General features: G+C 33.4%; 13 protein-coding genes across 17 annotated transcripts in view; 8 read left to right on the top strand and 5 right to left on the bottom strand.

Annotated features, from left to right (window-relative positions):
• The first annotated feature begins 3242 nt into the window (after positions 1–3242).
• LOC130654491 (TBC1 domain family member 19-like) lies at positions 3243–17076 on the top strand. The gene is made up of 23 exons (XM_057457083.1): positions 3243–4396; positions 6405–6477; positions 7140–7188; positions 7301–7367; positions 7888–7962; positions 8034–8109; positions 8380–8426; positions 9197–9243; positions 9404–9464; positions 9566–9629; positions 9774–9812; positions 9915–10027; positions 10386–10460; positions 10608–10670; positions 10908–10992; positions 11081–11125; positions 12438–12470; positions 12581–12650; positions 15504–15543; positions 15799–15890; positions 15971–16086; positions 16466–16536; positions 16837–17076. Exons 1-23 carry the CDS (start codon positions 4313–4315, stop codon positions 16909–16911), a joined length of 1560 nt encoding a protein of 519 aa, XP_057313066.1. The 5' UTR covers positions 3243–4312; the 3' UTR covers positions 16912–17076.
• Positions 17077–18185: 1109 nt separating this feature from the next.
• On the top strand, positions 18186–25484 carry LOC130654493 (guanine nucleotide-binding protein G(i) subunit alpha-like). The gene is made up of 8 exons (XM_057457085.1): positions 18186–18590; positions 21836–21878; positions 22033–22174; positions 23053–23210; positions 23355–23483; positions 23711–23840; positions 24362–24515; positions 24678–25484. The coding sequence occupies exons 1-8, from the start codon at positions 18473–18475 to the stop codon at positions 24866–24868; spliced, it is 1065 nt and encodes a 354-aa protein (XP_057313068.1). The 5' UTR covers positions 18186–18472; the 3' UTR covers positions 24869–25484.
• A 1371-nt stretch (positions 25485–26855) lies between these two features.
• Positions 26856–30521, bottom strand: LOC130654494 (transmembrane protein 185B-like). The gene is made up of 7 exons (XM_057457086.1): positions 30484–30521; positions 30233–30409; positions 29412–29613; positions 28982–29065; positions 28731–28907; positions 28520–28643; positions 26856–27962 (listed from the first exon to the last, which is right to left on the bottom strand). Exons 1-7 carry the CDS (start codon positions 30519–30521, stop codon positions 27736–27738), a joined length of 1029 nt encoding a protein of 342 aa, XP_057313069.1. The 3' UTR covers positions 26856–27735.
• Positions 30522–30607: 86 nt separating this feature from the next.
• Positions 30608–43214, bottom strand: LOC130654487 (zinc finger protein 729-like). Of its 2 annotated transcripts, none has more exons than XM_057457079.1 (5): positions 42866–43214; positions 39881–40015; positions 37479–37533; positions 37335–37394; positions 30608–34912 (listed from the first exon to the last, which is right to left on the bottom strand). In XM_057457079.1, exons 1-5 carry the CDS (start codon positions 42950–42952, stop codon positions 31227–31229), a joined length of 4023 nt encoding a protein of 1340 aa, XP_057313062.1. In that variant the 5' UTR covers positions 42953–43214; the 3' UTR covers positions 30608–31226. The 2 variants fall into 2 exon arrangements, with proteins under 2 accessions (XP_057313062.1, XP_057313061.1); XM_057457078.1 differs by having other exon boundaries at positions 36870–37394.
• A 1249-nt stretch (positions 43215–44463) lies between these two features.
• LOC130653842 (uncharacterized) lies at positions 44464–44976 on the bottom strand. The gene is made up of 2 exons (XM_057456344.1): positions 44861–44976; positions 44464–44779 (listed from the first exon to the last, which is right to left on the bottom strand). Exons 1-2 carry the CDS (start codon positions 44974–44976, stop codon positions 44464–44466), a joined length of 432 nt encoding a protein of 143 aa, XP_057312327.1.
• Positions 44977–50847: 5871 nt separating this feature from the next.
• LOC130654492 (formylglycine-generating enzyme-like) lies at positions 50848–54857 on the top strand. The gene is made up of 8 exons (XM_057457084.1): positions 50848–51010; positions 51238–51597; positions 51715–51789; positions 52550–52632; positions 52935–53057; positions 53734–53962; positions 54075–54134; positions 54585–54857. The coding sequence occupies exons 1-8, from the start codon at positions 50987–50989 to the stop codon at positions 54717–54719; spliced, it is 1089 nt and encodes a 362-aa protein (XP_057313067.1). The 5' UTR covers positions 50848–50986; the 3' UTR covers positions 54720–54857.
• Positions 54858–57173: 2316 nt separating this feature from the next.
• LOC130654488 (uncharacterized) lies at positions 57174–68391 on the bottom strand. 2 transcript variants are annotated; one of them, XM_057457080.1, is made up of 20 exons: positions 68204–68391; positions 67874–68095; positions 66222–66273; positions 65343–66053; positions 61994–62565; positions 61238–61335; positions 61109–61145; positions 60802–60957; positions 60593–60720; positions 60297–60502; positions 59997–60089; positions 59795–59910; positions 59646–59713; positions 59215–59323; positions 58964–59104; positions 58805–58873; positions 58596–58727; positions 58356–58492; positions 58165–58240; positions 57174–57886 (listed from the first exon to the last, which is right to left on the bottom strand). In XM_057457080.1, exons 1-20 carry the CDS (start codon positions 68219–68221, stop codon positions 57842–57844), a joined length of 3186 nt encoding a protein of 1061 aa, XP_057313063.1. In that variant the 5' UTR covers positions 68222–68391; the 3' UTR covers positions 57174–57841. The 2 variants fall into 2 exon arrangements, with proteins under 2 accessions (XP_057313063.1, XP_057313064.1); XM_057457081.1 differs by lacking the exons at positions 67874–68095; positions 68204–68391 and adding an exon at positions 67101–67205.
• Positions 68392–90338: 21947 nt separating this feature from the next.
• On the top strand, positions 90339–96298 carry LOC130654489 (progesterone-induced-blocking factor 1-like). Its single transcript, XM_057457082.1, has 15 exons — positions 90339–91043; positions 91157–91276; positions 91362–91495; positions 91596–91704; positions 91928–92109; positions 92278–92403; positions 92487–92585; positions 92899–93064; positions 93213–93363; positions 93443–93533; positions 93839–93941; positions 94044–94174; positions 94251–94335; positions 94899–95063; positions 95982–96298. The coding sequence occupies exons 1-15, from the start codon at positions 90378–90380 to the stop codon at positions 96057–96059; spliced, it is 2406 nt and encodes an 801-aa protein (XP_057313065.1). The 5' UTR covers positions 90339–90377; the 3' UTR covers positions 96060–96298.
• A 3099-nt stretch (positions 96299–99397) lies between these two features.
• LOC130654869 (uncharacterized protein CG13380-like) lies at positions 99398–101648 on the top strand. Its single transcript, XM_057457513.1, has 3 exons — positions 99398–99516; positions 99593–99783; positions 101223–101648. Exons 1-3 carry the CDS (start codon positions 99474–99476, stop codon positions 101370–101372), a joined length of 384 nt encoding a protein of 127 aa, XP_057313496.1. The 5' UTR covers positions 99398–99473; the 3' UTR covers positions 101373–101648.
• A 4336-nt stretch (positions 101649–105984) lies between these two features.
• Positions 105985–108021, top strand: LOC130655443 (uncharacterized). Its single transcript, XM_057458200.1, has 2 exons — positions 105985–106537; positions 107000–108021. Exons 1-2 carry the CDS (start codon positions 106320–106322, stop codon positions 107829–107831), a joined length of 1050 nt encoding a protein of 349 aa, XP_057314183.1. The 5' UTR covers positions 105985–106319; the 3' UTR covers positions 107832–108021.
• A 1997-nt stretch (positions 108022–110018) lies between these two features.
• LOC130655415 (cytochrome c oxidase assembly factor 5-like) lies at positions 110019–114345 on the bottom strand. 2 transcript variants are annotated; one of them, XR_008984650.1, is made up of 4 exons: positions 114188–114345; positions 112043–112141; positions 111715–111826; positions 110019–111075 (listed from the first exon to the last, which is right to left on the bottom strand). XR_008984650.1 is itself a non-coding variant. In XM_057458169.1 (3 exons), the coding sequence occupies exons 1-3, from the start codon at positions 114284–114286 to the stop codon at positions 111785–111787; spliced, it is 240 nt and encodes a 79-aa protein (XP_057314152.1). In that variant the 5' UTR covers positions 114287–114344; the 3' UTR covers positions 111343–111784. The 2 variants fall into 2 exon arrangements, 1 of the variants encoding a protein (XP_057314152.1); XM_057458169.1 differs by lacking the exon at positions 110019–111075 and having other exon boundaries at positions 111343–111826; positions 114188–114344.
• A 2228-nt stretch (positions 114346–116573) lies between these two features.
• LOC130654724 (calcium uptake protein 3, mitochondrial-like) lies at positions 116574–128900 on the top strand. 2 transcript variants are annotated; one of them, XM_057457340.1, is made up of 15 exons: positions 116574–116806; positions 121302–121564; positions 122128–122163; positions 123770–123804; positions 123881–123959; positions 124052–124099; positions 125021–125103; positions 125198–125236; positions 125565–125662; positions 126560–126599; positions 126700–126837; positions 127275–127383; positions 127548–127637; positions 127815–127882; positions 127971–128900. In XM_057457340.1, the coding sequence occupies exons 1-15, from the start codon at positions 116676–116678 to the stop codon at positions 128043–128045; spliced, it is 1332 nt and encodes a 443-aa protein (XP_057313323.1). In that variant the 5' UTR covers positions 116574–116675; the 3' UTR covers positions 128046–128900. The 2 variants fall into 2 exon arrangements, with proteins under 2 accessions (XP_057313323.1, XP_057313324.1); XM_057457341.1 differs by lacking the exon at positions 122128–122163 and having other exon boundaries at positions 116577–116806.
• Positions 128901–132333: 3433 nt separating this feature from the next.
• Positions 132334–141325, top strand: part of LOC130654317 (isoleucine--tRNA ligase, cytoplasmic-like) — a 16877-nt gene continuing 7885 nt past the window's right edge. The window contains exons 1-11 of the mRNA XM_057456873.1: positions 132334–132607; positions 136480–136555; positions 138439–138519; positions 138593–138625; positions 138946–139032; positions 139235–139317; positions 139396–139532; positions 140017–140145; positions 140236–140323; positions 140866–140926; positions 141195–141293. Coding sequence (XP_057312856.1) covers positions 132393–132607; positions 136480–136555; positions 138439–138519; positions 138593–138625; positions 138946–139032; positions 139235–139317; positions 139396–139532; positions 140017–140145; positions 140236–140323; positions 140866–140926; positions 141195–141293 — 1089 coding nt within the window. The 5' untranslated portion in view covers positions 132334–132392. The remainder of the gene's footprint in view (positions 132608–136479; positions 136556–138438; positions 138520–138592; positions 138626–138945; positions 139033–139234; positions 139318–139395; positions 139533–140016; positions 140146–140235; positions 140324–140865; positions 140927–141194; positions 141294–141325) is intronic.

The following is a 141325-nucleotide window of genomic DNA, read 5'->3' on the forward strand; positions in this document are numbered from 1 at the left end:
TGCAATCTATAACTCTTTTCAACATGTTATCGTTCTTACAGAGACCATGCGCTAAGGTCCAGATCAGTTGGATCTTTTACAACGACTTCTTAGAATACGTAATGGTTCGAACACTTAATAAGATTGGCAGGATATAAATAGTCGTTACGAAAATGCTTTGCCCCATACTGAAAAATGTAAATTTCTTCATGGTCGCGTCCTGACATTAATGGAGACATGGAATGAAGTTAATGAAGAAAACCACGATAAATTAGGCGGCCTTGGTGTACCAGTTGCTGTTATTCATCAAGAGGCCGTGGTAAACATCACTCTTTGACCGATAAGCATATGGGTCAAATACCTCTGAGTTCTTTAATGACAATTGGTACAACTGTAATACTCACCAAAAACCAAAAAGGTCTTACAGGCCCCGGTCTTAATAATGGTGCCATGGCAAAAGTAATTGCAATCCTTTATTCGCCAAATACGTCACCACCTGAATTTCCAATAGCTGTTGTTGTCAATTTTCCAAATTATAACGGCCAACTATGGATTCCAGAACGTCAAACATGAATACCAATTACTGCTGTTGAAGGTCGATGTGAGTGTAATTGTTGTAGCAGAAATGGCCTGCCATTGATCCCGGGATATGCAATAAAAATTGTCAAAAGTCAGGGTATGTCGATTGGAGATGGTAAAACTGCCACCCACATGCGTATCAAGTTACAACAATCAATTCAGATGGAAAAAAATAACACTGCATTCTCCAGATGCGAAAAAGAAAGAAATTGGCCACTTGTTGAACCAATTACTCAAGGACGACTCTTGTACATTAATACACATCCCCGCATGAAAGCCTGACAAGAGGACGAGAAACGCCTGAAGGCATTATCGAATGAAACCGTCCAAAAATTCAATATCACTATGGAAAAGTATATTAACTTGTTGAAAGAACTTGACGAGCTTTGTGATGATAGTATTAAAGATGCAGTCTGTCCTTCACCATCTCTAAATTGCACATGTATAATATGCATATCTCACTCCTAATTTTAATTACTACCTAAATTAATCTATTTTGCAGACAATCACAATCTTGACCTGTTACAATAACCATAGCTACACTGGATATCCAGTCGCATATCTATTTTATCCTTACCCCATCGATCATCATTCCCCAATTACTGTACAGTTTTGACTTATAACAATCAACATATCCTCTGTACTCTACCGAATCTCATACCCCAATTATCATACCATTTCGACTTATCGCAGTCAACATCTTATCTGTACCCTACCGATCATCGTACCACGATTACCATGCCGTTCCGACTTATCGCAATTAACATATTGTATGTACCCTACCGATCATCATACCACAATTACCATATCGTTTCGACTTATCACAATTAACATATCGTCTCTACCCTACCGATCATCATACCACAATTACCATACCATTTCGACTTATCACGACCAACAAGGAGTTGCGAAGCACATGACCGAATGCAACCTGAACAAGGTGCATTAACATTATAGCTTTGTACTGATTATTAATGGCGTTGTAAGCCATTTGCAGCCAGAACAAGGTGCATTAACATTACGGCTTTGTGCTGATTATTAATGGCGTTGTAAGCCAATTGCAACTTGAACAAGGTGCATTAACATTACGGCTTTGTGCTGATTATTAATGGCGTTGTAAGCCAATTGCAGCCAGAACAAGGTGCATTAACATTACGGCTTTGTGCTGATTATTAATGGCGTTGTAAGCCAATTGCAACCTGAACAAGGTGCATTACAGCATTGAGCTGATTGCACAATTTTTTTTTATAAGCAATTTGGATTTTGGCCAGATCTCATGTTATTTTTTAGTCAATATCTAAGTCTAATTTTTGTTAAACATATATATAATAAACGGGAAAAAGAAACTAAGTCATATTTTTGGTAAAAAAGATATTTCTTAAAAATAAACTGAAGTGTGCAAAAAAAATTATTCTTGTTTGTGCTTGTATTTGTCCAGAACTAAAATTGCTTAAAACATTTCAAATCCAGTTAATTGCTTAAAAATTGAGTTGTTTATTGAAAAAAATTGTGTATTAACATAATCCAATTTCAAAACCTGAACAAGGTGCATTACTATTACAACATTATGCTGCTTATTAACATATCGCACCATACGCAACCTAAACAAGGTGCTTTAACATTACAGCATTATTCAGTCTCATCCGTACCCTACCGATCATCACAGCCCAATCACCCTACCATATCGACTTACAACAATAAACCTACCAGCCATCACACCTCAGTTACTGTAAGTTTATGCAACATCAAGTAAACAATTACATCACCAAAATGGGGTAACTCCTTTTTACTTAAAATGTTAATTGCAACATAAATCTGTCCTTTATTTTAGGTATGACCTGCTAAGTCCCATTGGCCACCTTCTCGTGGTGCAGGTTGTTAAGAAGAGCTTGTAGACATATGAAATTTTTACTTGGGATATTAAAGTTTAATAAATACATTTTGTTTTGAAGTAGAGTAGAAATGTGTCTACACGCTCTTCAACCAACAGCCAGGGCAATAAAACTCTCTTTGCATGAAATGTTTGCAAACAATATTTTTCTTTCAGTGCTTTTAACTCCCATTAAAAGATGTTGTATTAGAAATTTACCTATTCGCTTAATATTAGTTTTAAATTTATATTTGGTGACATAATAATAATTATGGAGAACGAAATTGTTGATGTAAGTATTTTCATAGTTTGCTTTTTACCTTTTCAATACTGAAATTGCATTTCTTTGATGCAAAATTTTGCATTCATATAAAGTTTTTTGTATTAAAATTTAATACTGAGGAAGGTTTGAGACACATTTGTGTCCTATGTTTCTGTGTTACATCTTCACAGCAATTGCTAAAAATTTTGCCACATAACGGTGATGTTACTTAGACTAGCTGTTTCTATTTGGTTGGTCTCCTGATTGCCATAGATTGTATTCATGTATATGAACTCATTGTCATCTCATTATACGTAATAGATAAAATTGTAATTGAAACAGCAAATTAATACTACCACTACTACTTTTAGCGGCCAAATGAGATAACATAATACTTAGTTAGATTATCATACGAGAATAAGCATATAAAAGTACAGTATTAAATTAATTTGAGAGGAATATTTATGGAGGAGTTAAAACAGTGAGTTGAAAGGCTTGAGGAGACAGTGGGAAGATTGGAAGAGAAGGTGAAAGTAAGTTATACACTAGAAATAATTGCTTTGAAGTGTAGAATGTGTTAGAACAGTAAATATAACTTAATGAATGATTAGAAAAGTTGATCAACTTTGCATGTTTTTGGAAGTTTAGAATGTAGCACGATTGGATCGTGTTTTTAGGAATTATCAGCTGAGAAAAAAGATTTATCTTGGGACGCCTTCCGGGACTTTTTTTCCCTAAATAAAACTTTGGGAGCTTATATAAGCTCCCAAAATTATAAGTCCTGGAAGGCGTCTGGTGGCTTCCGCACCTTCGCAGAGAAGGACGATGCGCGGAAGCGGATGAAGCTGAAGAGGAGCAGTGGCAGTAGAAGTGGGAGAGGAAGAGGAAGAGGAGGGTATCAGTGGTAAAAAAAATTTAAAAAATGCTAAAACTTGCTGTTATTAATTCATTCCTCTCAACCCATTCCCAAAAATTTTCTTCCTATAAGTGGTGAGAGTTTCTATTAAGGTGCCTCCCCTGCCTTGGCGTCCCCTTGCCATTGCCTACCCTTCCTATGCCTTTTCTGTTGCCTGCCTTTTATGGTCTTGCCTTTGCCTACCATGCCTTGCCTACCCCTGCCTTGCTGATTCCTCTTCCTGTTTCCTTGTTCCTCCTCCTGTTTTCTTGCCTACTTTGCCGTTCCTTACCGTGCCCTTTTCTTGCCGTGCTTAATGCCTTTGGTTTGTCAACCTCTTCGCAACGCTTTCTATATTGATTACACACAGCGAAATCATTTAGGTAGGCAACAATTTTTATATTGTCAAACCACAGAAATCCGAAGAACATTTTTCTCCAATTTCTGATAAATTTTGATTCCCTGAGGTATATTTAGGATGTGTTGATTTTTAATGGCTTTTCAATTTAAAGAGATTTGCGTTGTCCGTCCTCCTATTTTGAGTTAATTTTTTTGCCACGCCGAATAAACAATCGTCGTTGGAAGTCAGGTTCGTCCACATATTGACCGAGGGGCGTAAACTAGTTCGTGTACACAGTACGCGAATACATTGTAATCTTCATTTTGTAAACAAAACAAAGCATGGTAGTTGTTGCAGTTCCTGGTTTCTTCCAATTTAAGTATAATTATGATCAATAATGTTGATATAGATGATATAATTAATGATCTCAAATGCTCCTATTTCCTACTTGACTTACAGAAAGCACTTCAAGTAACGTAGCTATAATATTTTTTTTTGTGTTCTGTGTTTAATTCAACCATTTGTTAAATTTTGTGCAGTGGCTATTTATACGTGACCATGCTTTAATATTTTTCGTATTTATGCTTGACTCTCTCGTATGACAAATACTTTTTTATTTCTAAGTAAGCATTTCCAATGTTGTTTAAAGAGGAATTTTTTATCTATTTCTTTCTTCAAGTAACGTAGCTATAATATTTTTCTTTGTGTTCTGTGTTTAATTCAACCATTTGTTAAATTTTGCGCAGTGGCTATTTATACGTGACCATACTTTAATATTTTTCGTATTTATGCTTGACTCTCTCGTATGACAAATACTTTTTTTATTCCTAAGTAAGCATTTCCAATGTTGCCTAAAGAGGAATTTTTTATCTATTTCTTTATTACTTTATTCTATATCAATAAGTTTTAGGTTGAGTTTGGATGGGACATAGGTTACTTTTGAAGAGCAACAAACTATTGAAACGACCAAGTAGGCTGGAAAAAAAAGTTCTAAGCGCTGTCAAAGGATATCTAAAAGCCAGAACATATATATACAGTGGTCAGCCTAAAAAGAAACATAAACAAAGTTAATCAATGGATGGCAGAGTTTTTTGAAGGTCAAAAGAAATCAATATTGCATCTTCCATTAATAATGATGCAATTACCATAGCCATAGACTATGTGGCAAGAAGTTGTGCTAAAAGCATAGAACATGCCTTGTGTATTAGTCACATGACTCACCTAAAATTATATTAAAACATGTGTACAAACCATAAGAAGCTTTTTGACACTTAAGACCACACACAGCTATTAATGCATTGTAAATAACTTGTACGTACATGTACTTTAAGAACTTGTATCTTATTCTTAGTTTATGTTGAGCAAATATAATATGAAAGACATTAGGTAGTATTCTCTGTGTGCAGCTCCATAACAGTTAGGTTGTTTTTTTTAATTTCTCCGTTATTTTATGGAGTTTTATGTAATAATCAGTAAAAAACTCTTTGAATAGATCCAAGATCATGTATATATTTTTACTGTTTTTGACATTTAATGATAAATTTGCACATTATTACAAAGTCTTCCTTTAACAAAAAAATGATAACACCAACCTCATCTGCCATCTCTTTTTCTCCTTCTAGCATTCTCGAATGGCAAAAAGAAATAGTTTTTTCTTTTAAGGTAAATCATCAAGACCTTTTTTGCAACTGCATAAAAGTTGTGCTTTAGTTCTTTGAATTAGTTATTTGTTTCCCACACTTGTTCTTAAGTGCATCTTTCCTAACATCAGACCAGTAATATCTTCACCTTAAAGTGTAAGGCCCTAGAACAAGCTTTTATGCACTGTTATTTCATAAATACGGAGAAAAAAACAGAAAAATTTGAAAAAAATCAATAAGCAGTGACTCACTTCGTGTATGAATTCTCAGAACATTTGATTTTTGCTCTTGCTAAAAAATAAACATGTTTTTATTTAATTCGTCATTGTTCTTTAATACAAATAAAAATGTTTCAGATGTCTGTTGATAAACATACACCACATATTTCCATATCTGTTCAGAGGTAAATAAAACAGCTTGTCAATATAGTTGAATGGTTGAAATAGTTAAAAACTTAATCAGTATGTAATAAATCTGGTTCTACCAAAAACAAAAGATCTCATGTACGAATAAAAAAAAAATATTTGTTGTTTGTGAGAGTCGCGTAGAAATAGAAAAAAATGTTAAGGTATGGTCACGCATAAACAGCCAGTGCATAAATTTTGAGAGACCAAGCATGCATTTTCTAGTGACAGAAGTGTTTTGGTTTGGTGCCGAAATGCATAAAGGCATATTTGCCAAACAACGATAACCATGGCAATCCATTGGTAAAATATATGACTTGATTATACAATACCCTCATCAAATAGCTTGAAAAATCTTGAGTAAGATGGTTTCAGGACAAGTAACTTTAATATAATGTGTAGTTGATATAACATGTCCTTTTTTGTTTTGTTTAGACAGAAGTGAAGAAGCCTTCGTTGTACAGTGGTGATGTAAAGAAACATATAAAAAAGTTCCTAAAAGAGTCAGGCATGATACCTTATTCTTGTTGCTGTTTTTCAATGATTTTTCATTACCCATTAACAATAAAGAAAGTAAGATCTCCCTTTTTAACGTAGGACTGACCGAAACAAGTCAATTTTTCCTTATTTTGCTCCTTAAGCTGAATATATATATATAAAGCTGATGATCCCAATAAACATATGATTTTAAAAAATGGAACATTTTTAGATGTCCTAGTGCAATGTTTGATGTTAGGTAATATTTCTTACAGACTTGTACATATTTGAATAACATTGGAACAAAACGAAACCTTTTATCATAGCATGCTACATGATGATTTTGTGCAAAAAAAGTCTATATTTGTATTATCTGACTTCATAGCATGTTTTTTTAAGTTACATCTAAGTAAGTCAAGAATATTGAAAACCAAACTATATAAATTCTCCAAATGTTTTAAGTGAAGAAATTTAGTTTGCACACCTGAAAAACAAATATAAAATTAAATACATTGTTACAATGTCATAAATGAACGTGTATTATACTGAAAAGTATATTCTGGCTAATTTTAGTAACATTTTTAAGGCCTTCCGGTTAAAAGCTGGCAGTGCTTCAGAAGAAATAAAAGAATGGAGATAGAAAGACATTGTGTCTAACACTAAACAGTAACATGTGAATAATTATTGCTTTAGGATATTCAATCGAAATTCAGAATGTTATTTATAAAGTGTTTGTTGACAGGTTTGTAAAATTTTCCTTTTGACATTAAAGATGATTTTTTGGTACCCTAATTTTAGAAATTTCTGCTTTTGACCTTTTTAAATTTATTTCTTTTTTCATATGCTGTGTTTAGATATTTGGGTATCACTCCTTGTAAAAATGGGGAGATAGAAACACTGGACTATATAAGGAAGGCACAGGTATAGATAAAAAATATTTTGCCATGTTAAAGTTAGCATGATTTTCAAATTTTAAATTTTAAGAGAGTTTACTAAAATGTATATATACAGATATCTTTGCTTCACCATAACAAGATATTTACATATTATTTTTATCCTTTTAAGGGAGATATTACAAAGTGAATTGGACGGTGAATTTATGGCAAAATGTATCTAAGCATGCGCAGTTTTATTTCTTTTTATTTTGCTTCAAAAATTTGCCTCGTTTAAACAGTACCTATTTTTTATTGCTGACATATTTCGCTGTAAACTTTTAACCAATCAGACTGTAATATCCAATGTTTATTCTTAGAAAAACTTGTTACTGGAAAGAATTCAAAATAACTGTCTTGTTTTTAATACCCGAAAGAGTGCTTACATTCAGTATTTTAAATGCGCCATATGTTTCTTGTTTGAAAATCAAAAAGTTTTTACAGCTAATTCGCCACTAAATTCGCTTTATAAAAATCCCTTTTCAGAGTAGTGTTGTGTTGACATTTAGAAATCATGGGAGAAGTGTATTGTAAAAAGTATCAACAGCATGTGCACTGAACTGTCTCTTCCTCTCTCAAGAAAGGTAGAATTTTTAACAATCTCTGAAGAAACTGAAGATAATTTGTTGGTGTAGTTTCACCGAATTATTTTTAGAGACCAGAGGCTGATCAGAAAGATTTGCGTAAAAAATTTGAGTCAATGACCCTTGGTGCTGAATATAATGATCAAAGTAGGTAACGATTCTATCTCCCAATATTCTGCTTTTCTCATTGCGTCAAGATTAAGTAACTAGGGATATATTTTTGACCATTTTTGATAAAACAAAATTAACCTGTATAGATTGCTCAAAAAGGTAATAAAGAAATTAATACTTTTGTATTTTCGCATTGCTAAAAACTTCTAATTAATTCTTTTAAAAGTGTACATTCTGAATTAGTATTAATTTTAGTGGTTTTGAACTTCTAAAAATTTTAATAATCATTTGTTTAAATCTCTTTAGTGTACACTAAACTTCGTCCTGTGTATTCTTCAGCTGACTTCTTCGAGGTATGTTTGTAATAAGAAAGCAGTTTGTTTTTAGTTGAGTTATAAGCATGCATAATGGACATGTTCAAATAAAACAGCTGTCTATGTTGCACATTGATAGAAATTGTTTTGGGAAAAACTTTTCAACAAGTAAACTTTTGTTACCAGAAGATTTTCTGGGTGGTGTATTACTTTGCCACACACAACTTGGTTAAACCATAATATAATTATTCTCCTTCCTGTAAGGGAAATAGTAAAAATCAATGTTTGGTTTTAATTCTCTATATATTTTGATCTTTTGTCATGCAGAGTTCGGATTTGGTTTGTAAATGTTCCATACATGTCGGTTTTGGTGAAAGGGATGTAATTAACATGCCATCCAGAAAACTTCTAGATAAATTTATGACCCTCTAATTTCTTGTCCCTCTAATCTGATGGTAAAATTTTAAATTTGTTGATATAAGGATAAAAACCATGGATATCCCTTCCATATACACATATGCATACCCCACACAAAGACGTTAATATACTGCAAGCTATAGGACATTTTTCATTTCTAAGCAAAAACCTCTTCTTTAATTTTTATATAAAATGTTCCTACTTGTTTTTTGTTTATCTTGTTTTTTCGCAATGTTAAAAGTTTGTCATTCTTTTGAACATGAATACAAATTCAACACCTTATCCATACCTAACACCTAATATATTAAAAATTTAACAAATGTGTAATTTGAAATATTTCCTTAAACATATGCCGGTTTCTATTGAGCATGTCCTTGTCTTTTTCTTTGTAGGTGTTAGTTGGAGTCAAAAATCCGAATTACGCTACTGGTAAAAATATGTGAGTTTCATTACAATATTTTTTTTAAGCCATATTTATTTTAATTCTTTTCATATTTTTTTTTTAAAAAAAAATAATCTCCATTTATTAAATTCCTTTCTTTAAACGCCACTCTCCACTATGCCTTCATCCTAAGAGAAAGTAATCATTTAACATCTAGAACTTCTCATACATGGAACATGATCCAAGCACAACTTTACACTCCAGATATGACTGATATTGTAAGTCAAGTTTTAAAGTTTGTTACAGTTAAGAGGAGATGAAGGGCCAAGGAACAAGAACATATTTATTTCTCAAGCTTGTTGTTCAATTTTTCTTGTAGAGAAAGCAGTATCATGGTTTAGCAGGTTCGTGCTTTCAACTGGGTGTTGATGATCATGAAGACAGTAAGAACTTATTTTGTCTCGCATGTCGCACATGTTTTTAGAAACCGAGAAATTAAATGTTTCATGCCTAAAAATACAAATTAACACTACTCAAGTCTCAAGCGGGTTAATTGAACGTCTTGTTAAAATAATTTGTTATCCTAGGTCCGTTCCAAAATGATTGGTTGAAAGTCGGTCAGAGAGGTATTATATGCTATTATAATTTTTATTTATTATAATTTTTATTTATTATAATTTTTATGTGTATATAAAATGTTAAAACTAAAAATACGAAATAATTTCTAGTGATATCAAAAAATCACATGGCTGCAGCAAGGCAATACATCAAGCAGGGTTGTTCGCCTGGGTTAAGAAAACAACTATGGTCAGCCCTGTTGGGTGTACACATATCTGAATCGGTAAGCATTTATTATTCTATTTTAGTGAGTTTAATGTGCAGCAATAATTTTAAATACATTTTTAGCAATGACAAAAATGGTAAAAATTAATGATTCGAAATTCCTAAAAAACAGTCTGCGATGATATGTAAGGATGAAAGTTGACAATGTTATTTTGTTTATATGGACGTGATTCCAGTTGCTGCTAGTATAGGCGACACACATTGTAGAAAACAGTTCTAGCTACTGACATAAGGAAAAATAGAATCTGAATTTGATGTTTTTTTATTATTTCTAAGATCTTATGAATATTTTCTTAAACTGAACAAAACAGAATTTTGGTAGTTTGTTATGCTAATAAATTACTTCACTTTTGCAGGACGTGTTATATTATGAGCAACTGAAGACATACGTGTTTGAATATGATATGTTAGTGGACTATCTCATTATGAAGGTTAGCTATATATCGGTTGTTTCTAATAAATCAGGTTTAAGACGACGTAATGCTGCAAATATTTTTTTATCTAAGAGGATCTCTTTCTCTCCTTCTAGGTTTTGTATTAGTTATAAAATATGGATTTTTAAAAACTATTTTTTATAGGATGTGCGCCTTACTGCAACAAACGATGATTCTTTCTTTGTTTTCGAAGACGTTCTTTACCAGGTGTGTTCACGTGATACTTTGAGAAATTTGCTCAAATTTATTTGTTTATTTGTTTGTTTTTTCTTTGGGCTGTAATAAACGCCCAAAGAAAAAGAGATGCACTTCTAGCTGCCAACGCAAACCATAATAACTTGTGAAAATATCTGAAATAATCTCTGTCTAAATTTTGCAAAACAGTGTTTAATGACCAATTGCATTTTTTTAAGTAATTTTCTTACCCTTTTTAATACTTTGCAGGTTTTGCTAATATTCAGTCGTGATACATGGTTATTGGAACATTTTAATTACTCAACAGCTACACCTCCAAAATCGTATATCCGAGGTTAGTTATGCAAGTGTGTGGAATACTATGATATTTTTGATGCTCTGTATATATTTCTACAACCTTTCATGAATTATTTCTCTTTCAGGTAAGCTTGGCGTGGAGGAATTCTGTGTTTATTATCCGCCCTGTGGTAAGAAATTTTTATGTGTGAATTTGATATCTTATATAGAGTACTTTAGGAGCACAAACCTTCGCTGAAATAGCCTAAATAACTTACATTAAAAAAAATTACGGAAATTTGCCTGTCGGTACTTGCAGCTACCATTTTGATTTACATAAAGGTAGACTGACCCACAACAAGCATTATCATAGACGTCATGAGCTTTTGGAATTTGCTTTTTGCAACAAAATCGATAGAAATACGTGTTTACTATTTTGTGTGTTCTTGAAGCAGAACTTTTTTCAGGAGCACAAAATACAGGTATTGATATAAGAGACTAGCTTGTTGGCCCGGCGTTGAATTCCAGGTTGAGCAGTTAAGTAATGGTAAACCGTACTGCATACTGGAGTAGTTAGTGCAGATATGCTCTTTGTCACACAAAAGCAGTTAAAATAAAAATAAATACATAATATCATAACCTCGTCCTAGCAAAAACAGTCACCTTTCAACAGTCAAATTCTAAAACTTAGGGTTTGTCGCAAATCCAGTAGAGCGAGCGCAGCATAATTACTGCTATAGTTACTGGCAAGCTGACTACGTCAAAATGTACATTTGTAGCCATCTTGAAATTGGTGTGTTTTAGATCTATACATGCCTAAAAAATGTGATAAATATCTTCACATGTAAAACATAAAAATTGTGTATTCCAAAATGATAAAATATGAAAAAGACTTAAAAACGAGTGAAAGAGAACTTCCAAAATTGCCACCGCTGTACTACATTGGTTTCCAAACATGCTGCCACCACTGAAACTTCATGTTGTAATCATCAAAGGAACCGGTAACAAGGCGCTCGTTCATTGATATTTGTAATGGGTCAGTCAAATATTGCACTGCGAACCTTTGGGAAAAAATAGGATATGCACCCCAGACCTCAGGGACTAAGAGGGCTAACTTTCAAAGTGACCTCGCTACTGCTATCGGCCAAAGGTGCTAAGATCTTGCCCCTTGGGAATAACAACGACGCCCGAGAACCGTTTAAACCTGTTGATTGGATAAAATATATAGCGCAGCGTTTTTATTGTTTAAGATTTTTTAATGAAATTTTTAAATACGGAGCGCATTTTTTAAAGTACCTAAGTTAAAGCAATAATGTTTTTTTATTTTTGTTTGTTTATTTGTTTATTTCAAAGTAAATTCTATCTTAAAAAAATAATAAAGCTTAGCTTTATCTGAAGCATAAATTTTTAAAAAGAACTGGAATTCTGAAAGTTGTCTAGCGAAAATTTGTTCTTCTAAAGTAGCAACTTAACAGTTCTAAGTTATAAAAAATTTTTTTTTAGGTATCTTTCCTTTTCATGGATTTTCAATGATGGGTGTGTATTTTGTTAATCAAAAATTCACGTGTTTTGTCACGTGTTTATTAACGTGTTTTGTCACGTCATATTTTTTTTGTTTTCAATATTTTGCTTTTTTATTCTTTCAGCTGCGCCTTTGTGCTACATATTCGACAAACCGGTGGAACTTTATTATATCTTTCGCTATTTATATACAAGGTTAGATTAGTGTCAGATTGATATTAATTTAATAAGTTATGAAGTATAACAAGTTCTAGGTGTGATATACCAAGCATGCCGCTTTGTTATTATTTTAACTCGAAAGCAACGGCGTCCTATTTATGCAGGTCAATGCATGAATTGTACAATATGATATTTTGTTAATGTGGCTTTAAATTTGTGTTAACAAAACACGAAAATTCGAGTAAAAGTTTTTTTCAGCTGCAGGTGCCTCTACAACCATCTTGTAGCTAAGCTTATCACTGTTTCGTTAAATTGTTAGGAGCTTATAAGATAAGTGGAAGAAGTAAAAAATACGTCGGTAAAAACTAAGTGTTTTGAAAGTTGACTTCGCAATAACGAAAACAAAGAGAGCCACCTTTTTACATGAGCTCCATCAAACAAAAAATCCAACAAAAAAAATCCATCCAACAAAAATTTTTGGGAGCATTGTGGGGCACAAACTAAACAAAAAAGGTTTTTTTTAAATGGACTTGCTTGCAAAGCTTAATTATCAGGGATAATTAAATTTATAATAAAATTAACCCAGGCCGGCACGCTAAATTAACTCACATGAACTTTCAAGTTAAGTTGGAACCATAAAAGTTTAATTTTAAGATCACGTTAATCCATGAGTTAAAAACAGGTGGAAAGATGCTGACAATTTGCAGTAATGAGTCATAGACAGAAGAGTTAAAGAAGTTCCCGACCTCTACGTTAAAGCTAAGAAAGGGTTTAAGGAAAAGAATGTCATTTCTGATGCTAGGAAAAATTGTAGCTAGCTATACTTTTTTATTGAAACATACTTGGGTAATTGTATCCAGGTAAAACAGAATTCTGTGTAGTAGCGAAACACCTGCACCAACATTAAATGAGGAAGTAATCCAATTTGGGCTTATATAGTAAACAAATCAAAGAACAAAACTGGTAAACATACATCAGTTGTTGTACACAAAATAAAGTCGTTTGAAATCCACAGGTAGAAAAGCGCTTTTTCAGAGCAGGCACTATTTGTGCCATGATTTTTTTATAATAAAAGTGTAATTTTCTTTCTCTATGCGTCACAGTTCTGCTGTATGAAAATATGTGGACCGGAATATGTACGAAGGACGAAAGTATGAGGGGGCGGAATATTTTCGACGGACGACGATCCAAGGTCCGAAATATGTAGTTGTGGATAAATAATCTGTATGGGTAATATATGGGGAGACAATCAATGGGGCGTTGACATGAGAAAAAGAAGGAAAAAATGGAGAAAGGAAGTTTGTCTGCTTTGCAGAGGTGAGACTAGCTTGGGAGATTGGACTATAAAATAATGCAAAACTAAAAAATGCACATACACACACACACAGGTAAACGAAATCAAACAGAGAAAAATTATATTGTTTCCGAAATAAAAACCTAAGCAACAATGTTTGAAGTTAAGTGTTGCTGTACTTAGAACAGAGAAAAGTTTGAATCGTTTTCTTAAAAGTTCTTTTAGAACACTTATCCAAACATATGGTGATTTTAAGGATTATGATATTTCAGTTACAGTATTTTAGTCCTTTACAATTTCTGTGATCACTGGATAGGTTGCAAATGAAAAATTTCTGATTAAGGACGTGATGTTTTACAGGAGATTTAAGAAATAAATAATACGGAGATCTTTGTTTCGTAGAGTTAAAATCTTATTTCCTGAGTTAGCAACCCCCATATTTGTGAGTTGTAACTCATATGGCTGTTAAAAGAGTATAATAGAACAAAATCGAAACTTAGTTTGTTTGTTTTCAGCTATTCACAATTTGAGGTTCACATTTACCTATGGGTAATTTTTTTAGAGAATGGTTACAGTTAAAATGACTAGTGTCAACAGCTAAATAACGACTTTAGATGGTTTAATATCCTTGTGTAGATCGTTGATATATACCGCAAATAGAAAGGGACGCGGTACAGAACCTTTGGAAGCTGGCGTTTTCTTGAAGATTTTGCTTAAATTGTTGCACTTTCATATCTTCCTTTTGAGGTATACGTAACATGTCGGACAAAAAGGTTTATCAGTTAGCCACACTTTTTATTTGGTCACACACGATAGCGAAGTGAGCTATGAATTAGGGTCCGTCCATACGTACGTACGTTGCAGTTTTACTCTGTATCCGCTGTCAGTTTTTTCTGATTTTTCGCACAAAGTTACTTATTATTAAATACTAGAATGTAACATATTTGGTTTAAAATGTTAGTACAGACTATTATGGTCTGTACTCCTTTTTTCTTCGGAACAGTTGTATATCAATTTGCGCACACTCTTCAGCGAAATGTCACTCGAGTTGCTGAGTACGTACTTCATATTATTCAAATTATACAAAATCTTAGTGAGGTGACAGCGTCATTTTCGCTGGAGGTTTGAGTTCTAAAAAATGCGAATTAAAGTCTCTCTGGCGTTGGGCGGTCGCACTTGTGACGTATAACACTGCCCTAATTTATAAACAGGTTGTACTTGATCTTTCAGGTGGTCTATTTATTACACATCAACTTGTACACACCATCTATCAGAATGTGCGAGGACGGGAGTAACGACGTCCATGACTGGAAGCTTACTTAAACCGTTTTGTAGCCCCTTTCAGTTTTGTCTCTGTCCGTGGGAAGCTAAAATCTAAAGGTGGCCTAAACGAGACACATTTTTACTCTTTGTTACTTTTAGTTTGTGTTGCAGATCCTTAATGTGGACAAAAAGTCGTAAAATATCAATTCTGCTAAAATGGTAACAGCGCCCCAATCTGTAGAATATATTTGACAGAACTGTTGCAATTTTTGTTATTATTTTAGGTGAACCAACTTTTGTCTTTAATGAATTTGAATTATCTTTTGCTTTAGGTATTTTTTTCGACTTCATACAATTTCATCTCATCGCGAGGTATTTATTATTTTTGGTACAACCATTTCTACCCCAATGGTGCAACTTTATTTACACCCTTCCGATAGATCTTGATCGCGTTTAATCGTAGTGTCTTTCAGTAAGTTGTAAGTGGACACTACAGGATGCGTTGTTCTCGACAAAGACATTATTATAATTGTTGTATAACGTTTGGACCCTTCAAAAAAACGTATTTATATTCGTGTCATGTTTTTTTGCAACTTATTCCCTAACAGAATGTTTTATTCACTTCAGGGTATTTTATCTTTGTGTACATTATTTGAAAAGCTGCTGCACTCTGAAGAGTCGATTCTTTACCAACACCTAGATGGTATCGGAGCCAAACCGTATGTTCAGATTGTATTTGTTTTGGTTTCTTTTTAATATTACATATTTTATGTTGACATTTGATTTTTTACTTTTTCAGTTTAAAACTTGTTTTTAATTGGTTTTTGTTTGCATACTCTGGTTACTTAGCAGCAGAGGAAATATTGCAGGTGTGGGATCGAATTCTTGGTTATGATTCATTACACCTGTTGCCAGGTACATCATCACGATTTTATTTCCTCTTTAAAAAATTGTTTCAGCGTTTATTTAAGCAATGTTTATAAAAGAGTAGCTTGTTTATTGAATTCAGGGCGTATATTGGTGGGCGGTGGGCGGGCTGGCGGCATTTTAGCATGGGTATTTCAGCTTTTTCCGTAAATTAGCGTTGGGAGTTGAACTTGGCTGATCCACCTAACTGTACGAAAGTTCTATGAAAAAAAAGTTCTAACTACACAAAAGAACGAAAATAAAAGTAATGACAACTTTCGCGAATGACATTTTATCTAAATTTTTGCAGAAATTAAATGCTTCCATAATTTTCGTGAAAAATTTCTTCCCCAGAAAAAATAAGATCAAAAAACCCTTTATTCTTTAGTATTGGCTGTGGCAATCATATCATATCGAAAAGAAAATTTGTTATCCATTGATACACCATTAGCAGCAGAAGTAAGTAATTTCTATCGTATTTTTCTTCATTTGGGAATAAAAACTACCGAACGATAAATTCGATAATTTTTCTGAAATTGTGATTGTTTTAAAACATCTCATGCGATGATTACGCAGCTAACGTATGTTTTTGTTGTTTTCTCATTGATAATATATTGCACAGTTTCGTTTCTGTCGATAGCATGATTTATGAATCTAAATTATGTAATCTAGAGGTCAGGATATATTATTAAAATTGACATATTTCCGGAAAGTTAGAATGAGTTTTTTCGTCATTTTCTTCTTTCTAACCTTTTTCAGGCAGTTCTCGCAGATATCAGTACGTTAAAAGTGATACCAGTATTGATGCGTTTTTTGTCAAACAGAAGATTTTAACAATGCATCGTTCGAATGAACCACAACGATTATAAATTTAACAACAAACTTGTTTTTATTTATATATTTATTTATTGTAAAAAATTGTATGAAATTATATCAGGCATGTCAAATTTAGTAAACATTTTTCACAAAAAATGTAGAATTGGAAAAAACTCTGATGTATTTTCTTTCTTGTTGAGCCAAACCTAAACTTTCTTACCCATCTCGTGTGTGCAGTTAACCTCGTTTGAAACCCTGGGTCAGTGATTTATATAGATAAAAGATGAGGTTCTTATCTAAAATTGATAAGAAATGGAAATTAAAACCACATAAAGAAGGAAATAATTATACATTAAATTATATCTGAAAATAGGAGAAATTATTATAAAATCTGTAGGATAACCTATTTAGGCTGAGATTGTTTTTGAAAGGCGAGAAGAAATAAAAACGAGTGTTTTCAGAAAACATAAAATCTTCCGAAGTAAAGGCTTTGTACAAAACAGACGTTAGATGAAAAACGTATAAAATATCAAGGATATCCCCACTTTAATCGGAAAAACCATCGCGAGAGAAATTTTCGCAGATTTTGACCTTTTTTGCGAAAGTGTGTCTTTTTAACACTAAATGGGTTCGAAAGTGTTTTCTTTGGTGTCCTTTTAAAACCATATGTAAGTCACATGTGAAAAAAAAGATTAAATGGATAAATAAGAATAAAATTGAAGATAAAATCATCGATGAGAATAGGTTGAGCTTAAAAAATACACAAATGCTTTAAAAAGATGTATTTTGTTTCTTAATTAAAAGATGGAGAGGTGTATTCTCAGTTTGTCAAACTGCTACACGGAACTTAAACTTTAACATTTGTATTTGCTTGATTCGTTATATTACAGCACTATATCTACCTCAACAAAAGGTTAAAAAGAAGAGATATAAAACGTACATTATTGCTTGGTAAATTGAACGCTAAAGGTCAACAAAGCAAAGTTCAAGTTTTTACTACATAAGTGCAAACTTATTGCTTAAGTAAAGAAATCGGTTTATAGTTTTTAGCAGTGTAAGTAGAATAGTAGTGTGTTGCCCAATTCTTTTTTACGACGCATTTTCTGCAGTATTTCTTTCCTTATTTCCAACCATTTTCAATATGGTAGTCGTCTATTGCGCAATATTTTACTTAGCGCCTCTTCCGAAATATGGCGCATGTGGCGTCACAGCGTTACCTCACTAGTCATGTGATTGGTTTTTCCGTGCTACTTCAGGACTGCAAAGAGAATTTCAAAGGCGGAGCTGTTTGGAGGCCATTTTGATTGTTGTGGTGAATGCCCGACATTAAAATCTGTAAGACAAGAGATAGGAAAAAAAGATTATTCCAGTCAAAAGTACATTGGAGTTGTCTTTTTTAATTAAACTGTGTATACTTGATTTAATGGTTTGGTGTGAAATGTCGTAAGCATTGGTTGATTGCTACTGTTGAAATTTTTTAGATTAATACCCGGCGTAGAACATTAAGCTAGCGTTAGCTAGCACAAAAAAACACAAGAAATAAGTTATTAAAAACTAAGAACTTAATAGGTAATAGAAAATGGGTTGTACGATAAGTCAGGTTGATAAAGAGGCTGTCGAGAGGAGTAGAATGATTGATAAAAACTTAAAAGCTGATGGGGAACGATCTGCTAGAGAAGTAAAGTTATTGTTGTTAGGTAAGTGCTTTTTTAAATTATAAATACTTCATCTGAAAAGACAAATAGTTGCTTTTGTGTCATTGGTAGTATAACTTAGTAGTATAACGTAGTAGTATAACTTAAAAGCATTTTGAATTTATTTTCAAGAACTCTTTTGAACAGTAAAGAAAAACAAGGCCATTATTGAAAATATTTTATGTTCACGTCCTAATGTACCTGCTAAAACTAGTCGCTTGATTGTTCGGTTGTTTTTTTCTCAAAAATTTCAGATCAGTGAAAGTAAAAAAAGTGCATTTTTTACACCATAAAATGACCTAGCTAGTCTTGTCTTTACAGCGTTTTAGTTAGTCAACATGTTATAGAGTGGTGGGGAAGTGCCCGAGGACGAGATAGGGTGCCACTGAAAACTACATATAAAACAACAAAACAAAGGCAATCTTTTAACTGTGATTGGGCAAGGTTTCCCTATTGTAAAGTTCTGGATTGCACTTTGATATTTGAGGACCAGTACATTTTATTTCATTTTCTCCTCAACTTGCAGCCATTATTTCTATAAGGTCGGTCAGAAGACATGAATTTAAAATATGGAAACATGGCAGCCTAATTAAACAGTAGTCAATTGATTGAACAATACAATATTTAGTAGGTACCGTTGGTTGCATAACTAAAATTAACCTGTATGAAAGAAAACATCTTATCTGTTCAAATGACGTCCCATTACAGCTTTGCTCACTTTACAGGATTGAAATTTATTTCGAGATTGGAAAGAAATTTTGTTTTTCGTTTACTTTTGATTAAGCAACCATGTAACTGCCTATTAGAAGGTAATATTTTACAGGTAATATTTTTTTAACATTGTTGGCTTTGTTGGGAAAGATTTAAAAACATCTGGTTTAATAAAGTTCCTACTCTTGTATGTTTAAGTATATATACTAATTTCTTTGGTTTGGTTACTAGTAATGACGGTTTTCCTTCACTGCTACATTATATAAAGGGATTATAAAATAACAGCATTGATGCTTGTGTATAGATTGATTAGATTTTTACCCTATGCATGAAAAATATATTTTTGTTAGTAAAAGTAAGAACATCCAATAGTTAGTTATTTAAGTTATCACTATATCATTTCGAGAATGTATATGTTTCAGTTAAATATACGTCAATACTATACATCAAGCATAATATTATGAACCATTTTTTCCATTGATAATAATTGTGTTGAACTCATTTTTTGCTAAAACCATAGAGAAAGATAGAACATGATTTGCTGCAATTCATTGTGAAACTGTATAAAAAGTGAAAGTGTATAAAAATTATTGTCATAAAAAGTTTATATTTAAGATGAATTCATGAATATAATGGATTTAAACATGACCTTATTTTGTTACAAAATATGCAAAAGGTATGCTAAGATATAAAACAAAAGGTTCTCCATTTATATATTTTCTGTTGACAGAAAATACAACAGGGACTTATTGGTAAGAAACAAGGAGCTGCTTACCACTTTTGATGATTTTTAAACAGAATCTGGCATGATGTTAGATTGTCATGGAGTTAGACATCTATAATGAACAATCAATCTTTTGTTTTAAAAACTTTGAAATGTTGAAATTATTTTTACAAAATTACATTACAAAAATACATTTTACAAAATGTAAAACACTGCCAATAGCCAAATGCTGACACAAATTTAATTTCACCTTCAAAGTTTTATTGCCAGTGCACATGCAATTTCTAGGTTATACTGTTATCAGTGAGATTTTAGAAGACTAGGCACGTTTGAACAAGTCAACTACATATCTTGATGTATTTCTTTCATTAAGTGGTGCATATCTATAATATCTATACATTTATAAAGCTTGGGTTCATTCCAGAATTTCCTATATTTCAGAATTCAAGGAATAAGGTTTTACTAAAACCTCTAACTATTCTATTAAAAACAAGCATTTAAAATCTGAGCATGTTGGTTATTGTTTTTGCTTTATTTTAATTGAAATTTTATTTTTAAATGTGGAGCATAGTGAGAGTCCTTAAGGCATGAACTCTTGTTTTGTGGAATAAATTTATGCAAATCGCTGATGGACAAAATGCAGATATATTATTCCTTTTTAATTGTTATATTTTTAAGAAAGTTTTGCAGAATTAATTTGTGATTGATCATGTTGAAACATTTTTACGATTTTGAGCCTCTTGGCAAAAATTTATGGTGCAAAACAAGTTATCAGTGGTATTGGATTTGACATATTAACTGATCGCATTAAATTGTATTTGTAGCAATAAAGGGTGTCAGAACACTTGGAGAGAATAGAGGAGAAATAATTGGGTAAAAGTGCAGAGACTTGGATACTTTCTGGGACAAAGCCTAGAGGCAGACAAAGAAATACTTGGCAGTAGGTAATAAGGAGAGGCTTGCTGCAGAGGAACTTGAGTTTAGATAAAACAAGTCTGGGCCAAATTTGAAGTTCAGTAATTACCTTGTTTAGTCCATGTCATCATGGAAAACAGACAGGCTGAGAATGATGATGAAAATGAAGATGTAGCATAGAGCTTAGGAGTTGAAATGATTCAAGGCATCTGAGTGCTCTATCATAAATCCTCTGAGAGTTACTTACTAATAAAATTTTCAGTGGGGATCGCAATGAACCACTTCAAATTTCTAGATTGCACCCTTTTTTAACAGGCCCAGAGTAAACTAAATATTTGTTACTTGAATATAAGATTGAAATCTTTGAGGCTTAATTAAATCTAATAAAAATTAAATGCAGATATATTCAAAACAATAAAAATTAGTTTTTTTTTGGAGGGGGGGGGGGGGGAGGGTGGTGGGGGTGGGCAGTTAATTTCAAAATATTTTAAGAATGTATAATTATTCAATAACAAACAAACAAGCAAACAAACATTGTAATTTTTTAGACATGTTTATGAATCTATGCTAGTTAAACGGCCCCTGGGTTTGCTGCTTTGTAGTTGTACTTAGGTTTAGTTTAATCTAAGGCTGGGGAAGTCGATTAATGCGAGAAATAAATTTTTCAATTTTTATACATTTTGTTTCTCTACATTTTTCCCAATTTTGTGTAAAGCAGATGTTTTGTTACTAAATAATAAACAATCTTGTAAGTGGCTATTAAATTAACAATGAGATGTTACTAATAGTAAATTGTTGTCATCTTTGCTTGCATACAACATATGTTTTGTACAGACAGTCATCTCAACTTCTTGTGACATGAATACAATTTGACAGTCTGAGGTTTATCTTTATTTAGGAGCTGGAGAATCTGGGAAGAGTACAATTGTAAAACAAATGAAGTATGTTTATTTTAATGTTATTTTTATTCATAAAAAAAAGTCTGGTCTAGTGTTTTACTTATATTTAAAATATGCTATTTACATAGCTGTAACTATACATAGAGATAAAAAAGTTTGATTGTTTTTAAATAACACATTTGATTTCAAACTTTAGAATTATTCATGAGAGTGGTTACTCTGAAGATGAATGTGTGCAGTATAAACCGGTTGTTTATAGCAACACAATCCAGTCTATGTTAGCAATAATTCGGGCATTGGGTACATTGAATATTGAATTTGGAAATCCCGAAAGGCAGGTATGTGAGAATCTTTAAGTATTTTATGTTGTTATATTTTTTTTCTCTTACTTAACTGAGAGTTCATGTTATTTATTTTTATTGAATTTGTCACATACAAGTTAGACTTTCTTTTGAAATAGTTCCTACATTGTGTTTGATTTTTATATATCTTTGTTATGTTAGTTCTGCAGGTGTTTACTTCCATCCCAATGTTCATACAATGTATAACACTCCCACAATACATTCTTTGTTTCTTTAACCAATACAATTGGATTCTAGTAGACTAATTCACCCCTTTGTTTGTTTTAAGCTGAAGTTGTTAATATCGAAGTTGGCTTTTCTGCTATCAGCGGAAAATTATTTTTAATAGTGATAATAATAGTGAAAATGAAAGATCTTTATAATAAGTTGAAAGATTGCTTTTGTTGAAGTTTTAGTGAATAAGGTTATACATCATCAATATATCAATTGGGGCAATCAATAGGGTTTTGTTTATATTATGATTGTGTGGAAACTTAAGCAAGGTGTTTTTATGGCCAACAATTTACAAGCAATGAGTTTTTATTTCGCTTTAAATGTAGTGATAAAATGTTCGTCGTTTCCGAGTCCTTTTACAAAATTCAAAAAAACAAAACCAAAAACATGTGCCTTTTTTTTTAAAAAAAAAAAAAGTGTTTTAGATTTTATTTTTTATTAAATAAAAAGGTTCATTTCTTATACATGATATCATAAACATGACAATGATAAACCTTCAACAATAATATGAATACTGAACAGACAAATCAAATAATATCTTTAATAAAAACGAGTAGAATGCCCCCATTTTTTGCTTAAGAAGTTCTCCTCGAAAAATTAGGTTAACAGCCCTAACATTTCAAGATATCTTCTTTTTAAAGGACGATGCAAGACAACTGTTCTCTCTTGCGGGGAGTGTTGAAGATGGTAGCTTTACGCCTGAATTGATTTCAATAATGAAGCGGCTGTGGCAGGATGAAGGAGTCCATCAATGTTTTCAGCGTGCACGAGAATTCCAACTAAATGACTCCGCAGGATAGTAAGTTGTTACTTAATTATTGTTGCTGTGGTAGACTTTGATATGCATAAGAATTGTGTGTTTACAAGGACCATGTATAAAGATTACGTAATTACTGAGGACCAAGTATGAGGATTTCGTGTTTACGAGATAATTTTTTTCTAGTTACCTAGCTGCGTTGGACAGGATTGGTGCACCAGCGTATGTTCCCACACAGCAGGATGTTTTAAGGACGAGAGTGAAAACTACTGGCATTGTAGAAACTCATTTTGTCTTCAAAGATTTACATTTCAAGTACAGTTATTTTTCTTATCATGTTTGATATTTTAAACGATTTCAGTCTTCTAGAGTTGTGCGAAATGGAATGTTATGAATTAGGTTTTTGCCTTTTCTTGAAATTGGTAATGTTAAGGAAATAGTTGAAATTTAGTATATTGCCCGCACTGTTGCTTGCAAGATCTATTTCCTGTTATTAAGTTGATTTTTCTTTGATATGACAACCTCCTATATATTTTTCATAGAATGTTTGATGTCGGCGGTCAACGTTCTGAACGAAAGAAGTGGATCCATTGTTTTGAAGGTGTCACTGCTATCATCTTCTGCGTTGCTTTAAGTGCGTATGATTTAGTTCTCGCAGAAGACGAGGAAACGGTAGGAATTTTTACGAGAAGTTTTAATCACGGTTAATTGTGGAACTGAAATCGTGTAGTACGTACCAACTATGGCCTACATCCATAACATCAACATCCATAAATTAATTTCTTTAAAATGACTTCCTTCATATTCAATATTAAACTGTGGAGTACACACGCAATGAATCTGAAAGATCAAGTTTAGATATTGAACTTTAAATGTGGAATCACGCGATTAAGTTTTTTAAATTTTAATACACCTAACCTTCATTAGCGTAAAGCTATCATCATGATTATCATGGCGCCTTGAATTCAATGCGATAAAATAATTATACGTACTAGTCGTTAGCCCGTAAAAGAATCCACGGTTCACCCGTCCTTTTTATACCGCATTGCGTGCGTATTGCTACTTGCACAGCTAAGCTACCATTTTGCGTGACAGACAGACAGACGTACACGGGCATTATAATATAGATTTACAATAAATCGTCGTCCTGTAATCAGATTTTTGAGGTAATCGAATGTTTATATTTTCTTTAGAATCGTATGCACGAAAGTATGAAACTGTTCGATTCTATCTGTAATAACAAATGGTTTATGGATACATCTATTATACTGTTTTTAAACAAAAAAGATTTGTTTGCAGACAAAATTAAAAAATCACCTCTAACGACATGTTTTCCTGAGTACATGGGTAAGCAAGGCATATTTTCTCGTTTAATCTAAATTAATGTCTTTCTTATGTTGCTTTGCAAGCATCAAATAGATACCATATCTTTTTTGCAAGAAAGGGAGGCCAACATTCAACTTTTTTATCGTAGCAGCTAGTGTGTATATAGAAACATTTATTTTTCAGGCGCGAACACGTATGATGAAGCCGGTACTTACATCCAGTTACAATTCGAAAATCTGAACAGTCGAAAAGGAGAGAAAGAAATTTATACTCATTTTACATGTGCCACCGACACCAATAACATTCAGTTCGTATTCGATGCAGTCACTGACGTCATCATCAAAAACAACCTCAAAGACTGCGGTTTATTTTAAAAAAAAAATCAAATTGGAAATATATTATAGAAATGATGGAGTTATTTCTTTTAATGTGACTTTTAAAAAATTTGCATCGTAACCCTGGTTTGGAAGCGAGAAGAAATCATAATTCTAATTTAAACAATGAACAGACAAACCTAATGTTTTTGACTTGTGATACGTGGATGATTCCAAGTTGAACACACTTAGATTCGAACATGCTCACATTCGAACATGTTTAAATTCGAGATTACAGATCGTGGATTGAATGAGTGGAGATAATTTCTTTTAACAAATACGAGGAGAGAGAACAGAGGACTTTCCAAAGCAGTTCTTTTTTTTAGTTTCAAATATATTAGGAGCAATACATATTTATGATAACTACGTTTTAAATGTCAGATATTCAGACTTTTTGACTGTCCTTGCGAACGATTTCTTTTTCTAGTTGTGAACGATGTCTTGTGTTCTTCCTATGTCTTATGAGTTAATAAGAAGTCTGTGTGGCAATCTAATAAAACAAATTTAAAAAGGAATTCTTTAGTTAAAAACGCGCGTGTGGAAAGATTTATGTCAATATTGTACAGCAAGTAAATTTATCTAGATAATTTGAAGATACAGTTTCGCTCTAATAAAAGTTATTGTTTTTAATTCGCGCTTGCAAATTTTATCCTTGGGATATATACTTTTCACATAAATTATATCATTGTTTAAAAAGGTGATCACTACTCCTTGAAACTTTAAAAATGCAATGTACTCCTGGAAAGTTGCAAAAATGTAAAAACTCCTTGAAATATAGTTTTTCTAAATCTATCTTTTCTTCGTGTGAGAGGAACTGTTTACAGTTTTTTCTTATTTAATGGAACGATCTTACTCCTGGAAGAAGGGAAAAGTAAAACATAGAATACTCCTGGAAATGTCCTGGATTTTAATTCTGGAAAGTGATTAACCACACTGGTGGAGCGATTGTAGTAATCTGGTAAAGTATCGAATGGTTCTTTATGCAAGGATGTTTTAAAAACTGTTTACATGCGTGCTTGATTTCGTTTGTAAACAAATAAAAAACATTTGAAAGCGTGCTTAAAAGGAAGCTGTTTGAACTTTCTTTTAACTTTATTCATATAACACACAGGCTGTACAAGCTGAAAATACGCTATTGTTAAGGAAAATGTTTTTTTATTGGTTCTTCACTTTATCAGTCCTCGTCAATTTTTTTCATTGTTGTCTAAAGATGGACTTTTCTCCTCTTTGTTTGATTTCTTTAAAAAAAAATTGGCTACCACGAACATTTTGTTTCTAAAGAAACGCGTCTACATTAAGCCAGTCAAGGAACCATCCTGTTTTTTACACACACGTCTTAAAATTTCTCTTAGAATGAGTAACTATTTAAACATTCTTCGTTATTTTTAACCAGTTTTAACTATAGAAGTTCTTTACTTTCAATTTTTCTTCTTAAAGAAACGGAAAGCGACAAATAAACCGGTAACGACGAGTTCGTTTGTGAAACGTGTTACCACGCTAAGATATGACACGTACACTGATTAACATGCGTGGGTGCAACCTTCCGATAAGTGTGTTAAATATGACGGGTACCGGCTAGAAAGTGGTTTAAAAGAGATTTTCTGAATCGTTTAACTAAGGTTTTTCTACATTCTTTATTTCAGCAGTATTCACAACCTCGTCCACAGCAAAAAAATTTAAAGACTACAGAAGATCACAAAAAATCAATCAAAAGGGCGGGAGTTATGGCGTTTTAAGTTCGGATTCTGTTGGGTCGCCAGTTACACAAGCCTCGACTCAGCAGAAATTCGTTTAGGCACGTTTATTATATGATTGTATTTTTGAAATGTTACATCATTTATTACATAATACAAGAAATCAGTGTGTGTAAGACGACCCCGGTTTCAGCTAATAAAGGCGAATATAGCTAGATGAACTAAGAATTTTCGTTTTCAACTTTTAAGTCAATATTCTAAACGAGGTTGCTAGCAGAAATTAAATAAAACAATTTCTGTGATTACCCTTACCGGGCGAATGTATTCTTCAGACAAAATTTTTAACAATCTACACGAAACACCCTAAAGATTAAATCTTTGGTAAGATTTTTCATAAAAATTGGTGGGTTAAAAAGTAAAAACAAACAAGTTAAAATAAAGCAAAAGCTTTTCGATATAAAACCATCGTCAGTGCAAATAAAATATTACTATGTTACAACTATTCAGTCAGTTTAGAGATGGCGTGACGTGATCAGTTAATCACTTTTCTCTTTTTGTTTGACCTCATAGGGCCATTATGCTTTTATTTTGTACATACTGACTGAATAATCTGCAATTGATAACTGTCGCGTACTTTTGGGGTACAAATTTTGCGATTTGCTCTGGACATTTCGCCCATCATTGAGCTATTTTGGGCCGGAATTTTTCTTTTAAAATGTGAGCTTTATCACAAACCTATTGATCGAATTTGTCGAAACAGTCAACGCACATGATAGTAGATGTAAAATTTAATCCTTGTCAATATTTTAAAAAATAGAAATTACTCGATTGAGTATTTAAACCTGAAATTGTCCACTCAAAAATGGACTCTTTATTTTTATTTTTGGACTAAAATTCTTGAAATTTTTTTCACACTCCCAAGAATTTTAGACGGGACTTTCATACTATTGGAAGTTCCAAAATTTAATCCTTGCCAATATTTTGGAAAATTAACATTTCCTGACATTTTCGAGAGTTTCGAATACACTTTTTCCATCTCTCTACGCAATACCGTTACAACAGCAGGGAGAGCTTGTTTTATGCGATGTTCTTTCATCTTTATATTTGTTTGGTAAAACCTTCTACAGTTGCACCGGCTGCTATGATATCCAGACGACTCAGAAAAAGAGAAATTCAATCTGGCGCGTCAATGAAAAGGACAGTACCAACTAACTTTTGCGTTTCTTTTCTTTTTTTATTTCGCGCAGGCGTCATTTCTAAAGACGAGTTGCTATCTTCTTCCCCGTTTGCATTGGAGACAATCGTATCGGCAAACTTATAGGATGTGTTTCCATATTCTCTTAGCAACGGTAGTGCTTCCAGTAAAAACTCACAAAAGTCTTTACGCATACCAAACCACCCTGCGAAAAAAATAAATGGAAACGTAACGAAAGACATTTATAACAGAGCTTGTAGAGTTTTACTTGTAAACAATCGTCTTTTTTTGGAGTTTTTTTGCTTCGCACAATTTAATTTCATTAAACGCAGCAATAATAAAAATTCAAATTCTTTAACAGAATACGTACAAGGATCACAATAGATAACAAAATGAAATCAAAAGAGAGGATAACTTAACTTCATTTACTAAACGATAAATAAATCGTATATTAAAGATACAAATTAGTTTTGCTTTGATCACTCAAGCGGCAAATTTTCTCTCTCTCTCGGGTTCACCCTCATTATTTCCCAACAAAATATATTACGGGAAGGTAACACAAGTATGTATAACAGTATAATGAGTCCGAAAATATTTTCATGACTTAGTTTTATACGTCTGTATAGCAAAAACTTAGTTCCATACGTCTGTATAGCAAAAAAAGTTAAAAGTTTTAAGAAAAATCTAAACAGTTCATATAAATTTGATACTAACAAAACCAAGCAGTAGAAAGTCACTTGCAATAAAAAGAAGCGTACTCACATTGGTTGCCGCCCTTTTGATAAAATGACGTAATCACTAAACTAAGTAACGACAATTCGAGTGGAATAAACACAGTGCTAAAGTAGTCGTTCGAAAATCCATCCAACTTACGCGTAAACATTACCTAAAATGTATAGAGTGGAGATTTAATCTAACTGTTTTTTGGTCAACATTTCTTCTTCAGATCCAATAACGCATACCTAATACTTACCATGAACGCGAGAAGTGGAATGACAATCAAACATGACATAACGGCGTTAATGATATGCGCCTTTCTTTGCAGGGTTGTGATTTCCGGAGAACGCATAAATAACAACGCCCAAATGATATAATACAGAACACAAACTGAAAGCAAGGTTAAGATGATCCATATTGGCACAAACACAACCTAAAAAGAGTTTTTCAGGTTTACAAAAAAGTGGACAGGTAAGTTTATTCAAAGGATGATGTATTTATACTCACCACCCAACTCCACTCGATTACACGATCCCATTTCAAAGAGATACAAATGAATTGAAGCGTGTTAACTGAGAAAAACGTTTCCAACTGAAATAGATAATCAATACTCGTTTGAGATATTCTTGCAACCAATCTCCTTTTCTATATTTTCAGTTAGTTTTGAGGGGATTTTGGCATACCTGCCATATTTGAAGGTTCTTAAGCACACAAACAGACAGTACAATAAAAGCGAATCCAAATACTTAAAGATAGCACTGTCAAACGAGTTTTTAAGGGACAACGTATCAGAACTAGTCAAAAGCGTTTTTGGAAACATTCACATCTGAAGGTTTTTCTCTTGAAAATAATGAATATTAAAGATTATAGCCACTTTAATTTTCGAAGGTTTCCAAAGTACACCAGACACCTACGGTTATGAAGTGAAAAATAATACCTCAAGCTGTCTCTCATGTCTATAACCCCACACGCAAGCAATGAAGGATGACACAGACATGCAGTACAACGGGATGAACACCACTCTGTAAGACACTACGTTCAGCTGGAGGTTGATACTCAACAATAACTCAAACATGAGGAGCAGAATATGAAAGCCTGATGAAATAAACATCGCTTGCAAGTCCACACTGTTTTCACGTCTAAAAGAACATGCAACATAAGCTGATTATAAGTTTGACAAAATGACACATCAACTCTCAACCCCACCAAACAGACCATGCAATTCCGCCCTGACATCCTCTAGCAAAACAATGTTATTCTTTGTTGAGCCTCAATAATTATAAAAAAAATCAATTGCCACCATAAATGTATTTTTAAATTATTTTTAACCTACACTGCAGTTAATAACCTGATAAACTCCATAACGTTGCCATACAGTAAACAGATCCATTAAAAAGTCACAATTATTCATTATTCTACCAATGAAAAGATTACACACAAAAGCTTTTAGTGTATGCTTCACAAAAACCTGTTCACCAAAATTAAAAGACATGTAAATGTTAATTTTCTAAGGTAGATATGAAACGCATAGTGAGTGCAGGCACTCTGTATACGAATTCAAAAAATTGCACGATATTAAAAATACACTTCCACCAAAGGGAATTGTCTTGGCTGTCTCGAGTAAACGATTGTAATACAAACTATTACTTTCGTAAAGGCAACTGAACGGAAAATGCACAGTTCATTTCCTAAACTCTTTAACGACAGTAACCAATGAAGTATTTTTATCCTAAAAAAATAATCTAAAAATGTTCTTGCCTGTATTCAGGATGTTTCACCCATATAATAGTTCCAATCGTTCCACCAATCAACACAAATGCTTTCCATATCCACAATGGAATAAAAACGATAAAATAGCTCCACACCAAAAAATTGTCTAGCCTCAGTCCCAGGAGAATAACAAAAAGCAAACACGATAGATAAACCAGAAATTTGCTAGAAATAAGAAAATAAATCAATAAAATAACTGATTAACGATTGAAATGGAATACCTGAGATGAAGAACATACCTTGGGTTGAATTCATGAAACAATCCTTTTAAATTCATCGACAAGATGCAGCACATATTTGTCCAGTGTTGTTTTTTTCTCTACATATTTCTTTATTATTTCTATCTAAAAAATAAGAGCTGCTTTTTGTAATAATTTTTGGCTTGCTTTGACCATACAAAAGTTAGGCTGACTCTACAAAAATATTAACATCACAATTTTAAAGATTTCTCAACAAATTGATTATTTACAACCATTTCCAGGAATAAACAAACTCGTTTTTAAATCAATACAGTAACTAATGTCGTATTTTTGACATGATTGAGCAAGGCATAAACTGGTTTTTTATTGGTTATCATGGACTTCGATAGTGAAACAGAATATTACGTCAATCCTATCCATTTGAGTGGAAAGAAAGTCTGCTGAATAAACCTGCTTGCAGCCTCTTATTCAAAATAAACAAAAATTATATATACAATATCCCTACGAAAAACTAAGAAAGAACGATTGGCGCAATTTTATCGAGTCAAATGAGAAACCATTCCTTTCACAAGTTACCAGAAAAAAAAAACAGAAAAAAAGTTGTGATAGAGAAAACTGTATAATATTGCACAGAAAGCAAGCAGGACTTTTCGGAGATAATTTTTAAATAATCCTTTAGGACTTTCTGGAGATAATTTTTAAATAATCCTTTAGGACTTTCTGGAGATAACTTTTAAATAATATAAACATTAAAACTGATATATTTTAATAAAATCTATCAATTAAACGGATTCATCATTTTCCGTCTTGGTTTTAAAATGTATTGGCACGTGTTTTCGCACGTGTTCAAGTGTTGGAAAGAACGTGTTACAAATCTTACACTTGAATTTATTTCTCGGTTCGACGGTTTCAGCTGGACTCGCCTTCTTCTTTCTACCCGCCATTTCACTTTCTTCAGTCGTTTTCAGATTTTTTCTTTTCTTGCACATAGACATTTTCGTTATCGCCACCTCTTTGGTTTTCGAGTGAGTAAGAACGTGTTCCTCTAATTCTTTCGTGTCAGCAAACACAAGTTCACAGGTGGCACAGACTTGTTTCTTCTTTTCTTGTTCTTTTTTGTCCTGTTCCTTTTTGTCGTGTTTCTTCTTCTTTGTCGTCTTCTTCCCCTCCAGAGTAACGTCACCGTCATCCTGCGCTTTTTGCGTATTATTTTGCGACTCCAGCAACGCCGGCTTTTTTAACACGTCGTCGTCAAATTTAACCGTCTTATTTAAAACTTCCTCGATTGTTTCATACAGCTTAGTTTCCGCGGACACCATTTTGAAAGACTTTCGCTCGATTTGATTGGCTGAAATATCGTGTTTGATGCGGAAATGAGATTTAAGATCATCTTTATTAACAAAAACAAATGTTTCGGGACACTGCAAACAGGTATATATCCATTTAGGACTACGATTAAAATGTTTAATATGTAGATGAACTTTCAAATCCTCTGTTCTTGCATAGTTTACGTCACAGTGCGTACAGGTGTGGTAATCTTTCAAATGTTTTAAAAGTTTTGCATGCGATTTAACTTGATCTGAGCAGTACGGACACTTAAAATGGCCGTGTCTTTCTAGCTCACGTTTCGTCTGCAGCAAAATGCCACATGTGGAACATTTGTAGAAATTATCAGTCCGGCCATGCTGAGAAGCCATGTGCCATTCCATATAGCTTTCCGTGCATTTCTTTCCACATATATTGCATGCAGTTTTCTCTACGTTTTCTACTTTTTGCTCATTAATGTTTGTGATGGACCATTTGAAAGATGTATGTCCACTTTCCAGATGTTTTACCAAACCTGCTGGGAATTTAAAGTTGACGGAACAGTCGAAGCAGTCGGTAATTCCTTGCGGGTAAGTTTTATGACTCTTTTCATGTTGAAATAATTCTGAACATTCTTTAAATCCGAAATTGCAATAACTGCATTTATATTTTAGCTGGCTTGCATTGTCGACGATTTCGATGTTTTCTTCTTCCTTCTCTTCTTCGTTCTTCTCTCCGTCCGTCTTAGAATGTGTTTCATAATGTTTGGCAAGGCTCACTAAGTTCGTTGCATGCCGATCACACAGCACACATTGATGCTGAGATTTGTCATTCTCTTTGTTGATTGCGGGTAGTTCTTTGATGCCAGGGGATGTGTTGCGAGGGGATGTGTTGCCAGAGGTTGTCGTAGATTTCATGCCTGCGACATCGATTTCATCGATCGATTTCGGAAGGTCTTTTTTATTTTCATCACTGTGGTACTTGAACTCGTGTCGTCTTTTGTCAGCCCATGTTTGGCAGGGTAGTTTACAAACACGACAGTAGACGCGTTTCTTCAGTTCGACGAGATGTTTCTTTCTTTCGTGTCGATCTAGGTATTGTTTGTTGTCAAAAACAGAAAAACAAAGAGAACAGAAGTGGTCATACACACTTTTTAACAATTCCACATCATCGTGTTTGAATTTTAAGTGCTGATTCAACTGCTTTCTAACTTGGAAATAATCTTCACAGATCTTACATTGATATAAGGACTTGCCAGTGTGAACAAACATATGATGCGTAAGATGTTCTTTCCTCCTGTACGCTTTATCGCACTGTGAACACTTGTATGGCTTCTCTCCTGTATGTATTCTCTCGTGAGTTTTATAGTCTTGTAGAAATGTGAAAGTCCTTGCACAATATTCGCAAGCGAATTGCTTTTTGAGATCATGAATGAGCTGGTGACCCGCTAAAGCACTTTTTCGTCCAAACCGCTCCCCACACACATCACATTGAAATCTACGCTCGTAGTAATGCTCCTTGTAATGCTTCCTGAGTTCTTCAGTGTTAAGAAACATTGTACCACAGGTACTGCAAGGATACTGCTTGATACCAAGATGTGCGTCCATGTGTTTATAAATCTCTCGTCGATCAAGATAACCCTGCTTGCAAAGCGGACAACGATATGGATACCAACCGTAATGAATATAACGAATGTGGAAAATTACACCTTTTTCTTGCTTAAATGTTCGAGTACATTTGCCACATTTAAACAGCATTCGTGAATTACTTTCAATCGTAGTGAAACACGTTAAACTGTCATCTACTTCATTAGCAACTTTCCACGGCTCATACTCAAATTCGATGATATCTGGTATTTCTTTCAAATTAATACTCTGCGTTCCATCCAAGGCTCGTTTATTAGTATTTCTCATCGGAGGCATGGCTTTCACTAACTCTGTCTCGTCAACGTCGTCTTCGAGATTAACAATACTATCCATTTCAAAATCAATATCATCATTACCTATACCGGATTCTTCGATTTCTGAGAAGTCTGTTGCTGTAGATTCAGTGGATGCTTTAGAATCTAAAGGTGTAATGGTTGACGAAGCCAATTCCGAAGGTAAATTATCTGCTGAGGTTGCTACTTCGATATCTAGTTCGTTCTGACCAGGGGCAATTTCTTTACTATTAAAAGTTGAAATAATTTCAGGGCTTTGTTTATTTAAAGCAATTGTACCTTCTTCTTCCACTGTTTTCTTGTCTATTTCACCAAGTACACCCATAGTTAAGTTGGATTCATCTTTTTTTGTAGCGACAAAAGGCACAGCTAAAGCATTCATAAATTTGCCTGTGTCATCAGAGCTAGGTATAATTGTATGACTTTTGTCATTATCTGTTCTTGGCATGCTACGTACAATGTCCTGCTTTACTTCTGTTGAACCCAACTGAGGCTGCACCAAGGAAGTGGTTACGATAGATGTCTCCTTATTCAAGCACGGGATGCTTTCAGCAATAAAAGGAGTGACATTTCGGGAACTATCAGAGCTTTTTGGAATTTTTGTACTTATGTTTTCTTCTTCAGAAGATGTCATTGTTTTTTGTCCCGAAGTAACATCAGCATTTTTGTTGTTACATGTACTTACTTTAATATCCTCTGGATCAGGAATAATATCCAATATTCTCCTGTGCAATTCCAATTGGGAAGCTCTGGAAGCTTCTTTGCTATTAATTTTTCTTACTTTGGTATCTTTAGACGGCTCAAAATGAATGACTTGCACAACCGGTGGAATCAGACTAGCATCACTTTGTGCAGCGTTTGCAGAAGAAAAAGCTTTCGTACCAACGCTTTTTGTTATTTGTACTTCACGAAGTGAATTGGAATTTGGCTGGTTAACTGCTTGCATTGAGTTTTTTTCTTCTATTTTAGGTGAAGAAGACGTTTGACATGATATATTATTTTGAACTGATACTGATAACTGGTGCACAGGAACGGCGTAACGTGGTGCCACAAAGTTAGCGGGTGGATTAATTGTATAACTTTTTGGCTCAAACACAGGTATTACATTAGAAGTTGGTTTTGTACTTTCTGTAGTTGGTGTAGACATCTCGCCAAGCTTTGGAAGGATGTTTGGTAACAATCTTACTGAAGGGAGACTGCATAACATTGGTGTCTCGGTTCTTACTGAAAGAAAAAACAGTTCAAAATCAACTAGAAATGTATTAAATTGCCCTTGCAGGTACATAATCAATTTCGAAATGGAACAGACAAAGGGTTCAGAACGTTGTTGGTTAAATATGGAGTAACTTTCAAACTTTGAACACACAAAAACCAGATGCATATAAAACCAAAACCCTCCAATTATTTCCATTATAGAATTTTTTTGACTAAAAACAATGTTTGAAGCAAAAGTCACTATCATGTCTACCTTGTTTATTTATTAAAATTTCCTCAAAACACAGAAGTTTTTGCTTAAAAACGAAGTTAGGGTTGTCCTGTTTTTATGTTTTGTTTGTTCGTTGTGCAATTCATGTCATGTTTTTTTTCAAGTTTCTAGGAAATGATATTTGAAAGACAAATGTATCGTATTACTTGCAAGTTAATCAATAACGCATTGAATTATGATTAATATTTCGATTTAAAAAACTTTTGTCCAAATTCTTTTCATGAATCAAGGTGACATGGCACTAAAAATCCAAATATAATTTGTTCAAAATTTCTGGAGCACAGTTTCATATATCCCTTATTAACTGGAGTAAGCGCCCATGTTTTTCAATTTTGTGACCTTGAACGAAGGGCTCAAACTGAGGGTGGTGGTCATTGCAGGGTGCTCATTTAAGGTTACTGTAAAGAAAAAAACTCACAAAAAACTGAGAGTAGTCTCAGAAAAACCCTTATAATTTATCAATACTTTTATATTCTTATTTCTTTTTGTTTCTGAATAATTGATGAAAGACTTTTTTGATGGTGTTATTTTCGTGAGATGATAATTTTCCAAAAAGAAAACATAATGAATTAAACACACACCATATTTTTTTTCGCCGTATGTTTTAAAATGGCTTCTTTTTCCGAACGAGTGGTCGCAGACTTCTCGTTTTTGCACTATAATATTCAGCATAAATTAAATTCAAAAAGGTTCGCGGTTTTTTTCGTAACAACGTCGTTATGAAATTATTTGTAATTATATATAATCATTCAAAAAAATGCATATTTTTTTCTTTCTGTCGTCATAATTCGCTAATCAGTAATTTATACAAAAAAATCTGGGAACCTTTTGTGCATAATTTATTCAGCTTTCCATTACCGAAAATTTCAATGAGCCAATAGGAAGCTTTCGGAAAAAGAGACCACAAACATAAAGGCATGTATGCAAAAATTTACTAAGGAGATATTTGTTTTTGAAGATTTTCGTAGGTGTTATAAAAATGTGTGAACTGAGTATGCAGAAAGATGATAGAAGTGCGAACTTTTTCTTTATGCTGAATATGTGTGCACGCGTTCAGAATTATTAATAGACAGAAGTCAGGTTTACAAGAGACAGCTCATATGCATATTCCTTAACTTTGATTTTTTTTTAATTCGATAGTGAAAGTAAACTATCTAAAAAATATTATTATGCATATATTTATAGGGTAGTTTCATATCATGCATAATGTTTACAAAAAATATGCTCAACTCATTTTGCACATATTTTCTCGAAGGTATGAAGGATATAACACCTCTGAAAAGGCTTTTTCCAGAAAAAAGGGATGTTCCAAATATTTTCATGGAATATAAAAATGTCATTCGAAAGAGAATTTTTTTTCTATATGTTATGAATTTTTTGCAAAAAACCTAAAAAAAATTGTTTCCTTTACAGTAACCTTAAATATATTAAAAAGATAACATTTTTATACAAATTGAAGAACAAAAATAAAGTCTTTAATTCCAAAACTTTAGTTTTATCTGAATTTTAGGGTTGTTGTTACACACTACTATTTACATATTAAAAAATAATTGATTTGACTTTATTAAACCCCTCCAAGCATTATTCACTTATGTTTCTTTCTTTTTTAGCAAAAAATTGTGTATTCACAGTTGAGAGGCATTCCAACAGAGATCAAGTACTATATAGCTTTGCATATAAAAATGAAAGTTTTACCTGCTGTTACTGAGTTTTGATTCTCAGCCTTTATAAATACCAGTTGTTGATCTTTCGGTACTTTGATGAAATTGGCTGGCGAAGTGTTTGTCATAGTTTTGTCACCGCAATGTTCATTTGTGTTTGAAGGCACGGACATTTCCGTCACTATACCTCTACTTATTTTATTGTTCAGCTGTACTACGCCACTAATATTAGAATGGGGAGGATCCTGTCGTAGCAGAATGCTCATGTTTCGCATTTTCTTAGGAAAAAAAGAATATGGTGTTTGAACCCACTTTTCTCTGGTTAATACACTTTTAGGAAAAGTTTCTTGATAATCTATACTTCTTATTACCACGCCTGGCTTCACCCACACAATATTATCAGCCCTTTTCTTTTTTATATTAGGTTCAGGTGGCAATCCTTTAGTAATGGTTACTTCCTCCTTTCCTTGTAAAGTCATCACTTTTTCAATATACTCACTTTCACCAGTAACAGGATTTTTACTGAAAATCAGGTCTTTGTGTAGTTTGCCATTTTGCACTGAGAAAGAAATTAAACTAACTGTAAAGTACATATATATAACAAGCTTACAGGTAAACTTTTTTATTCAGATAAGTCATATACCTTTTATGGTTGGCTGCGATGACATTCCACCATAGTAGCGTTTAGCATACTTATTCTAAAAGCAAACAGTCTGACTTTGAGGTTGTATTGGAAACAAAAATTCTCAACTATATATGAAAATAAGATAAACAGTGACATCTGCAAGAAAAGTGAGTTATTCTCCCAAATTTTTAAATTAATTAAACCAGTCTGCGGTTACCAGGCCTATCAATAAGAATATACACTGGAGCAATAAATCGCTTCCCCAAGGTTACTGGGCAAGCAATCTGAATAAATAAAATAAGTTTATAAACGCAAATTTTATCAAAAATATCTATTTTATTTTTTATATATTTTGGTTCTTTTTTACTTTAAATTATAAGAAAGAGAACATTAATTCCCATGTGAGATGAATTGGGAATTGGGGGAGAAATTAATGGCTCAGCTAGTTTCTCATTTCTTAGAATTGGGTGAGCCTTTGCGTGAGCAAGAGCACTATCCCTATTGATAGACCTGGGTTACACAGGTTCTATAAAAAAATGTTATGACTTTATCAAAGTACTTGATAAAGTCATAACAAGTTTCACCGTCATTGCATTTACGTACAATAAAGCAACTGTTTCTCAATATCTTGTTATAGATTGTACTAAGATCTTGGTTATTTGTGATGCACCTTACTCGGTTATCAAGTAAAGCGAGTTTTTCAACTGAGTGTCGTTTAAATTCAAAGTGACAATGCTGTTAAAGGTTATAAGAGGTAAATTGTGGTTGATGGTGTTGTAAATTGTGGTTGATGTATCTGTATCCAACTGCGGTTTTTAGGGAGGAAACAGCCAAAGTCTATCCAACACTTTTTTATACACACTACTAAAATTTTCATTTAATGATGTTTAAAATCAACACACGAAGTTATAAACTAATTTGAAAGCATTTGGTACGCACTTCAACTCTCTAATTGTTCCGATTAACATTGATTCAGTTTTTCCTTTCTTTAAAATAATTACTAAATTGTTTTCATGTAGATACTTTGCAACGTTTGTTAGTTCTTTGTTTAAAACATTTTAAATTGTGTGAAAGTTATCACTGGAAATATAAATCACTGTGTCGTCTGCGAATTGGATGATACAAGCTCTTAAAAAGACTTCTGGAATAATGTTAAAGGAAACTAGGAATAGCAAGGGGCTCAAAATAGACCCTTGTGAATCACAACAATAAACATATTCGACTTTACATTATCTAAAACAAATTGATGTGAATGATTGAATAAACATGATTTAAACCATTCAGGGTTGTTGTTGTTAATACCATAAGTAGTTAGTTTTTCAAGTGAAATACCATGTGTAATAGTGTTGAATGCCTTTGATAAATCCATAAAAACTACACCCACCAAGTTGCCCTTATCGACTTCTTTTCTGACGTCATCTGAGGTTGCAGTTAAGTCAGTAGATCATCTCATACGACAGTAGCCGTACTGATAACGTGAAAGTAGATTATTGTCCTCTAAGTAATCCATTTTATTGATGAACCAATTTCTCAATGATTTTTGACAGAGGCATAGTGGTTGTGCAATTTCTAATGCACAATCTGTAATGCTCTCATGATCTCAAGGTGGCATATCAAGGTTTACTCCATATAAAATCTTTTAAATATAACGAATTTTCTTTTAGTTTAAAAGCAACATTAAAAAAGAAGTTACAGAAAGAATTCACTTTATCAGCTGTGTTTGACAATGTATATTACGTTGATTTTTATTTGATTTTTATTTGATTTTGTTGGCATAATAAATTTTTGATAGTTTTCAAAAAGTAGGCCTTTATGTATGGTAAAAGTTGTTGCACACTAAAACACATTTTAGGGGAGCAAATTATTATTAAACTTTTCAAATAAGTTAAAATTTGCTTTTTAAATTAGAGTTATTAATATTGGATCTTTTTCTCAGGTTCTTTTTCTTCCTTAAATTTCAATTGCCGTAAATTTATTTTGACATTGCCTGTTGCGCTAAGGACAAGTTACTTTCATTAGCCATTTTTATGTTTACACCTAAATAAACGAGCTCTGTTAACAGATTTACACAGAAATTGTGTTAAACACGTTCTTTTTATGACAAAATCTGTTACAATACATTTATTAAATTTATCTTTTTTATTTTATTTATTAATGTTTTCCCAATGTGTACACAAAAATGTCATACATCAATATTAGCGAATGGTAGATTGACTAGATTTTGTTCTCTTGGCTGATAATCTTTGTTGTTCATCTTTTTTTTTTTTTGCATTCAAATGCTGTATTTTGTTAGTGCAAGATACAGAGGTAAAGTAAATCAAGTAAATATATTAATAAAATAAAATTATGCTATCACTTCGATTAAACGCCTATAGAAATTTTCTTATAAAACAAAACATATATACTGTATATATATTTACCAAGTGCACTTTATAAATAGCACAATCCTTTCTTTTTTCTTCCCAGTATTGTTTAATAAGCTCCTCAAAAGGTAATAAAGTTTTAGCAGTTTCCCAGGATGACTTCCATTGAACAAGGTACACCGCCTCTCCATTCTAGGATAAGAAATTTTAGTGAAGTATGACACAAAAAACAATCAAGAATCAGCTTTAAATTTTTGTCTCAAAAAAAAAAGGTTTAAATTATAACAAACCAATTATCATTGAGACATGGCTATGTTGTGTAGCATTTACACCTGAAGCAATTGTCATTCTGAAAATGATAACAGACTTCTTAGTTAGATCAATTATATATGTCTGATATTTTTCTTCTTTTCCTTTTTTCACACATGTTTTTACCATGCCCTTCTTCATAATTCTAAGATTATATTATACGTAAAATTGAATAAGAATGTGATTTCAAGCTTTATACGTTCAGACTTCATTTCAGGACATTCTTACTGGTAAACAGTAGAAAAAACTGATCTTGACTCCTATTTTTTTTGTTAATTCAACCAGACCAAATGTTGGAAGTTCATTTTAACCAATATAGCCAATTTTCTCTGGCACATCAGTCATCAGTGGATCCTCATACATTACCTTATTTCATGAAATTAACGAGGCACAATTAACGTAAAGTTCGTGTTAATTAAAGTGTAACAAAAAAGTTACCAGTCAATTTAAAATCTGAATTAAAAATATTTTTTTTAGCAATCTCAATACAAAGCTCACACATGTATGCTTCATTCTTTTTCTTATCGATTCATGCAAAAAAAAATTTAATATCGTTCTGATACAGTTCACCTAATGTCACAAGGCTACAGGCCAACTGATATTGTAAAAGTTTTGAAGAAAACAAGAGAAACTGGTTGTCAACATATTTCCTGTTTTGCGTTATTTTTATTTTTTTTGCAAGTTAATAAACCTAAATTGCTTTAAGTAAAATATTTTTTCTAAGTTGTTATAGATATGCTTATTTCCTTTATGTTATGTTAACTTTGTGATCATTATTCTTGTGCCTCATTAATTTTTTGGAATAAGGTAATAAATTATATGTATGCTAAACTCCATTGTTTTATGATCAGTTTCTACTCTATAAGATGACTACCTGCCTAACACTATCAGCAACCACTATTTTTCATCTCCCAAACAATGAAATAAATGTGTGAAAAATACCAGAAAAACATAGGATCCCAACTTTTCTACTTCAAAATGGATGCAATGACGCATTTGCATTACTGTTTGCAAAATTTTACAGCACTTGCATAATTTTAAATAGTTTCTTGCATTAAAAAAGTTGTGGTGAAGACTAAAAGGAGGCAGCCATCTTAACAACACGTTGTCTTCCAGAGAGGTGTTGGTATTTTAAAAAGACAAGCATATAGGACAACAACTTTTTAAGTTCCCAGACTATAGCATTAAAATGCTCCTGTGGGAATGTCTCATAGAAGTATTTTTAAAATAACCTTTTCTGCAAAGTGCTAGTTGGAAAACCACACAAGATTATGTCAGGTTCAGAGCATGTTTGGAAAAGCTATCCATTAATCCAAGGTCTCTCGGCAAAACGTAATTTCGATGGTCATAATTTATGTGCATTTCAAGTTTTGTTAAAGTCATCTATTAAATATCAAATATGCTATACTTTTGGTTATTTGCTAAAGATGCAAAACATTATTAAAGGGAAATAGGAAATGGATATTCGAATTCTCTGGAATATTTTTACTTGATAAGTTAAAATATAAACATTATGCAAGTATATGAACATTGTTAAGCTGTAAATATTTTTCTACTTTTTCATTTATATTACTGTGTTGCAAAAATTATTGTTAGTTATTGCAAGTTTTCTACCTTTCCTCCAAGAGAGTATCCACAATAGGGTCATTCCATGTGAAGTGGTCTAGGGCTCCCACATGCACCATCTCAGATTTTAATAAAATTTAGTGAGTGGTCCTACATGTAAGCTGAGTTAATCCTGAAAATTTCAGCTCTGTATCTTTTCTCGTTTTGAAAATATGCCTTTTCAAAGTTTACCAGTTTCTCGTAAAATTGCAATTCTGGGGTGCAGAACAAATTTCTGGCAGACTTTGAGCACCAGTAATTCTTGATCAAATTGCATTAAGATTCTCAAAATTAACAATCTCAAAGATATCCATGAGTACTATGGAAAAAATCAAACAAAAAAGTTGGTCGGGCAATATTCAAGCCATAATGGCAGCCTAAAAGTGCTGAAAATATTCATTTGCACACGAAAAAAATGGAATTTTAAGGTGCCCATGACCAAAATTGGGCATTTTGAATATGGCAAATGTGATTGATTATACATCTACACATAGAGGACTATTAAGTTAAAGAAAAAATAATATAAAGTCAGATCAACAGCCATTGGGTCCTGAAAATACACCCACAGGGAATTTGAAAAAAATTAGGTCATTGTTTAAAGCCGCAGAAACCAATGGTCACAGTTACTTTATAGGCTGAATATTTTTTCACTGTTCACTCCAACCATAAACTTGTAGTATCAACAAAAAAATTAGTGGGGACCCATGGGGAAGGTGTATATTGGTTTGGTTTGGTTTCTGCGGCTTTAAACAATGACCTAATTTTTTAGGTCATTGTTCAAAGTGCAGAAATGGAGGTAACTTTTCTGCTTAGTTTGTTTACATTTTTACCTCTATTTCTGTGCGCGCATCGGACATTATGTAATCACTTAGATACGTGCCGAAAAATATCGGGACTGTGATTCCATGTATTGTGTTTACTCCACCACAAGGTTCCAATTAAAGCTAGCTAAAATCAATTTATCTCATTGTATCACAAAAAATCATTAACATTTTGTTTTACTTATTGTACAGCTATCCTATGTGTGCTTGCAACAGTAAACAAAGGCCTGATTTACTGGCCTGGTGCCATACACAATTTTGGTTATAGTCCTGGCAATACACAACAAATAAAAATATTGAATAATACTTTTTCTTTGGAATCCAAGATTTTATCCGCCACCAATGAGACAGAGTCTGCCCAACCTTTTGGCAATATTCTTTTCGTGTTTTCCATTTTTATTGCGAAGAAAAGACAGCCACAACACCGGACTCGTGCAAAGCTATAAAATTTCACCGTATTTACAGAACAGCACTCGTCCTCGTAGAAATCTAGTATTTTTCACCATAAGGAAATTGTAGTCAGCGGGACCATGGAGAGGCGCGCGTTGGTCGAGTAACAAGGCTAGTGTAGAGAGGCAGCCTACACAAGAACTCGCTAGCAATGTCTCTAGCTATCATTTGGTTGACTGATTTCATTTTTAATTTGTTCTTGTTTTTTAAATTAATCCCTTTCTGTTATCTTTCATAAAAGTGAAAAACAAACAGAATCCCATCACGCAAATTAACAGGCAAAAAGATGTAGCCAGTGAGCTGTAGACCAGTCCATTTCTCTAGAGGATGATCCTTTCTGGCTGAGTGGCTTACTTCCCCTCTTAATAAAAACACTTCTCTTCTTAGTCAAAACACTTCTCTTCTTTCCTCTGAAGTCTTCCTTCTGTTTAACACACATCTCTTCCAAAATGTGAAACACTTCTCTTACATGAACTTAAAAAATTCCCAAAATTATGGTCTGGAATATTGATTGAGCTGGATTTTGATAAACTCGCATTCTTGAATATTTGACATACCAGCTCCCAGCAATAAAAAAATCAAGTTTTTCTTAGTAATTAATAACTAGCTTTTTATCCGAAAAAAATGTACACGAACCAGATATTGAAATTTATGTTTTGGCACTGTAGTTTACTGGTTCACTCTCGAACTTTGTGCATGAGACTGGGGTTCGACTCCCTTTGGCGGGGGTTCATTATGGGCAATTGATTATTACCATAACCCCGGAGTAACCCAAGCCATGTGAGAGAAATTGGGGAGATGGCGCACTGTGTGGGCCGTTGGATGTTGCAGCAGGGAGTTGTCTGCCAGATCGCTGACTAATAATAATAATAATAATATATAATAATGTGTATTTATAATGTTTGCCAACTGCAACCTTGAATTGTAGGATACTATTTAATTTTCTGATATTATCTGGCAAACTATTCCAAAGCTTTGGAGATGAGTATAAAAATGTTCTATTAAAACACCTTGCACCACTTCGATGGGAAACTAACATATTACTTGTAGATGATCCGGTGGTGTGACAATGGTTGCTTTTAATTAATGTTAGCTTATTGCTCAAATATGCAGGTGCAATCTCATGGACAGCTTTAAAAATGGAAATACTTGAATAAATAGAGAGTTCAGATCTGAAGCATCTCTACCCAAGAAAGTGTTTATGTTAGAAAATAATTTATTCACCTTTTTTAAAGATGAGTTATTAGCATTATACCATGTTGGTGAACAATAACATAAATGGCATGACAAGAGCATTCATGAGTAATTGTTTTGTTTCATCGTTCAAGTATTAACTGATGTATCTTATTTTATTGAATTTATAATATGATTTACTAACAACGCTTTTGATATAACTTTTCCAACTCAGGTTACTATCAAAGATAACCCCCAGGTACTTCACCTTCTTTCTTGAAGTTAATTCAATGTCATTGTATGATATAATGATGTCTGTGCATGCTGGACTCCATAGGACTCCTCTGGTATCACATATGACATAGTGTTGTTCACCAAGGTGACTTGGTGTCTATTAGAAAGGTAAGACTTCAACCAATCAAAAGAACCATCTTGAAAACCATAACAGTATAACTTTTTTAAAAGAATTTTATGGTCCACTGTATCAAAAGCCTTTTTAAAATCTATCAAAACTGCACCAACATATTTGCCTTTATCCATTTCATTTAAAATATAATCTGACACATCAATTGCAGCAGTAGAAGTGGAATGGAGCTTTCTAAAACGAGATTATTTGCAATTTAATAAATTATTCTCCAATAGAAACTCAACCATTTGCTCATGGACAATTTTTTCAAACACTTTCATGACAACCAGAAGGATAGAAATCGGTCTGCAGTTGTTTACATCACTAGGATCTCCAGATTTGAAAAGAGGAGATATATACTCTTTTATTTTTCCAACATGATGAAACATAACCAGTAGTTATTGATTTGTTAAACAATTTGGTGAGAACAGGTGAAAAACTTGGAGGCCAGCTTTCGACACTCTCACTCCTATCTTATCTGTGGCCTTATTGTTTTTCAGACCAGTTATTATTTTGGTAACGGTATTTTCATCAACTTCTTTAAATATAAATTTTTATCATTACATTTTATGTTGACATCAGACGTGTCAGAAGTAAATTTTTGAGCAAGGGTACTACCGATGGTGGCAAAGAAGGAGTTGAAAGAGTTCGAAATACCTTTATGGTCATTTATTTCCATGTCGTTCTTAGAGATGGAAGATGGAACATTCTTGTTCTCTTTATCAGGAACAAGTTCCTTAAGATTTTTCCATAGGCGTTTAGGATCTGATGCGTCCTTATTTATTTTATTGCCATAATGATGACCTTTCAACCTTTTTTTCATTTTATTGACTTGATTTCATTTGAATTTTAATTTGTCCCAGTCAGCAATTAATTTAGTTTTTGAGGATTTTTCTTTAAGAAATCCCTCTCTTTTATACCATGAATAAGGTCATCATATAGCCATTAAGGGCGATTTCCTTTGACACGGCTAGATTTAATAGGAGCATGTTGATCAATGATATTAGTAACAAATTCATTAAAGATACTACAAGCTGTGTCAAGATTGCCTTTCTTTAAAATTGCATTCCAGTTTACAGAATGCAAGTCTGCAAGTCATACAAAAAGTTTTCTTTGTTAAAGTTCTTAAAAGATCTTGATTTAATAACTTTTGCAGGAATTTTAACCCTTTTCCATTTACGAATGGCATATATAAAAGAGCGGTCACTCATACCCATATCAATGACAGATGAGTGACATATATGCTCACTGTTGGAAATAAAGAGATCAATTAAAGTAGATGATAACATTGGGATATATATTTGTTTTTGTGTGGCATTTCCCTGATGCTGTTGTAGTTATATTTAGACGTTATGGGTGTCATTGTTATGATAATGTACCTGTAAGGAAGTTGTACATACATTTAGGACAGGGTTCTATTTGTGCCCTGGTTGATGTTTGTGAAAACTGTTATCTTAACTCCCATATATGAATTTTTATTTTTTATTTCACTATACATAAGCAATGTCATGTTGTAGGACTTAAGAATTTGGGGAAATTTGGGGATGCTGGGCTGCCTTCGTCAGCCTTCGTTTTGTGGTGTCTACGTACTCAGGAGATAAGGGCAATTTTAAACGAGTAGTTTTAAAAAAGAGAGAAAGGAAACAAGTACAAGTTGTAAAAAAGAGAGAAATGAAACAAGGAGAATTTGTAAAAAAGAGAGATAAAGGAAACAACAAAAGTTGTAATAAAAAAGAGAGGAAACAAAAGAGAGAAAAGAAAACAACGAAGGACTGTTGTAAAAATTGTGAGACGGAAACAACAGGTAGTTGTTGAAACAAATACGCTTTATGAGATTAGGATAGGTGTCACAGAGAGTGTTATTAATTTGGGTACACGCGCAGGAGAGTTTCATGTAATTTTTCTTGCCCAGCATCCTCACCCCTTTGGGCCAAATATCGCTTTATGTTAGCATCACAAAGTCGTTAAATGAAATACAATTGTTTTTCTAATACTGTGTTTAAGTTTTATTTAAGTCACGTAGATAAAGATTTTTAATTTGAAAACAAAGCATAATTTTGCCTATTTGCTTGTGGTAACCTGAAAAATAAACAATATAAAAATGACAGTATGGCCATGCATACTATTTGGGACATGTAGCAAAGGAAGTTAAGATTGAGAGAGTCGTTACGTAGACCCTCGATTCAAAACGTCCCCCACTTTTCTACTGCAAAATAAAAGCACATCAAAAATTAACCTTGGAGCCCGTATCGCACGCGTAACAGCCTTTGCATGTGCGTTTTACAATGCATGTATTACTTGATTTACACGTGCGAATCCTCGCACACCTACTCAAATATTCCTGAAAAAGCCTGAAAGGCAGAGAAGAAGTGTCAAAATACAGAAGAAAAGTGTGAGAATACAGAACAGAACTTTTTTGGCTTTCCATGACTTATTAGACGCTGGAGGCGTTGAATTGACTTAAAGGGAACCCAAGGTATAAAATGATGTTGGACGTAAATTATACAGTTTAAAAAGTTGGTTAACAAGCCTTTTTAAATGTTTTTGCCAAAATGTCACTTATTTTCCCGTCCCAGGTCTCTACATTTTTTGCTGACAACCTCATGACTTGGGATCTGCATGTCGGTTTCATCATCATTCTCGGCTTAACGTCCGCTTTCCATGCTAGCATGGGTTGGGCGGGGATATTAATGACCCTCTACCAATCTGATCTAGACTGTGTTAGATCTAAACTCAACTTCCCCTGTATCAAGTCTGTCCTTATAACCTCCTGCCAAGTCTTTCTCGGTCTGCCTTGGGGCTTTGCCCCAGAAACTATCAAGTCTCTACACTTTCTTATCCAATAATCCTCCTCCATTCTTTCCAAATGCCTAGCCATTTCAATCTTCTTATCTGGATAACATCTTTAATTTTTACGGATAGTTAGCCTGCTTCTTTGCTCATTTGAACTCATTCTGTCTTTCAGACTGGCGTTACACATCAACCTAACCATTCTCATATCATTCCTTTCTAAACGGTCAAGATCTTCCTGCTTTACTGCCCATGTTTCACTACCGTACAACATAACACTTCTTACACAGGCCTCATACTACCCACCTTTTACCTCAATTGACAAGACTCTGCTAGTCAACAAAGAAAGTAACTCTCTGAACTTTTTCCAAGCAGAACCTATCCTGCAAGTAACACTTCTTCCAACACTCCCTCACTGCCCAACATATCACCCTAAAGCTCTCAACTATCTCTAACAAGGCACTGTTGTAAAAGCTGGAAATACTTCATTCTCTATAATCTCACCGTTGCAACATAAACATATAACATACAAAATGAATTTCAGCTCTTAACCTTCCAGCAATACTACTTATGTACCCAATGCTTGCAAGTCTGCAAAAAATTGAGTTACTACCAACCTCTTTCCTGCAAACTCCACAAGGCCACTTTCCAACTACAAGGTCACACTTGGCTGCAATCCTACTAATCATGACTTTAGACCGCTGTGTTCACCCTTAGCCCTTCCTCTTTTAGTCCTTTCTTTCACTCCTCAAACTTTTCAACTAATTCTTCCATCTTCCTCTGCTATGAGAACCAAATCATCTGCATACAATAACTCCCATGGACAACCTGTTCTGAACTCCATCGACAGCGCTTCAAGACTAGAACAAACAACAAAGGACGAAGTACAGAACCCTGATGTACACCAACATTTCATCACTAAATGAATCGTTAATCGTGACACGCCTTCTAGCATTGCTGTACATAGACTGTACCATTGCAACGAGCCACTCATCCACACTTAATTTTCTCATACCCTACCAAATAACTTTACGTAGCACTCTATCAAAAGCTTTCTTTAAATCTACAAAGGCAAAATAGAGATTCTTTCTCTTTCCTAAATACTTTTCCTGAAGCTGTCTGAGTAAAAATATGGCATCTGTAGTTTGCAATCAGATTGCGTGAGTTATATAGGGCCTATACAAGCTTACACAAAAAATTCTATTGCAAACCAAGTTGTAAATCCCTGAGTTATGTTGATAAAGATTTAATCTGTCTACAAAATATCAACAATTTCTGTGGGCACAAACCTAATATATGTATCAGGCCATTTCTTAAATAAAACTCTGCCAGAGCTACAAAAAGCACCCGCTAAAAAAATTACGAGTGCCATAGTGTGCGAAAAATCGCACTCATAAGCAAAATTTACAAGTGCGATGTGAATATTTGCAAGTGTGTTTTACATTTAACTCTTTTTTGTTTTCTATAACATTATATGTTATTTAAGCTGTATAGAAATGATGTTTGAATACTAAGGAATCATCTCCACGTTTGCTTCAATTCGTATAATATTTTATTTGAATTGATCTCTATGCGATTTTAGAAAGTGAAAATACTGATGTTGATCATTTAAAAATCATAAAAATGACATCGTAGAAAGCGAAAATATCCCCGTAAATTGTTTGAAAATCAGGAAAACTGAATCGCAGAAAGCGAAGAGATCGATGTGGATTATTTAAAAATCATTAAAATGACATGGTAGAAAGCGAAAATATCCCCGTAAATCGTTTAAAAATCAGGAAAACTGAATCGCAGAAAGCGAAGAGATCGATGTAGATCATTTAAAAATCATAAAAACGGGATCGTAGACAGCGAAAAGATTGCCATAGATCGTGTAAAAATCATAAAACAGCTTCGTAGAAAGCGAAAACATCGCTGAGATCGTGGAAATATCACGAAAACTTTTTTCATCATTCTATAGCTAATATTATAGAAAAAGAAAAAAATCACGAGTGTGATAAAAAGCACTCGTAAATTTTTTTACGAGTGTGCGGGCAAGTGCGCGTGCGATCGCACTCGTCTCAAGAAATGGCCTGATATATAGTATATATCAATCTCAAAATCTACGTGATTATCAAGAGTGAAAAGAGCTTTTCAAAAGTTTAAAAAATAAAACTTTTTGAGCTTAGTACTGAAGTCAAGTTACCAACTTTACTACAACAGTAATCAGTTTTTAATTGAAATTTAAATTGTTTTTACTTAAATTTGTTTAGAAAGTAATCAAAATGTGAAAAGAAAAGAACACAAAACAATTTCAAAGATCACTTCATCATTATTTTAAAGCATGCTATATATATATATTTATTATGAGTAAATAAAAAAGACCATACAAATCCTTATTTGCTTGCCTATCTTACTTGTGGTGCCGCAGCTTAGTGGTTAACTCTCCTACTTTGTTTGGGATACTTGCGTTTGATTTCCCTTGGCGGTGATTTAAAAGGGGGACGAGTGAATGTTACCGTAGCCCTGGGTTGACCTAAGCCCTGCAAGAGAAATTTTGGATGTGGCGCACTGTGTGCTGGTGGATGTTGCAGGGAGTTTTCTAGCAGGGCGCGGACCCTAATTGAGTCTACGTAGCTAAAAATGAGCATTTTGAGCTACGCAGACTCCCTGCTGAAGCCATGACTATACCCGTTGAAGCAATGGCCCCTCCTTGAAATAATATACAGGGTATATCCCTCAAAAGGCTAGCCATGGGAAATATGCACATCTATATCTAAGTATCACAAATATCATCAGATATTGAGATGGAGATTGACAAAAATGTAAATAAAAGTTTTCCTAATAACAGAATTTTGAGATCCTATTCACATTTTAGTTTTTGACATGGCCAATTCAGGGAGATACAAGCTTTTTTTATTTTTGTGTCTTTTTTATCCAAAATAATATTGTGCCCCTGCTCAGGAAGTCATGCACGTATTTGTAGGTTTGATGTAGGTTTGCGAATTTTTAAAATGATTTTTTTCTTTTTGTTTTCCTCTCTCTCTGTTTTTTTCAGTCACTACTGGCATACTTACTCCCTTTTTCTAGCAACTATTCACATTCACTGCTGGATTTCTTGTCTTTCTAGGAAAATTGATTCTCACCTGCTTTATCTCCTGATTATTACTGCTGTTCATAGAAGATAATGTATTTTTACATCCAATAAGGATCACTTGGATTGTCCCAAAATTTTGATACATAGTGACAATTGTGTCAAATGACTGAGACCTGCTGTTTGTCATTTTTTCGGTTGATATGTTTTTATGTGTTCACATACTCTGACATATAAAAGTTGTTAAAAATGTGTCTCTTTTAAATCAGTATTCTGTCCAATTTTAGCATTAGGAGAATTTTATAAATTTTTATATTTTACTAGCATTTTGTTAAATGTCTTGGTGTGCATTATGATTATACCCATCCGTTGCTTCACTTGTGGAAAAGTTGTTGGAAATAAGTGGGAATCATATCTTGGATTGTTACAGGCTGAATATTCAGAAGGCGACGCCTTGGATTCGTTGGGATTAAAGAGATATTGTTGTAGACGTATGTTACTTGCACATGTGGATTTGATTGAAAAGTTGTTGAATTATGCACCCTTGGAAAAATAAACAGGTAAACATTTTCTAAAGTGTACTAATTTTCATTGTAATTTTAAAGAGGTTATGAAACATTTTTCAATGCTATATGTATATATTTTGCAAATGGAAAAAATGCCCTTTTCCCCTACAATAATTTCTGTTAAATTGAATTATATATATTGTTTATTTTTACCATAAACTGAGAATTTCTTATTGTTTTACTTCCATATTTATACACATCTACACTACTTCAATGTTTAGAAAATTTTCCTTTTGGTGATTGTGTCATTTTCGTTATTTTGTAACATTGAAGCAACAACTGAAACAGAGCAGGACAAGAAATCTTCTGAGATCAACAAAGATAACGAAACGGTGTACAAGGAAACGTTTTTTCTTAAAGACAGATTTAATATTGATGAACTAAATGTAACATTTCCTCAAAATGAGCTGATATACTTGGATGGTGGTTCGTTTATTATGGGTTGTGAAAATCCTCCGTTTCCTGCAGATGGAGAGACACCACCGCGAACAGTTATACTTTCGCCCTTCGCTATTGATAAATATGAAGTTAGTAATGGGGAGTTTGCTGAATTTGTGAAAGCCACAGACTATGTAACGGAGGTATATATGTGGAATTAAAAACTTCTAAAAAGATTGATTGTTAAATTGGACCACTTATAATTGCTCTTTTATTTTTTTATAAAACAATGTTTTAATATTTTACTAATTTATTCTTAGGCTGAACAATTTGGTAATTCTTTTGTAATGGAATATTTTGTTTCAAAAGAAGTAAACCAAGAAATAACAGAAGCGGTATGGAATTTTAAGCTTGTCGCTAGCAAAAATAAAAGAAATTGAGCTTATAACGAAAGAGCTTGGAAAAATAGGAATCCTAAGTTTATTGGCCTTGAAAATTATGCGAATTATGCTGGTATAAACACTGATATAAATGATAATCAGGATAAATTAATACTTTTCTTTTATTAGAATTTTCCTTTTAAGAATGTCAGGCTGGAATTTCAAATAATAGCTTTATTGTTTCATAATAATAACCAGCCTGGTCAAAAAATCATATAGGTAATGTGTAATATGTTGAAAGTATCAAATTGAATGACTGAAATTTTTTTTGCAGCACTACATGTCTTTATAAACCTTAAACTAATATTTATCAAATATATGATGTCTTACATAATGACCATATTTAGCAAAACTTAAGTCAAAAATCTTGAGAACCCTTTAATGTTTTTCAAGCCCTTTAATATAAAACCAACTTGCTCCCTCTCAGAAGGTATGCACTTTATGCTCATAGTGTTTTAATGTTGGTAGTAATAACAGTAAATCAATGTCCTGTGTTGTTTGAAATTGAAGTTTTAGTAGTGTGGTTTTGTTCAGACCTAATATTGCCAAAAAGCAGTCGAAAAAAGAAATTATACATTACAAACCTTCAGATGCTGTAGCTAATCATAAAAGTTACATATATTTAATAAGTTAAAGTAGTTCGTATGAAGAAATGCAAGTGATTTTCTGTAAATGATAAGAAAGCAGATTCGCTATGAATACACATTTCCATTAGGTTGCTAATGCTAAGTGGTGGCTTCCAGTGGGTAATGCGAATTGGAAACATCCAGAAGGAAGAGATTCTAATATTACAGATAGGTAATTAATTTTTTGCGTAGGGAAAACTTGTTAAATTTTTTTAAACTTGCTAATCTTTGAAAATTGATATTTGAGCCACGCTCTTCACAACGCTATTTGTAAAAAGTACTTACGATTTGCCTTTCATTTGTTATTTGTCAAAAAAAGTTCTATTTGAGACCTCCAAAATTGCCATAAAAATAAATTACTCGCAAAATATAAGTGTTTTGAGCCTAAAAATGAAATAAATGTAAAATTTGTTATGCTGAAAATAGAGAAAAAAACCACGTGAAAGATATGTAAAGCTGACTTATTTTATTTAGAATGAACCACCCAGTAGTACATGTGACATGGAACGATGCTGTTGCATATTGTCTATGGAAAGGTAAAAGACTACCAACTGAAGCTGAGTGGGAGTTTGCTTGCAGAGGTGGAAAACAAAATAGGTTTGTTGTTACATGACTAATTTAGCTACGTATCAACTGTTGTTGTAGCTATAAGCATATATCAATTCCTTTTTATACCAAATGATACATTATATTTGTTGTATTATTGACATGGTAGCAGGGTTTTTGATTTTACTCACTCTTTGTAGCCTAATTTCTGCATGATGAGTGATTTATGTTTTTGCTTTTTAAGCAAGGATATAGTTTTTGTAACATTAGCAAATCAAGATTGATATCCGTCGCCAATGCTCCATTTTTAAATGTATTTTTCACAGTGAACAGCAAAATCGCCTTCAATGTGATCGTTACCAACGTAAATAATGCTGAGGTCACGAAATTAAAATTGTTTTAAGTCTAATTTCTCGTTTTAACAAGGCTTGATGTTGTGGTGAAGAAAATATAATGGGTGTTATTATAAGGTTTTTTCGCACTTTTCAAACAGTTGAAATTGCACTCAAAATCAAAAATGCCTTGTTTTCAGCTAAAAGTGACGCAGTAAACACAACACATTGTCAAAATTGGTCCTAAAATGAAAACTGATCCGTATTGAGCAAATATTGCACAGTGAGCATGGTTTTGTATTTGACAAAAATTGGCACAGTTGACAACATGATAAATATACAATGCCTCCAGTGGACTAAATGCATTCTTCAAAAAAGTTGTTATGTATTTTTAGACTATATCCATGGGGTAATGAATTCAAACCAAGAAATGAATACCGTGCTAACATCTGGCAAGGAGAGTTTCCCATCAGTAACAGTGCAGAGGATGGATGTGCTGCAACTTGTCCGGTAGATACCTTTCAACAGAATATGTATGGACTACACAACATGGTTGGGAATGTGTGGGAATGGGTCGTTGATTGGTGGACTGTCAATCATGACTATAAACCATCATCAAATCCTGTAAGTAAATTATTTCTCAATGTACTTTTTTGTATTTATTTGTTTGCTTGCTCCTCACCATGATTCACTCACAGAAAATGTTATCAGTAATTGTGAAGATCATTCTTTTTAGCACGGACCGTCGTCTGGAGAGGACAAAGTGAAGAAAGGTGGTTCATTTATGTGTTCAAAGGTACGATGAATGTGTGTTTACACCCCAACATTCTTCAATTTAGCTTATGCTATAAATGTTTTGAAAACCACTTTCAATATCTAATGGTAAAAAATTTCGCAAATCAAAGGTTTAAGAATTACAAATTTCGCGAAAGTTGAAACTGAAAGGCTTATTTCGCGAATCGAGGCGCTAAGAAAATGTTCCGAACAGCAAATCTGAAAATTGGAGGACCTTTTTAAATATATTTTAGTATTTTCGTTTTCAAAAGTAAATCAGGAAGCTAGTTTATTGCGATCAAAGAATTTCTGTGTGAAAATGTCGATTATTGTAGAATAATTGTTTGTGAATGGGCATTTTATTTTGCGGAAGAAATTTTCGCGAATTGGGAACTATTGCTAAGTTTTGCGATATTCATTTTTTGCAAAAATCTTTTCCCTTAAAAAGTATTTCGATTTGTATATTATTTAGGAATTCTGTTATCGCTATCGTTGCTCCGCGAGAAGTAGTAACTCCGCTGATAGCAGTGCTTCAAACTTGGGATTTCGATGTGCGAAAAGTGGCGAAAACGAAGAGAAGAAGAAAGAACCGAAAAAAGAGTTATAAAATTTCCGGCTTTTATACGGTTTTTTTTTTTTTATTATTTTGATAACTATGAACTGTTGTTGTATGGACGGTTGTTGTATTTTTAGTCTTGTTTTTTAGACGTTTACTCTCCTAAACAAAATTTTTTGTTGCTTAAAAGGGTTTTTTATGAGTAAGTGCTTTTATCCTAAAATTTGATATACCTATATATACAACCTCACAAGTCCTTTAAATATTCTGAAGGGCGACGTTGTATTTATGGTACTATCTGACCATGGAAGTCCATGTAAATACTCATGGAAGACCTATCTTGAATCAGAATAAAAACAATGGTAGTTTTAGGTTTCAACATACATAGCATTTTTTAGCTCGCAACGTTTCCATGTTGTATTATTGAAAGTAACTTCATGTACTTCTCATCTGTACAAGTACAATTTTAAGTCACTAAAAACCCAAACAAAACTTGATACAACTCGAACAAAAGGTAAAAAGTGGTATATCTCAAATTTACTTTCTGAATTGATGTTATGACCTGTTAAGAAAATGCCTAAATTTAAAAATTGTTTTCAAAAAATGATATTTTACGACTGGTCGTTGAAGAGATATGTCCTGTTAAAACATCATCGATGCTTGTTCCAAAAATCTGCTGGCTCAGCAAAATATTGACGCGATATTGGGTCTGCCTGCCACTGTATCAAGTATCAATTATTCTTCGTTTATCTGGAGCTTTAACGTCAGGCTTTTTCTTTTTTCATAATCGATTGCGCTTTTGTTGATATTACAATTGTTCCTAACATCTGCATAGAAGTTAGTATTGTTCGATTCATCAATTAGAAATCCTTTAACAACAACAAACAAAAAGTACCGGGTACTAGTTTTCTACTCTTAACAATAGGTTCAAGGGTTCCATTTTTACATCAAAGTGAACATGTATAACCTCAGATGTTCTTTTTTCTTAATTATGCATGGCGTATCCCATAGATTTGTATAATTTAAACCAGATATATTCAACCGACACTCGTTCTCAACCTTCTTCACCTGTGCTATTTATAAATATTGAATTACTACTGTGATTGCTACGTAACAAATAATATTTTTGAACTGAAGCTACGAAAAATAACATCGTAAAGGGAAGAAGGAGAGATGAACGAAACTTCAGGTCATCAACACAATGTTGATAAAAACATTTTATATGTTTACATGGGTGTAAATATTTTTGGTTTTGTTGTGACTCTGATTAATTTTGTTTGCTTGCTAACCATAAAAACTTTGAATACCAATCTACGTGGTACGCTGCTTAGCTTTTCATTTGCAAACTTCTTTGGAGTATTATTTTTTCTTTGGGACAGCTTAGATAATTTGTACGAACTTGGTATAGATCACGAGTTTAGTTTACTTATTGGTTTATGTTACTCCGTTCTACTAACTTTTGCTCATTTACTTTGCCTAGTGTTGGCCGAGTATACTATAATAAGCGCCAAGTACAGACATTTAGGTAGAACTTTTAATGGTTTGATGGTAATGCTTTGGATCATATGCGTCTCGCTTTGTAGCTTGTTAATGTTTACTAAAGCCAGAACATTACAGATCGTCACTGTTTGCTTAATACTTCTTCCGTGGTTTGGATTTACACTGTTCTACTTGATTGTTATGAAAAAACAACGGAACAGAAAAGTACAGATTGAATGTTATATCGAGAAAAATCATCGGATTAACAAAAGAAGAAAAAGTGACATCATGTTTCCACGTTTCATCTTGGTCACTTACTATCTCTGCTCACTGCCGCTAGCATGTAAAGAAGCGTATTACATTTCTGAAAACCAGCCAATCCATCAAACGGAAACTTTTATCATGTTGATCATCTATTCTGTAAACTTTATTTTTATTTCTTCAGCAGCAATATATTTACGTACGCGAAGCAAATGGAAGATTAACTACAGCTAGTAATGAAATATTCACTGTTTGTTACTTGTGACACTGGGAAATAAATAAGTAAAAAACAAACCAATGATTATTTATGATTCCAATCAAACCCCTTTTACCCAATGTCTTTACTATCCGTTGCGATCTACTTTTATTTTCGCGCCAAATTTTAGTTAAATTAGATTTTTAATAAAGCCATCTATAACAATCAATCTCGTCCCCAGACTTTCTTTCATTTTCTGATATGTGGCTGACGCAAAAGAAGCCTTTTTCGGTCCAGCACGCATATGAAAAAGCGAAAAAGAAGTCCTGGTGGCGAGATTAAACAATAATCAACATTTTTCCAAAATTTACAAAACATGGCGTAGAGCCTGCTCAGCAGACGCCAGGAGAAGAGCCTACACAGCAGAAGCCTGGATAAAAAGCAGCGAATAAGATGTCCGGCTATAATGTCCCTGTTTCAATAAAAAATACTGACTCAGTAAAGCCAGTACAATTAATCCGCTGCTTCAGCGAAAGCAAGCAGTTTGGTCAAATAACTTTCACTTGGCGAATCAGAATTGTTCGACTAGCGAACACTTTTTTTCTAAAAATAATTTACATTCTTTACCATAAAAAATAAAAAAAAATAAAAAGAGAAAACTACAACAACAACAAATAATACAAGTTCCTCAGGACTTGCAGTATATAAACAAAGATTTAGTACTAAATTTACACGAAACTCCAAAATCAATATATTATCTTTCTTAATGGAATGAATAGTTTTTCTTAAAAAATATATTTTAATTCTCTCTATATATATTGAGGAAAAAACTAGCTACAAAAATTAAGTTGGAAGAATGCGCCACGACTATATCATTTTTTGTGATCAGAATTAAAACTCTTGGTATAAGGCTCGTGATTCTTAATAGTCAAATCTATACGAGCTTCAAATAATCTTCTTTTAAAAATTTATTTCGAAAGAGAGACATGTGAAACTTTCATCTCACTAAAAGAATTTTTTTTTATCAGAGTCCCTTCTTCGATGAAGATGCCTTCAAAGAAGATGCAGAATAAATAATGAAAAGAAAAAAGAAATATTGTGAAAAAAAGAAACACGAACAAGAATGCATTTTGTAAAATATTCAAAAAAAATAAATTTTAGTAACAACTCAACATTAACTATTTATAAAAAAAGCTTTTATAAAACTAAAAGTTGTGGATAACTCATTTTAAATAAATTACAAAACTTCGTGTATAGCGTTGACAATATTACCAAGGTTCGGCTGAAACGAAAATAAGTAAAACAATGAAATCACGATGAATAATACTCTCATACACCACTAATATTAACCGTTGGTATAAACAGTTTTGATTGGTCAAATCTAGGTCAAATAATAAGAACATCCTGGGCTTGAAATGATTTTTTTTAATCCTTTCTGATTTTTAAATAATCCTTTCTTGAATTAGCGTGAGATTGCTGAAAAAACCACTATTTATAAATAAACTTGCGCAAAGACTCCTCTTAATAAGTCGGTCTTTACAAACGAAGTTAAATACACACCTTGTACTCTTGAAACACGTGGCAGGTATATTTCCCCTTCCCGCGTGACACGATCATTCCAAAGTGTTTTCTGTCACTAAAATATGCGGAAAAAACGATGATCAATAGGGATCTTAATACCTCAATTGACAAAACCTTTTTAGAACAAAAATATTTTAGGATGACAGCCAACTGTGTGTGGGATCGCTCACCTCGTCATTCCACAGTAACTTATCGTATTTAGATCAAATATGCGTTTCGATAGCGCAGTACGCTGCGAATCTGATAACGTAATACAATCTGATTGGATCTCCAGGTATCCAATCATCATATCACCTCCAGCCAATTCCTACAATAAACAAAAATAACACATATATATACATAAATTATAAATATTTAAGGCAGATTTTTGTTTTAACTGACAGATACGAAAAAATAGTAAAACTTCTCACTTTTACAGCATTCTGTACAGTTTCAACACCAGTGCCAATGTCCACGGCAACCGATCCAAAATACTTAACAAGATGTTCATTCGGACCAGGAATTAGACTGACAGGTCCAGAACCTTGCAGACTCTCATCATCCTGAACGAAATAGATAACAGACAATATATTTCATCTACTGAGGTGCGTATTGATGATTCAAGAAGAAAAATACCGACCTTTTTTTTGTTGTCTTTTTTATTTAATTTATTGAAAACTCCAGCAATACTAGATGTCAGAAATTTCGTCTAAAAATAAACATGACGCCATATTAAAAGCAATGTTGTTGACACTACGGAGGAGCATCGCAAAATTCCTGAGTCAAAGCGACGACTGACCTTCTCTTTCACGCTTCCCCGCGGTGAAGACGAAATGTTCGACGGTTGTTGAATTGATGGCGCTACTGGTTTTTGTATCGGCGTTTCTGCTTGTTGAGAACCTCTATGTAATTTACCGTCTAGCATTTTTTCAAAACGAAGCTAAATAAATAAAGAAATGTTAAACAGATGCAGTAATAACAAAAAGTCTGATCATGTCAAGCATTATTAACAACACCAGGCTCGTCACTCACACGCGAAACCTGTCATACCTTGCACGCTTCTTCGATTGCTTTCGTCAACGTACCAGCATGGGGAGCGCAAAAGAAAACGTGACAAACGAAACTTTCCTTTGATACAGCAACTATGTAGGCTCCAAATCTACAAAAAATGTTTTTTTGATTACCACCAAAAGCTAATCAAAATTGAGAAACTGTTTCTTACATAGATAAAAACTTTCGCGATGTTGGTAGAATTAGTCTTTATCGTGAAAGCATGACGAAACGTTTTAAAATGTGAATTCACGAAAGTTTTGGCCGTTACAGTGATATTTCCTGCTCATGAAATCATAGTGTGTTGTTTCCCTTTTATTTACACATAATAAAATTACTAACGCCTAAATATTTCGTCTTTCACGAAATTTATATCTGCCGATTCGCAAATGCTTACTCCACGATTTTAATAATCGAGGCAATTTTCTCACCTTTCATCATGTGCAACACCCAGAAAGGATATAAAACGAACTCTATGTTCCATCGATGTCTGTTGTTTCTATAAAAAATAAGAAATACACTGTAGTTACTCTAACATCTTTCGACAATTTAACTTTTGTATACAACACTACGAACTTACAACGCAATCAATCGTTTTGATTTCCGATGTGGTCACCTCAACAAGGACAGAAGACCAGTCGGCTGAGGTCTCTTTTTCTGAAAACCTCTCCACAACCTTGTTTATTACATCAATACCTATAACAGGATATTTTAATTGGGTTTATTGCTCAATTATAATAAAATACATTTTTTTCACTGCCAATATGTTTATCGTTTCGTACCTGACGATTTGGAAACTTCAGTACTTCCAACATATTTTGCTGTGAAACATTTCTTCTGTTCCATGTATGGTTTTTCATTAAAATTTGTTGTTGCTGAAAGAAAAGCAAACAAACATGGAACTTACTCTTCAATCTTGCTCTAAACGAAATCGGTGTGACACAGACTTAGGAGTTTAGACATTTACTGGGTAGAAGGTGAGTATAAAAAAACGCAGAAGAGCGCGTCTAGTAGTCTAAGAGTTAAGAATATTTGCACAGATTACTTATTTTTAGAAACACATTTTTAGAAAGTTGACATACTTTTAGGAGGAGGCTTCAATAGATCTGATACTCGAACTGACGGACTTTCACTTCTAGATTTCGCTCGTCTTTTTTCATCCAAAACACGATTACAGATAGCTTGCAACGCATTAGTTATTGAACGTCCTGACACGTTGCCATGGCACCGGAACATATGGCAACGATGTTTGCCTGTACTTTGGTCTCGCGCGATGTAGGCAAAATCTCTGAAAAAAATATCAGTACGACCATGTAAAAAAATTTTGAATAACGATACTACACAGCAGAATTTGTTAAATTGGGTTGGTATATTTTACCTTGATTCGACTCTTCCAACACCCCATACTCTCATTTTGGCGATAGGCTGCACATGTAGAACACTTTGGCTAGTGGGCTCAACAAGTTTTAATGTCTGTCCTTCTAAAATCAACTTGATATCAGCACCCTATAATAGTTATTATAAATATGAACCATTACAAGTGATCTTCATAATATTATGTACCGTATACAATCAGAACCAACCAACCTCGGCCCACGTTTCAGCGGTGTTCCACAGATCATGACGTTTTTCTGCTAGCGTTATGATGCAGTTATTGACGGTGTCACCAATAATTTTTGGTCCCATATATTCTTCATCGACATCCATCCAACCCATCGAATGTACAGGGAAGCTGATGATTTGCTACAAATAAGTATACATGGTTGCATCAACGAATTTTTAAAAATGTGGTAATATTTTTTTGTTCAGTATTTATCTTACGCAATGAAATTATTGTTGCCAATTAATCTTGGTCAGATGGTCATAAATCTTCGCGCAGATTTATTAAGCTTACCTTAGCTTTATCTGGTGTGTCTGGCCGTGGTGATGGACTAAATAAGTAAATAAAAAAAGAATAAAACGTCATACTTCACATAATTGGCGACATTACTTACTAGCAGCCTTGTCAAGAAACATAACTTACTTTTTTAAGTTCTTGTCATCGATTACATCTGAAACGCTGGAAGATCTAGATCCATGACCAGAGAATGGTGAATCTGACCGAGACAAAGAGCTAGGCGTCTAAACAATAACACACAGATCACCAGTAGAGACATATCTGGAGGCCGAATTAATAATTGAAGTATCTTACAATATGCAGCAAGAACCCCTCAAACCATGGACATTGTTTTAAGTTGTGTATTCTTCCTCTTACACTCAAATTCATGATTTTTAAAACCCAAAAATTATGCTACTGTACACTAAATTGTGGACTTTTTTTTGTGATAAGAGAAAAAATAACTGCGACATCTTAATGGAATAACAAGGTTTAACTAAGACCAAAACAAAAGACTGAAGTATAAAATTAAACAGTTTAATATAAAAATAACTGCTGTTGTAGACGAGGTTTTAGTAAAAGCGAAACTCTCTGAGGAGAAATTTAGGCTTTTCTATTGTGCTTTTGAAATTATTGTTTTTTATTAACATTTGTATTAGAATTAATTTCAGATTCTTTTGTAGACAACACATCAAAAATACCTCTCTTCGTCATTATGATCAATTTTTAAATAGTTAAACTCAATATGATTATTATGTCGTCCAGTTTTAATTTCTAGCTCACAATAAAGCACTAGAAACTTTACAATGGAAACTGAAAAACTTCAAACTTATTTCTACAAACGCTTATTTCTCTGTGCACAAGCACAACATCAATAATGCTTTTCTTCATAGAACTACTTACTGTAGATACGACTGGTCTTTCATATTGTATCGTTCCCGTCCAAATATGCCAATAATAAGTTTCTGGTCCATCACTAACTTCTTGCCAACCTTCTGGCAGTTCATCAGTACCCAGTGCATTAGCCTTCCTAATAACCTCATTCATGTCAATTGAATGCGCTCCATCACTCAACAAATCATCTTCACTCTCCTTCGAGGTTGATAGTGAAGATGATGAGTTACTAGGGGACATATTTGACGTCCTTGATTCGTTAAGCTCTTGAAAAAACTTACTACCCACGGTTTCGTGTGATTTCATACGACGGTGCTGTTTTTTGAATTTTCGAATTTCGTTTAAATTTTCTGCGTTATGAGATTTTGAGAGTCTTTCGGGTTCTGGTAATAATGTCCTTTGGTAAAAATCTGTAGTCTCGTACATTGACGAGTCAGTCATCCCTGAATTTTTAGCAGCACACGAGCCTAACATATCTTCAGTGGAAACTGAATTACGATTAAAAGAATCTAAACGTTGCCTCATCCCTGCAGATATAGCTGAAGGTTCTTCTGGATGAGGTGGTAAGCTTGGCTTTCGATCTGAAACAAAAAAAAAACATTAAAAATACACAAAAACAATAGATAGTTCTTGTAAAGCAAAAAATACTGATATCAACGACTTAAAAGCACAACTTTTAAAAACATTTTGTATCTTAAAATTTTAAACTTTACTTCTTTTCATTATATGAGCTTATCGAAATCTCTATTCTAAAGATAATTTGAAGGATTTCCTACAGATTTATTATGTTTTAACATAAATAATAAGACTTGACGTTTTATACAACGACACACAAAAACAAACAACTTACTAAGAGGAGCCGAGACTATCCAACTTTTAACATAATCCATGCTGGAAATTTTCAAATTTTATATACAACCTACTTATAACACAACAGTGCTATAGACGAGCAGAAAATCAAAATGTCTCCACAGAACAACTATTGCAGTGTATTGAGGTGACTTTAGTTATATTAAACTTCCCCCACAAACCTTTAAACTGTCAGTAATTAGATTTTAATAGCGTTGCTTAAAAGCTTTGAATTCTTTTTATATGATTTTAAAAGTGCTTTTAGTGTATGCTTGTTTAAATAATTAAATATTAATGAGTGCAACTTGCTGAAGATATATTATTCAGAAGCCTTTGTAAAATTCTCTGAAAGTTCAAATAAATGAATGAATGTATTAATTGATTTTTTGATTTTATTAGATCACAGAAGTAAACGTCACAAGCTAATGTTTTCTTTCTTCTTATATAAAAGGTCATGAAGAATTACCAGACAGGTTCTGTTCTTTTCTATTTTTTCTTAATGTTTAGATTAAGTAAAATGTTAATCAAACAATTTGAGCTGTATTCAAGCAACCAGGTGCACTGGTGGCAAAAAAAATAATGCAGAAATATGGGCCAGTCAAACAAAAGTTCATTCATCATGAGCTACGATTGTGAAAAAGGGAAATAAAAAATTTGCAAATTTGACATCCAACTATGACTAAAGAAGACATGGCATTTTAATTTTGACATACCTGAGCCCACCACCCCTCCCCCTCCCCTGAATGGTTGGCTATATCACAATTTGTATAATTCTGGCTAAAAGCTCCAAAATAAAGCTTTAGAAAATGTCATGTGTCCGTTACAATGATACAATTTTAATTATCATCCCATAAAGATTTTAGGTTCTTATAAAAAATTAAAGCAGGCTGAATATAGTAGCAGTGAGAAAAAAAAAGATTGCATCTCCAGAAAATTTCCAATGCAAATCATAACCAATCGAAATTCAACCAACTTGTCAGATTATCTTAATAGATGGGAAAAACATCAACACCATTTGACAAGTTGACATTTTAAGGTTCTGTAACAAATTTATTTCCTTCTTTTAAATTTTACTTTAAAAAATTCAAATTGTATAAGGAGAAGTTATTTGTTCTATAAATAATTTTGGCTTTCAAATTTCTATACTAAAAACGATTTATTTCTATATCAATTGCTCTGTGAATATCAGTTTCAATTTTACATGTTGTCATTCTGATATTGACATGCTTTCTTTGTTTTTTTCGTTAGAGTTGAGCTGAGACTGAAGAAAAGCTGAAATATGTTTTTCTAGTGTTTTAAAAATATGTTTTTATTTGTTTCTTTGTTTAGCTTTTGTTTGTTTTTGATTGTTTTGTTACTTCATTATTACTAGTTGTGTTGTATTCACGTTACACCATCTAACTTTTGCTTTACCATTTTAAAGTTATTATATAAATCTAAAGTTTCAAATTCCCAACTTTTTTTAAACTACCAAAAATTACACAAAATTCTTTTTCTTCTACAGCAATTTAGAACCTGCAAGAAGTCTAATTCCATAGGTATTGTAATAAAAATTAATTTTATAAATCTTTTTAACTTTACAACTTGTAAACAACATGTTGTCAATAGTCGAACTAACACAATCTTAAATGAACTCCCCCTTCCAGGCCATGAACAAAAAAGAACTCTCATGATTTTTTAAAATTCTTTTTTGCTTTAGTTTTGAGTAAGTAAAAGTTACTGCCACAGAATCGCAAAAAATATTTCTGGTTAATAAATGGTCTTGAATATCCATCTCCCCCCAGGGTGTCATTTTTGGGTAAACACAAGGTCTTTCACTATAATTTTCGAAATATTTCAAGGTTACTATGCACACACACAAGTAAATAAGTAGTTACACAATAAGGTAATGTAAAAATACCCAAACAGGCAGTGCTGAACATTTAAATATTTTTTTAAGTTATTTTAAAATTGCAAACACAACATCTAAGTACAAAGCAATACTTCTTAACCAGACAAAAGTATTTTTGAAAACATTCACATTTAAATGTTTTTACGTTTTTTCTTTAGAGAATGTCAAATGTCAAAGGTTTTTACGATCACCTACCCTTATTTTAAGGTACTCAAATTCACATAGTCTAATTTCAAGGTTTTTATGTTCATTCAGTCTGATTTCAAGGTTTTCATGTTCACATAGTCTGATTTCAAGGTTTTCAAGTTCACCTAGTCCCTTTTCAAGGTTCTCAAATCCACCTAATCTGATTTAAGGTTTTCCAGTTCACCTAGGGTAAATAATAAATCAAGAAAATTTTTTTAAATTAAACCTTTTATGGTATGCTGAAGATTAGCTTAAAGAAATTTGCTAAATTTTCATTTTCACTTTCAGTGGATGTTTGTCTTAGTAAGATTTGCTTCTGTTTAGTGATACAATAATTTACATATGAAAGAAATATGGTACTTTCACTTTTCATTTAAAAAAAACTCCAGGAAAAAATTCTTTATCAATGTGGTGTTAAAATGAAGTACTTACCAGAATCATATGGTCTAGGAATAGGAGGTGGTTTTCTTCCATGGTTAAAATATGGTGTATTTATTAACCCATCACTGACTCTCCTGCTACCATTTCTAATTCTAATATCTGGATCAAATCCATTACTTTGTGTCAGCACATCTTCTGCAGAAGGCCGTCTTTTATTTGAATAGTCAATAGCAGCATATAAATCCTGAACATTCGTATTTGTGGCAGGTTTTGTAATTACAACAGAATCATAACCCATAGACTGGTAGTCTTTTTTTTGCGTATCTTTGTCCAACACTGCATACAAATCCCCACCTGTTTCAATATGTTGAGTTGAGGTGTTACAAGTTAAACCTTCAGCTGGCTTACCATCTTGTATGGGAGTCGTAATTGCACCTGTAATACCAACAGCCATTGGTCTTAAACTGACACGTGTGTAACTATATGCACCTTGCGGAGGTTTACCAACAATTTTTGTCCTATCATTAATCGGTGTACTAAAAGCTCCAGATTCTCTAACATTCATAGGTCGAAACTCAAGGTCGGCATAACTATAACTGTTTTCAACAGACGGCACTGGTGGAAGTGCCTTAGATGGAGGGCTTAAATCAATTAAATTGCCCTCCATTACATCATTATGTTTGTCGATTGATTGTATTTTGTTGAAAGTGAAGACAGGATTTTTTGATTTGTTTGATGACGAATACAAGGAATCATCAGACACTATAAAAAGGTTTCGACTTATTAAAAAAAAACGCATTAAGAATCACTACTATTACTTCTTGATTTTGCAAATTTTTAATTTGACTATTTTTTAAATTAATTTATCAGCATTTATGCATGATGAATGAATATAATAAAAAGCTTTCGTATAGATAAAAAATTATTTACCTGCAGTCTTTAAACTTGTCAATGATGCTCTTTGACTCTTACTGGGACAGCTCTACGTAAAAGTAAACAAAAGTAACTGAGAAGCTTTAAGAAAACAAAAAAAATACTTAATGCAGTTAAAATTAGATGAGAAAAAATAACAAAGTTCCAGTTACGTTGTTTAAAATTCTACTCTGTCACCCTACATCAAAAAAAGTTTCCACTTATTCTTAATAACACAAATTGTGGTTTCTAATTATTCTTGAATTACCAATGCTCCTACTTAAAACTCTTTATTATTATTTTGGCACTCCTGTGGTACAATAAAACAATATATTAAGGGCTAGAACAAATATAAGCATAAAAAATCACAACATATTGAACACAGGAAATAAACTTCCCCGAAATAAATAGTATAGTATATGGTTTAGGTAAGTGTGTAGAGATAAGTTAAACATAGAATTTTATAAAACAAATATAGAAGTTAAAAAGCTAGGCGTAACTTTTAAAGAAATAAGCAGATTAAATGTCACGTTAAGAAAACAACCATTTTTAGTCAACTCTTACAATGAACTTTATTCCTGCAAGACACTAAACAGCACTGAATAGATAGAAATTAATTTCATATAATATACATGATATATTGAATGTTTAAAGGAAGTTTCATGAAACAGTAAAGGTATTTTAAATTACAGTGTTATATAAAAAAAATGATGTCTAAGTCAGGTAACGACCTGATAACTCTTAGTTATCAAGCATTTTCAAGGCATTGAGATTGCTATCTGAAACTGAAACAGAAAAACATTACTTAATTTTTTAACATTAAAATATAAGTTCTGGTCTGCTCTTGATCTCAAAAAATGAAAACAAGATTATAATATAGTCCTCAGTTACTCATACCTTTTTCTTGTACACTTTTTCCCTACCCATTATCCAACAAACAAATTAGAAAGTAAAAGTCAAAAATATGCACTTTTAAGAAGAAAAGTTCACACATGACATTTTTTTTGTTTATGACGTCAATATCTAACAAAAAAGATTTTCTGTCAGTAAAGTCAATATTGTTTTAGCGTGAAGTTCTTTCAGAACAAATGCTTGATAAAAAAGGTGAGGAAGTCATTTAAAAATTTAAAAACTGAACAAAGATATGGAAATAAAGCAACAAAGGTAAAAAACCAAAAAATTTCGAACAGGGGGGTGAATGTTCTAACAGTAGGTCATGGGGACATTCCCACATCAAGTTGTTATCACATGATAGGATGTTTTGCAAGAAAGAACAAATTTTTAAAGCTTGCTTATCTCTTACTTATTAGTAAAACAAATATCTGTGACCTTAAAGGGAAATAACATACATCAGTATTGTTTTGAGGATCTTGAACTTATTTAGTAAAAGGATTAACAGTGCTAAAAATAAATGCGTACTAAAAGTAAAGTATAGCAGTGGTAAAAAGTCTGAATCTGAAATTATGCACCAACTGAAGTAGTGCTATATTATCTTCCACAAATACATTTTCAGGATGGCAAAAACTGACACTGCTTTACACAAATTTTTCTAGTTACTTGAATGTTTTCTTACCAAAAGAAGAGATGTTGTGATAAAAAGAAAAACACATTTCTTCATAGAAAATTGATTAAATGAAACTTGTTTAGATTTTTTCAAGACTTTTGCTTACCTTTCTCTTCTCATTAAACGCATCAATACCAACTTGATTTACTTTTTTTCTGAAAACAACATCTTTTTTATATGCATCAGTAATAACAGTGGTCGAAGATATTTTTCGTTTCGACTGAAGTTGCTTCAAAGTTGAAGATTTTGTTGATGGTTGTGAGAGCTTTGTCTTATGCTTGTTTTTTGTGTTCTGGTCTTCAACTGATGTTGAGTGTTTTGAGGATTTCTAAGGCATAAAATGTAATATAAAAAAGTCATATAATGTAAACATGGATGTGGGTCTTGAATCTAATAAAACAAATAATTATATATGATAAGTATTGTACTTTCTTACCCTCTCCTGTGAAACCATATCAGAAAAACTTCAAAAAATGGGGAAAAAGCAAATAAGAAGCAATTCAAAAAACACACATAAAATAAAGGTGTGTTTAGTAAAACAATATTTTTTGTTTTGGCTGTAACAAAATGACTGCAGCTAAAAAACCCACGGTGTTCATAAAAAATTAAAAATTGATAAAAACCAGCTGCTTTATCCTTTCACAGAAAGAAAAGGCTTATATTATAATGGAGTGCTAGATATAAAAATGATAAAGATGATAAAAAAAACTGTACAGACGTGTCTAAGAATTGTTGAAAAGTATTGTGGAGGACTTACAGTTGGAAGAAAGGATTACCTTGCTTCTAGTGCCAGATAATTTTCTAAATGCAAATATCTAACTGCATTTTTTTTATTTTATATAAAAATTTTCAAGACAGAGGAAAACAGTGAGTGGATAGTACAAAGAGAAGATCAATTATTTCAAACTGTTATATTTTATAACAAAAAGTTGATATAAGATGTTCTTGGGAACATTTTTTAATCTATTTCCCCCCATTTTCTTATATTTAGAATGCATTGTCAACTAATAAAGAAATAAAAATAAAAAAGCAATTTTGGAAGCATATAGTATAAAATGAATGCACACAAAGAAAATGTTATAAATCATAATTCAAAATAAACTTAACAAAGAGAAATAACATTCCATGACAAAGAACTCTATGTGTCTGTTTTATTTTTTTTCAAAAAAAAAATAAAGAAAGCAATGAGTTTTTAGAAAAACTTTTGTTTGCCAGATTTGCTGTGAAATGTAAACAAAAGGATATGATTAGATGCATATGTTTTGTTACTACCAAACCTAGTGCCCATACCTCAATAATATTTGATATCTTGTTTTACATACTTTTGGAGCAGCAATAGAGATCTAACAAGCAATTGGTCTTTGAGATAAAAGAGACATACTGGAATGGTCAATAAAAAATATAAAATTATTTTCTTGATTAACCCTTCCTTTATGTTTCTCTATAAATCAAAAATGGGCAGGTGGGCTTATCAGCCACATGTACCATAGGTACCATTACCACATTAATCAGCAAAACATTATCACAATATTTTTTTAAAAAAATTAACGCACAGCATATTCAGTATTCTGAAAATTTTCATCTATGCAGTCTACACTTCTTTAACACTTTTGCTAAAAAAGTTTGGCAACCAACAGATTGTAAAATCATAAAAAATATCAAGGAATGTACTACAAATATAGGTAGTTAGCAATAAAGGGGAATAATATGTAAAAAACATATATATACCATATTTTTTGAATAAAACAGTTATAAAATAAAACAATAAATAATAAATATAAAGCATACATAGCACCAAACTTTCTTCAATGTGTAAAAAAATTATTAAATATTTGTTAAATTTTAGGGCTTTTAGAAAATGTGCCCTTAAACGTGACAAAAATCATTATTTAGCAAACTAAAAAAAAAAATCACCTGGCAAATGATCTGCTTGCCATTCAAGCAAATCAGATAAACACAGCTTATTCCCAAGATGATATGATTACAAGAACGTTTTTCTTATTGCATATCCAGGGTAAAAAAACAGCATATCTCAAGATAATAAAAAACCGATAAAATTGGTTGATTTGTCCTCCAACATTATTTTTAATAACTCATTCTTGCTATGTTGCATAGCAATGATAGTGATCTTTTATGTTTATCTATTAGACACCTCCCTGCTAAATTCTTAGGGCCAATACGTCCTAGAGCCTTAATTCTTGACTATTATTCTAAACTTTGCCTTAAATGTCTATTAAATCCTCATATTTGGCAAGATTGATTAATCCTTTTAATAATTTATTATCCCTTTTTACGTGGTTAGCCCAATCACCAATTTATTAGGTCTCTACCTAAAAATCAGACAAAATCGAAATTAAGATCAAGGTTCTGAATGGGGTGTTATGGTACTGGAGCAGGGCACATGCTACTTTGTCAGTGTAACAAAACCACACATTGTGTTCTTCAAAATGACTTTACTTAATACAATTTTTCCATTAGATCTAGGGATATTCTGCTGATAATAACTTTGGTAGATCCCCAATGCCTTGAGAAACAATTGGAAATTAGACAATACAAAATGGTCACTTTACAGAAAGCAACTAAAGGTAAAGGTACAATTGGGGTTGTTTCAAACCAAGCTGTCAATAACGGTCAGATACAAAAACTCTTTATATTCAAAGTAGTCCAAGTTAGTCAAGGTAGTAAATGTAGTTCAAGGCTGTTGGAATTATTTTTTCTGGGTCAGATTGACTTGTGCTACTTGATTGCACACTACACATATGGACCATTCATTACAAATGCTTCAACACACTGGTGGTTCCTTGTTTCTGTATGATATGACTTTATAAAGTTTTTTAAACAACAATGATTCATGATAATCATGCCATTCAAGTAGTGAGTGATTCGTCACCTTAAAATTTTTACAAATATTATAGCAAACTTTTGATCTTTTGGTTATGGAAACTAGAGTTAATAAGGGCTAAATTAAAGCAAACACATGATCTTTAATAGTTCGCATGTTGGCAGTGTTGTGTTTGATTTTAACAGCAAGCACCTGATACACAATGCCATTTTCATGGTAAATGTTAAATTCAAAACAAAGTGTCCTCAATGAAATATGCCAAGCAGTTCGTAATAAGCTGCAATAAGCAGATCTATAGATAACTTGAAATCATCTCTTTCTCTTTTTTAAAGAATTTTTTGCATTAACAGAATTTCTGAGCCAAAAAGCTATAATAACCTGAATTAAGATGTATGTAAATATTATTTTGCAACTAAATAAAGTGCATTGTACATAATAAACAAAATGTTCCTAGATGAGAAAGGCTTGACAGAGGCAAAAAAATGTTAGCATATAGAATTTAAGTGGCAAGTGAATCAGTGTCTTGTCATCAGTGTCTGGTCCTGCTAGGGAGCCAAAACTTTGTAGCTGTTGGTCATGTTGAAGAAGTGGTCACTATAGGCATACTCAACTGCTACTAAAATTGGAGGGGTGTATTTTGAAGTAGTCACTATAAGGAGGTGGTCATTATAGAAAGGTGGAACACAAGTTTGACTGTAAAAGAAAATGTTGCTTTTGATTCATAAGGTAGCAGCGTTATAAATGAAGACACATTCTCAGTATACTTTAACTTTACCTTAAACACAGAAGAAAAAAGTTTTTATTTAATGACCAAGGAGATTTATTTTTATTACATCCCTTTTCGATAAGGCCAGTTGATTTTTTCTGTTATATACGGCATCTTCATTGCTTGCTACTACTACTTGATGCCTTCCTCTTCTCCTACTCAAGTTGTATCAAAAGACATTTACTGAACCTATTTGCTCAACATATGCTATTGACTTCACTCACCCCCGTACCATACGAGCACAATCTAATGGTCTTATAAAAAATACCTTCTCACGCACCAATCTATTTGGTACTAAATCAATTTGTCATCAAGCTATTATATCATGGGGTATTCCTTTGAAGAGGAGTAAAAACATTAAATATCTTGGGGGTACATTTGATCAAAAAAGCAATGGGAAGAGCACATTAATGCCAAAAATAGAAAAATACTAATAAGTATTCCAAAATTAGAACCATTGCATCTTGTTTAACACCTCACACAAAAAACCTTTTAATTAATGCACTTAACATGCCATATTTCAACTACTGCTCCTCAACATGGGCTTGTAGATTAGGAAAATTAGAAAAACGAATAAAATCTGTCCATACCTTTCTTGGGAAAGAGGGGGAATATTCACTGTAATTTACTCATCAAAAATGATGCCATATTAGTTTTTAAAGCTATGAATCACATTGCTCTTGATAACATACATTCAAAATTCTTTTTGGCAAAAAACTGATACAATCATAACAAGAGGAGCTTCAAAAAACGGGTTCATACTTCCCTTGGGCAACACAGAATTTGGCAAAAAAGCCTTCCTGTTTAGAGCTGCAAAAGTGTTGAATAATCTTCCAGACCAAGTGGCCTGTAATAGAAGTCTGCTTTCTTTTAAGACTTTCATCTCCAATGTATATTTGGAAAATTCTAATGGAAATCCCTTTTTAATTTTTGTTTTTAATTCTTTTTCTTTTCAATTTTCACAGATTATGTTACTATGTTTGATTGAGCTGAGGCTGTCTAAGGTTTATAATTTTTCTCTATAATTATTAGAGCACAGGAGTAGGAATTCGCAAATTGTTGTTTGTCCTCTACTCTAGCTCCAAATGATGGGATGGGCTCTGAGTGATCTTGTCAAATCTCATTGAGAGCAACACAAGCGACCATGATGTTCTTCTCTCAAATTGCTAGTTTCCTGATGGCAGCAAAAACCTGGTCCTCTGGTTTGCAACTTTAATTGGAGAAACTTTCACGAGAGAAACTTTCTCGAATTCGCGATTTTTGGCCATTTTCGCGAAAGTTTATCTCCTGAAAATGTTCGAGTTTTTTCATTCGCAAAACTTTATCTTGTGAAAGTTTCGGAATTTCTTCATTCACAAAAGTTTATCCATTAAGCTATTTTATCATTTCTCACAAAAAACGCATGAAATAGTTAGAAATCTTATTTCAATAAAAAAATTTGTTACATTTTCAATTATGCCAAGAATTTTGAAGTTTTTTCTAACTGAAAAATTCTTGTTCGCGAAAGTTTATCTTGCAAAAATTTGCAGGTTTCTTCATTTAGCAAAGTTAATCTCGTGAAAGTTTCTCCAATTAAAGTAGTTAAACTTTCACCAGCTGCCCATCCTTTCGAAGATTTTCTTTATAGCACTCCAGCAGCTAAATAGCACCAGTGACCTTAGTCGAGAATTTGTAGTCACCCCATCGTGTGAGGAAATATATCGACGTACCTTCTCAATCTTTGCAGTTGCCAGGGCAGAAGCAGGATCAGGTATAAACATCAGAGCAATGTACAGTACAGTCTGCAGGCCCCGTCAGGAAGAAAAATGCTGGCGTGCGAGCTTCGCACGTCATGATACTTCTTAATAATTTTGAGGCATGCGTTGTTCGCACGGCATAATTTTCAATGGCGTGTGATGGCGTGTGCTCATTTTTGTTCCATTTTTTTTTCGAATAATCATAGAACTCGCATACAGCAACACTAATTTTGCCATGTTTTGAAAAGCAGGTAATTTGTTGCAACGAAACTAAAATGTGCGATGCGTTCATTATTCATTATTTTTGAAAAAAAAAAGTATACGTCGTAGCAACAGAACGAAGAAAAAATATAAAACATGCAAGTTACAGTCATAAAACTCTTTCAGTTAATAACTTTTTTGTAAATATTTTTTTAGAGGTAAATATTCTTTATTTTTATATTTTTCAAAAAAAAATATATCATTAAACATTAAACTGTTTTTTTATAAAAAAATCCCTCATGTTATTATTGTTGCTTCGATCTTAAAACATTCCCCCTAAACAAAACAATAACAAGCTTTGTGGCGTCCTGTTTCTATGGCGATGTTTTAAAACTATACAGATTGTTGTCTGAGTTGTAAAGCAATGTTTGTTGAAAAATATTCAGAAAGCAAAGTCTGCATGTGGCAATTGATCACCATAACTATAATTAGATATCATGCTGACTCTGTGCTTGCAAAAGAAAATGCTGGAAGCGATTGCTGCGAAAGAACATGCTGGAAGTGATTTCATATTAAGAAAGTAGCAAAAGCATTTAAAGAAGTAAAAGACGGAAAAGTTGAACTTTAAAATTTATTTATTAACTTCAAAAGAGCAACTAAATTAAAAAAAAAATTAAATGGTGAATTAACATTAATGTCTTTGTTTTTCTTTCATATAACTTGTGAGTAACATGATATATTTTTTTAAAGATTTACTTGCGAGTAGTTTAATTATTGCTTACTCTTATTTATTTTACTTGCACTCGCATTGTACTCTCACTCTGAATTATTTTACTCACATTTATTTGTACTCGTACTCTCAAAGATGTGTAGCTTTACTCGCGATCGGTACTTTATATTATTCCTATGCGCCTTAATTGAACAGAACATTATTTATTTTGGTGTGCGAATAGCGCACGCCTGAGGTATTTAGTGTTTTTTTTGGCGTGATCGCACAGGAACATTCAAACATGGCGTGTGTGGGCGTGTGCGCATGCGATCGCACGCCATTCCTGACGAGGCCTGGTCTGAATGTAATCTACCAAGTACACGCTAACATCAGACCTTTGCAAGGAGGACGGCAGTCCTTTGTCTTTTGTTATAATTAAATCCCTTAAGGGTTTTGCGAGTTTATATTTGCGTGTTAAAAAACAATGCGCTCGCAAGAAATATCGGAGCAATTATATTTCTTGTAATAGCGAGATGCATTGTGTAAATGTATTGATAAGCTATTCCCTTAAGTATTAGCGTGAAGTAATTAAATAATAAATATCTTTCGCGAAGTTTCATAATATATTGCGCAAGAATGTATTGTTGATTAAATTACTTAAAAATATTCCAGCGCGTGTAATTTAAGAAACATATGAGAAGCATTTTCCCAACTATTAAATGACTCGCACGTTTTTTTATTAAAAGAATACAACTACAGTTTATTTTTGTAACATAAATGGTGTATATTCTGAAATACTTGCATACTTTTTTTATTGCCGCTTTTTGTTTATATATAAGCTTTTAAAATCGGATCTTAAAAAAATTTCTATCGCCGCTTTTCGTTTATAAACTTTTAAAATGCAATCTAAAAAAAATTTCTATCGCTGCTTTTCGTTTATAAACTTTTAAAATGCGTTCTTAAAAAACATTTTTATCGCCGCTTTTCGTTTTTAAACTTTTAAAATGCAATCTAAAAAAGCATGACAAATGACATTTCATAAAAATACAATCGTGACCATGACGAAAAAGTTTATTGAAGTACCTTTATATTAAAATCCTATTTCTAATTCAACTCTGATGACTAATTTTGTAATGGAACGCAAACAACTAAAATTTCATATTTAATTACTGCAATTAAAAATTTGTAAAGAGTTTGCACAAAATAGATTGCTATAATTGATCTTGCAACCTATTCTGATTAAGCAATCGATCGTGTGGGGTCATTGTTTATCAGCGAGGCAATTATTTTCTTAAAAAAACCCAAAAGCTATCGCAATGTTATTGTTCTGTGTAACTATTCATGCTAGTTTCGCGTCCGCGGTAGATTACATTCAGACTGTACTGTATCTGCAGCAATGTATCAACCAGATTATCATTTACATCTGTGGTAACGTATTCACAATCAGGGAATGGAAAGTGATGTATAGACATTGCAAGCAAGTGGTAGTAAATATGGAAGACTAAAGTGTATTGGAAAGAGGGGTCCCTGTATAGAGCAGCCTTTGTAAGGAGTATGTGCCTTTTAAAAGTTGTGGAGTTAAATGCAAGTTGGGTATGTCTAATTAAGCTTGCCAGCAACACTACAGTCAAGTCAAAAAGTTTAAGGTCATAAATAAGTACTTGTGAACAAGGCTTTATATATATAAAGTAAGAATGCTGAAATATGATGCTATAAAATGTGTGAAAATTTTGCCAATGTGAGTTCAAAAATTGCAGCAGGGCACTTTTTAAAACATGGCATGACGGAGCCGAGGGGAGCGAAAGATAACACAGCAAAAATAACTGAGGTGTGTGTGGATACTTGTTGTGGTCCTGGAGTATAACTCAAACTTTCACTTTCTGGTCTCATGTTTGTCATTCCATATTAATACTAATAACCAGTAGATAGTTGGTTGCTATTTGTTGGTACACATGCAGCTCGGGCTGAGGATTTGGTTAAAGATAACTTGCTTAACATCATTTGAAAAAAGTATTGTATCTCGGAGATTGCCTCTTGCTCTCCTCTTTTAAATCATCAAATATCCTTGGAGGAATTTTCAGAAAATAACGTTTATCTCTCCTTTAGTTCCAAATTAGCTTTCACTTTCATAACTTCATTTTGACAAATTGTGTTTTTGTGATCATTTATAAATGCAGAACTCCATTTTGAATAATTTGTTTTGCAAAGGCAGCACTTTCCTAACTAAGACAAGTTAACAAGAAATTCTAAAAAAATTGTTTGGTTAAAAAAAATGCATTTACTATCAAAGTTTGAGGCACTAGGAAAGTCTACTATACTGTAATTCTAAGAAATTAGTTATATATATAAGTACCATATTTAGGAACAAACAGAAGACAAATAGTGATTATTACAAATAAAACAAAATTATATATACCTCCACTAATGTGATTCGGTTGCTTTTTTTCAAAGTCTTTATGTTTATTCCCTACATAGAAACAAAATTGCATATAAACAGTGATTTTAATGTGTTCTCTTGAATTAAATTTTATGTTAAACAGCAGACCAATGAACTTTTGTGTCTCTTTTTGGCATGCACTTTTATCAAAAAACATTTGTTAAGTACTCTAATGCTTTTAGATTTACACATTTAACAAGTAATTCTAAGGCCTAAGACTAAGATTATTAAAATCAGCAAAATTACAAATTAAGCATTAAAGCCCAGTATGACTTGTAGTGGAAAAATTGCCTTGAGGAGTTTGCAGAAAAGAGTTTAGTAGTAACTTAATTTTTTTTCAGGCTTGTAAGCATTGTGTACATGAGAATTGTTGTGGTATTGGAGGAAGGATTAGCGCTGACATTTAGTTTGTATGCAAGCGTTGCAAAGGTGAGATCATAGACAATTAAGTATTTCCAGTTTTGATGATGTACAACAGTGGCTCATTAGAGATAAACGAGAACTTCTGTTATTTAGGTGATATATGTTGAGTAGTAAAGGGGGTGTTGGAAGAAGTCTTACTTGCAGGACAGGTTATGCTTGGAAAAGGTTCAGAGAGTTACTTCCTTTGTTGACTAGCAGAGTCTTGTCAATTAAGGTAAAAGGTAGATTGTATGAGCCTTGTGTAAGAAGGTTATGTTATACAGTAGTGAGACATTGGAATGATATGGAAATAGTTAGGCAGATGTGTAATGCCAGTCTGAGAAAAGAAAACAGTTGAGATGAGCTAAGAAGCAGGCTAGGTATCTGTAGCATTAGAGATGTTATCCAGATAAGAAGATGGTAAATGTGATGATGCGAAAAATAAAAACATCCAGCCTCAGCTGTAATTTAGGTGTTTTATATAAAAACAATGTGTATATATATAAGACACAACTTATAAAGTTTCATTAACCTTTTCAATGCATATGGCAAAATAAATTACAACAAATTAATGAACATTGGAAAAATATCAAACCAAAAATGTACAACACTCTTCTTTGAGATTTCCCAGCCAGTGTTTACTTTGAAGAAACAATTATTTAAGATTTTTTAAAGATATTGACAATCCTTATACTTATATTTACTGTAGCCTCTTAGATGTTTCCAGATGTTTTTCTTAAATGACATGCACTGGAAAATTAGAAAAATAGTAAATTATGGTTAGTTACTTAGGTTGCGGTTAAAAAATAATTAGATTTCAATCAATTTTTGGAGATTGGGTAAGTTGAGCTCTCCTCACTGTATATTTATTGGATGCGGTCACCCTCTGTCACGTGTTTTTGAGCGAGTTTGTTTACAGTATCTTCGCCACCGGCAATTTTGTAAGTAAAAATAATGGCGGCAAAATTCTGAATAAACAGTAAAACGCGATCAAGAGAATTTATAGCTAGAAACTTACGCTTAAATTTTAAGATTTAAGCAAGTAACATATAATTGTAGCTAGCTTAATAAGTAAGTAAGTAACAGTCTATTTGATGAGAAAATAACTATATAATTACAAAAAACAAAATGTTTTATTGAAAAAGGAACTTTTAGCTAGATAAATTGCTAAAAAAAACAAGCTGGAGGACCATCACATTAGTTAAATAACTATATTCTAAGGAGATGGCGACCATTATATATTTAGAATTTTCATTTTAAATAAATAAATACAAATTCTTTGTTTATTTTCTTCAATAAAATTAACTATACATTGTAATTGGGTTTTTTAATGTGTTTGAGAATGTCAGGATTATTTTAGGTCAAATGATATAACTAGCTCCATAACCTCTTGCAATCCCCCCTCTACAGATGATGCTTTTACCCTCCCACTCTCTCCTTCTTTTATATAGTTCGTGTTATTGTAGGCCTCCTTGTAGACAGATGTGCATATTTTATATGGCTAGCCTTACAAATATTGAGGGATATACCCTGTCTCTTATTCCAGGAGGGGACATGGCTAACAATAGGGAGTCCGATCCTAGAGTATTTAATGCTCATTCATTTTGAGCAATGCCAGACCAAATTTTAGGGTCCTTGCTCTGCCCTTTACAACGCCCTGCAACATCCAAAGGCCCACCACACAGTGTGCCATCTACCCCATTTCATTCATATGACCGGGTTTAACCTGGGACTATGATGGTAACATATACTTGCCCTGACACGCACAAGGTGCTAAGGGAATCGCACAAAGTGCAAGAGTTTAAACCACCAAGCTACTGCCGCTCCAGACTGTAAATTGCAAGAGTTGATGCAGCTGCTTCACTTCACCAGTTATAACCAAGTGTCAATACTGTCAAACAAAGCAGTATATCTAGCTAATTTGTTTTTTGTTTTGTTTCTGTTGTTTTTTATTGCTTTAGTCTTTCTTATTTAGTCAGGCAAATGACGAGGTGATTTGAAGAAACTAGGTTCATGTCGGCAAAATTTTTCTTTGCACATGATTCAATTGCCTTGAATCTATACTATAAATGTATACTAATTATATCGGCGATAAAGAGTATTCCTTAAGGGCAAGAATTAAAAAGTGGTTGCTGAGCATTTTGCTTATTTACCCTAATAGAATTGAAGTTGTTTAAACTCACACAGTAAAAACGCAAATATGCAGTAAACAGTTCTATTAGCAAGAATACTAAAAACAACAACAAATAAATACAAAGAGCAGCGAGCATACACAAAAACAACTAAATATATACAACGATAAATGAGTGAGCATACTACTATATAAAGACGAAGTAGCTAATATAAAGCTGAGTCTATATTACAAATATATACATAGTAGGTAATGCGAATATCCAAATCCAAATGTATGTTAAATTGTAAATTAGGAATGTGTGGTAAGGTGCAATGCCATGATTCGCTGGGCGGACAGGAGCTGAGATAGTGGCATGTGTAGGTAGAGAAACATAGAATCTGACTTCCAGTCTCCAAAAATGGAGATTCCAGTGGAACCCCCGCTTCCAGTGCATATGTGGCACCACCCCGTCGAAATGAGTGAGTCCCATATAGGTGGGCAGGAACCCCAAGCTCTGTCAAAACTTTCTTAATACAGGCCATAAAAGATCGATAGGTAAAAATACTAGTAGTGAATGAGGCAGAGTTGTGCCAACATAATGCTTGAAAGTTAGCTAGTACATCAGGTGTAAGAAAAAACGCGTGAGCGACAGCAGCAACTGGGCACAAAAGTGATGATGGAATAGCCACCAGCGGAACAGTAATAGTACGCTGTCCCAACTGGATGGTTTTACTCCAGCGAACTAGTATCAACAACTGTGAATCGGATAAAACAAAATCAGACCTAGTAAAGTTGATGTGAGCATTGAAGGCAGCTGACGATCTAGGTAGTAGGTGAGACTTGCGAAATAGACAAAAAAAGATACAAGGCAAATAGCCAAAAATGGGGCATGCTTACTGGAATTGAGATTTAAACGAGACCGGATACCAAGAAGCAAATTTATGGTAATAGGAAGACGGGGCTGTGGTGGAACACCAAGCATCCGCTTCATACCAGTCAGAACAGAGGAGAGGATCCAGTTATCAGAGAGTGGATTATGGAACCCCATCTCCCGGTGCAAGAGGCAAGGGATTCTGGGAGGAACCTTCTAGAAGGAGTAGGGCTGACCCACATGGAGTGGAGTACTAGGATACTCAATGGGGGTATGTACATACTGTGGAATTTAAACACTGATAATCAAGATTTATCAGTCACTTAACTGTGAACAAGCTGACTTATATTAAAAGGCTCAAATTTAAAATGCAATTTGCTGATGTCAGACACCGACAGTCCTACAACCATACCCCGATGAACACACCTGTTCTTGTCTGATCAAGGAAGTTGAGCATCGTCAGGGCGGGATAGTACTTGGAGTTTCATTACCTGGCCCCTGGAAAAATTATTGGTCCAGTACAAGTAATTACTTACCTTGGCATCGAGATATTTACAGTTAATCTCATGATTCCCTATGGAAAAGTTCAATGATCTTATGTCTACCTTACTGAAGAGGAGAATAAAAAAAAGTGCACCAAACGTGATTGTTTTCAATAATTGAGTCTCTTTCCTTTGCTTGCAGGGTGGTAAAATGCGGTTGAATTTTTTTGTGACGCTTGATCGATAGGTCCACCATGGTAGTAGTAGTAGTATTTATTTCGTGTGTGATAACTATATATTTACATTAAATAATAAATAATGTTGAAAAATTTTATAAGATCTGAAAGAGTAAAAATATTAACATTAAGAAAAATAGCATTTGATGATGAGTTAAAATTAGAAAAATAATGATTCAGAAAGCAGCTTTTTGTAAGTGAAAAATTCTACATGACTTTGAAGTGAGACCCCACACTTGTGGACTATAGGAAATATGACAGAAAATAATGCATGGTAAAAGTAGGATATCCTTAGGCACATAATATCTTAGTTTGCAAAGAGCTCCATTTGTTTTTCTTAATTTATTGCCAATATAAGATATGTGAAAATCCCAATCTAAATATTTATCTATTAATATGTTTAGATATCTTACATCAGATGAAAATTCAAGTTTTTTTTCATTTAATTTCAGCCTTTTATCATAGTTGACTGCTTTATTTCTTTGCCTAAATAGAATGATTTCAGTCTTTGCCTACATTTAATGCTATTTTGTTTGCAGTTAGCCATTTTTTATATACATTTTAAGTCTATATTTAAATGCTTCTGCATTTTTTTCAGATTATGGTTAGCATATGCAAGTGTCATCTGCAAAATGAAAAATTTCTGAAAAAATTATTGAGTTATTTATATCATTAATATAGAGTAAATATAAAATAGGACCAAGAACGGAACCTTGGGGAACTCCATGTTTGATAAAAAGTTTTTTAGATTTGGTGTTACAGTACTGTGAAAAGTTTTGTTAAGATGCGTTTTTTTTTAACAATTGTGGACCTCACGATCATGTTTTGAGGACTACACGAACAAAAATTAAACATTACACCATGGCGTCCACGATAGATAATTTATTGTAAAACAACAAAGACCATATTAGTTTATCAATTAAATCAAAACCAACAGAAAAAAATAAATTAACACTTGTTGTTTTAATTCGTTGTCATAATGCTAGCTATATAATAGATTTTAATCGTTTGTGAATCAAAATGCCACGTAAAAAACATTTCTATTGCCGCTTTTCTTTTATAAACTTTTAAAAGGTGATCTAAAAAAACATTTCTAACGCAGCTTTTCGTTTTTAAACTTTTAAAATGCGATCTTAAAAACATTTCTATCGCCGCTTTTCGTTTTTAAACTTTTAAAATGCGATCTTAAAAACATTTCTATCACCGCTTTTCGTTTTTAAACTTTTAAAATGTGATCTTAAAAAACATTTCTATCGCTGCAGACAAATTTAACTTTTCTAGACAAATGACATTTCGTAAAAATACAATCGTGTCCATGACGAAAAAGTATACACCAAGCAAAGACTACGAATATGCTTTTTTTTAACTTGACAAAACCAACAAATTAACTTTAATGAAAGACTTTTTTGAAAAGAAAAAAATTAAATTATACTGGCTACAAAAATCGTGGAGCTCGCGAAAATACTCGTGGGACACACGATCCTTCGTGGAGATGGAATGTTTGAAAGTTTGTTATACATAAAGACTACGATTTTATCGTGGTTCGTGTGCACCACACTCGTTACGCGAACACGATGTTAACAAACCTTTTCACAGTACTGTAGTTAAGGTGCACCAATTGCATCATCACGTTTCTCTCCTGGTCAAGGCGTGAAAAGACAATGAGTGGTGTCTTGAAATTTTTATCATCCTGGAATTGGGTGGCATTATTCCAGTTGGATACTATTTCGTACAATAGGACTGACCTATATACAGACACATCAGGATTATTGTGATGATCGGTGGTTTTCGTTATGCATCTATTAGCAGCACGATTATAGTATCAGTTTTTGTGAGCTATTAGCCATTGTAGTTACCACATTTTGCTGGGGTGAAAGTTTGGGAAACAAGAAAGTTGTCTTCCGCGTATATAGCAAAGCCATTGCTAACATTAATTCAGAAATTGTTCTTTTTTACTGCCCAGCTGAATATCAAACTGTTATTGTGTCACATAGCTGGAAGTTCCAACACTTACGCTGATCTCCTTTCTCGATTACAGGTCACAAAGTTCAAAGTCATATGCACAAAGGCAGAAGTAGCTCCCACACTTATCCCGACTCAATATCAGAGTTCTTGGACACAATGGAATCGCTACTTGATTTTAGGACTTTCATCTGATATAAGGTCTACATACCTATATCTGGAATTTGCAGCTTTCAACAGCTATGTTACTAGATTTCTACACCGGTGTTTCCACTAAAAGAGGCAACTGACCCTGCAACTTTTTCTTTCCTTCCTTTCCAATACCAAAGTAATGTTTGCGGTTAAAATGAAAAACTAGTTTCCGTACACAAATTGTTTTATGTGTTGCGAGGTATTCCACGTTGTCACCCTCAAGTAGTCAGTTGTAGGTTGCCCATCACTCCTGCTGAATGGAATATTGACATTTATAGACCAGTCCCAGTTGTGAAAAAGTGTTATTCTTACCACCTTTTTGTTTTTTTACATGTTTCGGAATCTGTTTGTTCGTCTAATTCCTTATTTGATCCAGCAATTCATCTGGCACCTTCTGATGTTATTTTTCCTTCTTGTGGGAAAGATGCATTTTTACTTATTAAAGCATGCAAAACAGATCCTTTTCGGCAAGGAATCAAAATTCGACTAGCCAACAAGGGAGGGAATTTATGTCCCCTTAACGTGGTAGACAATACCTTCTGTTTCAGGATGCCAAACATGGTCTTTTGGTTGTACTTTTCAGTGGTGATTTTGTCACACAGAAACACGTTTCATCCTTTTTAAGTATTAGCCTTAATAACAATTTGGACCCTTAATACACATAGTTTTCGGAACAGTGGTGCCACTGCAGCAGCCTGCAGCGGTATATCAGAATCCATCATTAAAATACTTGGTCGGTGTCCTAGTGACTGTTATAGACAATACGTGCATGTCCAACAATGCTTTGCTAGAATGGAGCAGTAGTATGGCAAGCCTTAGTGGGACGCACAATTCCTGTGCATTGTGTATATTTTGTATTTGTGTATTTGTGTCCATGATACTGTTGCAGTTTTGTACAGACGTTATGGGTGCCATTGTTACAACATTGTACCGTGTAGGAAAGTTATACATATTTTTAGTACAGGGTTCTATTTGTGCCCTGGTTGATAATTGTAAAAATTGTTATCTTCACTACCATATAAGAATTTTCTTTTGTGTAGAGACTTGATGGTTCCTGGGACAAAGCCCAGAGGCAGACCGAGAAAGACTTGGCAGGAGGTTATAAGGACAGGCTTGATACAGAGGAAGTTGAGTTTAGATCTGACACAGTCTAGATCAGATTGAAAGAGGGTCATTATTATACCCCGTCCAACCCATGCTAGCATGGAAAACGGACGTTAAGCCGAGAATGATAATGATGATGATGATGATGATAAGTGATTTACTTTAAATAATTGTAAATGCAAGCAATGTGATATGGTAGGACTTCAGAATTTGGGTTAATTTGGTGATGCCAGGCAGATTTTGTCAGCCTTTGTATTGTGGTGAGTGCGCACTAATGAAAGAATGGCAATTTTACACGAGTGCTTTTAAAAAGGGAAACAAGAGAAACAAACAACGACAAGTTGTAAAGAAGAGAGAAAGGAACCAACTAGATGTGGTAAAAAAGAGAGAGAAAGGAAACAACGATAATTTGTTTCAGAAGATATACACTTCATGAGACTAGGATAGGTGTTGAATGGAGGAGAGTGTTAATTATTTAAGTACACACACAGGAAAGTTTTGTGTATTTTGCTTGCCCAGCATCCTCACCCTTTCCGCCAAATATCCCTTTATATTAACATCGCAACATTGGTAATTAAAATCCATTTTTCTGTCTATTACTGTGTTTTTCCTGGAAACGTTAGCAATTAGAAGGCAATTTGCTGACATCAGACACCGAAATTTAAGTTCATATTACTGTTTTTAGCAACATGAAATTGTGGATTGCCAAGACGAATCAACTTCCAGCTATGTGACACAATAACAGTTTGATATTCAGCTGGGCAGTAAAAAATTCACGTCAACATTTTTTTGCTGACAGGAAATGGCTAATTGTCGATGCGAAACAGTATATTCCAACAGGAAAAAAATTTGAATTACAAAGGCTGTTGCTTGTTTGTTTGGTGGATTTGTTCTAGCGTGATTAAAAGCAAAGTCTTGTTTGCAACGAGAAATTCTGTGCTTGTTTTGTTTTTAGAACTTTGGACAATGCAGTTGTTTCTAAAAGCCATACATTTAAAGTTATTCTTTGTATTTTTGCTTCACACATGCAGATAATTAGTAATTTTTATTTGCAAAAAAAAAGTTATTAATAATTTGCCTCTTCAAAAACGAAGTGTTTGGATAAATTTGTTCTTGATTTATGAAAAAATATAGTTGTAAAGATGAAAAGATAAAAACACTTGCATGCTCAAAAACGTGTTTTCAAAGTCTTTTGTAGCATTAGCACCCATAACAAAGGAGGGTGTTTTAACAAGCATATTCTGCCTTGTTTTTTGCATGTATTTTTCCCATATGCAGATCTGTTTAACAACAGTCTTGCAATATTACATATTACAAGGACAAAAACATGTAATATGTAGCCATAACAGAGGCCATCCTCTCGAATGACTATTACATTAGTTATGATAAGTGTATTCTGCCTTTATTTTAACATTATTCTAGCGATAGTCTTGCAGTATTATATTTTAGCTCTAGCATGTTTTCACCATCATATATTTTAGCAAAAGATAATCTTACTATGCAGCTACAATTTAGGCAGTTTACGACCTTGTTTTGATGGTTTTATAACAAAATACGGTGTTTTTTAAGCTTTATAAGTTCTCTTTTTTATGTAGCAAGACAAACTTCGATATTATTATTTTTGATTAAAATTGTGGGATAAGGGTGAAGGGTCTATTTAAGAGATAAGAGAGGAGTTGAACGTCCTCCACCATACCTTAGTTTAAAGGGGTGATTGTGGAAGTCCCATGAAATGCCACATAGTGATGGTGTCACTTTAAAAAAACACCCAGTCCGGTCTGTGAACGGTTGGCGATAGGAAGGGCATCCAGCTGTACAATGCCAAAACTCTTTATTAATGGCCGTAAGAATAGTTGATCAGACAAACTGCGTAAACGGGGCTGGAACTCTATGGAGTGAAGGTGTAGCGCACGGTAGGACAGATGTGAGTCAGGTGTGAGCATCGTCAAGCCGTTACCCAGCTATCACATCACAAGGTAGATAACACTAGGTTGAGGATGGCTAGTGTAAATGTTGGTACTCTGAGAGGTGAGCAGGTGAAGTAGTTGAAATGTTAGAACGTAGATCTGTTGATATGTGTTGTGTTCAGGAAGTCAAGTGGAGATGAGCTTCAGTGAGATTTGTGGAAGGTAGGAGGGCAAGGTATAAGCTTTTTTGGATTGGTAATAGTAATGGATATGGAGGAGTTGGCATATTCGTTGCAGAGAATGGGTAGAAAAAGTAATAGATGTTATGCGTGTTAATAGTCGTATTATAGTGATAAAGTTTTTGATAGGTAATAGGATTGTCACTTTTCTGTCAGTTTATGCTCCACAGTGTGGACTCAGTGAGGAAGATAAAGATAAGTTTTATGATGAGTTAATAGCAGTCACATAAAAGTTTGGAGACACTGAACTTGTCATGGTGGGCGGCGACTTTAATGGTCATGTTGGGAAGTCATCTGAAGGTTATAGAGGTGTCCATGGAGGCTATGGATTTGGGAGCAGAAATAAGGAAGGGGAGAGATTGCTTGAGTTTGGAATGACATGGTGGTTTGCAACACATCATTCAGTAAGAGACAGAGTAGGCTGATAACATATGAGTCAGGTGGTTGTAAGACACAGATAGATTACTTCCTGGTTAGAAAGTCAGACAAGAAAGTGGTGAAGGACGTGAAAGTTATCTCGGGGGAAGAGTGTGTTTCCCAGCATAGGTTGCTGGTTTGTGATATTATCTGGAAGAGTGTTAAAGAAGCCAAGGGAAAGTACAGGCCCCGTCGTAAAGTCTGGAAGCTGAAAGAAGAGATTGTAGCAAGATAATTTAGTGCAAAAGTTCAGCAGTTAGCCCACAATGGTCAATGTGATAGTGACAATGTTGAAAGTACTTGGACTACTTTGAAGAATTGTCTTCAAGAAGCTTCTGATGATACCTGTGGGTGGACGAAAGGACCAGCTAGACATAGACAGACCTGGTGGTGGAATAATGAGGTTGACCAGTGTATAAAGGAAAAGAGGAAACTTTGGAAAGAGTGGAAGTCAGGTGGTGGTAAAAATATTTACTTAGAAGCTAAGCGTTGTGCTCGTACAGCAGTGTATAAGGCAAAATCAGAAGCAGAGAGAAACAGATACAAGACTAATCAAGATGTTGTAGGTGAGAAGTGTATACGTAATAATGAAGGTGTTTTGGCTAGCACAGAGGAGGAGAAAAGGGTAGCTTGGAAGAATTATTATCAGAGGTTGCTTAACACTGAGTTTGATTGGGATGAGGATAATTTGTCTGATGATGATGTTGTAGAAGGGCCACCTATGCAGATCAAGACAGAATGGGTAGTGGAGGCTATTAGGAAATTAAAGATTGGCAAGGCTGCAGGAGTATCAGGTATTGTTGCAGAGATGGTAAAAGCATCTGGATATATTGGAGTTGAGCTTATTACAAGTCTTGCTAACCAGATTATAAAGGATGGTGCTATTCCGAGTGAGTGGCAGTCGAGTGTAATAGTGAATTGTTTCAAGGGCAAGGGTGATGCATTAGAAAGGGGTAACTATAGAGGTTTGAAGTTGGTTGATCAAGTAATGAAAGTTATTGAAAAAATGATTGATAAGTTACTTAGAGAAAGAATTGATATAGATAGCATGCAATTTGGTTTTGTTCCAGGACGTGGCACTACAGATGCAATATTTTTACTCAGACAGCTTCAGGAAAAGTATTTAGGAAAGAGAAAGAATCTCTATTTTGCCTTTGTAGATTTAGAGAAAGCTTTTGATAGAGTGCCACGTAAAGTTATTTGGTGGGCTATGAGAAAATTAGGTGTGGATGAGTGGCTAGTTACAATGGTACAGTCTATGTACAGCAATGCTAGAAGTCGTGTCAGGATTAACGATTCACTTAGTGATGAATTTAGTGTAAATGTTGGTGTACATCAGGGTTTTGTACTTAGTCCTTTGTTGTTTGTTCTAGTCTTAGAAGCGCTGTTGATGGAGTTCAGAACAGGTTGTCAATGGGAGTTATTGTATGCAGATGATTTGTTTCTCATAGCAGAGTCGATGGAAGAATTAGTTGAAAAGTTTTAGAAGTGGAAGAAAGGGCAAGAAGAGAAAGGGCTAAAGGTAAACACGGCAAAGTCTAAAGTCATGATTAGTAGCATTGCAGGCAAGTGTGACCTTGTAGTTGGAAAGTGGTCTTCTGGAGTTTGCAGGAAACGGGTTGGTAATAACTCAATTTTTTGTCAGACTAGCAAGCATTGGGTACATAAGAAGTGCAGTAGTATTAGTGGAAGGTTAAGAGCTGACATTCAGTTTGTATGCAAGCGTTGCAAAGGTGAGATTATAGGGAATGAAGTATTTCCAGCTTTAATGATGTACAACAGTGGCTCGTTAGAGATAGTTGAGAACTTCTGTTACTTAGGTGATATGTTGGGCAGTGAAGGGGGTGTTGGAAGAAGTGTTACTTGCTTGGAAAAAGTTCAGAGAGTTACTTCCTTTTTTGACTAGCAGAGTCCTGTCAATTTAGGTAAAAGGTAGGTTGTATGAGGCCTGTGTAAGAAGTGTTATGTTGTACGGTAGTGAGACATGGGCAGTGAAGCAGGAAGATCTTGACCGTTTAGAAAGGAATGATATGAGAATGGTTAGGTGGATGTGTAACGCCAGTCTGAGAGACAGAAAGAGTTCAGATGAGCTAAGAAGCAGGCTAAGTCTCCGTAGAATTAAAGATGTTATCCAGATAAAAAGATTGAATTGGCTGGGGCACTTGGAAAGAATGGAGGAGGATAATTGGGTAAGAAAGTGTAGAGACTTGATAGTTCCTGGGTCAAAGCCCAGAGGCAGACCGAGAAAGACTTGGCAGGAGGTTATAAGGACGGACTTAATACAGAGGAAGTTGAGTTTAGATCTAACACAGTCTAGATCAGATTGGAAGAGGGTCATTAATATACCACGTCCAACCCATGCTTGCATGGAAAACGGACGTTAAGCCGAGAATGATGATGATGATGATGATGATGATAATCACCACAGTTCCTATAAAACCTTAAAATCACTGCAGTTTGCTTTATGATTAGAAAAGGAGCCTAAGAGGCTTAGCAGCCCCTGCACTTCTTTCTAAAATGACAAGAACACATCCTTTCGGTGCTTAAATATCGCTGAATATCATTTAAAAATGCCAAAAATTGCTGTACTTCTTTCTAAAAGAAAAAGAAAATGCCACTACAAAAAATTTGCCATATTTTGTTATAAAAAAGCAATCGAAATTACTTTTTTATTATGATTAAAAAGGACATCAAATAAAGAATGTCTATTTATTTAAAATATACAGATAAAGCTTTCTAGTCATTCCTGCTTTTAAACAATATCATCCATGTATGACAACAAAAGATTCAATTATATCATCATTACGTGACGTCGTAAAACTTATGTAGTTTCACCTCTTGCATATTGTGCAATAATAAAGAAACGTTTAAAACACTGAACGTAAAGTTTATGTACAGTATATATATTTTTAAATATTAACGAAAGGACTTGTGAGTCGCAATACGCAATTCGTTAATTTTAATGCTGGACTTGTAAGTAAAAAAATGTTTTTTTTCTGGTCTGTATAGTTAAGTTGACTTATACGGCAATGTGCTAAACATTTAACTATTAAAAGCTCAAATAAAGAAAAAATTGTCAAATATTTTGGGCTTCACTTTTATGCTTTTGTTTCAAAAATGAGGGGTAGCAAAAATATAAAAACTTGCATTTTAATAACAAACTTAAACATTCTTTACACCAAACAAATATCTCTGCACACTTAACTTTTACTGGGTTGAATATTTTTTTTTGTTAGAATTACAATCATGTACATTTTAAGCATTGCAAAGTAGATTTGCAACATCCCTTATAAACTTTAAAAACATATTCCAGTGTTTTCAAACGGTGTGTCATGTAGGCTTTGAAATGCACTTTAAACATCCAACATACAAAGTCAATTTGACTCTCATAGCTTATTTTTCAAGGTTTTTTGGAACTCTGGCTTGTAACATAATTAACAAGAGTCTAAAAAAAACACCCAAAACTGAGTCAAGTTTTGAGCCCAGCAATGACCCATTCATGTAAAAAATTGTTTTTATTAATGTTTTTCTATCATATACCCTTAAAGCGCCAATCAATGTTTAGAATCATGTGCCTTTTTTGGATTTGTTCTTAAAAGTAGGGAGGGAGAATGATATTACCTAGTGGGAGGGAGAATGATATTACCTAGTCACAAGTTGGCAAGTACAGTTTTCTACCCTGATAGTTTAAATGATTTTACTAGAAAGTGCTAGCCATGTATAAGACTGAGACAATGTTATTATGTCTTTTGTCTTTTATCACAAATTAGCTATTTCTTGATGTTAGAACATCAGTTTCACATCAACAACTTAATCATTTTTAGGCAAATAACATGGAAACAAATGAAAGTAATTGACATTAGCTGTAATTACTGACAAACAAAACTGAATCTTCATGTCCTAATGATTTCTTCAGACAATGAGAAATTTAATATTGACCTCTTATTAAGTTCACTCCATCACTGCTCTCCTTTTTAGTTATAGATTTAAAAAAATGACAAGTAATGAAAAGTCAAGCTCTGTGGATTCTTCAGTCAAACAAAGTTATGTAAATGATGACACCACAAAAAGTGGTAGTCAGTTTTCACTTGCTACCAACAACACTACGAATGGTAGTACATTGTCCACCAATACAGAATTGGAGACCACAAATTTTTCAAATGCATCTTTGACAGATGTCACATCGACATTATTATCATCTTCATCTAATCTAACAGAAACAGATGTGGAAAAATCACGAAACATAACAAGAGACTTGTTGTTGAAAAAACAGTTGCTTCATGACGTGCAAAAGCTAAAGATTGAAATAAGCCAAAAGGATTTGTTAATAGATACATTAAAAGCTGATAATATGAATCGCATCGATGATTTAGAGGACAAATTGACAGATGTCAACCATGAAAAGCAGATGATGTCAGCAAAGTATGAAGCAAAGTTGCGTATGATTCAAGAAGAAGGAACTAAAAAAATCAATAAATTAAGATCTGATCTACAGGAAAGTTTAAAATCACAAGCATTGTATAAAGAGAAATATGAAGCATTGTCTTCCTCAACATTAAGTTCAAAAAAATTGCTTGTTGATGTTGAATTAAGTGAAGAAGAATATCTTGACATGAAAGGGAAATCTGATGAGGATTTATCAATGCAAGAGATGTTCAAGGTATTCGTTCATTTGACGACCACAAGTTTTTGTGTGTATTTTTTAATCTTTGGCTTTAATAATACAATATCTTAGTAATAAAATGTAAGTAATATAACAAATTTCTTTTACAGCTCAAGGTATATGAACGTGTGCGTCCATTAAAAGTTCAAAACGAAACCTTGCAGCAAAGGTTGGATTTAATTACAAGTGATTTGCATGATCGAGAAAGTGAGATAGAGCAATTACGAATGGTAAGATGATTCTTAAAAAAAATTGTATAAAGTATAATTTACAGATATTTCCATTGAATTCAAACCCTTTACTTTGATTTTGTAGGAAAACGAAGAAGAGCGAAAAGTTCGAGCAGAACTTGACATACGCTGTCAACGCTTTCAGGTCCAAATAGAAGATTTACGTTCACAGCTCTCCCACAAAACATACAGAAATAAAAATTATGATAATGTTTCAAGGTAAAATTACATCTGCTGCATATCATTGTTTTTGTTATTTTTTGGATACTTGGTGTACTTGTTACAGTATGATGTATAGCAAATGTATAATTCTTTTCAGTGAGCGTGACGCTTTAGAAAGACAAATTGTTGATTTTGAAAAAACATGCACTGTTTATAAAGTTGAATTAGAAAACAAAGCAAATCAAATGGAAGCACTGAGATCCCAGGTAACGTACATTCCATTGGTTTTAAAAGCTTACCAAGTTCAATGTTTTACTGATGGATTTTATTCTTTGCTTATCTTGTTTTGCCTCTTCAGTTTAAATGTTTTTTCTTTTTTAAAATAAAATACTGTCTGGTTTGATACGGCCATTCTTAACTAGTGATTGATATTATTTCAATGGAAATAAAAAAAATGAATAAAAAAATTTAAAAATTTGACTTTAATAGATGGTTGAACAAAACCAAACGCTTGCACTTCTGCGCCAAGACAAGGACTATTTAAGCAAACAAGTGAATGAATTACATCCAAGATATAAAGTATTGGAGGAGAGATATGAACATACAACAAAACAGTTGGATGAAGTAAAACATTCCAGAGAAGAACTGTATGAAAAGTATCTAAATTCAAGGTGAGGGGTTCTTTTATTTTAAAAAGTTTACATAAATATAAGGTATTAGAAGAGTGCATAGTACGTGACATAAGTTAACCATATTCGTGCACATATTATAAGATTTTATATGGAATATGTGAATTTATGTTTATGTCAAATTGTTTTAGGGAATATATTTTTATTTAGGGAAACCTACAAAAGAGAGTATGAAGAACGCATGAAAAAGGAGTTGGAAGAATTGTCTGCAAGAACTAACAATGAATTAAATAAAATAAAGGAAAGCACCACAGAAATGTATGAAAGAGAAAATAGGTAATTTTAACTGCTAGGGTTGGTTGGGTTGTTTATTGTCATTTTAACTTGTTATCTACCTCAGCTTGTTTGTTTACATTTAGAACTTTACGCGACACAAAGAATTCAGCGCTGCAGGAACAAAACAGATTAATGAAGTCAGAAAAACATCTCCAACAAAAGTTTAACGAGTTAATTGGAGAGTAAGTATATACTCAAAGAATTTCAAACGTACATGCAAAGTCTTTGTTGTCGTCGTTGTTGTTTTGTTGTTGTCGTTGATGTCGTCGTTGTCAAGTTAGAACTGGAATGTACTCTTATTTTGCTTTTAATTCAACTGTTTATTGTGTTTGTAACATCATAATGAAATATAAATTGACAACGTGAAACACAAGTTTACCGAGGGAAGCAAGCCAATGTTATGTCACGTTGATAATTTTTTGCTAAATTGAATTAGAAAAGGTGCTTTTCTTCGTTTTACTTTGACTGTAAATGATCCACTTTTTTTCTAATTAGGTTTCGACAGTTGCAATTGAGTTCAGATAGTAAAATTGCAGAGTCTCAAAATGAAGTGAAATTAAAATCTTTTGAACTTGATCGTGTCCAACTACTTCATGAAGAAGCGCTTAATAATGTGAAACAAATGGTTCTGCAAAATGACACGCTTTCAAAGAAAATGGAGGTATTATGCAGTGCTTATAAATTAGGTCATTATCTTTTCTAGAGACAATTCTATTTCTGTGCAGATTCTAATTGTCGCAAAAAAGGAGGAAGAATGGTTGATATGTGAACAAATATCTACATTCACCACTTTGGTGTTCCGTTTTTAGACAATAAGCAAAGAATACTACGCATTGAAAGGTTCATCAGAAAGACGATTGACTGAAGTAGAAGGAAGAAATCAAGAACTTGAATCTAAACTAAAAATTTACGAGAAACTTGAACAAGAATTAGATGATGTTGTTATGCAAGCAGCTGAAAGTAAAATAAGAGTAATTTCAGTCGTTCAACTTTAAGTTTCGCCAAGGACTAGTTTTGTAAATATATTTTTCATATGTAGTGACCAGTGAGGATGATGCAGAACGTGTTTTGTTTGCATATGGTTATGGTGCAAATGTACCCAGTACAGCTAAAAGGCGGATGCAACAAAGGTAGGTTTACACTTCTTAAATTAAGATAAACACTAGTGGTAAGGCCGGCGAGACACGAGGTAATTTAATCGTGGTAACAGCCAACTGTCGCTTCAAATTTACTTTTTGAATTTTAGGATTTGTTGAGATTTTTAAACTTCTATATTTATCTTGTCACTGCTTTTTATTAGATATATAAATAGAACCCTACAATTTAAATAGAGCAGAAATTGATTAAAACGTTTAACAATTGAAAATTATCGTGTGTTTCTCTCTCTCTTTTATACTTTCCATGAATAAATATCACTTCTATGTATATATATTAGTGTTCATCTTGCAAGAAGAGTTTTGCAACTTGAAAGAGCGAATACATCATTACGTCACGATATTGAGCGTGAAACCAAAAAAAGACAAGAAATAGCAGAGGAGGTGATATATACAATCTTTTATATCATTTCACCGAGTTTCTTCATTTTTCAATTATTTACCATCATTCAAGTATTTTGTATTTTTTGTTTCTTCGTATTGTAGCTTCGGAACACGACTGGTTTACTCAATGAGGCGCAACAACCCTACAATTATTTGATTGACAGTATTCGAACACGTGATGAACAGAACAATATACAAAAGAAGACGTTGTCTGCCCTAGAAAATGATATCAGGTGATACATCGGATATTACAATCTTCTTTTCTACCTAAAAATTAGTCACATTATTTGTTATTGATTTTCCCTTCAGAACGTTAAAAAAAGAGAACAATGATTTGAAATCATCGAATAACCAAATGTCGTGTGATTTGGAGAGATTATTAAACCAAAGAGAGGTTGGTTTCTTGTACTTGACAAAACTTAACTTTTCAGTCACTTAATGGCTGCACGTGTTGAATGGGCGTGCTTGTTTTTTTTTTGTGTGTGAGTGTGTTTCGATAAACTTTCCAGGTCAAAAAAAGCAGTTGAGTAAGTAATTATGCAAAAAAAAAAATGGTTGATCTGCAGAGTTTAGTCAATTTAAATTATTAACATGCGTAAAAATACCCAGGATAAGCGGAAAGATGATTTTCCTCGCCCTCCCCCCATCCCCCCTCCGTCTCCATTCGCAAGAAAGGACCGTCGAAAAAAAGCAGAACAATAAGGTAGAGGTTATACACAAAGCATGATGTTATTCTGTGTTATTTTATAAAGTCAACGACCTCAATCTAAATCAACCAAAATGGAAATATTAATAAAATCTAGTTGGTTTGGTTTATCGAGAGAGTAATCTGCAGTGCAGCCTTAGAATGTTTTATTTGAGCTGTAGAATTTGTCAGGGCAGTAAAAAACTTATATATGGGTACTGAACTAGTATCTTTAATTTGTATTTCATGATACTTTCGTCACTTTTTTGCAGGAAATAAGTGTGATAAAACAGGTTTTGGTTGATTTGAAATCATCGCAAGTGGAAGGCTCGTTTAGCAAGACAGGAAAAACCTCTTCAACGATATATGGAGCACATCATCGAACTTCATCAAAAAAAGATGATCTTCAGACAACTACTGCTAATCCAATCGTTTTTGTGAGTGCATTTTTCATTAAAGTTTTTTTCTCCTGCTAGGCGATAAATTCTTTAAATGTCCTTAGTTCCTGCCACTTTAGAATAGAATGATGATCCATGATTACCATGGTGATAGCTAAAATTTAACGGAGCTTTCCAACTTCCACCGTAAATAACTGGTAATTTGCTTTTGTTCTGTAGGTACAGAGTTTGTAGCCTACTGAAGATATTTGAATTTAAATTTATTTAAAATCTCAGGAAAAAACTAAAAAGAAACAGGAAGAAATGCAGTTGTGAAGTAATTTTAGGAGAATGCACCAAATTGAATGTCAAATAAATGCAGGAAATCGCCAAAACGTCTCAACTTTGTGGAAAAATTGCCAACTGACTTTAAAATACGTAATAGCATCATCAAAAAAGAAGCAGGCGTTTTTTTAATACATTTCAAGGGAATTTTTTAAACCTTGATATTGTCGAATCCTTTAACATTTAGGCTTTATTTGAACCTAGCGAATACTAATCCAATTTGGGTAATATTGTTAACTATTTAAAATCTAGAGGTGTTTAAGTTTTAGTCTTGAGAAAAACAACTCAACCTTTATAATTTCCTGGTTTGGTGTACTAGCTTTGAATCTTCTTTTTAAACAGCAAAAGCGCGTATATGTATCCGGGGGGTCGCAGTATTCTATATTATGCCAGTTGAGTTTGGCTAAACTCGAAATTTGCTGCAGACTACATGTTGCGCTTAGCTTTGTTCTTACGATGTGCGTGTAAATTTCTATTGGAATGAGATAATAAAAGTGATGACGTTGTAAAATGTGATCGAAAGTTTTTTTGCAATTTAAAAAACCATTTATAACCATTTAAAATGTTCTCTTATTTCAGGCTTCATTAGTTTTTCTTCGGATTTTATTGCTTGATTGCTTTTGTTTTATTTAGACGAAATCCGAGCCACCCTCATGGTACACGAAGTTAAAACGTCAAAACGATTCAAAAAGCAGAATCAAGAAGAAATAGATCCAGTGGAAACCTCGTCCCTTGGACTTTTTTACACCTATGTTATTGTGCCGACTTCTCAGAATATCATTGGCATAAAAGAACCCTGGAGATGAGGTTGATCAAGTGGTATATAGCTGGCTACTTGAAACTTCTAATTTATTTTTTGCTGTGTCGATTGATCAAAGAGGAAAAAATATCTTTTTTTAGATTGTATATATTTGTATAATAAAGTAATTTGTAACTAAGCAATTACACAATCATTTTATTTTTATTTTCCGGTTTTTAATATTCCGCTTTCGCTGAGCGTATCACATTCTCTGTCCCTTCCTTTGGTGTTCCATACAATGTGGAACATGCCAATCAAAGATTTTTCATCCGAACAAATTATGCAAAATCAATTTATACAGCCTTATTACCACAATGAGTCATTGTTTCATCATTAAGTTTTATCGTCATCAGCACAAGCAATGAAAAAATTTTATTTTGACTACGTCAAATTTTTCTTGTTTATTTTTCCAAGCATTTATTTATTTTAAAGCATTTCAACACTGCGAAGAATCTTCCTCTCTGCAGTAACAAACACAAAACAAAGGGTTGGTTGTGGTGCGAACGTACATACATTTTGCATGGTTTTGAGCCAAACGAAATCCAAGGTTAGTTTAGGTCAAAAAGACAAAAGTCAACCTCGTCACCAGGGCTTCTCGTATCTTTCTGAAATGCGGACGGCGATACGAACAGACCCTGGACAAGCGTTAAGTGAGCAAAAGCCAAGTAGCGTGAAGATTAAACTAGGATTTCAGGCTAGTGAAAAAGTGGTGGCAAAATCAAAACAAGTGAAAGGGACAGTATGTTTTGGCTTTAGACAAACAGAGTTGGCTAGGATCATACTGATTCTTTGGCTCTGTTAAACGACGATATGAAAAATATATATTTTAAAAAATGTGGCAAAAATTAGGTTACCGTGAAATGCTGGAATAAAAAGCAGCGCTTATCAACTGTGATAGTAAGTTCATATACAGTAGACTCTCTTTAATTCAGGAGACCGAAAAAAAGTTCGAGTTAGGGAGAGTTCGAAATAGGGGAAGTTCATAAATTTTTGTGAAATTTTGTCCAAAAATCAGGGTTGGTGGTAGTAAATAGACTTCATACATACATCCATCTATATATCTTGAGAATTATATCTTCTATTTTAATTCAGACGTATTTCTTATTTTGCAAAAAAGTCATGAATACCGGTTTGCTTTTTGCAGTGTTGCTCCTCCTTATCGACAAAACGATCAAGCATATTCAACGGTCTCATCATTTGCTAGCCAAATCGAGAAAACAAACTAAACTTTTCTAAAATCTCAATAGCATTCCGGACTTCGATTATTCCAGGCTTAAAGAGTTGCTCCCCATCGAACATTTCATTCCCTTGGTCATCATCATCGTATTTTGTTTTCATAGACTTTTCACTGCGCCGACGTTTTGCTGGAAAAGTCGCCATCTTGTTGATTAATAACAAAAATATATCCTTTGTTGTTTGAAAAGAATCCTAGACCTTCGATTTTCAAATCGAACATGTAAAACCCTGTTTACACTCGATGAAAGTTAAGCAGAGGGAGATAAAATGGCTACTTTACGTAATTCGATCCTCAAAAGTTCGATTTACGGAGTGAAATGATCTAAAGGGACCGGAAATATGGTTCGAAATATAGAGTTATTCGAATTATGGAGATTCGAATTAGGGGGAAGTGAATCATGACAGTTTGTTAAGGGATTTTGGTGGGACCAGAAGATTTGTTCGAATTAAGAAGAGTTCGAATTAGGGGAAGTCGAATTTCAGAGAGTTTACTGTAGAGTATATTGTAAAATTGCTCTATATGCGAAACAAAACCCTCATTTTTTTCAATTTCATTACTTTCTCATAAACGGAAATACCGTTTTGATAAGGATTTCGTGCGCTTAACTACGGGTGCGCTTATAACTGGGTGGGCTTGATTACGGTATTTTACGGTACCTGACACAACACTGGAACTATAATAATACTAACCAAGACTTGGTATCGCATGCCATTACGGAATTTCGTTTGCTATAAAATAATTTCTCTTGCAATTAGGTGAAGTGGTCAACATGTATAAAAAACGGACAAAAATTCAGTTAAAGCGTAGTGATTCAGCCTCCTGGGGGCCTATTTTGTGAATATCGAAATGCAATAACTTGAATACAAACAGGCTTATTGACTTAAAAGATGTTATGATGTGCTTTTAGAACAATGTAAAGGAATTAGCTTGAAGAATTAGTCTTTACATTTTTTAAACAAAATCTTTTAACCCTCGGGGATAAAAATATAATGGTAGCTCCGAGGGGAGACATTAACACTTGCCTCAATAAGATTTTCCATAAAACACGCCCTCTGCAGCCGAGTGGTACCAAATTACATTTTGTTGGCAAGCCAGCGAGGTGTTTACAACGTTTTCAAATTGCATTGGCTTATGAATTATGGCCCAAGCAAAAGAAACGTTCCGAAAGTACAGGAAATCTAAAAGAAACGCGACGCGACACAAAACGCTGTGTTGGAGAAAAAAAATATATAAAAACGCACCGAGTGATGTGTATACTGCCCACCAAACTGCTCCTATAAACATATAATTTAATGAGAGATATTTGGTCTCTCTGTCCATAAGGAGGTCACTTTGGAAGTTTAAAGTGGTGCCATGGCACCATGACACCAGCGCTAGATCCGCCCCTGTTAAAACGTAAATGAATGAGCCTCTAATGCCTATCATTGAAAGAAGAAGGAGCTTTTTGCTTTTCCAATTACTTTACGGCTAAAATGGAAATTCTTCCCAAGCAACCATAAAATTATGTGACAAATTTCCCTCCTAGAAATATACCTTAGATAGATAGATAGATGTGCATATTTTACATGGCTAGCCTGACACCCTGTCTATTATTTCCAGGAGGAGCCATGGCTTAGATGGAGAGTCCTAGAGTATTTAATGCGCATTTTGAGCGACGCAGACCCAATTAGGGCCCGCGCTCTACTAGACAACTCCCGGCAACATCCAATGGCCCACACAGTGTGCCATCTTCCCAATTTCCCTCACATGGCTTGGGTTAACTCGGGGCTATGGTAACATTCACTCGCCCATGTTGAATCGCCGTCAAGAGGAATCGAACCCCGGTCTCCCGCACAGAGTACGAGAGCTAACCTTTATTTTATCCCCATGACTTTATACAAGTCATGGGGATGAGGTTCGTTTTTTGTTATAAAAAAACCTTTTGTCATTAAAACAGATAAAAAAAAGGTAATGAGAACTATGCCCTAATTCAATCACTTTGGGAATAACATTTTCAAATACATGCTTGGTATAACAAAAGCCTCTGGGACAAGATTTCGAATTTTTTTGACGCTCATATTTTGTGCTATGGTAAACAAAAAATCTTATCATGGAGTTCGCTTGTAACACTAAAACGATTGGAAGAGGAAGAGGTAAAAAAAAAGACTTTTAGAACATAAAAATTCTGTCATGCTTGTTATGTTTTGTTAAGTGTTGTTATAATTTTAGGTCGCGCAAAACTTTTGTTTCTTGTAAGAAATTCACAAAACCTTGGCAAAAACGTTGGAAGTACAAAGTCACGAGAACAAGACAACAACAACAAAAACAATGTAAACATTAAAGATTTACCATGCCCTGACCAATTTCGAGACACAGTGAATTCGTGGAAGTTAAGAATTACAACAGAACACAGTCGAGAGGTTTGTTTACTATATATGTTTGAACTTTGTTTCTTTATGATTTTTTTGTACGATGTTTGCCGTAAAGGGATAAACACTTCACAAGGGACGGTTTTATTTTATCCATGAGGTAATCAAGTTATTGTTTTTATCTGTGGCCACCAGTTACAATCATTATGTATTTTTGTATGAAGCTATCACAGTTACAAAAAATAAACCCCAGTTTACACTATGTTTTTATATTTGTGTCTAGACCTCGTGATTTTTTCGGTGTACTTAGAGTGGAAGAAGAGTTACGGCTTTAAGCCGGTTGAAGGACCCTTTTTACAGTATATTTTAAAAGCCTGGTGCAAAGTAGGTTATTAAAAAGAATATCTGTTAATATGGAGAAAACACGTGCAGAGGATGCAATCTTAAAATTGCCCCACTTGGGCTTCAGCCCCAACCACTCTCCTCCCTAGATTTCTGACACCAACCATTCCATTGTATGCGGGAAACCCGGAACTCTTAAGGCGGGGGCAAACCAGTCCAACATTTCATCCAACATTTTTTTCCCATGTTGGATGAAATGTTGGATGAAAAAATGCATGTTGGATGAAGCAAAATTTTAGGTTTGTGGGACTGCTTTTAAAAACACTCGAACGATAAAGAGTTCATTCATTTATAAAAAACAAAATGGCGTACGGAAAGAATTCTGCAGTGCTGCTTATTGTGCTGAATGAACTCGTCGATTCAGACGATGAAGAACCAACCCGCGGAAAAACAAGAGAGTGGATAAAGAGAAGGATACAAAATAGATATTTTAGTAATATCATTAAAAATTGAAGATCGAAGACAGATTCGGATTTAGGGAAATGTTTCGGATGGACGTGGGGGATTTCGATATTTCCTCCTTAATGAAATATCCTATCTGATATCGGGTCAGATGAGCAACTGTGGTGGCCACAGACCAATCTTGGCAGAAGAAAGACTCGCCCTTACTCTTCGTAATGTTTTTATTGAAACGCATCAAATTAAAATCATTCCATTAAAAAATTCAACGTTCCAAATTCGCGGGATTTTTATATGTTGGATGAAAAGTACCACCAAACCAATCCAACATGGAAATTTACGCAACTCAGATAGAGAATTCCTTTGATCTTGCCGAAAATGTTGCATAAAAAGTTTGACGGCGATCAAACTTCATCCAACATCGTCCAACACGATTTTTTTCTTCTCTTTTAAAAATTTTAAAATTTTTAAAATTTTGAAATGACTCAAACCAGTCCTACATTTCATCCAACATCACAAAAATTGCATGTTGGATGAAATGTTGGACTGGTTTGCCCCCGCCTTTATGGTGAAATCTCACTAAATAACAGTTTACCATATAATCAAGCTTAAAGCACAATAGCCTGGACCGAGCTGGTTCACATCATATGAACAGTCAAAAAAGATATTATTTATTTTTATTCTTGTAGTGTATATGCAAGCGTGAGATTGTGGAGCTACGATGTGAGAACTGCACAAAGATATTTAAAGGTAGACCTCATTTGGCGTGCGAATTGCACAAAAATGTGATCCATTTAATGGATTACAGAAATTGTCCTCATTGCCATGAAGAAATATAAGAAGTCTATGATAAAGTGCCATATATGCATTGAGATAGGTCAAAAAAAAATTGTTAAAAAAAATTGATATTCCTTTGGACAAATGTGTTCCCGCCATTACTATGACGATCCCTATCCTGCCCAGTACCCTTCCCATTTTCCTGTATCTATATTTCTCTTCACGAAATGATGAAATGTTTTCACGATGACTTGGTTCTGTTACGTTAGTTGTGTAATCTTAAATATTAGAATGTATATATTTATATTGGTAAACAAAATATATTTTGTTTCATGAAAGCGAAAGAGTGATATCGTATGTCTTTGTCGATTTTGTTTTCGCGCCTGATTTCTGCATAAGTTAATTGCGATGAAAAAAATAAATTCAAGTTTGTTAGTGTCTTAATGGTTGACCTGATCATGGTTGACCTGAGCTAAGGTAGTTTCGCCAGGAAATATTAATGGAATATATTTTGGCGAAAATTTAGTTTCGAATCAAAATTTCGCAATTTTTAACATTTCGCGAGAATTTAAATTCGTGAATGGATAGTTTCAATAAATTTTTGCAAATGGTCAAATACTACGACTTGTAGGAGCCGATTTATGAAAAGGGTGTTGGATATTTCTTGTCAAATAACGGTCATTACGCTGAACTAATTACTTCAGTTGTTCAACAATCAATTAAAATTTTTAAACGAAATAGATCACAATAATAACAATGTTAATTGCCTGTGACTTTACCCGTACAATAATTTATGTCGCAGTAAATATAAACCAACTATTAATTGATAGAATCACATTATTTTATCGCATGATTTGTTCTAAAGCCAATTAAAATCAAAAAAAAAAAAAATTATAAAATACAAAACATTTTTATAAGGGGTGTTTTTTACGCTAAGAAATCAACACCCCACCTCGTAAAATCTCCTAAAAAGCCTAAAAATAGAGACCCTTTTAAGTCTCCCATTTAACCTAAATTTTAGACCGAAACTATTAATTCTTTTTAAAATCTTCAAAAAAAAAAAAAAATTTGGGCAAAAACCATAGTCATAAGACAGTCTCATCACTATGATTTCACCTAAAATCTAAAATTGTTTATAGTGACATTGGTGTTAAAAATTTGCAAAATTGCGCAAGCACAATGACTTAACCCCAAATTTTGAATTTAAAGGGAATTTAATTTCTCGAATGACAGAATTGACAAAAAATTGCGAGAACATGTTTTTGCGAAAGCTCTTTTTGTCAAGTTTATCTGCAGGAGATACCATTGTATACGACAGTAGGACAAAACTGAGTCGTAAATTATATCGGTTGGCAAAATATGAACATCTGAATAACGTTGCGACTTCAAGCGGTTATACATGTTCTATATATTTTGTATATGCTCCTCAAAGATTACGTCGCTGAAACTATAAAAAAAATTTTAAGAACCAACTATTTTGTGCCGTCTCGCTGTCTGCTACTTTAAAACTGAACTTTTCTTATTCGCGCTTTTTAGGTGTCCTACTATCCCTCCTACTCGCGGTAGAAATTGAGCGGCCTATTGAAATTTTGGCCCAATCATATTTGAGAATCAACCAACTGCTTCCAATGCTTCTTTTTTAAACCCCATCCTATTATAAAAAGTAAAAAAAAGCCCTGGGGATAAGGTTGATCAGTACTATATGTCTTGCTGGCCCAGCATTTAACATCGCCAAGAAGCAGGGAAGCTTTTAAAAATAACGAAAAAAGTTGCTTTAGACATTGCCAGATTATGTCATCGAAAGCGAATTTATCGTTAGCAGCAAAAAACAAAGTATAACACATTTTTAATTTTTTTTTTAACAAACAAGTTGTTTGTTGTCCATTGATCAAGACCATAGAAATTTACGCAAAAAAATGTGTGTCTGATATTCTTAAAATTTCGAAAATTGACCCTTATGATTCTTATAAAATAATTCTTCCAACAAAATGTTAGCTAAAATGAATAACTTCAGACAAATCTTGTTTCACATAAATAGAACATTTCCACTTCGCCGTCATCTGAGTTTCTTTTTATCCAAATATAAATTCCCTAATTACCACAAAGTAATATCGCTTCATTAAAAGAACAGGACTGGTTTCAGAGAAGTTACCTTGTCGTGAAGAAAATACAAACATATTTTCCCTAATGGAATTAACCCCCGCTATTGTAATTAATAATTTGTCCAATAAACATCTATATCAGGTTAAATAATGAGAGATTAACACAAGGGAAAACTATTCTAAAAACAGCAAAAAAAATTATTTTTCTTTTAGTTTTTTTATCGAAACAATATAGTAAAATGCAAATGTTTGAAATAGGAGAGAAAAACTCGCATAATTTCCGCGTCATGTCGTCTTCGCACGAAAAAGAAATTATCACAGGAAAACCAAACTTTTGGTTCGTCATCTTTGTAACTGTCAGGTGATATGAATCATTTTTTTGCTGTCAGTATTGAAATCTTATCTTAAAGAAACTGGAAATTAAAAAGAAACTGAAAATAGGCTACTGCACAAAAACCGTTTTTGCTGAATCGTACTTTTACGTTAGTAACTTTAGTTAAGTACGTTGCTCAAAATGTTTTTACAAACTACAATGTACCTAAAAGAATCCATAATTTCTCTAGTACAATGCTTTCATAACAACCAAGAAGTATGGCTTCAGCCATTTGTATTGTTTTTTTCACATATCCTTATATTTTCAGGAATACGAATCATCAAGCTTGGATTTCCAAATTATTTTAAGAATATTGCTAAGGCTTGATAAAGTAGTAGTGTAACCAGCAACTTCGATTCCAGGGCTTTTTTTCTCATTTTGATATAAGGCACGGCGGACGGGCTTGTTGTCTCTTTTTTACAACGATAAAGAAGAAACAAAAAGCCCGGGGTTGAGGTTGATGTAACCAGCTGTCGCGCATAATTTAAAAATGCATTATATTTTTTTTCTTTGATTGGATATTTAACTTATCCTCAATCATGTTTCAAAGGTCATCGCGTTTCTCACGACATGCTTAATTATTAAAGTATTTGTCACAAATAATTTGTTTTTTATAAAAAAGGATGTACATTACAAATATTTGTAATGTAAAATTTAAGTAACATCAAAATATTAGCCTCTTGTCTTTGTTCTCATTTTGTTCTTATTTTTTACCAATTCTTTCACTACTTCCAAGCCTTTATTGTTATTGTAAATTATTTTAGTAAAAAAAATGCAGCGACATGGTTTACTGAACGCCTAAAATGGCATCCATGAAGCAAGTGAGACTGATCGACGACAAACATGCGACTTTCTTTGTTGAACTATCGTGTTATTCTGTTTATTGTCATTGATTTTTTATCTAAATAAACAACTCAACACACTAAGGAAGCTTATTAGTGCCATCTGTACTGACCTACTTTTCAAAAAAATTATAAGTATTTTTTTGAATTATTTTTATTTTTCCACTTGTTAATATTTTTTACAAGTGGTTTTGTGCATTAAGTATTTTCCACTTGTTAATTTTGGTTGTGGTGGTTTTTTGCGTTAAGAATTTTTGAATGGTTTTCATTTTTATCCTCCACGTGGTGCTCTGTTTTCCTGCCGTATGCCGTAATATTTGTTTTGGAGAGTGGTGAAAATGGCGGATAAGAGTAGTAAGTACAATCTAAACAATAAAAAATATCATTTTTTTTATTCTCCAAACTTCAAAACAGCTTTTAAACAGTGTAAAATATTTTACCAGTGCATCCGCCATATTTTCGTTTCGTTTATTTACAAAACGCTTTACCGCAGAGGTTGAATATCGCGGTTCTTCCAATTTAATTTAAACAAGAAGCCCTGGGGGGCTCTAACAATTTCCGCTCGCTACCAAAATATTTGATGACAACCTGCTAATTCGTTGTTATCGTGCCAAACATTCGAAAAGGTTTGGTGCTTGAAGCTCTGAAGATAAAACACACAAGTGACATTACATCTTACAACAAACGCAAACAAAACGAAACGTGTCATAATAAACTCACACTTTAAAAGAAATTGCGAATAAAAATTATAGCCTATCATTCATGGTTGAAAGTCTTCCGATTGAAACGTTTATGGTCTTAAACGGCATTTAGTTGACAAAAAAACAAAATTTTGATAGCATCATCATGTCCAGCATACTTTTTTTGTTAACTGTGCCAAATATTGTGGAAAATAAAGTAGTTTTAATTTTTGGCGTAAAATGACATTTAGGTAACAAAAAATCAGAGGAACGTGAAATCCCAGGGTCGATTTTTTCTCAAAAAATGCTCCAAAAGAAAAAACGACGGTTTTAAAGAATTTCCTACGCCTTCGGGCGCGGAAATTCAATAAACAGAGCGATGAAGCGTGCCGCTAAAAAAAACCACTTATAAAATATTAAGTGGTCGAAAAAATATTTAAAAAAAAAAACGCTTAAAAAATATTAAGTGATCGAGGGAATGTTACAAATAACCATTTTTAAAAAGATATAAAGAAGGAAAGGTTAAAAACACGTGTAAAACCATTTAAAAATGCATATGAAATGAGCAGGCAAGAGTGGCACTAATACGCTTCCGTAACCCTTTTGTTTTGAAAATATCTTTCCTCGTTTTTTCAATCGATAGTAAATTCCATAGTTTCGCATCATCATTAGCAACTCCGCATAAATTATAAAAGAAACGTAATTTTGACACATGGCGTGTCATAGAATTCTAATTATGTAATTTATGTGTAACGTCACGTTTTTATATTTATTACATCCTGCAACCACGTGATTTAAAAAGGATTGTCGATTCATATGTTTATTATATATACATGTTGTCAGATAGCTCATGAAACTATAGAGTTTTCGAAACTAAAAAGACAAAAAAACTTCCACGGAAATCCACGAATGCAAATTAAGCCAGCCACCATCAATATAAAAGCCGATATTTTAAATTACACTTCAGTTTCATAGAAAACGCGAATGGTAGAGCCAGGTATATACATACGACATGGAGTACGAAGGCTTTGTGAAGAATTGCGAGTATTTACTCATTGTGTCGATTACTTTAAACTTTATGATTTTCTTATATTGTACATCCAGAAGGGTTTGTGGGATAATTATCCGAAGTTCATGCAAGCAGAATAAGCAAGAAAAAGCGAAGTTTTACTGTGTCGATAAGAAAAATAAAAAGAATCGAGAACACGTGGAAAAAATTATTGCGGGAGCGTAAGTACAACTACATTTGTCCCCAGTACAGTTGAATTTATTTCATTGAAAAAAAACTCGTCTCCAGTGCTTCTTACTTTCATGTCAGAAAAGACGCAAAATTTTCTACAGGTAGGAATAGTAAATGACATTGGGAATGTGTACAAGTGTACATTGAAAGTGGGGGTTTTGGCGGTTGTAAACAGAAAGTCTTTAATCAAATAAAAAAATAAATAAGTAACATCTTCAAGCGCTTTCTAAATTAAGGTTAATTACGAAGTTTTTGTTCCTACGTTGAATAATTGCGTTTGCGTGGTACTGTGCTAACGTCACGTAAAGTCGATCATTGAAAAATAGAATTTGATTTCTTTACCCACGTGAATGTCTGAAGTTCATTTAAAAAAAAAAAAAAAGTTTGATTGTGTTTCACTTTGCTTTAAAAAAATTATTTTGTGATTGTAAACATCTTTGTTATTTATTTAGAATCGTGAATTCGATGTCAAGTTTCGTTTTGCTTTCACTAGCTATTTATACCGTCATCACAACAGACCTAGCGACGAAACCTTTTTTCACTTTTAACCGTGTTGTTGAATTTGGCCTTGGTCTTCAGTTGGGTTTTTGCATTTTCAACGCTGCTATTTTGGTTCTAGAGGAGAAATTAACGAAAAAGTTATCACACGTCATTATCAAGTACACGATAGCTTCCGCTGTGCTATGTGTCATCCTTCATACGCAACAGTGTACTATACTTGGCGTTGTTGGTATGGTGATGACGGGGAGTATTCCGTCATACGAAGCAAAAAATGTCGTCAAGTTATGGAGTTCGTATGAAACAGCTAGATCAAATCAAGTGATAACTATAGTGCGGTTGTTTACGACCTTTCTGTGTAATTTACTGTTACCAATGATAATGCTAATCCTTCCCATCTCAGTCACGTCTGAGCAATTCTTTGCGATGAATTCTTTCCCATTGTCAACATTTTTTCTTGCCGTGACGTTCTTCCCGTTTTATAACGGATGGTTAATGAAAAGGATAACGTATAATTTCTTAAAAGAAAGATCGAAGATTGATGCGATAAAGAAAATTCAAGAGGAAAACCAGGCTATGTGTCAAATAGAAAGTGTATGGACTAACAACAGTGTCAATACGGATAAAAAAGTTGGATTCGTTCGCATTTCGAAAACAAGATTTATTCGATTGAGCTCCCTGGGCAGTGTCCCAACGTCCACACCTGTGGTGAACGAAACACCTGTTGTTACAAATCATGCTGCGAATATGGGCAAATGGAAAACAATTGATCTTGGGGAGGATTAAAAAATGGAACTTGATACAAAGAGCCTATTTTAACATCATTAGTAGAGTTTGCAATATAGATGCAGCTACTTTGTTTCCTTGTAAAGAAAACCTGTTTGCAAAGAAAAATAACATTTTTATTATATTTTTAAATTATGAATATTTGTAAATTATTTCTATATATTTATTTAAAAAAAAATTGTTCAAAACATGTCTTAGTTGTTTCTTGGTTGTTCTTAAGGGGTATTCGCCTAATTAATATCGTTCATTGTTGTAAATTGTCCTCAAAGCCAATCATAATTGAGTTTAGCCAACCTAACTGTTTACGAAACAAACCTCTTTCCTTAATCAGAAAACTAGTTTATTATTGGCTAAAAGATAAAAAAACACATTTCATTTGGTTTCTCGGTTAATTCCGTGCAATATCTGGTATTTCTAAAACATACTCCAACTTCAACCATCAAACAACCATCAAAAAACCAATCTTCATCAAACACGTAAGAACCATTTCCTTTTTTGCGACAATGGTTGAGTTTTGAACAATTCACACTCTGAAAGCTATAAAATACTCTGAAGTACAATCCTTGAGAGAACATTTTAACCCAATTAACACGTTACACTACCTTATCAGATGAAAATTATATTAATTAGATTATAAAATTTCGTCACTTTTGTCCATTTTGAAAATTTTTATTATTCCGTTTTTATATTCTGTCTCTTTTGTGAGTAAGGCAGTAAAAAAATAAATTATTATGTTTAAATGCATAATGGAACAAGAATCTCATCACCCGAAAAAGATTTTAATACTTTTGTCTGACACTTTTGTCCAATAAAGAGTGTCTCTCTGCGTTGTATCGGCTAGTGTGGGCGTCTATTTGGTATTACCATAAAAGGGAAAATGGTAACAACGCTTTCTCCTCTTTAGTAGGTAGTTTACAAGCGCGCATGCCTGTATTTGGGAAAAATCGTTTAACGAAAGGTTATTATTTGCAAATTAAAATTATTCGTAAAGCCTGCGTCAATCTTTGACTTCCGTGTATCATTGTATTCTCGGAAAAAAAGGTTTTTTTCACCTTCAACGTGTATCATTGTGCTTTTTTTGGTTTTAAAGTGATAAATACAGGCAAAATTTATTCTGCTAAAAGTGAGTAGCTAATGCAACAACGCCACTTGATGAAATAAAATTCTACGTTATGTTTTTTTGCCGTTGCGAAATAAACTAAATTGACATATTGCTGTTGTTGTTATGTTGTTGTTATGATTTTCGAGAGGACAACAACAAGATTCGGAAGTAAATAGAAAAACTATCATTATCTCATAAAAATAACAAAGAATATCTTTTTCTTGTTAGTTTCGATGTGATGTTTTGAAAGTTGATGCTTTTTGACAAACAAAGACGACAGTCATCCGACTGTGAGAACATTGACCTAAATGACCCGCATTCAAAAGTTCTTTGTGTGCTGACAACAAAAAGTTGATTTTTTAATCTATTTTTTACGCTTTATAATGGTTATGAGAAAGAATGCCCACCCAACAAAATTTCTTTTGCTTCCGACATTGTATTTTCAGACCTTGCGGAGCTCTATCCTTCTTTCATGATGAAGACAATCAAATGTCACAGCTGTCAGCTTATATTAATCTGTAATGTTTCTTAATTTGTTCCTATGGTTACTTAAAGAACATAATTGGATGACATTGAATTGATGAAATGAACAGACCCATTTATTTATTTAATCAAAAAAAAAGTTTTTCCCGCGTGTCAGCGAATGCTGACATGTCAATAGATACGGTAATATTTAGGTATATAATTTGTTACGATTCAGTTATGGAAAATACTGTTATGTTCCAATCAGCTGCTAATCTACTGACATCAGCAAGAAACAATAAGACAATAAACTTTCATCAGGTATTTTCTTTCAACACATGTTGAAAGAAAATACCCGATACTCGACACATGGAACATTTACAGATCATTATTACGCATAGAGAGAGAATAAGCAAACTATATTTTTTCAAAATTTTTGATAATAAGTTAAACCTGAGCTTGTCGCAAATAAAATGCTTAGTAGAAAAGAAACTAAAAAACCATATTCGTAGAAAGGAAACTTAATCAACTGTTGATTGATAATGACATCTTTTTCAATATCTATTTTGCCGAATTATGGTGGAAATAGTTAATACCGATGTCCAATGTTCAAATACGGTCTCGTTTTGATTTACGGCAAAATTGATATGGAAAATGGAGTATTGCACAAAGTAGGTCTGAGAGGTCAAACTTCTGAATTCTCCTCAATATGCCCTCTGTAACTACTATTACTGGTGCAACGTCCTCGTAAACAATTTAATTTACAAGCGCTTTTTAAGAGAAACATTTTGAGAGAAATTGTAGCAAAAATTTTCGGTGTTTTTTTGAGAGTAAGTAGTTTTTTACTCCAAAAACTATCGCAAATTTAGTGTTTTATTCCAAACACTATCGCGTTTACAAGAGTAACCGTGAACGACCGGCAGACGAAGAATCCAAGATCATAACACGAGTGCTGCATGTTGAGAAGACTTTTTATCTGCACAATAAATTTCAGTTGACCCTCATCCAAATCTTTACAATATTTTCAACCGTGACGAAGTTTATGTTATGCTTTGTAGTCGTGGCAACCGTTCTAAAAACAGCTGCTTCAACTCTATATGTTGCACTCGCAATACAATTATAACTATACTTTTCGTGTATATATTTATCAAAACCACAATTTTTGTCCCTCAGGAAAACTCGTTCACAATTTTTTTTTTATATTATTCTAAATAACAGAAAAAAACAAACATTATAGAAGAATAACGACTAATACAAACATTTGGTCGTGAAAAAGCAATGAGCGGGATATTTCAGAGAAACTCCCTCCAAAAGAATACAGAACAACCCTTTATTCAAGATTTTATTTAATTAAGAAAAAGTTATGCAATCTTTTAATTCAGGTTGAAAAGTCAGGAATAAGGCGCATCAGTGTGCTTATTTAAACAAACACCCTGACGCACGTTAATTAAACAGTGCAACAAAAGCATAATAGGGACAAGAATGAGGACAATCTGCAGCGACGTTGTCAATAACATTTCATGAAAGTTCGTCGCATAAAAGACTCGCGTGAAATTGATTACAAAAAATTAAACGAAAGCGATAAGGTTAAATCAAAACAAATAGGGCTGCCGTCAAATTGCACGCTGTGGAAACAAACAACTTATTTGCTTCTTTTGCGTGTTTTTGTCAGTAATATTTCTATGAGAGAAGATAATCAGAGAAAAATTAGACATTAAAAACACAAGGCGGATAGTAGAAAACGAGACAACAGTTAATTCGTTCACACTAACACAAGATCCCTAAGTATTATTAGTCTCGTGTCTTAATCTCACACGGATGTGTCCGTAAAACCACAGGTTTTTCTTCTTTGATCTCTACCGGCAATTGCAAAAAATTATCCAACGTGATCTCTTTTGAAATCTGATTTGAAAAAGAGAAATTTAAAAAAACATTTTTTTATTTTTAATTTGTTCGTTTTTATGTAATTCTGTTTAATATAAAATTACAAAAAATTTTCCATTAATACTTTCAAAATTTAGTCAGCAAAAAGTTTTGTACAAGCGACTAAAAATTTAAACCAACCTTTTTTTATCAAAAATGGGTTTAACTTTGCGAAAACTAAATTTTTTTACACCACAAAGTTTTCTGAAAAAAAAAAAAACATGAAAAATTAAGGAATTATCTGGTAAAAACGTTTTTGCAAATTCTCTTTAACCTGCACAAACAATACACACTCAAAATTTTTGATCTCATAGAATTGTAGTTTGTCAACCAATTTAAACCTATGTTGCCATCAATCAAATAGTTTAAGAATGACAAAGGTAAATATCTAACTACCCATATAATAAACATCCATAATTCATCAACTCGCACCAACTTTAATTGGTACTGGTGTCTTGTTTTATAATTAATAACCTTTTCTTCCACGAAATCGATTTCTCATATCAAGCTAAAAATAAAAGTCTTGCTTGTTCTGATATGATAATGCATAATACATAACTTTTAATCACATCTACAAAAATGAAGTCAGCCTTTTCAATTCACGCCGGTAATTGACTTACCCGAATGCTGACGTTTTTACAAACACGACTAAAAAATCACGTTGGCAATTTTTTTTCAAGTGAAAAAAAATTAACTAGAAAAGCTGCTTAAAAAGTGATCATACCATAGAGCGCCGACATTCAAAAAATGAATATTGTGTTTGTTTGCATTCCGCATCCACGTTAGCATCTGCTGCCATGCATTCTTTCAAGGCTTTTCCTTCCTAAAATAAATATTATATACATAAAGGTCCATATTTAAATTGTAATGGAGGAAAGCAAAATCATTGTTACCACCTGTCAAAACAAGTATCAACCTTAATAATGAAATTAATTAACCATCAACAATTTTTTTGAAAGATAAACACTGGCTGTTAAAAACATTTCTAGTTTTTATATATAATTATATAATTAGATAATTAGATAAAACTAAAAACATACCCACCCCTGATGCAAAGCTCATCAAAATATAAAAATCAGGGGTACACTAATGAACGTAATGGAGTACATAGCAGGTATACCTCGTTGAGACTCCCAGTACTCTAGTGTTAGAAGGGATGGATACTACTGGTATCATGGGAGGATATATTGAAGAAGTCCAATGTGCTCCAAATACAAAATGATGAGGGGTGGTCATAGGGCATGGACACTAGTGTTCTCCTAATCCAAGACTCTCATGATAACTTCCCAAGACTGTCGTACATCCAGGCTCCCAGATTGCCATGCCTATCTTAGCGGTCATAGTCAATAAAGGAGAACAGCTAAAGTCAACTACTAGTTCCCCTTATCATGCATGGTTAACAGTTTGGTTTGCCCACCCACCTACCGTTTTTAATAAATATTTTTCTTTTTTTTTACATCAACCACTCCATGCATTGCCATTGTTTTTCACAACTGTTATCATACCAACTAATCTTACAATTAGCCATAACCCATGCACAACTTGATAATAGGGCCATCATTTGACCTACAAAACCAACGTATTTACCACCATTGTTCTTCTACGACAGACAACATTCTACAACGCCAGACGATCTACAACATGAGATGGAGGGATCAATTGGCATCAAAGGTGGGGGCGTACTTATACCAGTGCTCTTGCCTTAAGGTTTTCTTGGTGATCTAAATTGGCTGTTCATGGTTGCCAAGTTTTTCAACCAGGGGTAGAAGCACTGATGAGACTTACTGAATGAGTTCCTTTTTCACTAGATTTGCTGAGATGTAGGCGATTCCATGAGATTTGCTAAGATGTAGGAGATTCCACGAGAGTCCCTGAGATATAGGCGTTTCCAGAAGATTCACTAAGATGTAGGCATTTTTACGAGATTTGCTGAGATATACGCACTTTCACGAGACTCTCTGAGATGTAGGCCTTTCCGTAAGATTCGCTGACATTGCAGGCGTTTCCACAAGATTCGCTGACAATGTTGCATTGTTGCACGAGAGACATAGGTGTTTCCAGAAGAGACACCTCAGTTAGCGTTTCCACGATGCAAGGTTTATACAGGGTACGTCTTAAAGGTAGGATGGAACCACAGGCATCTGGTTTGGCGCTACCCAATACCAACCTGACATCCTCCCCTTTGCCCCAACTCAAGTGCAGTTACCATAAAACAATAGAAATATACTTCTATGCATAGCATGTTTTTATTTTGTTGTTGCTTCACAACCATAGCAATAAAGGTAACTCTTCCTCTCTGGCACAACCCCAGGCATAAATTGGTTAATAGAAGGGTGGAGTTTTGAAAATTGCAACCACAAGCAATTGACAAAGCCATTTCTATCTTGTGTTAACTATATGCACTCCAAACTTACATTTCAATGTTCACAGCAGACAAAGAACTAAGGGTCTTGGTTATTTTGTCAGACATCGTAGCGCCATAGATTAGTGGTTTAGCACTCGTACTCTGTGCAGGAGACCAGGGTTCAATTCCTCTAAGTCTTCGTAGCTCAAAATGAGCATGAAATACTCTAGGAATCTCCATCTAAGCCATGGCCCCTCCTGGAAATAATAGACAGGGTGTATCCCTCAATATTTGTGAGGCTAGCCATGTAAAATATGCACATCTATCTCTACCCAAGTTTTAAACGAAACTTATTTTACTGACCACAATTCAACAACCTTTTCGGACTTACCGAGCTGTGGGAGGTAGTGCGCAGAGCGACATTCTTTACTTAGCCTAGGTACACTACACTCTGTGTTGTGTAGTCATTTCGGAAAATAAGCTAAAAAACTGTCCAGGGTTTTCTGAAAAAGTATTTTTCCGCACCTTTTTCATGCAATCACTTTTCCTTAAACAGGATATAAGTTCAGCTTTCAAGCCACTGCAGGCTTCCTTTGTACCTTCTTGTTCTTCCAAATCACTCATCGCTTTCTCACTTTAGGTCCTTGTGTTTTGAACCCTCATTGAAAACTTGAAAGCAGGTCTGCCGTTTGCCTTATGCGGTACAAAGTGTGGTTTCTATACGGAGTAATTCATCGCATAATTTCCATACAGAGTTTTGTTTACTCATACAAAGTCGGACAACAAATGTAAGCAAACACAGGGAAAACCATGCGGTTTGTTCTACATCTGGATCATTACAACTACAAGTTAGCGGAGAATTGAGAACAAGTCGTCAGTTTCCAGTACGCTAACATAAGACATCCTAGAAAGTTCAGGGTGGTGAAATGACGTTGGTATTTCTCTAACTTTAAAAGTATATCTAAGGTCCTATGGTTCAATGAAGTAGACTGAAACGTGACATGCAAGTTTCGGAGGATCGCGGCAACCAAACTACAAAAACGTGGGACGACATTTAGGCCCGATCCCCACTGGTAACATAAGCATAACATAAAGACAATCATAAAAAATCCCTGTTGTGTGTGAATGTTGTCATCACAAGCATATTGTAAATGACATTAAATATCAAAAAGATCTTTTGATATTTTTATGCCTATGTCATGCTTGCATTTTTGCATTGGGAACCAGAAAAACATGCGTATAAGCGTAAGCATAAATTTTTTTTTCATGAAACGTTTAAGAACATGATTCTAATTAAATTTTCGTGTATTTACGAAACACGTGTGAATTGATTAGAAAATGATTCTAAAAAGAAATATTAAAAAATTTACGTAAGATTCGCGATTAGCTAAACGGAACTTGTAAACTTAGAGCTATTTGGACTGATTTTTTAATATGTCCCCGACCAATGTGTTTCTTGTTATGTTACTATTTTTTAACTTTTTTTGAGCAATCATAATGCAAAAAAAAACCCCAAAAAGTCATTTTTCAACTGTTGCTGGATGTTACGTTTATATTATCAATAAGAACGCGTTATGCGTATGTCACTTGATGTTTGTGCACTACACATACGTATGTTGCTTATATTTAAGTCTCCAATGGGAGTCAGGGTTTGGCGCAGCATCAAGCATACAATAGGCGCTATGTGAAAACCCTGTCCTAGTTTCTCTGCCGTACGATTCCACAAATTCACCCACTCACCGTAGATAACATGATAAAAAACAAACATTTGAAGCATTTTTGAATGATTTTGGTGAGATAGTTTTAAAGAATTAGTATTATTTTGATTAAATAGTAGTTTTAGTAAACTAATATACCAATTTTATATTGCCATGGAAAAGGAACATTCTTGGGTGCCTATTTTGCCCTATTATTAATCTCGTGTAGAACCTGGATATCTTTAAAATTTAAATAAAAGGCAAATTTTTAGAAGTTTTCGCAAATTTCTTCCCTTGTTTCCAATAAAGATCTTTCAACATTTCTTGTCCTAAAGATTTGCAGATAATGCCTTGCTTAGTAGATCGCAGCAGCAGGCTGGATTTGCCAATTTTTTAAACATATGTTTCCGCGTGCGAGAATTATTTATGACGCGCTGTGTACGTGTACAACTTGGAACGGCCATTTTTATTTAATTTTATTGTAACCAAATTTAATAAACTTGTTTTTTTGTTCGCTGTTTTTAAAAATGTTAGCAACAAAACCAACATGTATGACGGGTCCTACCTTAATCATAGTTTATTATTAGAAAAAAACCTATGAAGCTGCGAAAACAATTAAATTTTTTTGCATGTTGTAGATTTTGTTAAAGAAAGTTCTCCAAACATAGATCCTTAAGCTTAACTAGGTCGCGTTTATACTCATGGCCTTTCGAACTACAAGCGAGCGCTCCAGTGGGTATTGGTGTACGTCTATAGCTGCTTCGTCCCGAAGGCTTTTTGCTCTTTCTGACAATCTCGGATAGCGAAGTTGCGTGTTTTGTTGTGTCCTTGTGATGCATTAGTTCGTTTAAGTGATTTTTAATGGGTTGAAACATTGTGAAACAATGTAAAAAATATGTGAAACCACAAGTTAGTATTCTGTTAATATTCTTATTATTTTTACGATTGCATTGTGCAGGAATATATATTAAAGTTGGTTAATACGTTTTTAACGACATCTTCATCCATCAGACGACATCACATCTGTTCACTAAATAAACAACCTCCTCGTCCCCAGGGTGTTGTGCAAAAAAATAGATAACTGGGTTGGGATCGTTGATGAATGAGTTGAATAAAATTCTTATAGCAGTAAAGAGCTACCTAAGAAAAGTGTCCGTACCAAGGCTTGTTAGCTTCTACTATTTTATTTTATTTTTTGCACCTGTGTGGAGTTGGCAGCCGCTGTACGAAGTTATACTTTGCACGGGCATTGTTACTCGAAGTCGTACTTGGTACAGCTGCACACTCCAAAAGGAACAGTCTGCATAATAACAAACATGGCTGCAGGAAGGGCTGCGAAACAACTATTTTCAGGTGCAGAAAATGTTTTCTTGCGATTTCCTGCAGTACGTAAAGGTATTAGAAATGGTGGAAATGATGGAAGATTTTTGTGGACGCAAGCACTACGGTTGGAATTTTTTTTAAAATAAAAGGCAAATGTGTAGCTACCTCTTCTTGATGTTTAGCTATAGCTAGCTCTACTAGCGCTAGTAGCTAGCTAGGTAGCTATCTCGTTTGCTCAAAGAAGAAAGTAAACAGGGGCTAAACTATAGTATTTCCTTGTAAAAATCTATGATAGATAATAACAGCCTACACAGCTAATGCTAGAAAAAAATAAATACTTTACATACAGCACACTGCCCAGAGTACCCAACCTTGGCTAGATACACTGCTAAAGCCACTGTAGTAGCTGCAAAAATTGCATGTTGCATTAGGGTGCTGATAAATTGCATGCATAAGGGAGCTGATAAGCCGCATACGCCGTAAAAAGTGCAGGCGTTTTCGGGCAAGTTCGGCGTTTTGAAAAAAAATCAGGTATTTGCCCAAAAAAACCTGCATAGCTAGTCCCGAACAATGCCCGCAAAGAAAAAAAGAATATTCACCACAAATGACTCTCAAAAAATTATTTAAAAAAGTATAAAAATTAAAATGAACCAACTATGTGGTAGCGAAGTTCTAAAAGAACTGTTTTTTATGATGTTTGATAAGATTTACTTGATAAATAACTTATATATACACTTTATTAACTCCTTTCTCTTCAAGCGCCTTCTTCCCAACTATCGTCCGCATGGTTTGTTACAAGGAATTGCATTTCGGGAATGCTCCGGGCGAGTTCGGAAAAGTCCGGGCAATTTCGGGGGACAACTGCCAATTTTATTTGAAAAGTCGTCCTAACTCACCCTTATATATGCGTGCGTTTGCGGCTTATCAGCACCCTCTTGTGGCATGTATATATGTCAATGTCAAGGCATATTTACCATTGTCATTTCTATGTATCAATTAACCTTGACAAGATGTCTTTCATTCACAGAAAAAAAACAAGAAAATCAGAAAACACTAAACACAAGAGATTTGGGTGTAACACCAAAAAGAAAATTGATGAAAACAACGGCAAGGCTAAAAATTTATCTATTTTCTCTTTTTCTCTGAAAAACAACTTGGAAAATATCTTTAAAGGTGGCAGCAAATTTTTTTTACATAATCAGTTACGAAAGGCTATTTTCAGACTACATATTCTTATTTTTTCTTTTATAGCACATTTATTATGGTTTTATAGCTATAATATACATTATCTTTCGGTAGCACATACCTAAAGTTTAAAATAAAGTATTGTTTATTGGATAATAAAACATGATAGATAGATAGATGTGCATATTTTACATGGCTAGCCTCACAAATATCGAGGGATATACCCTGTCTATTATTTCCAGGAGGGGCCATGGCGTAGATGGAGAGTCCTAGAGTATTTAATGCTCATTTTGAGCTACGCAGACTCAATTAGAGCCCGCGCTCTACTAGACAACTCCCGGCAACATCCAACGGCCCACACAGTGTGCCATCTTGCCAATTTCCCTCACATGGCTTGGGTTAACCCGGGGCTATGGTAACATTCACTCGCCCATGTTGAATCGCTGTCAAGAGGAATCGAACCCCGGTCTCCCGCACAGAGTACAAGAGCTATAACCACTAATCTACGGCGCCACATTAGAGAATAAAAGTAGGCTTTAAAAAATCACACATGTTCCGAGGTTTATTTTGACCTAAGATGGCATACTGACTTCTCACTGTTGTCAAGTTTATTGAAAAAGAAATAGTTAATGAACATATGGGGAACCATATTGGATAATAAAACAATTTATTGCACTGTTAGGATTCTTATTGGCTTAAAACTCATTTTAGCCTCATTCTTAGAAAAAAATCTGTCAAAACGAGGATTTAGGCTTTAGCTTGGATAAGTTTGAGGCGTGCAGCCTAGCTGCGCCGTCTCTATATATCTATCCATCTATCTCCTCAGGCGATTGTAAAGATTCAGCCTTTGCTGGCGGAAATCAATAATTTTTTTCTAAACACATTTTGTAGCTGATCTTCAACTATATTCTGAAGAAGAGTAAAGTTGTGCTGAAAATTGCATAATTAGGACTTTTAAGACTTTTTTATGGCTCTGTTGGTGTGAAAATAATTGTTGCCATTTTTTATGTTTGCTCCCCATATGTTCATTAACTATTTCTTTTTCAATAAACTTGACAACAGTGAGAAGTCAGTATGCCATCTTAGGTCAAAATAAACCTCGGAACATGTGTGATTTTTTAAAGCCTACTTTTATTCTCTAATTACTTTGTCAAAGTTTGCATTGGTCCACCACATTGCTTAAAAAGGGGCAACGTTGATAATCATGGTGACACTCAAAAAAAATCGCAATTCTCAGCTTTAAGATCATGTTGCTTGTATAGTGTACCAATTTAAGAATTATCAAAAATCAAACCTCATTTCATTAAGAATATTTATTGCAGGCATTACCATTAAATATTAGGCTTAACTTATAGGATAACTCTAATAACGTAAGGGAGGTCGAGTTTTTTTTTTATTTCACATTTTGCTTCTTACACTGTTTTTCTAATACACAATGCTTAATTACTTGAGTTACTCAAGTCTGTCTGCAAATAATTGGTCAAATAACGAACAATTTCTGTGATGAAAGTTTAAGTCCTACACTTTTATGCACTTTGAATGAATATTTTGCAAAATTTAATGTTTTAAGATTAAACACTTTTTACTCATTTAAAATACTTTATAAATAAACAATTCACCCTGTATAATCTTATACACAGGTAAACAATAACTAAACAATTTTAGTACATTTTTTCTTAAATAGCAAAAACATTTTAGGACGAAATGCAAAAAATCAATTGTTTATAAAAAAATTATATTTACCAATCTTCTCACCAGGGACGTTAAGTTAAAGCCTTAAATAATTCTTAATAAAACTGATTCTTAAATATTTTTTTTTAAAAAATCGACAATTTAATCTGTGGTATTTAGAAACATGGTTGAACAAATAATATATATTGAATAAAGATTTTTGAAATATGGACGACTGGTAACACTGATATATCTTCTTTACCTTTTTGATCATCAGATCAGAAATTAACTTCTGTTTACCGCCCAAATTTTCTTACCTTAAATATCTTGTGTTAGCCGTTTGCATGGTTGTGGAATGATATCACAGTTGTAACCAAGACTTTGTGAATTTAAAAGAAGTTTGAAATGTATTGCAGCTGAAAGGGAGTAATACACATCACAAAGCTACAATCACTGAACGTTATAATCCATATAACTGAGCAATGGGCTGGTTAGATTGGTTTTCGTTTATGACGTAAAAAATAAGGTGAAAAAACTTGAAAGAAGAGTTGAGGGGATCTACTAAAGTATATATGAAATTGTATAACACCTTTTTAAATAATACCCCTCTTCACACCCTCCTTCTTCTCCTTGTACATTTTCGTTTGTCAATTTTTGTAGCTATGTTAAATTCTATCAATATAGAAACTCTTTCTGCATTAAGCTCCACTGGATGCGTAGGCTCCACTGACTGTGCAGGCTTCGCTGGTTACGTAGTCACTGCTGGCTGCATGGCTTTATTGGCTGTGTAGGTTATATGTTGGATGTGTATGCTATGTTGGCAGTGTTGGCTGTGTATGCTCTTTTAGCTTTGTTGGCTGCATTGGCTCTTTACTTGGAGAATTCTATATTTGCTCCTAAACAGGATGAACTTAATAAGGCATTGACTGTGTGCAATATGAAGATGTACTTACTTTTATAGTATGAAAGTCAAGTGTGTTGTTGGTACTAACTCACAACTCACTCACTACTCACAACTCTAGCTCAGGGATAACGCATAAGCAAGGGATCTCTCAATTGAGGTATATTTCTGTCAATAGGTCAACTTACGGTTTTTCTACTGTGTGGTGTTTAGTTTTGGTGAACGGTCATTAAATACCACGGGAAACATTGACAAGAGATATTTCACAAACTTTTAATGAGACCAAACAGAACTTTGTCTGGTCCTGTTTTCATAATTTTATGATCTTTGCTGTGAAAGTTTTTAGCCATACTTGGTTATTCAAGAATCTCAGAGAGAAGATTATTGTCAAATAAACAACAGTTATGAAAGAATTTGTGCATTTAAAAATTTCCATTTCAAACCTCATGTATTTGGCTATCACACAACCATCATGTATTGTTTTTGGGACACCATTTTGACAATACTGCAATTGATATATCCCTTGATTATGCGTTATTCCTGACTTTTAAGTGCTCTAAAGTTGTGTTGATGTTCCTCTAGCCCAGTTAAAAATGGATCCCATTTGCAAAAAGGGCATCCTGATTTTAAACACTTGTTACGCTTCAGAACCCTTTATCTCGGTTTAATACACTGATGTAAACTTACATTAGCATTAAAACAAAAGAAATAAATGACAACAAAATTGAGTTTGAGAGCATTGTTGGGTTTTTTCTAACTAAAAAAACAAGAGTTTCGATACTGTAAAAGTAATTGTCGGAGGACAACATGTGGCATGAATGTTTTTGAAGCATTAGATAAAAACTCTTAAATTAAAATTTAGGCGTTCATCATCTCGGAAGTTTAATGTTGCAGTAACAAGTGTGGTAGGAACATTTGGAGGTTTATGGTTCATTTCAAATGTTGCTTGTGAATTGCCAACAGTAACAGCCAAATCAAAAGATAAAAAGGATGAAAAAACAAATCCAGAAGAGATGTCCAGAAGAGAAAAGCGCTTTCACGAGTTTGCATCTTGTGAATACAATGGTCAAATTGTAATGACGCCACATGATTTTATAGAATCACTAATTGAAAATCAGCCAAAAAGTAAGTTGGCTTTACCCAGTTAACCATTAGACACAAATTAGAGGTTTTTGTCAGTTGAGTGGAGGAGTTTGGAGTTTTCATTATAAAAACAGAATTTCCTTATAGACCTCATATTTTTCTGAAAACAAGGCAGTAGACACATTTTTAAAGAAGAAAAACTTTAAAGAAAAATTATTAAATTAAAAATTCAACACATCTAGCACAATAAAAAAATTTCAAATTATTAACTTTTATATTTATGACTTGTGACATATTTCATATATAATTGATAATTGTAAATGTAATTAGAAATAAACATCTATAAACCAACCTTATACCTACGTATATGAGGTTGTATAACCAAATGATGTGGTTCCTTCCAGTAATGTCAATAATAAAATAAAAAGGCTTTGTTAGACCTTTTAATTACAAAATGCACTGTGAATAGTAAAAGGTAAAAACAGTTGTTTGTCAATATTACTCATGTTCAAGCAGTAATTTTCAGATAAACATCCTAAAGCCTTTTTCTAACTTTGAAATATATCATGAACTAGCTAAAAATTTTGAACATGCGACTAATTTAGGTCAATATCTTGCACCAAAACGTTGGGGTCAAAATGGTAAGTACTTAAAAAACCTAAATCAATATAATTATTTTGTACAATAATATTCCTATTTTTTTTTAACACTGTGGAGGTATAAAAGAGGAGAAGATACAACTCACAAAACGTCTTGAATCTCCAACCCTAATGATGTCCATTAAGCATCCAACCCTACTGGTGTTCATTGAAACTGTGCGAGATAAGTAGTTCACTGCACTAATATGCGCGATATGCGTAGTTCACTGATATGTACAGATTTGCAGCACACTTGCATAAGAAAACTTCTGTATTCTTAAGAGAATATGGAAAATATTTCACAATATGTGTTGCAAAAACTAGCTTAAAACATGAGAAATACATTCGCTGTATTAATTATGGCACAATGAATGTTTAAACAAACTTTTCTAAAAATTGTAAGTCGATCCAGTGATTCTTGCACAGTTTATAGGCTTTTATTTCGGATATATTTTTAGGCAAAATTTCTGTAGGAAACAGGCAAGAACCACTGTGAATGTTTTAATTTGCTAAATGATTCTTGTATGGTTAGCTAAGTTTTGTTTGTTCGAGGTCTCTCATCCAAGAAAGAAATCATGACAAAAGGGATGATTTTTTAAAATCTTATTTATCTAAAACTTTTCTGTGTTAATAGCCTAGAAAATGGAATAATAAATGTGAAATGTTTAATGTGAACAGAGTGAGTAACGAAAAGTTTTTATCAGAATGATGCACTTAAGGCCCTTTAGAAGATGTCTTGAAACAAGGAAATTAGGTTGCAATAAAAAATCAAACACTACAACTTGGAAATGGAGCATTCGTTATAAGTGTCATGTCCTCTGGGTTGAAGAGAGAAACAAACAAGCATCATGAGAGGTTGAAAAATTGTGTATTTTGGTACTATTTTTAGGCCATGTGATTAAATATGTAAAAGGCAATTTTAATTTTTTTTATTGATTCAGACTTAACTCTTTCTAAAGGCTGTCATAGTAGTTTTTGTTAGTTCCTGCATCTAAAGGTTTGAGTTGTTATCATTCTTTTTTATCTTAAATTAAAAATATCTTGTTTATAAAGTACAGTTAAATTTAGTGATATAACCTACAAACCTTCCATTGTTTTGTAAAGGTATATAACACTTAGGACTCATTGCATAATTAAATTAATTGACTGAAGGTCCAATTTTTCTAAACACAATTCGGTTTTAAACAATCAAACTAACCTTTCGTGGGTTAATTTAAAGCTGAATTATTTTTTCTTTCAATACAGCACCTGTTAACGCATTATGCCTGATTTCAATAGCTCTGAGGAAGATTTATTTCCTTGTCTTTTATACCTCCATGCAAACACTAAATGTGTTTTCTAAAGATTTTTAAAATAATACACAATAAGTTGGTTGTGACGCTTGGATAATTTGGTAAAGTGTAGAGGCTTGATAGTTTGCAGAAGTAGACTGAGAAAGTCTTGACATGAGGTGAGAAGAAGAGGTTTGCTTCAGATAAATTTGAGTTTACATTTAAAAGTCTAGATCAGATTCTTAAAAGAAATTTATTTATCTACCCCATCCAACTTATAGCTATTGTCAAACTCCTTTGTTCTGATGTTTAACTTTTTTTTATCTTGATTTTGTTAGTACACAGAACCGGAAAGATTCGTCTGACTGAACGGGTAAATATGTTTCAGAGTGTTCCATACGCAACTTGACGGAGAGCTTTTTGTTGATACTTGACTTTCTTACTTGTAGGATGTTGATGTTATCATAAAAAATACTCCTAATCTAGCAAATGGTTCAAACACATTTTTTAGAGATTTACACCAAGAGGGTTGGTACAATTTACTGTCTTATTATTTGTTTTTAAAGTGTCATGTTGACGTCGATGTGGATTCTTTAAATGTTGACTAAAATATATTTTAGGCATAATAACGTATTCAGAGTATCTATTCCTGGTGACTATTTTGACAAGTAGGTATTTTAAAAAATTAAACATTATTAAGGATGGTCTCCATTTACCAATTTTGTGCCTGATGCAAAATTGCTCTGATTTTTAATCTGATGGTTGTTTTGACCGTACATACAGTAGATGTCCATTAATTCGAACACTAAAGGGACTAAATTATTTGTTCGAACTAACGAATGTTTGGATTATCAAAAGTTCAGAAAAAACAAGAATTTTAATAAACCCGAAAATGAATTCGAGAGCGCCGTGGTTGAACATTGGACAAAATGAAAGACTGGTCGTTTCGCAAAAACAGTCTCATTCTTTTCTCATGTAAGCAAAGACAACAACTGCAAAGTTGAAGTGACAGGAAAAAGAGTGAACCTAGGAGATGGGCAAGGCTTCCAAATTCTTTGTAAACTTTATTTTATTGAAAATGCCAATTTAATTGACAAATTGAAAGAAATTTTGCCACCATTGATACAATAAAATAAAAATTTTTTTTTTATTTCCTAATAAGATTTTATTTATACACAAAAGTTCGAATTAACAAGTATAATGAAGCCCTGGGACTAAAAATTTTTCAAATTAGCAAAATGTTCGAATTAGCGAAGTTCGAATTAAGCAGCTCAAAATATGACTTTAGTAAACCAAACTCAAGGGACTTTGCAATTTATTCGAAATAAGATAAAGTTGGAATTAAGTGGCATTCGAATTAATGGACGTCTATTGTATTATCAATACATTGCATGTATCCGCTGGCATGATCAAGAAAATTTTTTCAACTTTTTGATATATACTAAATTAGTCGTAAATTGTGAATGTTCACAAATTTGAAGGTTTGATATTTTTTTATTTATACGTTGGAAAGCAAGATGGGAGACTAGTTACTGTTAAATAAATATAAAAAATGTTTGAAAGTGTTTACACGGATAGTTTTTGTATAGAATCGAATGCTGGCCTGAAGACAGCACTAAAGATGATGGACGAAAATGGCGATAAAGAAATATCACTTAAAGAATTCCAACTGGTTGGTTTAATATTTTTTTGACTAAGTTGCCAAATGTTTTACACTTTACAGACTTTTTACATCGCATTTTAATTTACCACTTATGCTTTTGTAGATTGAAACAATGATTAACAAGTCTGCTTCAAAGGCTACGGTAAGCAGTAAACAAATTCATTTTTGTTAGAATTTTTAAAAGATGTGTGTATTTTTTTCCTTTTTTTAGCATCTTCAATTTTATTCCTATTCATTTGTTTTATTTTTTTTGTCTCGTTTTCACATGTAACATGCCACACTTATTGTGTTTTAAAAGGAGTCATTGAAGCTTTTTTAATTGTTATCATGTGAGTTCTATGCAAACTTATGCTTGTGGTAAGCATAAGATTGTATTGTACTTAATACTTAAATTTTGAGGAATCTTGGCTAATATATGCTTGTAAACTTTAATTTGATTTTTAAGCATTGCAACATGTTTTAACTTTTAGCGTTCAAGTGCAGAAACTGGCGTACCACACACAACTTTGCTGCTACATTTGTTTGGTACCAGTGGAACACAAGTTGTAACTTTTGAAAGATTTTTTAAGTAAATGATTTAAATGCTTTACTTGACAAACTTTACTGCCCTATCTCAGAAGTATTCTGTCGTGCCTGTTAAAAAACAGCTCATTGAAATTCTCGAGCAAAAACACTTGCAAATTTGTTGCTTTTTCGGAAATTTAATTTAATTTGAAGAGTTTTAGTTAAATCAGCTAAATCCATCATATTTCTTTCCGCTATAATTCTTGCGGTGTAAATTGGCACAGAATATAAAAGACATCAGTGGCAATCGTGAAATACATTGTTTTCCTTTTTTTTAACAGACGTGAGTGAAAATAGGTGAAAGAAAACCTTCACAGTTGGCAGAGGGGTCAGGAACCCCCTATTTTAACCCCCCCCACCCTTTTTATTTTTAGATTACCTCCAATTAATTTGAGGTCAAGATATTATCTTCTTATTATTATTAAAAACCTATTAATTTAAACTCATATTTAAAGACATCAGAGAGCATTTTTGTTTTTGCTGTTGTAAAAACGTAACCTGCCAAGAAATAATGTTAAATAGTTACAAAAAAAGAGCAGTTTCTGTCTCGACAAAATTAAATGTCTTACTTGAAGTAGATGATCTAAGAAACAATAATATACTCCTGAATATAGAGCAACCTTTTTACAACAACAGCCCCCTTATTTTGCTCAACCCACCCTGTTTACTAAGAAAATTTTAACCCTTTTATTTTTACGAAATTTCGGTAAATCGAATCCTCACCCTTGTTCTAACTTTGATCTTGCTTTTTTCAAGCAAAATTAGAACAAATATCATTATATAAAATTTTCCTACGATAAAAAAAACTTTCCTTAGATAAGGCCTCCTCAATAATTGAAAATAATAAACAAAGCCTCGCATTCGCGAGAATTTAATCGATTCCAATGAAATATCTTTTTAGGTTTATGGACGATTTACAAGCTGAAGTATTGGAGCTAGAGGTAATGGGACCAAATATTTCGGTTCAAGTTTAAGTTGTTGTTTATGTAGCAGACAAGCATGAATATACTCACTTGTATGAGAACTTTTCTTCTTCTGTAGTTTCACGAATATTCAAAAAGCATGAAAGTCATTTCAGAAATAGATTTTGCTAAAATATTGTTACGGAATACAACATTAACAGAAGCTGAGTATTGTGAATATATTGACCGTCTAAAGAACAACATGCAAATTCCAAAGGTAAACCTTTATATTTATTACTACTGTTGTAATTTGACAGAAATAGTAAGAGGAATATCGAGTGTGGATTTTTGACTATGGGACAAAAATGTATTTTTGCGTTTTAAACTCCATAGGATGGTCTGAAATTGCTTATTTTAAGTAACATAACGCTTGTGTTAAGTGGCGAGTTTACATGTGTAGCCAACATTTGCATTTGATTGCGTTGTGTCCAAAAATAATTAGTTTTCTTATGTTGGTGTGCATCGTCACTGGTGTTAGCAGTGCAATACCAAAATTTTTCTTGTATTAGATGTGTTTCATCTTCAATGTATCCTGTTTATATACGGTTTATAGAGGAGAGTCACATATATTGTCTTGCTGGCATGGAATTTTGGAAAAGCTTTAATTACCATATTCTTACCGATTTTCAAATTAATTTTTTTTTGGTATTGCAGGGAATCACCATGAATCAATTTAAAGCATTCCATAAATTCCTCAGTAACATTGAAGATTTCATCATCGCAGTTAATATGACAAACCTTATGCATCAACCAGTTTCCAAAGGTAATTTTTTTTCCCTTTGCTGAGTAACAACGCAATGTTAGGATATTCACAGACCCAAATCAGAAGGTAAACTGGTAAACATTCACATGTTTCTTCCAAGTGTTGCAAAAAGGATTGCACTGACAAAGCTTTGAAATTTTAGTCTGTTTTTTTCTTTCTTTTAGATTTGTTTACAAGATCAATCAAAGTAACAACAGGAGAAGACATTGATCCCTATGTTATAGATGTTGTTTTTAAATTGTTTGATCAAGATGGTGAGTTAAATTGGTGTATTATTGCGTAGCTACTATTTAAATTTAGGAAACGAATGTGAGAGAGCAAGTTTTTAAAATCCCCAATCCCCTAACCAACCATTTGTTGAACCGTAGACAGCATTTTACACAACTTTATTTTTACTTCACCACGTGTAAAAAATACCGGCTATGTACTAGGTGATGGTCATCTGAGTCAAAACGAATTTATTGGCATTATGAAAGACCGACTAAAACGTGGATTTGGGGTATGGATTTTAAACATTCTAAGCCTTTACTGCATCAGATATTAAGCAGTTGCGGAGATGTTGTGGTCATATCATTTGTTTATTTTAGAAATTTCCGAACACGAAAGGAGTAGATGGTTTTAAACATTGTTTAAAGAAAGAAATGTCGAAACCGGTTGATTAACGAACAATTTCAGCGATTGCACTACCACGATTTGCCAGCGAAGAGAAAACATTGTAAACTTTTTTATTTTTTGCGTCTCAAAGTATTTTATTTTTGTAATTGTAATTAATGTTGATGCACACGCATAATGACTGATATAGGTATTCACATTGTTCGTACTAAAAAGTCTCATGACGTGCGATTATTTTCAGATAAGGTAAGTTGAATGATAATGGTAAGTCTATTCAACAAAGTTCAGGATATCTAAGGTATAGCCTACGGATCAATTTGACGCCAATATATACAAGATTTTAACATAGAGTATAATAATTATTGATTAAGCTTTCCCTATAGAATATAGTAACTAAATTTTAATTTTCTTTGTTTTTCAAATCACTCGTATAGTTTTTGCACTGATAGCGATGTTTGTATTTATTTTCCGTTCAGTAAATTCATTATTATTTTAGTCCCAGCAGTCATAAATGAGGCTTGACACTGCATGTGTAAGAAACATTTTATTCACTGATTCTAATGAGTTGAATTTATGAAGCTGCATTTATTTATTACCAGTAAATTAAATGTACAAATTTTCGTATCTTTTTTTTTTATTTATTTACACCGCAAGAACATGTAAAAACTGCTATCTGAATGAAAAAAAATATAGCGGAAAGAAATATGATGGATTTAGCTGATTTAACTAAACTTCTTCAAATTAAATTAAATTCCCGAAAAAGCAATAAATTTGCAAGTGTTTTTGCTCGAGGATTTCAATGAGCTGTTGGTCTTTTTATCTAAGTTTGTGGTTATTGTTGTAAAAACCTATTGTTGCCTGATTTACGAAGACAGAAACATAAATAAAGTTTTTTGTTATCCGCATTCCGCCAAATGTTCTTTCCACGACATTCTTCCCGCCAAAATTTCTTCTTTTATGTAGGGTACAAAATGGTAGAGTGAACAAGACTTGGCATTATTTTATACATTATATAAATACAGTTGGCTCTCTCATTTACAGTGAACTGTCCCCAAGAAATTCGTATATTTTTATTTTCGTTATTTAAATCTAAATTTCCATAATTCAAACGTCTGGAAAAAATTTCTGTAATTCGAATTCTATCGTTTTGTCCTGGCCCGTAAAATTGCCCATTATATCACTATCAAATTTTGAGTGTTTTGGTAATAAAATCTGGTTTAACTTTGAGGAAGAAAACAGTCTTTCTTCTTTTTTAATTTTTAAAATAGAATGGTTCGCTTTGGGATGGCCATGGGTAACATAAATGGTGGAATTCGTTTTTCTTTCGCTTTTGATTTGCAGTTTAAACAAAATGTTTTCAAAAACCAAACTTTTATAATTCGAATATCTAATTCTAATTTTGATTTTTTCTCATGAAGTTTCGATTAAAAAGAGTTGACAATATGACATTTTAATTACAGGATAACCTGAAGAAAATTGAAAATGCAATCTCATAATATTTCTTTGATTGGACTACAGTTAGCTCTTTCATTAAGAATAAGTCAAAACATAAAACTTGTGACGCGCAATGATGATTAAATCATGCCCAAAATGAATGACTTATTAAAATAGGCTATAGTGTAGTAAACTCAACTCATCATTTTCCCATTTTCGACCGTTAGCTGGATTCTCTAAAAACGAGTAGCAGAAAAACGAGACAGGTATCCTTTCTAAGCAGGCTCCTATGGTATTGATAACCTTTTTTTCCACTTCGGGTTCAATCGTACGCCATGTTTTGCACTGAGCGAAAACGGCGTTCTTTCGGACTTTGCGATTACTGTTATTTCTTCTTTAAGTAACAAAAAAAAAAAAAATGGCGGAAACAGCCAAAACGTGGATATTTATTTCATAAGAATCTACAACAAATTGTTTAACAGTAGGATGTAGTGGGTAGTGATTCTTAGCTCAGCCAGCTGCTTGGTTTTTGAACCAAATCAAAGTCTCCTAGACCCTTAACATCTCGTTTTTTTTAAAAAAAAACACATCAATTGCATGAAAGTCAAAGGGTTCACTTTAAAGGCAGTCACTGAGCCGGAACCATATTACAGGTATGGTATGACGGTGAAGTGATAGAACGGATTTGTTGTGAATACGCAATGTTGTATGCTGGTAATAAGAGAGGGGGTCAAACCGACTGATTATGCGTACAAAGATTCCTACACAGCCAGTCTTTAAGCCAATATGAGAGTGCTAGAAGAACATCTTTAAACAAAAGAAATTTTTCGTAACAATGTTGGCTGGTTGGAATGTTTGCAACACACAACCCCAAAATCGGAGAACACAAAAAAAATGAGAAATGGCATCCTGAAGAATTGTCAGTTGGAACTAATTAACTAGCACAGGTGGTCACAGTCAACTTTAGATATACTAGGTATTGGTATTGCTTTTATCTCAAGAAGCTGGGCGTTTTATCACAATATAGTCTTGATCTCAACGATGGAAATGAGATAATATAACAGAAAAAAACGTCAGAACAGTACAACTTGTAATCTCACACGACGATACAAAAATTACGATCATATGCAAAGATAAAAAAATGACAGCGTTTACTTTCAAAGAAGTTGTACTTTTTTGCAAATACACTATTTCTATGGGAACTAACTTTTGTATGTCACTATACCCTTCTATGCGAAATATACCTACAAATAACGAAATACAAAACTAATCGAAAAAAAAAGCTAGCAAAAATTTTTAGTCGGTACTACGGTGGCCCAGAAGGATCATACTTAGCACTGTGCACTTCTTGAATGGCACTGCGCACTTCTTATAAAACACTGCGCGCTTCTTGAATATTTTTTTGTCTTTTTTAGAACATTTCTTGTTTTTTCAAAACACTTCTCGTTAATTTTCGTAAATCCTCGAACAACCGAATATTGATTCGATATTGGTGCACGCACTGACGACACGATTAAACACGCTCCTTAACAACATTACCAAACCTTAGTAGTAGTAGTAGTAGCAGTAGTAGCAGCAGTAGTAGTAGCAGCAGCAGTAGTAGTAGTAGCAGTAGTAGCAGCAGTAGTAGTAGCAGCAGCAGTAGTAGTAGCAGCAGTAGTGGTTCTCAGAAACAGTCAAAGAGAAAAGAGAAAAAACCCAGTAACTTTGCAAATAAGATAAATTCGTGTATGATCAGAGATGGAAAATGAGTATGTGTAACAAAAGCATGGTGGTGGTCACAGGTTCTTATCATTTGAGGATTTTAACAATGCGACATTTTTTGATGTGGTTAAAAAAGCAACTAATGTTTCTTTATCAATATGGTAAGAACTACTATAGGGACATGGCTTTCTATTCGTTGATTCGCTGGTGAAGAACCAATCAAAAAACTGGCAGGTCCTGAAAACTCATCTGTAAAATGGTCTGCAGAACGTCCAAGATGCAGCCATATACAGAAGCCATATTCAGCTTGGCATATCCGTCAACATGCCGTAAGAAGTCTGAGTCCGATTTTGTTCGATTTTGTTCCTTTGACCTACGCCATCGAAATCGTGGTTTCTTAGGATTTCCATAACTGTCTTTCGGGTGATTTGCATCCCTATTTGTTTCAAAACACTCCACATCTTTCTGTATCCCACAAAGAAAATAATGAGTATAATCTGTCGGGACTGTTTAAAATAACATCTTTGCCTTTTCTTTTTCTATTAAAGACTTCATTCTTTGTAAAATTCACAAATGTAATAGCAAAAAAATACCTAGACTTTGTCACTTCCAAATTATTTGGTCATTATTTCGTTGCTCCCAAGGTCTCTCCTCTCGTGCCCCATTGGTACGTTGCGACGAAGGCCAAGTGCTCCCAACCTTCTTTTAACCGTCGATAAACTAATAATGATAGAATGCCTTGATAGGCAACAATATCTCCGAATTTGCACATTCTCTATGAAATACTTTAAAATCAATGCGATATGCTAGTATTTAGCACCGACAGAAATGTTGAATAATGTGATTTAAATAATTACAACTTACTGACCTATTTTGAACTCTTACTTTTTTCATTGTGTTGTAAACAAAGATATGGGGACGATGTTGGTGTATCTATAGAATGTTCGGGAAAACGAATATTCTCGGAACCGAGCATTTCTTCAGTTTTAAGAAGTGCAGTGTTTGACATACAGAAGAACTGCGTAGTGTTGTGGTATGAGAAGTGCGCAGTGTTGGACAACAAGTGCGCAGTCTTGTATAAGAATTGCGAAGTGCCATTCAAGAAGTGCGCAGCGTGAAGTATTACTGACCAACAAAGCTAAAAAGCGATAAAAAGTTTAAATTCAATAAACTTCGTACTCATTTCTCTCGAAAAGGAGAAGTGTGATGGAGTGCGGATTCCATCTGATGCAACCACGAGTAATACGGGAAATGGCGGAATGAGAAGTGCTGCGAAGAGATTGCATGAAGGAAAACGTCTATGCCCAATTATTCAACGTAATTTAGCGATATCTGTTTGTAGTTTACAGAAGGAAATGGCGAAATCAGTAGGAGAAAGCTATAATTTTCCAAAAGAGGAAGAGAAAATTATTGAACTTTGGAAAAAAATTGATGCATTTCAAACATCCTTAAAATTGTCAGAAGGAAGACCAAGGTTTGTATTCGTAATATTAACTAGTTATACCATTAGAAAAAATAGGTAGTTTTAGGGATTGTTTAAAGACATAACAGCGTATCCATTCAGGATTCTCACATTAAGTTTGACATCATTGTTTTTTTAAAATAAAAGCAAGGACCTTATGATGAAAAGTAAGTACAGTTGTTCTGCCCAATCTTGGAACGCGCCCCGTCTTAAGACTGGCCAGGCCAATCTTCCGACAGTGACGAATGGGTCTTAAGACTGGACTGCCCAATCTATGGACGTACATGCCCAATCTTAGAACAATTGTGGAAAACAAACAGAACAATAAAATTTTTTGACTCTACATGATGAAATGACATCACCTCTTAAAAGGAACTCTAAATTGAAACTTTTCTTGAAAAATCAAAGGCCAAAAATTTATATATACCATGCATTATACATGTGTTTAAAAAAATTGAAACTACTCAACCATATTAGCTTGCTAGCTAGCAAGCTGGCTACAGCTCGCTAGCTGGCTAAACATCTCATCCAATGAAATTAACAGCTAGCTAACTGATAATATGGTTGAATAAGGTTTTTCCGATTTTTCATAAATATATATAAACATTTTATTTTGAAAATTTAGCCACTACAAGCTGTATATAAATGTGTAACACCTGCTCTCTACCACTACCTAGCTAGCTATTTTTACTCTACTGTGTCCGAAAAACAGGCTGGGTCAATTCAACAGTACCCAAATATGATGTTTTAATGTGCCTGAGAATGTTTGTTGGGTCTTGCAAACAACAGAGCTTGGGTGGCACATCTGTTCTTTAAAATCTAAAAGGTGTCTAAAGATGGGCCTAACAGGGTCTTTTGCCCAATCTTGTGACACCCTGCCCAGTCTTAAGACTTGAGACTGGCCGGCCAGTCTTAAGACTGGGCAAATGTATGTCCAAAGATTGGGCAGCGTCCTAAGTTTGGGCAGAACATAGTGACACAATAACACCTTTTCACAGTTGAGTAAAAATTAAAAAACCCTATTTTATCCCAACAACTAGTTGTACCTTAAAAATCAATTTAGAAGAAATAACTTCAATATTAAAACCGAAAATGACCTTTCCTTTTTACCAAAAATACCCACTGCTGTGGGCTGGCAAACGTGTTTGTTGTTGTTTCTTCACTTTCTGCGTAGTAGCCTTGCACAGATTTTTCTCATAGCCGCATGGCATCGTCTTTTCAAAAGACTACTTCGTGTATTACTACATATCATAATAACCATACAAATGTTCATATGGATCTCCATCATTTTATAAGAGGTTGTTAGAGACGAAAGCATGTTCATTCCAGTTTTTTTAACCTCCTTCGTATCAATTTCTTTCAAATTTTCAGGAAACGTTAATAATAATAAGATTCAACTAATGTGTACTTTTCATTAAAAACAAAACGTGGCATGAAAAGTTATCACAAAATAACGTGTTTTCTCCTTATAAAAGTGTGCCGTTTACCTCTTCAGATCGCAAAATGAGCTGCAATGGAGTGTCAGTTTTTCTGAATTATCATAAAGATGTACTGGATTAGATCACCATTTGATTATTAAAACAGGATTTATTGTAATTTGTAACACCTTTAGCATTGGCTCCCAGCATCCGCATCCCATCCCAGCATCCAACACTATATTTTTGTTAGCCAGGAGATCCGGCACACCACTAGGAAATTTCCTGTGGTCAGAATATTGACCTTGCTTTTTAATTGGTGGTTACTTTTATAATTGTTTACTCACATGGTTATTATGGATATATCAGGAAATCCTTTGTTTTAAGCGCAAATTGCCTCACTGACCCGAACAAATATAATTAATTCTCTTACTCTTAAAGAGGGTAAAGTGGGCCATGCATTGGTTGATTTTAATTCAGGTCTGCTTTGAGAAATTTAGAGATTTGCTTTATTTTGAGAGAAGCTAAATTTGATATCCTCAAAGAAAGCTTAGTAGGGTATATTTTCTTTAAAAACAATAGTATAACCAGCTAGATGTCCCACATGCCAAGACAAAGCAGCAGAGGATCTTTAAGGGTGGGATAGCAGGACAAATCCCAAAAAAAATTGTGCTATTGTGTGATCTGGGACATTTTGAAATGTGTCAATGACTCTTCTGATCCACATATAAACTGAAAACTGTGTCATTCAAATCCCTTTCAATGTAAATCAATTCACGCGAAGCATAATAAGACATTTATAAATGTCAACATATAGTTTGTAATCTTAATTTATCTCTTGATACCAGCACACCATAGCCTAAACTGTTTTTTTTTAAAAATAAACACAAGGTATAATGAAAAAACTGTTTTACAAATGTTTTGTTGTTGTTTTTAATAATTTTTCGATAAAAAAAACTGTGTAAACAAAAATATTAAGATCTTAAAACATCTTATTTAATTTGGTGGCTGAAAGTTCTTTAAAAGCTGTCACTGACTAAGAATAAGGACTGAGCACAGGGGTAAATTGACAAAAAAAACTGTCAGTTAATTGCTAAATCTGGTTGGTTTTGGCAAATGAACGACTGTTATTTTAACCTATGCTAATAAAGCAACCTTTGACACACACCATTTTATAAATAAATAAATGAAGCAAAAAATATTCTGCTATATTTTAGGTTTTTCTATTGCTGTACATTTTCTGCTTTTTTTTTTTTAATTTTGGCTATGTGGATACAAGTATTTTCACAATTAGTTGAAAAATATCTGTTCGAGCAAATAATTTAATGGTAAGTATTATAACCAGAAGCTTAGACATTATTAAAAAGAGACAGAGTCAAAACAGATTCTTTCAAAATTTATTTTAACCTTACATTCCAAAGACCATTATCAGAATGCATATATTTCTTTAGTAAAACATGTAAGAGGTAATAAAATTTGTTGAACAAAGGTTACATGTATAGGATGAAATGAAAACAATGAAAGTTAAGTAGGTTCAATTATGTTAAAGCGTCAAGAAATGACACCTCAATTGACTCTATACAAGAGTGATAAAAATAGTTAGTTAAAAAGCTTCAATGAAATTGATTTCTCTTGTGCATTTAGTGTGGGCTTATGTCTTTTAATGGTTATCTCTTCTGTTGTCGTTCTTTTTTAATAATTACTGAGTTGTTTGTTTTTAAAAAAAATCGTAAAATCGTCCTTTGTCACTGGTGCATGATCGCTTTCCACCGTGTGAGTATAAACGTGTGATTTATGATCTCGCCCACTGTGGTCTTTTATTCTTTCTGCAAGTCATTGGCTAACCTCACCAATGTACGTAGCATCACAATTTGTTTTAGGACATTCCACTTTGTATGTCAAATTATGTTCGTGTTCTTTGGTTGTTTGATCTTAGACTGCAAATTGTGACTGCAAACTAGTGTAGCAAACTTTAGTGATGTAGGTGTTGTCATACTTCTTGATTGTTTTCTTCATTTTGTTCAAAATCTTATCACCATCTATTCTGTTGTTCTGGTACAACTGATAAAGTGTTTAAAGGTGTGTTAAGTTGGTGGGTTTCTCGTTGCCTACTACCAAAACTCTGTCCTCACATGCCACCTTGGAAATTTTAAGGAGGGTCATTTTTTAAAACTTTTACATAATTAAACATATTTAACTTTTATTGTTTTCATTCTATCATATACATGTAACCTTTTATTAACAAATTTTATTACTTCTTACACGTTTTACTGTAAAAATATATGCATTCTGATGATGCCCTTTGGAATGTAAGGTCAAAATATCAATTTTAAAAGAAACCTTTTCGACTCTGTTTCTTTTAAAAAATGTTTAAGCTTCTGGTTATATTATTTACCACAATAAGTTGGCTTGATAATAATAGTAATTTTTGTTATAGTATTTTTTTTTATCTTTATATTTAATCCTTAGGTTCTCATTTTATGATGGTCCTCCATTTGCTACTGGCCTTCCACATTATGGTCATATATTAGCAGGCACTATAAAGGTAACATGTTTGGTACTTTAACAAACACACTGAACAGCCCTGAAAGTTAAAATCAACACTTGACATTACTAACATATTGTCAATGTACAAAATACAAAATATAGTGTAAATAAAATTTTTGTGGGATTCCCTGAACAGGAAATGGATCTGTTTCGAATGACTAGATGTGCATGCACAGGACAGAATTATCTGCAGAAATTTGTACATCCAAACCAATAAAACGGTGGATGGATCAAAGTGGTGACTGGATTAAAAAGTGCATTCAGAACATTGCAATAAACCAAAGAACACTAATGTGAGCTTTGAAAAGTAGGCGGTCATTGATTGTTACCTGTTAAAATTAAATACAGTAATGAATTAGACACAGATCCTGGTAAGTAATAGGAAGCCTGTGTGATCAGTAAAACATGCACCTTGGAGTTTTTTTATTCCATGTAAAGACAATTAACTCATTTTGGCTATACGAGCATTGTTGCAGGCTATGGTGGAGTGATGCTTGAGATGTAAAACAGAATGGTAGTATGAGATACGTTTTGTGCCAAACAGAAAATGTAACGAATTAGGATACTCTTATTTAATGGCTGAGGCTGATGGGACCACCTGTAACCATATTGCTTATATAAGGCAAGACCAGCCTCAGATGTAGACAGGCTAATGTAATATGTCCATATGGTTGGTTTGATTAGTGTGGGTGACTCGTCTGTGACTAAAGGCATAGTTTGGGGCAGCGAACCTGTCATTTGGAGAGAAAGTCAGCTGCAACACTTCTGTGTCCTGGGATATTTTAAGCCAAAATATTATTAATGTTTAATTGGGCTGTGAGTTAGAACATATAGACATGTTCAGATATTTCTTTAGCAATTGCTTTTTACCCTGGCTGTTGATTTAGGCGCACTGATAATAGGTTGGGTGGCCAGGTTGCCGTAGGTCTGTGATGAAAGCCAATGTCGAAGCCAGAAGACAAAAAAGATATTACAAATGACACTAAAAACTGCCAACCCAGCAAAAACAGCAACGCGGCAGGATATTGCAAAATACAGGCAGTTGATTTGGTTTAATGTTTATCGATGATAGGGCATTGTGTTGCAGGATGGGAGTCACTACAGTATCTACATTTGAATGCTAAGCCACATTGTCTGATTGTGAGGCATGAAAAGGCTAGGTCTGCCCACTTTATGTGTAGTTGGAAGTTGCTGATTCGTTCCCAACTGCTGATACAGTGTGGAGGGGACAAAATGATGCCAGATTGCCATAATTCTGGCACTGAAAACACATGACCTGTAAAGGCTCACTACTGAGATGACAATTATAAAGATCATCATCTACATGATTCCATGACAATCCTGAGTTGAAAGCTAACATGCGCTCATATGTTGACCATGCTGTGAACGTGAACCGATGGGGAAAGAAAAATGTAAAGCACTGAATAAAATCATTCCATGCTAACTTCCAAGATGAAAAGTCACTAAACATAGGTCAGTTGGATTGCTTAGGCACTAATGAAATTGATGGTCTTGACCCTCCTAGCACCTTAAATGTAAACTTGTCAAAAGAGAAGGTGGAAGCAGGCAATATGACATCAAAATTGACGTATTCACCTTTTTTCATTTTGTCCAAAACAGACTGAGGCTAGGCGTGTTGTGGCTTGCTACTGAAAACCCAACCTGAGCTTGACAAGGAATACCCTGATGAAACTCTACCCCCCCCCCCCCCCCCCCTCCCCCCCTCAGGATCAGATACATAATTATCTACAGTTGGTGAAATATTATTTAAGTTTGTGTTATATGCATAACCTGCCAATTGGCTGTTTGCGGGATCTGTACCTCTTACTATTTTTCATTCCGACTTTGTTCTTTGAAGAATCTTTTCTTTTCCTTTTTTAGGATGTTGTAACACGTTATGCTCATCAATCTGGCTTTCATGTAGAACGTCGGTTTGGTTGGGATTGTCATGGTCTTCCTGTGGTACATATTATATTGTTTATTAAATACTTATTTAGAACAATCCTTGTTGTAATAGAATGTTTCTTTCTTGTAGGAATACGAAATCGATCAAAAATTAGGTATTAAGGTATGCTTACTTTTTTTGGCAATTATTTTGGTGAAACTAATGGCCTTTGAATTCGTCAAAAATGGGGAAAACGCTTTCTCTTAGAACTTTTTTAAGTATTAACAATGTTCTGTTTTAGTCATGTTTTATTTGTATATCTTTGTGCTGTTAAATGCCTAACTGTTTTAAAGATATCCTGTACTCAGCTGCACCATAGATTCTGAGTGTAACTAAACTATCTAGACACCACTGTGAAAATAATTTACTCTACAGTTTGTTAGATTCATTGCTAATTGTTGTTATGTATTAGCTTGTGCTTTTATAATTTCATATTATTTTAGGGCCCAGATGATGTAGCAAAGATTGGTATTGCTGCGTATAATAAGGAGTGCCGAGCCATTGTTTCTAGATATGCAAAAGAATGGGAGGTATCAATGTTTTTTTTTCCTTAAAAACTTTATTGAAATTCCCATAAAAATAAATTTCAAAGATAAATACAACAAGCATTGTTTCATTAATGTGTAATTTCTATACACAAGTATCACGTAAATATGTTAATTTAGTTAAAAAGTATGCTTAAGAGGACGTTGATTTTTCTCATTTTTTAAATATGTTTTTCATTTTTCATAGATTATTGTGGGAAGAATTGGACGATGGATTGATTTTGAGCATGACTATAAAACTATGTATCCATCTTTTATGGAGTCTGTATGGTACGAACTTGTTTTACATCTTTCATAAGAAGCATAGTTACACCAGAACTTATTGAATTGAATTGATGTGTTATTTAGGTGGGTGTTCAAACAACTTCATGAAAAAGATATGGTGTACAGAGGGTTTAGAGTCATGCCATATTCCACAAAATGCAACACACCACTATCAAATTTTGAAGCAAATTTAAATTACAAAGATGTGGTTGATCCTGCAGGTAATTTATCTTGTGAAAACTCAAACATGCGCCACTATTGGATAAGCTCCCCCTCAAAAGTTCAGTCTTGAAAGTGTTTTCAGACTTTTAGCAGTTTATTTAAGAGACGTGTTAAAAGTATTATGTCTTTTTTAATATATTTAAAAAGTGCACCCCTTAAAAAAATGCCTTCCTCATATGAGCACCCTCATTTTAAAATGAAAGGAGTGCCCATGCAATTAATTCAACAGAATATTGTATTATTGTGTTTGATTCAAAGGATAGTTAAACCTGTTACCACTATGTTAGAAAAATTATGAAAATTTGTTTTAGTACTTGAAACCTTTTTTGTGCCTTTTAAAAAAATACCTTTGCAGGTATTTTTTTTTAATTCTATTTTAATGTGCTATTTTAAAGTTTAATTAAAAGTCAATTGTACTTAAGAAATGTAAAAATGTTTTTTTTTCTGATCAAAAATTTTGTTTAAGCTTCATCTGTCTTTTAGTAATTGTCAGTTTTCCTTTGGACGAGTCACCTAATGTCAGTATGATTGCATGGACAACAACACCATGGACTTTACCAAGTAATTTAGCATTGGTTGTCAATCCAGAATTAACATATGTTAAAGTTAAAGGTTTGTTTCTATTTTGTATGAAAAGTAGCAGTGATCAACTGATATTATTTCCTTTTGCCTCCATAACTATTGCTAATAATAATCATTTAGATAATTCAAGTGAAAAAGTTTATATTATGATGGAAGCACGATTGAGTGCATTGTTTAAAACTGAAGATCAATACACAGTGTTGGAGAAGTAAGGACGTCTTGTCTCTTAAAATATTTAATTTGATGAAGTGTTGTTCACAAATTTTTTTACTTACTGTATGGTGTTTTAATGGATGACAAAACAGACATTAGGCATAGGTTCAACTGGAAGGATAGATAAGGAGAAACATCTTTTAAGTGTCTATTGTACTAGACTTGTCTCTTATGTTTCTTATTATCTTTCTGAAAACTGCATATAAAACACCCCTAAGAACTATTATTCTATATTTTTTTAAACTGGCTAAAACAAATCATGCGATAATTTAGGTGGGATTGTATTATACGCTTAATAAAATTAACTGTGACAGGTTTTAAAACAACAGGGGATGCAATTGCTTTTTTATAAATTAATGTACAGGCAATGTCACAGGCAGTAAACATTGTTATTGTTATTTCTTTTAAAATGTTGCAGCCCAGTCAATGAAATTAACAACAAACCTTTTTATGATATGAAACACAATTAATTTAAAATTCTTTTTAAGTGGATTCTTCCATAGGTTTTAACAACTATTATTTATTAACTATTTTTAGATTCGCTGGAAAAACACTTGCTGGAAAAACATATAAGCCACTGTTTCCTTATTTCGAGAAGGTACTATACAAGTAACAATGATTTTTCCACTTCTATGCAGAATTCCCTTCATCAAATTTAATATGTTTTATATCTTGAATGTTTGTTTAATTTACCCAAAGTAACGGTATAATTTTATTTGCTATGGGGAATTCAGTGCATTTTGACCCTTTTTTTTTAAATCCACAATATAGAGTAATTGGTTAAAATTTCTAAGTATCGTTTCCTTGATGAACGCCTTTTTTCACAACATGCAAAGACAAATTACTATTTGTAATTTCTTTGTTAGATGAAATCATCCAATAATGCATTTCGAGTATTGACAGATGGTTATGTTACTGATGATAGTGGTACTGGTATCGTCCATTCAGCGCCAGCTTTTGGAGAAGTAGGCATTTTTTATTTATTTTACAGCATGAC

This window comes from Hydractinia symbiolongicarpus, chromosome 8 (assembly GCF_029227915.1).
Source record: "Hydractinia symbiolongicarpus strain clone_291-10 chromosome 8, HSymV2.1, whole genome shotgun sequence".
NCBI classification, from domain to species: domain Eukaryota; kingdom Metazoa; phylum Cnidaria; class Hydrozoa; order Anthoathecata; family Hydractiniidae; genus Hydractinia; species Hydractinia symbiolongicarpus.

What these genes read in the sequence shown, in the direction of transcription:
- LOC130654489 (XM_057457082.1), top strand. Translation starts at nt 90,378, where the DNA reads ATGACAAGTAATGAAAAGTCAAGCTCTGTGGATTCTTCAGTCAAACAA. An exon ending in CAATGCAAGAGATGTTCAAG is followed by an intron (nt 91,044 to 91,156) that starts GTATTCGTTCAT and finishes TTTCTTTTACAG; the next exon opens with CTCAAGGTATATGAACGTGT. An exon ending in GATTATTAAACCAAAGAGAG is followed by an intron (nt 94,336 to 94,898) that starts GTTGGTTTCTTG and finishes ACTTTTTTGCAG; the next exon opens with GAAATAAGTGTGATAAAACA.
- LOC130654493 (XM_057457085.1), top strand. Translation starts at nt 18,473, where the DNA reads ATGGGTTGTACGATAAGTCAGGTTGATAAAGAGGCTGTCGAGAGGAGT. An exon ending in ACAATTGTAAAACAAATGAA is followed by an intron (nt 21,879 to 22,032) that starts GTATGTTTATTT and finishes TTCAAACTTTAG; the next exon opens with AATTATTCATGAGAGTGGTT. An exon ending in CTAAATGACTCCGCAGGATA is followed by an intron (nt 23,211 to 23,354) that starts GTAAGTTGTTAC and finishes ATTTTTTTCTAG; the next exon opens with TTACCTAGCTGCGTTGGACA.
- LOC130654494 (XM_057457086.1), bottom strand. Translation starts at nt 30,521, where the DNA reads ATGAATTTAAAAGGATTGTTTCATGAATTCAACCCAAG. An exon ending in TAATCGAGTGGAGTTGGGTG is followed by an intron (nt 28,908 to 28,981) that starts GTGAGTATAAAT and finishes AACTCTTTTTAG; the next exon opens with GTTGTGTTTGTGCCAATATG. An exon ending in TCAAAAGGGCGGCAACCAAT is followed by an intron (nt 27,963 to 28,519) that starts GTGAGTACGCTT and finishes TTTTTTTCGCAG; the next exon opens with GGTGGTTTGGTATGCGTAAA.
- LOC130654487 (XM_057457078.1), bottom strand. Translation starts at nt 42,952, where the DNA reads ATGGAAAACACGAAAAGAATATTGCCAAAAGGTTGGGCAGACTCTGTC. An exon ending in TCTTGGATTCCAAAGAAAAA is followed by an intron (nt 40,016 to 42,865) that starts GTATTATTCAAT and finishes TTCTTATCCTAG; the next exon opens with AATGGAGAGGCGGTGTACCT. An exon ending in ATCGCAGCCAACCATAAAAG is followed by an intron (nt 37,395 to 37,478) that starts GTATATGACTTA and finishes TTTCTTTCTCAG; the next exon opens with TGCAAAATGGCAAACTACAC.
- LOC130654491 (XM_057457083.1), top strand. Translation starts at nt 4,313, where the DNA reads ATGATCAATAATGTTGATATAGATGATATAATTAATGATCTCAAATGC. An exon ending in CTTCAGCTGACTTCTTCGAG is followed by an intron (nt 8,427 to 9,196) that starts GTATGTTTGTAA and finishes TTTTCTTTGTAG; the next exon opens with GTGTTAGTTGGAGTCAAAAA. An exon ending in TTCATTACACCTGTTGCCAG is followed by an intron (nt 16,087 to 16,465) that starts GTACATCATCAC and finishes TTTATTCTTTAG; the next exon opens with TATTGGCTGTGGCAATCATA.
- LOC130655443 (XM_057458200.1), top strand. Translation starts at nt 106,320, where the DNA reads ATGGAGTACGAAGGCTTTGTGAAGAATTGCGAGTATTTACTCATTGTG. An exon ending in GAAAAAATTATTGCGGGAGC is followed by an intron (nt 106,538 to 106,999) that starts GTAAGTACAACT and finishes TTATTTATTTAG; the next exon opens with AATCGTGAATTCGATGTCAA.
- LOC130654492 (XM_057457084.1), top strand. Translation starts at nt 50,987, where the DNA reads ATGCACCCTTGGAAAAATAAACAG. An exon ending in ACCCTTGGAAAAATAAACAG is followed by an intron (nt 51,011 to 51,237) that starts GTAAACATTTTC and finishes TTCAATGTTTAG; the next exon opens with AAAATTTTCCTTTTGGTGAT. An exon ending in GTTCATTTATGTGTTCAAAG is followed by an intron (nt 54,135 to 54,584) that starts GTACGATGAATG and finishes TATATTATTTAG; the next exon opens with GAATTCTGTTATCGCTATCG.
- LOC130654488 (XM_057457080.1), bottom strand. An exon ending in CTGTACAGAATGCTGTAAAA is followed by an intron (nt 58,493 to 58,595) that starts GTGAGAAGTTTT and finishes TGTTTATTGTAG; the next exon opens with GAATTGGCTGGAGGTGATAT. An exon ending in ACGTGTTTCAAGAGTACAAG is followed by an intron (nt 57,887 to 58,164) that starts GTGTGTATTTAA and finishes TTTTCGTTTCAG; the next exon opens with CCGAACCTTGGTAATATTGT.
- LOC130655415 (XM_057458169.1), bottom strand. Translation starts at nt 114,286, where the DNA reads ATGAGTGATTTGGAAGAACAAGAAGGTACAAAGGAAGCCTGCAGTGGC. An exon ending in AAAGTGATTGCATGAAAAAG is followed by an intron (nt 112,142 to 114,187) that starts GTGCGGAAAAAT and finishes TATTTATTTTAG; the next exon opens with GAAGGAAAAGCCTTGAAAGA. An exon ending in TTGAATGTCGGCGCTCTATG is followed by an intron (nt 111,827 to 112,042) that starts GTATGATCACTT and finishes TTTTATTTTTAG; the next exon opens with CTTGATATGAGAAATCGATT.
- LOC130654869 (XM_057457513.1), top strand. Translation starts at nt 99,474, where the DNA reads ATGGAGTTCGCTTGTAACACTAAAACGATTGGAAGAGGAAGAG. An exon ending in AACGATTGGAAGAGGAAGAG is followed by an intron (nt 99,517 to 99,592) that starts GTAAAAAAAAAG and finishes TTATAATTTTAG; the next exon opens with GTCGCGCAAAACTTTTGTTT. An exon ending in CAACAGAACACAGTCGAGAG is followed by an intron (nt 99,784 to 101,222) that starts GTTTGTTTACTA and finishes TTATTCTTGTAG; the next exon opens with TGTATATGCAAGCGTGAGAT.
- LOC130653842 (XM_057456344.1), bottom strand. Translation starts at nt 44,976, where the DNA reads ATGTTTCATCATGTTGGAAAAATAAAAGAGTATATATCTCCTCTTTTC. An exon ending in CTTCTGGTTGTCATGAAAGT is followed by an intron (nt 44,780 to 44,860) that starts GTTTGAAAAAAT and finishes ATCTCGTTTTAG; the next exon opens with AAAGCTCCATTCCACTTCTA.
- LOC130654724 (XM_057457340.1), top strand. Translation starts at nt 116,676, where the DNA reads ATGGCTGCAGGAAGGGCTGCGAAACAACTATTTTCAGGTGCAGAAAAT. An exon ending in TAGAGATTTACACCAAGAGG is followed by an intron (nt 123,960 to 124,051) that starts GTTGGTACAATT and finishes AATATATTTTAG; the next exon opens with GCATAATAACGTATTCAGAG. An exon ending in GCATCAACCAGTTTCCAAAG is followed by an intron (nt 127,384 to 127,547) that starts GTAATTTTTTTT and finishes TCTTTCTTTTAG; the next exon opens with ATTTGTTTACAAGATCAATC.